Genomic DNA, 144,179 nt, shown 5'->3' on the forward strand with positions numbered 1-144,179 from the left:
ATGATTATGCAAACATTGGGAAGCCTGACTACTTAAGAGAAGAGAGAGGATTTCTCTGAAGTACAACCATAAGCTGAGAAGGTTTAGAACAGAATCATGTTAGACAGGGATTAGCCCTATTCAGACTTTATGCTGAACACTCTTATAAGTGCACACTATACACAGGACAGATCTGTACACAGGTGCGGTTATTCACACATTTAAGCTGAACATAAGTACAGCAGTACTCTTCCTATCTGTACCTTGCATTTGTGGGGCCTGTAACCAGGGCCTGTAAGCAGAGAATATGTTTATCTCTGCTTTATCTCATAAGAAGCCTTAAAAATGTATTTGATTTCAGTAATGTAAACTGAATATATTTGTATGTAGTTATCAGGAAATGAAACATTTTATGTTATTAACAAAATAGTTGGACCTGGTTATTTGTTTTAAACTGCCAGTAGACTGGAAAGCCTTATTACATTAGCAGCTTTCCTCTGATTGGCTACAAAGGAACAAGAGCTGGGCCCAGCCCTGCTGAAGATTTTGCAACTCTAGGACCATAGAGTGTGCTTTACAGAGTGGCACATTCACATAGAACAGCCCCTGTAGCTACAGCTCTACTGTTTCCAGGCCTGTTGCTGATAGAATACGTGCATCCACATGGCCCGAAAAGCAAGGTACAAGAGCTCTCTTCTCCTCCTGTCTTGGTTAAGAGCAGGGTACAAAAGCTGAGCTACCCTGCTTTGAGCAACATGGTTGGAGGGATTTTGTGAATTCACACGATTAGACAAAACAGGATACAATGCCTTCTACTTTGATTTTGATGATTGTGTGAACAGGCCTAGTTTCTACACATCTCTTCATGAAGCATTCTCTTGAACAGAAAGGAGAAGGTGACCTATTATCCCTTTTGTTATGGCTGAAGCTTCTCTTGAGTGAGAAGACTCAAGAGAACATAGCAACATCAGAAGCTGCCTTATACTGAGTCAGGCCATTGGTCCATCTAGCTCAGGGATTCTCAACATTGGGTCGCCAGATGTTATTGGACTACAGCTCCCATAATCGCCAGCCCCAGTGGCATTTGGTTGGGGATTATGGGAGTTGAAGTCCAGCAACATCTGGGGACCCAACACTGAGAATCCCTGATCTAGCTCATTGTCTACACTGACTGGCAGTGACTCTCCAAGATTCCAGGCAGGAGCTTTCCCCAGTCCTACCTGGAGATACCCGGGATTGAACCTAGGACTTCTGCAAACAAGGCAGTTCCCCTACCGCTGAGCTATGGCCCCATCCCCATTCCCATTGTGTGCTCTTAGACCATACTCTGGTTTTGATTGCTGACATCCTGACTAAATTACTGAATGGAAGTCCCATTGAAATATTAGGACAAGTTAGTCATGGCCAGCTTGTCATATTAATTTCAACAGGACTTCCGCTGAGTAGCAGCCACCTAATGATGCAACGGGGAAGTAACCTGCCTAGAGAGGAGGAGGCTGTTGGTTCTAATCCCTGCTGGTGTGTTTCCTAGAATATGGGAAACTCCTATATCGGGCAGCAGCAATATAGGAAGGTGCTGAAAGGCATCATCTCATACTGTGTGGGAGAAACCCCTCCTGTATTCTACCAAGAAAACCACATGGCTCTGTGGTCACCAGGAGTCGACACTGACTTGACAGCACAACCTTACCTAATCCACTGAGTAATTTGTGATAATTGAAAGGCTCTCCTCATGCTACAAAATTCCTACACACTTCCATGTAAGAATTAATATGAAATCTCTGTATTAGCAATAGCATGACAAATGATTCCCCTGCCCTAATATCTATTCTGGGAAGACTTGAGTGTATGTATATTACAATCTACACAATTAGCATTTCCTGTTAATTACTAGAAAGTTATGTATTCTGTGTGAGAAATTTTGTAACACGGGAAGTGTTTTTAAGATATCAAGACCAGAGACAAACTAGTCTGCAGGCATCACTCTTAAGCTAGCAGGATCTTGAAGAGGAGGTTAATGAGTTCTGTAAATGATACAGAATATTGGCTTACCAAGTGGGTATATGTGCATTGTGGCAAACTACAACTTGGTAAACTATCATCTGCATCCATTTCTCATGTCCCTCTATAGAGCTGGGATGGGAAATCTTCTAAAGATAGAACTTTAATTTTGGCAGATTAAACACCCTCCAGTTGCTAGGTAATACTACCCATTTGGCTTCTGCTGACTCTCTATCTATTTCATCAACTAAAATGAATCTCCAGCTTTGCTAATATAAAGACTACAACAGTTCTCTTTACTGCTGCTCTCTGCATTACAAGGGGCTTTTTATATTTTTGAAAAATGGGAGGCCATTATTTCTGTGTCCCAGTAGCCCTGGGTGGCTCCTGAAATTAAAGGCTAATTAAAATTAAATTAAAGGCTAAGTCCATGTAACTCCTCCTGCACTCCATCTTTTGATTATTATAAACTGCAGACTTCTGGACTATTACAACATGTCTAGTGGCACAGCGGGGAAATGGCTTGACTAGTAAGCCAGAGGTTGCCGGTTTGAATCCCTGGAAACACCCATATTGGGCAGCAGTGATATAGGAAGATGCTGAAAGGCATCACCTCATACTGTGTGGGAGATGGCAATGGTAAACCCCTCCCGTAGTCTACCAAAGACAACCACAGGGCTCTGTGGATGCCAGGAGTCGAAATTGACTTGACAGGACACTTTACTTTTAGTCCCTCCCACCTTTTGCTTTGTTCAACATCCAGCCTGATGAAGAACTCTGGAGAACTCAAAAGCTTGATGCTCATGTAGAGGGCTACTCTTTTTGCAGGTTGTCCTTGTGGAAGATCCTTAGCTAGCCAAGTCTCTATCAGTCCTTTTTGCCTTTCCTTTAAGTGAGTCTTCCCTTCACCAGACTCAATAGCTGGATAAGGCAAATGGCATAAAAGAAATCCAGTTAGGAGATAATGTGTGGAATGAGGTGTGTGTGTGTGTGTGTGTGTGTGTGTGTGTGTGTGTTTAAATTATTTAACTACCAAACTTAATGTATAGCTAATTGCAGATTTAGGTTTAAATCTTAGCAACCATCACAGTAACCCTTTGGTTTACTAGATGTTAAGGTTGTTCTCATGACCAGCCACAGCAGGGCAGGAGTGGGGAAACCTGCCTAGATAGGCTCTTGTGGAGCCTTGGGACTCACTCCTACCCTGCTGCTCTAGAGCTGAGCTACCCTGGCAGTTTGCCTTGGCTTTGACCAAGGTAAGAGGGTGAAAGCACCATCTTACCTCACAGCCCCAATTGTGTGAGCAATCGGAGCTGTCTGCAGCAGTTCACGACAGCCCGGGTTGCTTCCAGAAACATAGTGCCGCCTATAGAGTGACCCGGAAAATGGGAGCTGCTGCATTGACACAGGCAGACTCTCCACTGCCTGTGCAATGCATCATGGAATACTGGAGGACTTCTTTCTCCAGATCCCTGTAAAATTATCTCTGCTGATCCAATCATGTGGGTCCGTGGTAGAGCTCAGGCAAGTTCTTAGTCATGTGGAGGAAGGTAGGTATAATCCTACATTCTCTCCAACCCTCCCTTGCCCCAGGCATTTTGGTCATGTGAATGACTTTTTTGTCTTCTGTTCATTATTATAGAAATGTTAGCTGAGATCTAAAGAGCTATTTTAAACACACCCAGTAAGACTTTGGACAGTTGACCCACAATGTCATAAAATTTGTGCAATATCACAAATGGCTATGAAAAGTTTCTTCAGGGAAAGATGGAAAAGTTCCACCATCTTTGGCAAAAACTTGATGAGCTACTGCCTGATAAGTGTTTAGCTTTCCTTATAAAAGCTTTATACAAAGACCACAAATAAGATGTGATAGCGAGGGTTTTCTCACTAATGATATTTCTATGGACAGGGGAGTATGATGGGGTTGTATATTGGCCCCAACATTATTTAATATTTATCTTAATGATTTGGAGTCATCTTTGAATTGTGTTGAGGGCCATTTTCATTTTCTTGGTCATAGGAAAGTATTTTTGTTACTTTATGGCTGATGATGCAGTTTTACTGTCTTGTTCTAGATTGGGCCTTAAACGCCTTTTGTTGCATTTTCTAGGCAAAACTCTCTAGTAATAAACTGGGATAAATCAAAGATCCCGGTTTTCAAGGGAAGATTCAAATGCTACAAATGGCTAGTTTGTGGTCACCTGATTGAGCAAGTTAGATGTTTTAGATATCTTGGTTTGCTGTTTCACCATTCTTTATTCTGGTCAATGCATTGTCGCTCTGCTGTACAGAAGTCAGATGCCATTTTCTTTGTGCTTCTGTGTATTTTTCATTCTAACGGCAGATGCTACATTCCAGCCACAATTAAAACATTTGGTACTAAGTTGCCCTCACAGTTTTTATATGGAGTGTTTGTATGGATAAATGCAGCATTTTACGGACTTTGTAATATTCAGGCCCATTTTTAATGAGCTCTGTTAACATTGCCCAGTATCAAATGCTGCGGCCCTATTAGAGATGGGGCAATGTCCATTGGAAACCAAAGCATGATTAGCCGCAATTAAACTCTGGTTTAGCATTTATGTGTTTCAAAACAGTTTGGGGTTACTCTGCCATCTTTTTGAGGATTCTTTTATTAGCTCATGGTTTAAAGCTGTATCCTGGAAAATTAGTCAAATTGGTCTGTCTCCTGACCATTTGTTTTTGATGGGACACACTTCAGCCTTCTCTTTAATTAAACAAAGACTTTGGGATATTACCTCTCAATAATTGATTGGTAAACTTAGTCTGTCCTGCTCCTTATCCCATTTGGATATTAACTATCAGAATAATTGGTGTATGGCTTCATACTTAATTAATCTTAATAGTTTTCATCAGGTTGCTTTTGCAAAGGCCCGTTTAAATGCTTTCCCCTTGCAGGTGTTATTAGGGAGATTCCAGGGTATACCATTCACGCAAAGATTCTGTCCATGCAATAATTTAGAAATAGAGACTGTGGAACATGTACTTTTGGTCTGTGGATTTTATGTTGATTTGAGACAAAATCTTATTTGCCTGTTATTAATATCACAACCTGGTCGATCAATTCAGGTATATGTGAAATTTCTTTTATCTGACTCCAGGTCTGAGGTAAATCCGGCTGTAGCGAAATTCTTAGCAGCTGTGATTAAACATAGGAGGAAATTGGTATCTTAAATGGTTGTTTTGTATTTAATGGTGTATCAAACTGCTGTTATCCTTTTGTTGTTTCTTGTTCTCTTGCTGTATTTTGGGTCTTTTGACCATAATAAACACTACTACTACAACATAATATTTGTGCAATATCACAAACAGCTATGAAAAGTTTCCTTAGCTTCAAAAGTACCTTACCTTATGGTTTTGGGGGTGGAATTGGGTTGCTGTAAATAATAAACACATGCCCCATTGGGCATATGGAACTAGATATGCAGTTACCTGGATTCTGGCTATAATTTTTAATACATTGAGAGTTATAATTATACATGATGATTATGTGACTAGGCAAAACAATTGGCAAATCCTATTTGGCCCTTAGATTTGGTCCCTTAGGATCAGATATTGTCTTAGGAAAGATTTGGGTGTTCGTAGTATCCATTAAATTCATTCTTTTACTATTTTCCTTTTCTAGTTATGAGCCATTGTGGGGTTTCAATGTTCCTCAGTCAGAACTCAGCACATTTTTATTAACTGGCATCTTTCAGTAGAAAGGAGTTTTCTGTCACTCTCCATGAGGCAACTCATTTAGCAGAAGATAAGGGATATAATGAAAGTAATAAAATTAGCTAATTTGCAATGCTTCCTTTGCTAAAAGGGAAAGCTTAACTTCCTCTATCTGATTGGAACATGTTATATGCTTAGTGCATAATTTCATGCTCGAGCCTTCAAATTACTTCCGGTATATTTCTGAAAGTATCTTTTGACTAAATGCTGCAAGTGGCTATGTGTCCCTGAAACAGGGTTGCCATTCAAGCTCTTCAAATCCGGGTGCCCTAATGTGCATGTTATGCAAATTAGCTTGGAGATAATTTTGCATACTATGCAAATTAACTGATGCATTGTCAAATTGGCTCAGGATATCTACCAACAATAGTCAGGGAGTATCTCTTTACCTGAACTTTTACCTGAGCATTAAACACCAAGATTTATATCTCAACACTTTCTAATATTCAAGTCTAGTTTTTAACCTTGTCGAACTAGCTGTGTGTAGTGCTATCATCAACTGCATACTACCACCCCACTCCACTTTCCAGTACCTGAATACAGTAAAGAAATTTATTGGTGAATAAAATATGCTCTTCATTGGTTTAAATATTCTAATTTAAATATACTATTGATTGGTGAAGGTGAAGATACCATAAAATATTGGTGAAGATACCAAATCAAAACTCATGCTGAGGATCAGTGCTGAGTGCATTTTTATCACCACTAAATTCTACATTTGACCCTACAAAACTGGCACTAGGGATTAAGGCTTTCATGCTTGAGCCTTGTCATAGTCACCATTTACATCCTGAGATAAGTACATACAGTGTAACATCAAAAATACTCATTTTGATTTTGAATACTAGTATAGGCTGGAAAAGAGTAGTGGGCAGGGAGAATTCATGGTGGCTTAAAGCAAAATCAAAACACACAAAAATAATAATATCTATAGAAAAGCTATAATATCTATAGAAAATAATATCTATAGAAAATAATATCTATCGAAAAGCTGAGCGTATGTTCTATTGCTGCTATTAATATCACAAACTTATGGTAGTCTTCATAAGTTTGACTACCATTAGTTTGTGATATTAATAGCAGCAATAGAACATACGCTCATCTTTTCAGTTAAGGCCGCAATCCTATACACACTTACTTGGGAGAAAATCAGATTGAAACCAATGGTATTTCCTTCTAAGTAGGCATGAATATAATGGATTGCTCTATAAAGCCAAAACCCTTAAACATTACAATACACAAGTAGGCAGTGATTTACAACAAAATCAAGCTATCCTCTCAACTGACCTATAGAGATCCCCTGCTGACAAAAAAAAGGTAACATTCCTTGGGGTGGGGTGGTGAGTTACTTATTGTGAACCTTTCTCAGCCAACCTCCTGTGCTTCACCTGCCTTTCTCTAAGTCCAGTGGCTAAACAGAATAGTGACCACACATTCTGCTCCTTAAGTCCACTTATACAAGGGCTAGAACTTAGCTTTTTAATGAAAAAGTTGGGAATCCGGGCAAGCCAATGGGCTAACTGGGTGCTTAGCGGAACATGCTTAAAATCTAGATATCCAGGGGACATGGGCACGACAACCTTATCCTGAAAGTGCGATGTTGTATTCTATCTAGTAATATTTTATGTTGTGTTGTTGTGAAGTTTGTCCCAGTGGGGATCCTGTAGAGAATGTGGGTGGGGGGGTGGAGTCAGAAAGGAAAAAGGAGGGAAAGGGAAAGGAGGAAATTGAGTTGTTTCTGAATAAACTTGAAGTTAGATCTACATAAGATTTCTTTGTGTCTGTGAGGGAAGCAGCTATAAAACATGCCATTTATTGCAATGACACTTTGGAGGGCAAATAGCTGTGTGGGAGCAATTATTGGTGGGAAAACAGTGCAAGGGTAAAAGGCGTACTGCTGTCCTAATTCAAATACCTCTGGCTACTGTTGTAAAAGGAATACACACACACACACACCAGTGTGATGTCCCATCTCATCTAGTTGGCCCTGACACTTGAAAATATGATATTAAAAAATACTATATAGAAAAGTATGAATTTCCAGCATTCAGAGAAGCAAGACGCCAGGGCTGGCATCAGGCCTTTGGCATTGTTGGGTAGTTGTGAAGGGCCCAAAGCCCTCAGAAGGCCCCACTGCTGATCGCTGAGGTCATCTCTGTGCTCACAGTCTTTGTGTGATAGTGGTAGAGTGATTTTCTCGGGCAGAGGTGCAGATCCCCCGTAAGTTCTTTAGGAGTTCCCCCCTCATTTTACTGAGCTTCCCTAAAATTTGTTACTGTAAAACCTAATAGCCCATATCCCTCTGCAAAAAGTGCCCCCCCCATTTAAGTGAGATGGTGCTCCTCAAACTTTCCCTTTGCCTGCATTCAGGAACAATCCAGATACAAGGAGGCCCATGGGGAGCAGTTTCCCAAGGGCTCCCTGAAGCCTGGAGCTAAACCTTTCCCCTCCACTGTTTCTGCACAAGACACTGGCTGCATTCAGACATCGCACGAAACTGGAGTTACAGGTTACCGGCAAACCTGAAACTCCAGTTGCATGCGATGTCTGAATGCATGCAACCACGGACTCGCAACCAAACCACAGGGTTCAGTTTACTTACCAAACTGGAATTTGGAGCTGGAGTTACTCCTCAGTTTCACCGCTCCAAATCTCTGTTGGAAAGGGCTGTTGTGTTGTCTGCATGCATACGCCGCTATAATTGTGGTTACTGGTTATGCGACCAGTAAGAAGCCAGCTTGGAGCAGCACCAACAGTGGTTACTCTCGAGGGCTTACCCAGCACTCCATGGTGTGTTCCCTGACTGAATGCCATGCCTCTACTTCCTCTGCTTGCCAACAGGCACACCAGCCCACTTTCCAGACTAGCTGCTCATCAGCAGCAAAATGCCTCCGTCATTTGAAATGTAAACAGCAGGGGGAGCAGTCTCGCAGCAACTAACAGCCTGAAAAAACAGCAACTTTTTCACACTGGATATACGATGTCTTAGCTTCATATTGCAGCAATTAAATTCAAAACAAGGCATCAGAAATGTGAACGGTACCCTGCTGTCCGTGTAGGGACTGCGGTGTCACGACACAGGAAGTGTGGATGCACACTTCCGAGATATGTCCTGACCCCATTGTAGGGTCTAGTCTGGAAAGCGCCCAGGTCTGGCTGCTCTTATAATTAAAGGGCCGGCAGCTCAACCAAGGAGCACAGCTTGAAGTCTGCGATCCTTGCAGCAATGGCAGTGGTAGGTCTGTGCTGGACACTGTAGAAACCCGCCCCCTTCCCACCCCTCACAACCATATCAAAAAAGCAAGTAGATACAAGCCCTGTGAGCAAAGGGCTGTTGCCCCTGGCAGCACACAGCTCCCCATGTTTTTTCAATAAATCTATATCCTTTTGTGTGTTTATTTCTTGTGTGTGGCAGGGAGAAGGGTGCGCAAAGATGTAATCTACTTTGTGTCCACTGCTGTCTCAAATACTTTCCCACCAAAAGGTATTCACACTGGCCCTGACTAGCAGTTGGGGGACACAGTGTCCTGTCTAGTTGGATTGTGGGCTGTGAAGCCATGCCCACAGCCTGGCATCTCCACACCCACAGCATGGCAGTGCAAGTGGGTGGAACCAAGCTTGGAGCACCAGAAAGTGGGAGGGGAAACTCTAACCTGCCTCTGAAGTTTCCCAAACTCGGAATGGGAGCTTGTCTGTGATGTGATCCCCAGTTTAGAACGTTAACCGTAAACTGCAGTTCTAAGCCAGTTCCTGTGATGTCTGAATGTGACCACTGTTTCAAGCATATCTTCTGACTGGAAGGACTCAAAGACACAACAGGAAGCCTCATCTAAGGACGACTAACTGTTCTGTTGTAATGGGAGTGACTGAATAATCCAGTCATACCCAATGCTAGAGATGCAGCAGACAACCTCTTATGGGGGTAAGGGACTACACTTTCCTATAACAGCCAGCTTGGGAATTACCAGTGTAATTTCCAAACTGGGAATCACATTAGATTTTGTGTGGCTGCAAACCATATCTCTTTGGCACAAAGTCTATTGCTGCAGTTGAGGATTTTGCACAGCCATGCACTGGCTATTGGGTGGTGTCCATAATGCTGTATTACACAAAAATTTGTTACAGCACTGAGAGCACTACTATCTGTAGCAAATATTTTTTATGGCCAATGAATGTATGACCTGAGCTGTTGACTGCTTTGCAAGCCCAATATGTATCTTGTTACAATGAAATCCAATACTGCCAATGAGATCCCCAAGTGGTTACAGAAATATGTGCAAAACATTCTTTTTTTTTAGAACCACCAGTGTGTAGTCCATTCTATATGTCAAAAGATTAGAAGCAATGTAAGCAGTGTTCCCTCTAAGGCATGCAGGCATGTGCGTGCTCATACGTTTTTTTAAATTTCTGCTCAGTTAACATATATCCTGCTCAGGTTGAATTAGGAACGTCCCACTCTGAATGCAAGTGTGCACAAAATGCCTTGATACTGCTGCCCAGAACAAAACATAATCCACACACAGATGAAAAAAAGTAGAGAGAAAATGGAATGTAAGACCCAATAGATCAGAACACCTCCCCCATCCCTTAGCTGTAGGACGGCTTTACTAGAATGATTTCTGTGTCTTTCCCAAACTAAGTAGATTCTGCAAACTGGGACTGTGAGCCGAGTCCATCTATGTAATCCAGACATGCTGAGAAAAGATTCTTACTAATATAAATGGGCTTTGATAACTAGCATGTGGCTTTGGCAAAGTGCTAGCCAGAAGGCATGTCCCTGAAGCCTTAGTTGAGATCTAGCTCAAGAGACTTAAGCCTCACTGACAGGGCTGGCCCAAACTCCTTCATTGCTTGTGGCAGTGCAGTGATGGGCCTCCTTCCCTTCCCCAGAGCTGCATGCTACTCCTCCCTCTCCTTTCTGGCATCACGGCCACCACGGCTGCTCTTCCCACTCATTGTGGGACTTTAAAAAGGAAGTGTGAGGGTGAGGAGTGGTGTCCTAGAGTGGAGATGCTCAAGGCCACCACTCCTCTCCTCCATACTTCCTGTTAAAGATCCAGCAGGGAGTGAGGAGGGGGAGGAGGGAGTGGGGAAGAAGAGCAATGGCAGCTGCTGGAGGAGGAGGAATGAGCAATGGAGGAATGAAGCAATGGACGGAAAGAATTCACAATGGAGGAATGAGCAATGGCAGCTTCCGGCACACCACCAGATGAGGTAGGGCACCCACCAGAGGGCGGCACCCACTCCTGTCAATCTAGTAGTTCCTTCAAGCTGTTGCCTGAGAGTGGGCTGGCTTTCATGAAGGGGGAGTGTTGATCAAAGCCAGGAAGAAGAAGAAATCTGCAGTTTTTTTGTTACTTCCGGGTGGCTTGGAAGGTAAAGATTCAAATGCCCTCATGTTTGGGATGAAAACAGATGGAGATCTAACACAGCGTAGTGGCTAAGTGACAGATCTAGACATCATGACTTCCCCAGTTTGATTCTTGCCTTTACCATGAACTCACCAGGTGGCCTTATATTGCAGTGGAGGCTGTCTTGTCTGGGGAGAATAATATTTATTTACCTTGCAGGGTTGTTGTAAGGGTCACATCAAGTTGATGAACATACTATGCATGTTAAGGATGGCTGTTATTAAATTAGCTAGCCCCAAACAAAACACAGCTATTGGCCACAAACAAAAAGGATCTCTGGCTGAAACAGAACCATGCTATTTATGTTAAGATATTCAGCAAAGCCCATTCAATGTCTCCAGCTGTTGCAGTCAGCCAAAATTAATTATGCTGCTTGCTCCATCAGCAAATACTTTCGAGAGAGGGAGAGAGCCCACCCCTTGCCTACATGCATATTGTATGATTCCGCCCCCCCCCCCCCCGCCCCCCGTGCCGGCTTCAGCAGCTTGTGCCCATAATCAGCGGAGCTCAACATCACAATTTAATCCATTCCCTGCTGTCTACTTTTGGGCCTGCTTGTTATGCAGCCGGCATTCACTCAACATAATGGTTGCTACCTGCCAATGTGCTTTGAGGGATATTGTTAGCATTAAATTTGCCATTTACATTTTCATGTTTGACATAATTGAGGAATGAATGCTCTTATGAAAATTAAACTTGTGGTCCTCCTGGGCTGCTGTAACCCTGTTAAAATGTAATGCGATTCTTGATGCGTCTTCTTTAGGTTTTTATTAAATAGAATACCAGTATGACTAATTCCCCTGGTCTAAATGTAAGCTGGGAAGCAGCATTATTGATAGGCCTGAGCACAAATGGCCCTCCATACTCAGCCTCTAATGGCCTAATAATGCATTATACTTGAATCAGAAATACTTTGAGTTGTAGTGCTTATTGCCATTATTGAAAACACCTGGATGCTCCATTCATCAAGGTTACTTCGAAATGGGCCCATTTGTTTATTAGTCTGTCAGTAAACATCTTTATTTAGTTTCATGTTCCATCACTTTGGGTAACGTTTTTAGAGGAGGGACCAGACTGCACAGGGCCTCTCTTTTTGTGGTTTCTCCTGATTAGTTTTGCTTGAGAACGAAAAGATAATGAAAAGTTTCGATGGAGCTTCATAAAGAAAACATTTCCCCCTTTCCTTCTAGGGTGATTGTTCATCATTTCCATCGGCAACAGCGGCTGGTCTTTCGGGCAAGTGCAAAATGTGAAATAGTGCCATTCCAGTGCTATAAGAATGCTATGTATTATTTATACACGACTACCTTAAGTGGCACAGCGGGGAAATGCTTGACTAACAAGCAGAAGGTTGCTGGTTCGAATCCCCGCTGGTACTATATCGGGCAGCAGCGATATAGGAAGGTGCTGAAAGGCATCATCTCATACTGTGTGGGAGGAGGCAATGGTAAACCCCTCCTGTATTCTACCAAAAAACCCCACAGGGCTCTGTGGGCACTAGGAGTCGAAATCGACTCGACAGCACACTTTACCGTATATATGCAGTCCTGTGCTTCAAGGCTGGTTTTAGAACTAGTGCCCTGAGCTGAGAAGTTAGCTTGAGTTCTGCCAGGCTGCAGACGAAGACTTGACTCTATATGCAGTGGGAGGTTTAACCCTTTCCTTGCACCATTTTCTCAGTGAAGATATGCTCCAACTATTTGCAGCAATTTGCTCTGGGGGGGGGGATCCATATAAAGGCATAAATAGTCATTTCCCTCTTGGGGCTAATACTAGTGGGGGGGCATTTTTTGTCAAGAAGATGGTGAAGGGTTAACCTGCAGTCAAGATCCACTGTGGTCTGGATTGGGCCCCCTGGGCAAATACAATAATAATAAACCCCTGCTAACTTGGCAAAGAGGTGCTTTTTAATGTGGTGATTCTCTTTATTTAGCAGGGGGAGAGTAACTGGCCCTATCCACCCCCAGCACAGTACCTCCAGTGACTGTTGCTGGTGTCTATCTTACGTTTCTTTTTAGATTGTGAGCCCTTTGCAGACAGGGACCCATCTTATTCATTTATTATTTCTCTTTGTAAACCGCCCTGAGCCATTTTTGGAAGGGCGGTATAGAAATTGAATTATTATTTCTTGTTTACACAGTCAGACAGGTGTTATTGACTGGTTTGTTTTATCCAGACATCGAGTCCTTCCCAAGGACCTGGGATGGCTGAATTTTATCATCAATACTGTTGGTTATTATAGATATCGTCGCAAAATATAGGCTGTTCCCAGTAAAGCTGCTTTTTGCAATTGGCTGATGGTGATTTCTGTGGCCCCTATGGTGTTGAGGTGCTCTTCAAGGTCTTTTGGAACTGCACCCAGGGCGCCAATGACCACTGGGATTATTTGGGTCTTTTTCTGCCACAGCCTTTCAATTTCAATTTGTAGATCTTTGTATTTGGTGATTTTTTTCTATTTCTTTTTCTTCTATTCTGTTATCCCCTGGTATTGCTATGTCGATTATTTTAACTTCTTTTTCTTTCTTCTCGACTACAGTTATATCTGATGTATTGTGTGGCAGATGTTTGTCGTCGGAAATCCCATAATATTTTTACATCTTCATTTTCTTCAACTTTTTCAATTGTATGGTCCCACCAATTTTTGGCTACAGGTAGCTTGTATTTTTTGCAGATGTTCCAGTGTATCATCCCTGCTACCTTGTCATGCCTTTGTTTGTAGTCAGTCTGTGCGATCTTTTTACAACAGCTGATTAGGTGGTGAATAATAATAATAATAATAATAATAATAATAATAATTAATATGACAGAAATGTGATCATGCATTTTTAGTTTGATCTTCAGGGCCAAACTATACATTGTTGTCTAGTTGGGTTTTAAAAAAACTGAAAATAGCGTGGGGCCCAATCCATATTAGGATCATGGTATGTAGGTAGGGCATCTTGATCACTTTACTTCTGCACATTCTCTCTGCTGAAAATCCCCCCAAAGCTTCTATGAGCCTCTAAAGGTGCTATTTGTCACAATGGCACCTTTGAGGGGATTTTCAATGAGAAAATGGCACAGAGGTAAAGGGTAAAACCCACCCTACCTCTGCACCATGGTCCTAATTTGGATCAAGCTCCAATGTAGTTGCAATTTTAAATTAAAAATATGTTGCCTCACCATTTGTTGGAAGAGAGTATCCTTGTTTGTTGCATGTCTTGATGATCTCAACAGCAAATGGACCAAATGAACATCGTTCATCATGGACTGTATAAGAGAATAGCTCCTGTAAATATTTATACCTTTTTCTACCTTTCCAAGGCTTTTAAATGTTAGGATTTGGACACTTTATTTAAGTGCTGATTTGCTCATGAAGAGATTCAGGTGGGAAAAGTGATTAGGGAAAGGGCAAAGAAGTTTTGAATAGGACTTTGCAAACTGAATAAGAACACAGCAAGCGAGCAATATAAGACTGGATTTGGACTGATGGATGATGGAGTCTGCACAAGAACATTGATACTAAATGCCTCGTTCAACTAATAGTTTATTCACTATACTGACCTGGATTTCTCAAAATTGGCTTTCTTTCTCAATAGGATTAAAGTGTCCCTTGAAGTGCACTGTGTGTGTGTGTATGTGTATGTGTGTGTGTTTGAATTAAGAATTCAGGGTTTGAAAATCATATAACTATGGATATTGGGTAATACAATTCACTATTTCCCCTAAGACCACTAGGTGGTGCTAATACACAGTTACTTCCTCTCACACAGTATAGGAACCAGTATTAAGTAAAAGCCTGTGAAAACATATTCATCTTGCATACCTTGTTTCACCGAGTGAGCTATATAGGATTGCTTGGTGGATTCCATCCATGTGTTGGGATTTCATAATGGACTGATAAATATGGTGGAAGGAGCTGGGCAACCCAGTTTAAATGAGCAAGAAATACATTGCTTAACAGGATCAAGCCTACATAAGTGGAAGTCTTAAATTCACCGGAACTTATCTCAGTGCATAGACTAAAATGTACCTGATTTGCAAAGGCAAGTGCAATGGCAGAACACAGTTAAAATCGATTGAGTGCCAACATTTTTAATTGCCTAAGATTTTGATTGATGACTTAAGCAAATAAATTTAATTATCAATTAAGAAAAGAGTATTTGGAGGCATTTTAGAACTCATTCAGTCCTTAGGAATTGAAAATCTCTAAGTCTGACCAAGCTTTTTAAGGTTGTATCTGAAAAGCCCAGAAAATAGAATATATTTCAAGGTACGTGTACTCAGGAATGGATAGAGCATTCTGAACAAAACCCTCAAAGATATCATATCATATCATATCATATCTATCTATCTATCTATCTATCTATCTATCTATCTATCTATCTATCTATCTATTATATATATATAGTGTGTGTGTGTGTGTGTGTGTGTGTGTGTGTGTGTGTGTATGGGGGACTACACATGAAAATGTAAACACATAAGAACAGCCGTGCTGGATCAGGCCTAAGGCCCATCTAGTCCAGCATCCTGTTTCACACAGTGGCCCACCAGATGCTGCTGGAAGCCTACTGGCAGGAGTTGAGGGCATTTCCTCTCTCCTGCCGTTACTCCCCTGCAACTGGTATTCAGAGGCATCTTGCCCCTGAAGCTGGAGGTGGCCTATAGCCCTCTGACTAGTAGCCGTTGATAGACCTCTCCTCCATCAACTTATCCAAACCCCTCTTAAGGCCATCCAGGTTGTTGGCTTCCCCCAAGTGTCCACATCAGTTGTCAGGACTGTCAGGCTCCTGTAAAAATGGTTTTGCCGCTGAATCTGGACAAGATGGCCACAAGCTGAACATTTCCTTTCTACATCAATGAAATTAATGTTAAAGCTCAAAGCTATACTGCTTGCAGGATAACTCTATATCATTGACTACACATACAAGGTGGTATGTATAAAACTTCAGGGTGCATTTAATGCAACTCAGTTATTTTTAATTCAATTACAACCATTATCAAATCCAACCACTGCCTTACACTGAGTCAAACCACTGGTCAACATCACTCAGTGTTGTCCACACAGTAGCTTGGCAGTAGCTCTCCAAGGCTTTTTGGACAAGGTCTTTCTCAGCCCAACTTGGAGGTGCTAGGGTTTGGACTGAGGACCTTCAGCATGGAAAAGACATTCTGTCACTAAATTCCAGCCCCTCCCTAATGAGATGCACTGCAGTACTCCCCCCCCCAAGGAGTTCTTCCTTTTTTCTTGCCATTGGGGACAGGAAACATTGGGGAACAGGATGTGTTTTCTGCAGAGTAATGTTGATCTCACTAGGGGTGTGCACAAACCAAAACTGGCCCTTCAGTTTGGATTTGGATTGAATTCGAACGGAACCTCTTGTCACCGAGCCAGTTCGGTCGAACTGACCAGCCGATCTGGTCCATTTGACAGAACCGATTCAGCAGTTCGAGCAGCTATACTTTTAAAGGGGAATCTGGTGAGGATTCCCCTTTACAAGTAAAAGGGTGCTAGAATCCACTAAAGGGTGGCCGGGGTGGGGGGCAGTGAGATAAGTAGTTTAAAGTTCTTACTTGTCTGGCGTGGCTGCTGGCAGTGCCGTTCCCCCTCCTCAGCACCACCCAAGCATGCAGTGATTCCTCTTTAGTAAGCCACCTGTGTGGCGATGGCACAATTCCGGCCTCTGTGCATCCACGGTGGCAGGAACTGCACTGGAACCATGGGAGTGGCTTGCAAAAGAGGGATTGCTGCATGCTTGGGCTGTACGGGGGTGGGAGGAGTTAGCACTGGCAGCCAGGCCAGGCTGGTAAGAACTTTACAGTATTACTCTCACCACCATTCCTGCCCAGCTTTCGATGCCAAAGCAGTCCACTCAAATCAGGCTTGCTTTGCTTAAATTGTGTACTGGGGTGCCCCAAGTTCAGTTTGCAATCAAACTCTGAACCAGCCCGGTTCTATATACTTCAGTTATTCCACTGATGCCGGGTTGAATGATATGAGACATTTGTGGTGCTCTAGGACCAATACACCAATAGAACAGTTTTCTGGTCTGCAGTAGGCAGCATCCAGCAGTTTGAACTTAGCATCGTTACTGAAGTGTAAGTTCACTTTTTATCACCTAATAATGCTAGTGGTTGCAATCTGGAATCCAGTGTTGAGCCATGAACTTCATGGATATCAATGGGAATTGGTGTGGGGGGGGGGTACAAACTGCATGCTTTTTTTTAGAGGAAGGCTCAAAGATTGGTTGCAATGGAAGATTCTAATAGAATGTTTTAATTTGGGAGTCCAAGTTAAATGGAGGAGAAAGAGATCAGGGAATTTAATTAAATATATACTTCTTATTTCCGCTTTTTAGTTTTCAGCATGGTGGGCCCGTTTATTATTGCAGCAGCTGCTGCTGACTTCTGCATGACATAGTAGGAAATGCTTTACAAAACTTTCTTACCTGTAGATGGCTCTAGTTTACTATAAAATGCAGAACAAGATCCACAAAGGCACTAACAAGATTCTGCTACCCTTAGCTAATATATCATTTCATAATACAGTCTTCTAGACTGCTGACCATCAGAGCCCCACACTGAATACAACCTTTATTGGTTTCAATACATATTTGTATGAGTTTGTAAAAGATCTAGCACTGGAGCAAACACAATGGAGCAAAAGTTTGTATTTGTGAAAATTACAGATAATGACTGGCACAATGAGCAAAACTACCCAAAGTAAGGCCATTGAAACTTAAAGGACCACCTCCTCAGCACCACCCAAGCATGCAATGATTCCTCTTTAGCAAGCCACCTGTGTGGCGATGGCACAGTTCCGGCCTCTGTGCATCCACGGTGGCAGGAACTGCACTGGAACCATGCGAGTGGCTCGCAAAAGAGGGATTGCTGCATGCTGGGCTGTACGGGGGTGGGAGGAGTTAGCACTGGCAGGCAGGCCAGGCTGGTAAGAACTTTACACTATTATCACCACCATCCCTGCCCAGCTTTCAATGGCAAAGCAGTCCACTCAAATCAGGCTTGCTTTGCTTAAATTGCATACTGGGGTGCCCCCAGTTCAGTTGGCAATGCCAACTGGTCCTTTTGATTTTGATGGGACTACTTTGAGTAATTATCCCCAATGGGATTTTTTACACATGCATGTACTCATTAATCAATACAGAGGAGAGCTGGTCTTGTGGCAGCAAGCATGACTTGTTCCCATAGCGAAGCAGGGTCTACCCTGGTTGCATATGAATGGGAGACTTTATGTGTGAGCACGGCAAGATATTCCCCTCAGGGGATGGAGCGGCTCTGGGAAGAGCAGAAGGTTCCAAGTTCCCTCCTTGGCTTCTCCAAGATAGGGCTGAGAGAGATTCCTATCTGCAACATTGGAGAAATCGCTGCCAGTCTGTGAAGACAATACTGAGCTAGATAGACCAATGGTCTGACTCAGTATATGGCAGCTTCCTATGTTCTTATGTTCCTATGTACTTGAGTTCCTACCACTTGATTTTTCAGAATTTGATTATAGGCAGCGCTAACCATCATTGCTGTTTTTTTATTTGCATTTATTCATTTCTCAAGTATTTAATAACTACTAGGTACTGTACAATATTAAAATAGAAGACACCCCCTGCCCACAATCTAAATAAGTTGACACAGGAAATCCAGGGCACAGGGAGAGACTGCTGAAACTGACTCTGCTGAAGAATACTTCAGCGGAGTATTCCGCTGGATGGAATAAACAGGATGTGTTTAAGATGCTGAAAATTCTGTCTGTCATGTTAGATCTGTGACGATTCATTCACACATGCAGATCATCAAGATATAAACATCCATGTGTGAAGCAGGCCTTAGGGATATTTATTGCCAGCTGTGTTTCCAAGTATGTGAAAGCCCTTTACGTTTCTGTGCTGAGGTTATGCATTGAGCGACAAATCCCAGGCCTGCTGCATACACTCACATTCCAAACTGTCTGACTCTGTGATGATGCTTGCTGCACCAGGTGCAGTGAAGGAACTATTGCGCCCTGTCATAATAATGCATATAATTGTGTTGCTGTAATGTGAAGACTGGATGGGATGATATGCCAGCCCATTGCACGGAGAGGAGTGACTGTGCCCAGCCCCTTCCCAGCCACCTATGCCACCCCCAAGCCCACCCACGCATGCAGCAACAGGACAGCCAAACACCAGGCAGCCACCATGTGTGAGGGTTGCTGTGACATTTTCCAGCACAGAGTAGCAAGTTGGACTAGAAGCTCTCCAAAAATTCTGTTAACATTAAAATCTGATTCTAGGAAATGCCACCAATCCTGTGGCTTATTTGTCTGCCACATGGGATGGGACAGGGACACCCTGCTGGGTGAGCAGTGAGGAGCTGCACACACTCACTCTTCTCTATGCAATCACCCAGTGGGGCATCATCCAGTCTGATTCCATCTCCCTTAGGTCAATACTCTGAGGCACAACCGTTGAGTTTTTGAGTAGGGTGCCAAGATGTTTTCACATTTCCACAGCATAAACTGTTCACTGGCCCTGAGTTCACACATGCATGTTCATCACTCAGTGACACGTCAAGTGACGACTTGCAAAACATCTGTCACCAATCAAACACAGGCAGACCTTTCATAGCACCTGACATCACCTCCAGTGCAGACCTTTTCAATGCAAGCAGTTTGTAAAAGTTATCAAATGAGAAGTCACTGAGTGAGTGATAAGGTACTGAATGATGCCTATGTGTGAATCAATACTAAGTTTTTACCATAAGACCAGGAGTGTCATTTCAAAGTTCAACAGAAGGGGAAAGGTTTCAGTAAGGCAGACAAGAGTCACAGTAAAATTCAAAGGCCTGCTCTTGGATATAATTACATGAGAACAGCCCTGCTGGATCAGGCACATCTAGTCCAGCATCCTGTTTCACATAGTGGTCCACAAAATGCCTCCGGGGAACCCACAGGCAAGAGGTATGTACAACCCTCTCTCCTGCTGTTGCTCCCCTGCAACCGGTATTGAGAGGCATTGTGCCTCTGAGACTGGAGGTGGCCCATAGCCACCAGACTAGTAGCCATTGATAGACCCCTCCTCCATGAATTTGTCTAAGCCCCTTTTAAAGCCATCCAGGCTGCTGGCCATCACCACATCCCATGGCAAGGAATTCCATAGATTAATTATGTGCTGTGTGAAAAAGTACCTCCTCTTGGGTTCTAAATTTCCCAACCTTCAGTTTAATGGGATGACTCCTGGTTCTAGTGTTGTGAGAGAGGGATAAAGTTGATCTGGTTGACATAGTATACTTGAACATCCAAAAAGCTTTTGACAAAGTTCACCACCAAAAGCTCTTGAGTAAAGTTATCAGATGGGATAAAGGGACAGGTTCTTCTGTGGATCAGTAACTGGTTGAAGGAGAGGGAACAGAGTATAGGAATAAATTGACAGTTTTCACAATGGAGGAAAGCAGGAAGTGGAGTCCTCCAGGGATCGGTACTGGGACCAGTACTCTTTAACTTCTTCAGAAATGATCTAGAAGTTGGATGACCAGCAAAGTGGCCAAATTTGCCGATGACACTAAACTGTAGTGAAATCCACAAAAGTGTTGGAAGTTAAAGGGTGTTTGCGCTGTCTCTTGTCTCAGACAGTGGAGGACAGACTAGTAAGTCAGAGGGCTAGAGGGTCAAGACATTGGTCATCCCTTCTCCACTGCTCTGACACTATTCCTTTGAAATGTAGATTGCTACTCTTAGGGACTAACTTCCTTCCTCTCTCTCTCTTCCCTACCTGCCCTTCTACCTTGCAACATGGAAAGCCTCTCTCCCTGCACCATATGTGCAGAGAAGATGCAGAATCCATCTGCATCCAGCTAGATAGATAGATTAGAGATCCTAACTCCTCACTTTCCTATCTAGAATGGAGTTCCTTAATAAATGCCTTATATATTGATTGGAAACTATGAATTGGCTCCAAGTTACTTTACTCTCAGCATTCATGCATGCCTAACTAAATCCGCTGTGTTGTGCCTCTGTGCACTCTGCTATAATGAGAAAGGGATTCTCTCACCACAGAGAATTTCCAACAAAAAGATTGTGAGGAGTTCCATAAAGATCTCTCCAAACTGGGGGAGTGGGCAAAAAAATGGCAAATGCGGTTCAATGTAAGGAATTGTAAAGTGATGCATATTGGGGCAAAAAAACCCAACTTCACATATACGCTGATGGATTCTGAGCTGTCATTGACTGACCAGGAGAGAGATCTTGGGGTTGTGGTGGACAGCTCATTGAAAGTGTCGACAGTGCACGGCAGCTGTGAAAAAGGCAGTTCCATGCTGGGGATCATTAGGAAGGGGATTGAAAATAAAAATTCTAATATTATTATGCCCTTGTACAAATCTATGGTGCGGCCACATCTGGAGTACTGTGTACAGTTTTGGTCACTGTATCTTAAGAAGGATATTGTAGAACTGGAAAAGGTGCAGAAGAGGGCAACCAAGATGATCAGGGGCCTCGAGCACCTTCCTTATGAGGATAGGCTATAGCATCTGGGACTCTTTATCTTGGAAAAGAGGCAACTAAGGGGAGACATGATCAAGTTGTATAAAATTATGCATAGAGTGGAGAGAGTGGACAGAGAGAAATTTTTCTCTGTCAAAGAGTAGAAGTCAAAAAGCAGTGGTCAAACTCCAAAGCACCACATAACTACTGCCATGCATCCAATGGAGCGTTGGGGTTTGTATTTCTTGAATAGCACCACTCCATAGGCTTGTTCACTCATTCTTCAAACCACAGACTTTGGCTGACATCCAGATGAACACTTTCCTCTGAAACCCACTCTGCCTCTCAAATATATGTCCCTGAGGGTTGCCTGACCCTCAACGGCATATTTCAGGAGGCACCGTGGGCTTCAGAAAGAGGTTCAGAGTGATGAAAATTGCCCCTCTCCAATAGCACCAAGATAGCATTAGTCTGGATGTCAGCCACCATTCCCTAAGTACAGTGTCTATTGGAGAGTGCTAGAAAGCTCTGTTGCTGTGCCAACACACCCTTAAGTCACCATCCCACACTCCATGCGTTTAGCATTTTTCTGCAGAGACAGACTTTGTACTTTAGAAAAGCTCCTTCCTATGATTCAGAACACAGGCTCACATGATACACATGCTAATAGGGATGAGGCCATAGCTCAGTGGAAGAACTTCTGCACTTTGCTTGCAGAAGTTCCCATGTTCAATCCCTAGCATCTCCAGGTAGGGTTGGGAAAGACTTCTGCCTGAAACCTTGGAGAAGCCGCTGCCGGTCAGTGTAGACCAGGGATTCTCAGTTGGGTCCCCAGATATTATTGGACTTCAACTCCCACAATCCCCAACTAAAGGCCCCTGAGGCTGGGGATTATGGGAGCTGAAGTCCAATAACATCTGGGGACCCAACATTGAGAATCCCTGGTGTAGACAATACTGAGCTAGATGGATCAATGGAACCAAAAACCAAAAAGATCCCCCACAAAACTATCCAATGGGGAGGAAAAGAGTAACCACAATATGATAGAGAGTATCTATGTTAGAATATGTATTCTGTATGGATCAGTTGATGAATATAGATAGAATTGTTTTGCCAACAAAAAACAATGGAATCTATAGCAGAAATGAACACAAATAATAGAGTCCACAAACTATATATCAAAATAGAGCAATGCAGTCCATAAGGTGAAAATATGAGTGAAGAAGAAGTCCACACACTCTGGTGACCCGGTGACCTCTGTTCCAAGATACTTCTTTGTCAAGTGCCAGTGGACATAGGTCTTGTGAATTGACAATGGTCAGTGTACTCAAATGTCTTAATCTTAATTAACTGGTTATATTGTCAAAAGTGGTGGAAACATTCTTGTCTCAATCCCAAAGGTAAAGAGATATTTGAGCTGGGAAAACACTCAGTGTTATGCTACCTCTCCTGTTACTTCTAGAAAATTCTCTTATAAAAGTAGGTGCAAGGCTTTGAGATGCTCCACCGGTGCACGATTATAGCTGAGGGGAGTGCCACTGAACTTCCTGTGGTGGCAAGCAGCGGAGGAACAGATGTGGACTTGCTCTCCTCCCTGTTAAAGGTGCAGGGGATGTGATGTGATTTGCTACTTGAATCACATTTCATGCACATCCCTAGCCTGGGCTACCTTGTGTGGTATGTGAGCCAAAGGGCACCCCATGTTCTCCATCTAGTTTTCTGTAAGGACCTCTTAATGTCATAGAGGAAAGCATAGAAATGCAACAAACAAACAAACAGTGACAAGGAAGATCTCTTGCTGAGTCCAGAGTTGTCTCTGCAGGCAAATGCTTATCCCACCAAAGGGTGGTGGTGATTAAGGAAAGTATTGGCGTGGGGTGGCGGGGAGGCTTTGCTGTCACATTTCCATGGATGCTGCATGTGGATATAGTGTCCAAAGTTATAATGATGAGTGAACAGAACTCATGACACATCACAGTTGGCTCAAAAACCTCACATGGCATGCTCAAACCATCAGGCATGCCTAAAGAAGTTCTTTGGGGCCTGGTCTGTGTGATTTATTAGCGTGGTTACTTTCTACACCTCATAATAACCAAAGCTATATATACTTCTGAGGAATAATTATATTCTATCTAAAAGATGGGGGTGGGTCCTGCCTCCCATCCGCCTTAAATCGGAGCTCTATCCAGCTAAAAACAGGATACCGGTTGTCAAACACAATCCAATCCAAAATAGATAATGTTCAGATCAGTTCTTCAAGTGAACTCCACTTTTAAATCGCTAACAAAGAATCCATTGCACCATATTGGTTAAAGAGTAGCAAAGTGCAGCTTTCCATTATAAAGAAAGGCTGTTGTTTTTCTTCCTAGGCACTGAACTAGATGTAGTTGAGGACAAAATATGATTTAAAAAATCCCCAAACTCTACTACTAATTAACTTCTTCAAAAGAAATTGAAAGTGTTCCTTTATCAGAAAAACAGGGGGAAACAACCCCAATGATTTGTATCCCATGAGGATACCAAGCAATCGATTTTTCTGCACAAGATTATGCAGCCTTCCTATATAGGCTTAAGGCTTTAATTTGCTTACACCATAGATAGACTGGTTGAGCTCTATACATCAGACGATCAATGAAAAACAGTTTACTTCAAACTTGGTTCCATTTTAAAAGAATTCCATTAACCAGTAATAAAGGCCTTCGATTAATATGATTACTACAGGGTTTTGAGCAAAGAGGGAAAGATACAGTATTTTAGCCTCTGTGTGGATGTTGCAGAATTTCTTTTAAAAGATGAAATGGAAAACAAGGGGGGAAATAGCATGGGGGTGAGGGGTGGTGGTCATGATTGTTTTTTCTTCATCTGTTTTAAGAACATCTAACCACTTGCATTCTAGCTGAATGTTTCCAACCGGGTGGGGGGGGACCACTTGCACCATTATATAACTAGGACCAGGGGTATACACAGACTGATTTTGTAGTTTAGTTCAAATTTGGATCAAATTCAGACCTGTTTGGTAGAACTGACCAGCCAGTCCAGTCTATTCGATTGAACTGGCTCGAACCGGTTGAGCGGTTTGAGGGGCTGTGCTTGTAAAGAGGAATTTTGGATTGAAGATGCTTCTGAAGAGTGGCCAGCAGGGGGGCGGGGCGGTGTCAGAGTACCTTTAAAAGTAGATGTAAGGTGCTTGCTGGTCCTTGAAATCCCAGCGCTCCCCCCAGTAGCCCGCCTGGGCGGTGGTGGCACGGTTCCGGAACTAACCTGGCCTCCACAGATGCGTGGAGGTCATGGCCTCTGCACATCCATGGAGGCCAGGTCAATTCTGGAACTAGGCTGCCATGTGGGGAGGCTGCTGTGGGGAGTGCCGGGGTTTCGAGGACTGGTAAGCACTTTACATCTACTTTTTAAGGGTACCCTCTTCCTACCCCTACCCCCTGCTCGGCCGCTCTTTAGAAGCATTTCCAAGCATTTCCAAGCTAGGATTCCCTTTTAGAAGTATAGTCCATCGAACTCCGGCAAACTGGTCTACCTTGGACCGGACTCAGTTTGGTTCTTTCACAGATGGGTCCCATCTCTCCTGGAGGCCGGTCCAGTTTGTGATCAAAACGTTGAACCGACCTGGTTCGTGGCAGACCAGTTTGCTGTCGAACGGTTCGTGCACACCCTGAAGTAGGATGCTTATTAAAGTCTAACAGCTTTGTTTTGGTCAGGCATTGGGGCTATTCTTACGATCACAAAAATCGGGCTAGAAAATCCTAGCCCGATTTTTGTGATCATCAGAACCACCGGGCTCGCAGCCGAGCCCGGTGGTTCTGGAGCAGCTAACCTGCTCCTGTAGCCTATCCCTTAGCCCAGGTTTGCGGAGCAGCCTCCCGGCTTGGGGGTCTCCCAAGTATGCCCTGCGTGCTCGCGCAGGGCATACTGGGGCTTCCGGGGGCCACACGGCCCCCGAGCTCCCCAGCCCCTGCTGGCTCCGTCTCGGGGCCGCCCATCGTGTGGGCGGCCAATCTGGCTGCCCAGGGCTCCCTCCCCGCTCACTTCCCAAAACTGGGACTCACAGATCGTGAGACCCGGTCCATTGTGTACAAAGGGAGTGTGTTGCTCTTATTTTATTGTAGTGATATTACTAACTTACTACCCATATTTACCCGAACACAAGATGACTCAATTTAAGACAACTCCCTTTAAAAACAGAGGTTAAATACAGGTTATACCTATATTTACCAAAAGGAAGGAGACTCTGAATTTAAGATGACCCCCTAAATTCTAACATCAAGGAACTTGGAGGGAGAGAAAACTAGTCTTAGATTCAGGTAAATACAGTAGTGTTTGCTTCCTGAGTCAGTTCATGTGCTTCTTATGGGGGCCTGTGAAAGGTCTGGGAGCATCTGAAAAGGTGGCACCATTTCAGGTGTGAATCTCACTTCTGCCACAAACTCATTGGGCAAGTTCTACAATGCCAACCCTTGATGCTGGTCCTGAGCCACCTAATGAGTTTGTGGCAGAGATGAGATTCAAGCTGAGCATCTCCTGATTTGTAGCTCTGTCTCTTTGTCACTATCCAGCATCATAGTGTACCAAACTGTATTAAACAAAGTTACTAATCCAAGGTCACAAATGTTACATTTGGCGCCGAGACTAGATAGTCATCCTGGAAAAGATCTCCTGAGATTCATTCTAGCACCACAAACACTCTGCATCTAATTTTGCTAGTGCCCCAAGAATGTTTTTCCCCTAAGGGGAGGGGACATATTTGAACTGTGAAGGACGCTGTTTGCTTGCATGGGCTCCGAATGCAGCCAGCAATTCTATGATTCCCATATGAATGCTCCCACTTTGAAGTTTTTAACTATTCATTCCTTTTAATCTTTTCAAGTGCCATTCTCCACTGTGCCCACTCTGGGTTGCTAAAATATTGATTCTCTATTGCTGCAGCTATGGAGCCATAGGACGATATATGTCTCTTAGGGCTCAGACTTGCAACCAGAAACTGTAAAGTTGTTATTCCAGATACAGACATGGAAGAATGTTGCATAAATTGTCATTTAGGGTGATTTGAAACTTGTGGTTTGCTCAAACTTGCCATAAGGGGGTTGGGCCCCCATTCCAGCACCCCTACTTCTGAAATTAAGTGTGTGTAGGGTGTGTGTGTGGGTGTGTGTGGGGGTGTGTCCCTCCTGGAATCCAGCAACTCTGTTCTCTTAGCCCTTTCTTTTGAAATTTGGTATGACATGAAGGGATTGTCCTACTGTGTGAAAACAACTTCATTTAGGTTTAAATGCGGGTAGCCAAAGAACCAGTTTAATTGTCCTTTATGCCAGGGACCAATTGCTTTCTGGAATCACAAACCAGCCCCAACTGCTCCTGCACTGAATCTGTTCTGGGCTGATGTAAATAGTGTTTTTGACTAGAATAGGTCACACTGGCCCCACCTCTATGCAAATCCTGGCATATTGTATTTTATGATGTTATTTCATGTTCTACCACTTTCTCAAATGGAACATAGGAACATAGGAAGCTGCCATATACTGAGTCAGACCATTGGTCTATCTAGCTCAGTATTGTCTACACAGACTGGCAGCGGCTTCTCCAAGGTTGCAGGCAGGGGTCTCCCTCAGCCCCTGTCTTGGAGATGCTAGGGAGGGAACTTGGAACCTTCTGCATGCAGGCATGTAGAGGCTCTTCCCAGAGCAGCCTCATCCCCTAAAGGGAGTATCTTACAGTGCTCACATGTAGTATCCCATTCAAATGCAACCAGGGCAGACCCTGCTTAGCTAAGGGGACAAGTCATGCTTGCTACCACAAGTAATGGGGGAGCCTTTTACAGAGTGTGCCCAGTAACTAGTAACTATCAGCTATCCAAGGCCATTGGGTGACCACTTTCAAACTATATGGCTAGCTTGAGACCAGGTCATTTTGCATATCCCAAGAGGATGTTTAAGGCATCGTTATTTCACTAGCTGAAGGCCTGCCAAAAATGATGGGGCATATTTGTTGGTTTTATGTGTCACCTTTCCCCCTCTCTGTGTATGTTAGTTAATGCCCATGTCCTCCAGGCCGTCCTCCCCACTTCCTTTCTCTTTGTTTCTTTGTGCCTGAAGCAGTCCTCTCCTCCTCTAGCCCTCATTCATTCCCTCTTCCCTTCTTCAAGTACTTTCCTGGCTGCTCCTACACAAACTTTCATTGAGGCGCTTGACATGACATATGCGAAGCGCCTGACGGGATTCTGTGGGGAGAGTGGGCTTAGCCCGCTCTCCCCGCCGACATGTGGACACTCAACGCTGGGCAGCCAGATCGGCCACCCACACGACTGCCGGCTCTGTCATGGAGCCGACGGGGACTCTGGGGATCATCCTGGAAGTTCCAGGATGTCCTGCGTGAGCGCGTGGGGCATCCTGGAGAGACCCTGCTTGCAGCCTCCCGGCCGGGGGTCTACTCATGGGTCGCCGCGAGCCATGGCGACACACGAGTCATGAAATGAGGTTAATGGAGCGCTCGCTCCGTTAACCTCATTTAAGGGGAGGGTGTTTTAGGCGGGCTAGCTGGCTTGAGAGGACTGGGCTCACCCACGAGCCCGTTGGTTCCCACGCTCCATAGGAAGTGGGCTAAGCTCCCTAAGTCTGCTTTCCGTCGATCATGGGAATAGCCTCACTGTGTGAACATTCCAAGCCATTCCTTCAGCGAAACAATGGCACTTAATTTAAGGGTCATTCCCCACTGCTCCCCTCCTGGTACCCTTTCCTTTTCTCCACCCCCCTGTTTCTTCCAGTGTTTCCTTACGATTCCATCTTCCAGTCTTTTTTCTTTCTGTCTGCCCTTCCCTTTCCAGCACTTTGTCCTTCCCTGTATTCCTTTGGCTTAACTTCCACTCTCAGTACCCCACTTTTCCATCTCCCCTCCTCCCCTTCCCCCCACACTGCAGGTCAGCCCTCTTCCCCTCTTCAGGTGCTTTCTCTGCTGTCCAAACACAGAACATTCACCATGTGAACTTTTTAGGAGCTCTCACTTCTTTAAAAACAATGGTACTGACTAGAAAGGGGATGGAAGGGAATTAATTTCTGAGGTGGCGGTTTTCTGTGTGTGTACATCGGGTCTGAATTGACTAAACCCTTAAATGTCACAGGAGATGGGGGGAGGGGAAGTAGGGGTTTTGGAGTGTGAGCAACCACCCTATGGCAGGCACATCCTATTGTGCCTGTATGGCATGCTCCTGGGGATTCCAAGAATCCTGTGTTATATTGTGTCTAAGAACATAAAAGCCTTCCTCCCATAACAGCTAGCTTGTTATTTGAATGTGTGGTCAGCCTTAGTACTTTAAAAAAGAAATCTTGTGAGAGTTGTGTATGGCTTTGCCCATGTGTGCTATAGCCACCTAATGGCGCAGTGGAGAAATTACTTGACGAGCAAGCCAGAGGTTGCTGGTCCAAATCCCCGCTGGTATGTTTCCCAGACTATGGGAAACATCTATATCAGGCAGCAGCGATATAGGAAGATGCTGAAAGACATCATCTCATACTGCGTGGAAGATGGCAATGGTAAACCCCTCCTGTATTCTACCAATGACAATCACAGGGCTCTGTGGTCGCCAGGAGTCGACATCGACTCGACGGCACACTTTACCTTTATGCCTATGAGTGACTATGCCATTTGCTGTGCAAAATTGGCCCGGGGGGGGGGGGTTGGGAAGGTGGGAATAAAATGTTGAAAAGAGATTTCTGTTAGAAAATATATGAAAGGTTAGGGTTTAATGATAGTGGCCCAGGGAAAGTTGGATGATGAACACAGTAAAGCTTTAGGCACCAAAGCACAGGAGCCTACACTTGTTAAAATTAAATCCTACTCACAATTTTCTAATAGGAAAATTTCAGATCCAGGAACTCACTTGGCTGGATTGTAGGCTATTGGGTCTTCTCTAGAGCCGTGATGTAGCTGCACTGTGTTGGCTTAAGCCGACTTCAGACGTCACTTCAATGGTATGTCAGTGGAAGTCAAATCACATGGGGATCTATCTATACTCTTCCCTGACCCTACTGTGGGGCCCAGTGTGAGAAAGTGGTAGCCCTGCTCTTAAACTGCTTTAGGATCATCCCAATGTTCGACAAATCCCAGGCACCAGGGAGCCATGGTGCCTAGAATTATAACTGTAGCTCCTAAGCTAGGATATTCAGAGACAGAGTTACATAATGTGCTATAATGCGCTCTACATGGGGCTGCCTTTGTACATAGTCCGGAAACTTCAGTTGGTTCAGAATGCGGCAGCCATGTTGGTCTCTGGGTCATCTTGGAGAAACCACATTACTCCTTTGTTGATGGAGTTACACTGGCTGCCAATAGTTTTCTGGGCAAAATACAAAGTGCTAGTTATAACTTATAAAGCCCTAAACGGCTTAGGCCCTGGATATTTAAGAGCGTCTTCTTCGCTATGAGCCCCACCGCCCATTCAGGTCACTTGAGGAGGTCCGTCTCCAGTTGGCGCCAACTCGTTTGGTGGCTACACAGAGACGGGCCTTCTCGGCTGCTGCCCCAAAATTGTGAAATGTGCTCCCTGCTGAGATACGTTCCTCTCCATCTCTGGCAATTTTCAAAAAACACCTGAAAACACATCTCTTCAACCAGGCTTTCTCAGTTTTTAAAAACTTGTTTTTAAATTCTTCTGATTATTTAATTGTTGTTTTATGATGTTTTTAATTGTTAATTATTGTTTTTATGCTTTATAATTTTTCTTTTAATTATTAACTGATTTTATGGTGTTTTAACGTAAACCGCCCTGAGCCTTTTGGAAGGGCAGTATAAAAGTTTTAATAATAGAATAATAGATAGATATACAATCTTTATTTGTCCCAGGCAGCCACATTTCTGATCTGTTACTTGTAAGGGGAATAAAGTGAAGCCCATTTACTACCCTCTTCCTCAAAATGTCCATCACTAAGTCTAGAAATTCTGCCAAGTGTCCATTGTCTGGCTCCTAAATTTTTGGGCTGACTCCTAGATCCAGAGAGAATTGGTCAAGGCCTGGATTATGGTGTAGATACGTCAATTTATTAGCACACCACATTGCTCTTGCATTAGCTGAAGTGTGACAGAGCAGTATATAGAAGCTGTCAAAAAGCCAAACTCTTCATATATCTCCCCCTCTTATTTTTAAAAGCCCCTCCCCCCAAGTTGTTGCACCCCTGTTAGCCACCATTTTTCTCCCAACCAGCATCTCAGACAGCCAGATTGTGGGGGGGGGGGGCATTAGCAACTCTGTCTCCTTTCCTCTTTTGCCCTGGCGCTCTCCTCCCGCAGCTCCGCACCTCTCCGTCGGCTGGTTGCTTCTAAAAGGATTAATTAGGAAGATGTGAGCAGGGGTTGGAACGTCAAAAAACAATCGTCACTTTCCTATCTGACCCCTATCACCAGCTGCAGAATTAACAAATTGAATGTCGTCAGCAAACAGGAGTTGCAGATGATATGAAGTTCATTACTAGCAGTGCAGGGCTTGTTGTTCAAAGCCCATTTTAAACAACTCTTGCTGATTAAATTCCTTGCAGGGACCCCTGCCAGACACTGTTAGGAAATACGGACATCTAACAAGTCTCTTTCTCTCTCTCTTTTTAACATGTGCCAATTATTTGTCTCCTATCTGCAGGTGCTGGCAAGGATCAGCGCTTTGGCCCCACTGTCTACAGTCTTATCCATTTGGCGCCTGCTGTAGCACTCTCACATTACCAGCAGTGGGTTCTGGTTTTGACTGTGAAAAGCTGTGAGTATAATTCTCTTCCCCCCACACTTCTCTCCCCGCCTTTCCTTTCACCTTCTCGTTCCCACAGCTCTCTTAAAAGTGCCTCCAAGTGACAAGAAGAGACCCTTGGTAATCCTGTCAAAGATGTTACAAAGATGACACATGGGGGTGGGGAAGGGGTGGGTGGGAAAAGATTGTTTTCACTGTGCAGAGACTCAGGTATATTTCGTTGTCCGAACTTCAGTTTTGTCTGGCTCTAAATGTTTAGCTGGATGGAAATGGCTGCGTGAGTAATGATGCTCTAAGCCGGCATTCAGTTTGTTCTTTAAAAAAGGCATGGCAATCTTAAATTCTTATTTGTCAGTCTTGTATCCTCCTAATATCAAGTGGGCAGACTGGCTGTGGGCTCATCATGCGAAAATGATACCCTGGTTGCTGCTACACTATTAAGTCTGGAATGGCCATCCTTCTTATGAAGGATCTTTCATAAGGTCTTCCCAGAAGGCAAAATACTATAGGATGTTTAAAACCTTTTGTGCAAGTTCCAAGCATGATCTTCCTCCCTGTCCACATGTTGCAGCAAGCAACATGATTCCTAACATGATCTTACCTTCTGTGCATACACGAAGCAGGGACCTCACTTTCATAGTATCACCATCTAGTCCACAGGATGCTGGACTAGATGGGCCTTGGACCCGATCCAGCAGGGCTGTTCTTATGTTCTTATGTTCACCTGCCAGCCAGCTCTTGCATTTCTAGAAGAACCCACCTTTCCCCCTAGTCATCATAAACATGGAACTGAAAAAGAGTGGGTTTTCTTTGGAATGCAAGATTCTTCTTGGAATGCAAGACCCATCTTTTTAGCCCAACTTATGATGATATCTGGTTGTAATTTTAATTTTAATATGGTCTATCTGTCTATCAATCATATTTTTATACTGCCTGATATGTACATCTCTAGGTGGTGTACAAAATTTAAAACATAATGAGCTGCTGAGCGGTTTGAGGTGCTGAGCGGGGAGAGCGGGCTAAGCCCACTCTCCCTGCACACGAGCATGGCTGGAGCCCTGGGCGGCCGGATCCGCTGCCCACATGATTGCCAGCTCCGTGACGGAGCCAGCAGGGGCTGGGGGGAGCCGGTGGGGGCCGTTTGGCCCCCGCAAGCTCCAGCATACCCTGCGCAAGCGTGCAGGGCATGTTGGCGAGACCCCCGGAGCCGGGAGGCGGCTTTTCACCTCCCCTCCCCTCCAGGGGGTCTCCTCATGAGTAGGTGCGGCGCAAAACCGTGCTGCAGCTACTCATGATCTTCAAAACAAGGCTCCGCAAACCTGGTTTTAGGGCAGGGGTTCTTGAGCGGGTTACCCACTCTAGAACTACCGGGCTCGCAGCCGAGCCTGGCGGTTCTCACGGTCGCAGAAAATCAGGCTAGCGGAGGTTAGCCCGATTTTCTGCGATCGTGAGAATAGCCCCATTATAAAATAGTAAAAACAGTTAAAATTTCACAAACAACAATAAAAGCAGTCTGATAAAATAAAAATAAATCTTGCCTTGAGATTGTTTTAATGAAAAGCGGTATAGAAATCTAACAAAAAAATAAAAAAACCAAACAAATAAAATCAAATTAACCAGTTTCAAATTAATTTTAGTTAAAAGCCTGTTAAAAACAGGTGTTTTGAGAGTCCTCCTAAAAGCAAACATAGAAGGGGATGCTCTGGAACATATTCCAAAGCTCCACAGAGACGGCCCAGTCCTGAGCTGCCACCAAATAAGCCAGTGGCAACCATAACCGGACCTCTCCAGATGATCTTAGTAGGTGTCAGGGTTCATGACAAAGAAGGCGCTCTCTTAAATACCCTGGGCCCAAGCATTAAGGTCTTTATAGGTATTAACCAGCACTTTGTATTTCACCCAGAAACATATTGGCAGCCAGTGCAGTTCTTTTAAAATCAATGTTATATGGTCCCTTTGGGATGTCCCAGAGACCAGTCTGGCTGCCACATTTTGTACAAATTGTACTTTCCAGACTACATACAAAGGCAGCCCCACATAGAATGTATTACAGTAGTCAAGCCTGGAGTTTACACTACTGTTAAATGCATTACTGTTTTAAGGTCATTTGCCTCTAGAAATGGACATAGCTGACATATCAGTCAAAGCTGATAAAAAGCGCTCCTGGCCACTGCCTCAACCTGAGAAACCAGAGAGGGTTTTGGATCCAGGAGCACTCCCAAGTTACGTACCTGATCCTTCAGGGGGAGTGTAACCCCATCCAGAACAGGCATATCTAAACTATCTCTCAGGTCCTGATCACCCACAGTCAGTACTTCAGTCTTATTTGGATTCAACTTCAGTTTGTTGTTCCTCATACAGCCCATTACCGCCTCCAGGCAGGCATTTTGGGAAGTTATGCCATTTCCTGATGAGGTCGACATGGAGAAATAGATCTGGGTGTCATCAGCATATTAATAACACCTTGCACTAAACCTGATCACAACAAAAGAACATATTGCATGATGTGACCAGCATCATGCGTTTGTCCAAAACCCATTTGGGATAGGCCCATAGCCATCATGGCCGCTTATAACTCCTGAGCCACTCCTGACAACCCAGTTAATTCAAAATTAACATTGAATTCCCCCACCACCAACAACCTGGACCACTCCAATGCCAAATCTGTAACCAGGGCTATCAGCTCAGTTAAGGACTCCGTTGGGCAGCAGGGTGATAGGTACACCAACAGAAGTCCCAGTCTATCCTTGGTCCCTAGACTTAGGTACACTGCACACATTCAATATAGGCCAACACCCTGACAGGGATCCTGGTAAGGGAGATAGTATTCTTAAAGTCCATAGCCACCCTACCTCCCCGCCCACATCCTCTCACCTGCTCCACCATGGAGTTTAATTTTTTCTTTAAAAGTTTTATTACATGGGTTATTATTATTTTTTACTGTAAACCGCCCTGAGCCACTTTAGGAAGGGCTATTTATAAACTGAATGAATCCAGCAAGTGGAACTGTGAAAATCACATAAGGCCTCTGCTTGGGGTGTGTATATAAGATAAGATTGCACTAGGAAGTAATGTGGAAGCTTGCTGCAGTGTGCATACGAGAGTAAGATCATGCTTGGAACTAGGGTAGAACTTGCGTGGAAGCTTTTAACATCCCACAGTGTATTGACATATGGAATGCTTCATATGGCATCATTGCCAAGTCACTGCATTTCTGTTGTCCTCCCTTTTTCTATGTTATTCTCTCACTTTTTTCCAGACATGACTTGTGGAGGTTTTTTTCCAAGGCTCTACTACGCAGTTAAAAAATACTACTACTGTTACTACTGATGATGACGATGACAGGAAACCTCAAATTACACACACACACACACACACACACACACACACACACACACACACACACACAAAATTGCTAAGTTAGGGGATAATTAATTCAATTAATTAATTATTCATTCACTGTGCTGAACTAAACAGGAAGTATTGGAGACAGAGTCCCCAAGGAGTAAGTTTGTAATTAAAGTTGGAGGGGACCTTTGCTGAACAGGACTTTCTTCAGAGTAGACATTACAGAAGGAGCTGAAGTGGACATTCCAAATAATATAGCACTACATTAAGTGCCACTTGGCACTTAATAATTAAATTATGAAGTTTGGGGAGGGTTTGTTGCGGTCATCCCTTGTGAGACCTTTCCCCTTTCCAGGTGCCCGGTTTGGCAATCTCAGAATTTCAAGTGTTTGTCCTTGAGGGAGGGTGGGGATTCTGTTGGTGTACTGATCACCCTGCTGCACTTCAGTCTTCCTACCTGAGCTATCAAGGGTGGTCTCGGAGGTGGCTTCAGGTTCACGCAAGCTTATTGTCTTGGGGGACTTCAAAATCAACGCTGAGCTACCCCCATCTTAAACACACTTTGGAGGACTGGCTCAGGATTTCATGGTCTCTATGGGCCTATCTCAGTTGATATTGGCCCTACCCACGTGGCAGGACATACTCTGAATCTGGTTTTTGCTGACCAGGGAATACATGATCTGGAGGTGGGAGAGTTTGAGATACCTTCCTTGTCATGTTGACAGATCATCATCTGGTAGGGTTTAGTTTGATTGCTCTGCCTAGCCTCTGTAGGGGTGGTGGACAAATTAGAATGGTCTGCCCCCAGAGGCTTATGTATCCGCTTCAGGAGTTTCCAGTGTCCAGAGCTGCTGAGGCCCTGGTTAATTTCTGGAATGTGGAGACAGTTCAGGCTATTGACACAGTCATTCCTAAACACCCTCTCCAGCTTGGTGGAGGCAGTTCTGCTCCTTCATTTTCTGAGGAGCTTAAGGCAATGAAACAACCCTGACAATGGCTGGAACAGCATTGAAGGAAGTGTCAGACCGAACACGGGCTAGAGCCCATTTTAGGGACTACTCTGTGGTAGTCGGGGCAGCGAAGAAAGATTTTTTTCTCCGTCGCCATTGCATCTGCTCAGTGCAGACCAGCAGAACTGGTCTGTGTAGCAAAGGCATTGTTCCACACATTCCCCCAAGTTATGGGGGAGGAACTATCTACAGCCCATTGTGATCAGTTTGCATGTCACTTTGCAGATAATGTTGATTACATCCATGCTGATTTGGACTCAAAGGTTCTGGAACCTTCTGGAAAGGTTCTTGGCAGTTCCAGAAGACATGCTTTGGGTACCATCTGGTCCTACTGTGTTGGATTCTTTTCAGTTAGTGCAGCCTGAGGATGTGGACAAGATCCTGGGCAGTGTGTGGGCAACATAGTGTTCTCTTGACCCTTGTTTGGTGGCTGTAATCAATGCTTCATAAGGGAGGGCAAGATACCACCATGCTTCAAGGAGGCAATAGTAAACACATTATGAAAAAAAACCAAAACCCTCCCTTAATCCCTCCAACCTTGACAACTATAGACCTGTTTTCTAACCTTTTGGGGGCAAGGTAATAGAGTGTGTGGTGGCATTCCACCTTCAGAGGGTCTTGGATGAAATGGATTATCTAGACCCCTTTCAATCTTACTACTGTCCTGAATATGGGACTGAAACTACCTTGGTCACTCTAGTGGATGACCTACGCCAGGAGCTTGATAGGGGATGTGCTTTCCTGTTGGTTCTGTTGGACCTGTCAGTGGCATTCAATACCATTGACTATGGTATCCTTCTGGACCACCTCTCAAGTATAGGGATTGGAGTTACTGCTTTGGAATGGCTTCAGTCCTTTCTTGGGTGGGAGGGTCCAGAAGGTGGTGCTGGGGGGTACTTGACCATTGGCCTGTGGGGTCCTGCAGGGTTTAGTTTTATCCCCCATGCTATTTAACGTCTATATGAAATCGCTCCGAAAGGTAATATGAAGACTTGGACTGGGTTGTCAGCAATATGCGGATTACACTCAGCTCTATCTCTTCTTATCGCCTGGTCCTGGGGAAGCAGTGGATATCCTGAATCAGGGGCTGGAGGCAGTGATGGGTTGGATGTGTGCTAATAGACTAAGATTGAATTTGGGCAAGATAGAGGTGCTGTTGGAGAGCCAGTTGGGATGAGGGGATTCGACCAGTTCTGGATGGGTTTGCACTCCCCTTGAAAGACCAGGTGAGCAACATGGGGGTATTACTGGACCTGGCTCTGCTTTTGGAAGATCAGGTGGAAGCAGTGGCCTTTGTACAGCTTCAGCTAGTGTGCCAGCTGCATCCCTTTCTTGAGAAGGCAGATCTGGCCACAGTTACCCATGCCTTAGTCATATCACAGCTGGATTATTGTAACATGCCGTATTTGGGGCTGCCCTTGAAGAACATTCAGAAACTGCAGCTATTGCAAAATGCAACAGCTAGGATTTTATCTGGAGCTGCCCACTGGGATCATATTACACCCTTTTTAAAGAGCTACATTGGCTGCCAATTTGTTTCCGGGTCCAATTCAGTATACTGGTTTTGACCTTTAAAGCCCTTAAAGGTTTGGGCCCTGGATACCTGAGAGACTGCCTGCTCCCAAGGGCTTCTGCTAGCTTGACGAGGTCATTAGAGGGGCTTCTTCTCCAAGTGCTGACAATGAGAGAGGCTCGGCTGTCATGCATGCAGGACAGGGCCTTCTCAGTTATTGCCCCCAGAATTTGGAATGCTCTCCCGGTGGGCATCCACTCCTCAATCTCCATCACGGTTTGTAGAAAGCAAGTGAGATCTTGGCTTTTTACCCAGGCTTTTATGAGTGTTGTTTTTGGTGCTGGTGCTCTGTATTTTATGGTCCTATTGTGTATGCTTTTAAAACTTTTAATTAGATTTGCATTTTTATATTCCAATTTAATTTTATTGTGTAACTGGTTTATAGTCTTATACTGTTTTAAATGTTTTGTAAACCACCTTGAGGTTGTTTTAATAAAAGGCGGTATAAAAATTTAATGATGAATAAATAACCCAGCTGAATGAAGAAAAGAAAAGCCTCAGCAGTGGTAAAGGACCCTAGTGTGGAAGCAGCTTCTGAGACTGGATCTAGACATGAATGAAGATACCTGGCTGCTACTGAAAACAAAATCCTGGGTTTCCCCAACCTTTTTGTCCCCCTGCGCACTGTAATGTCTAGTATGCAACGTGCAGTTCTCCAGAACTACAACTCCCATCAGACCTACCTACAATTTATTACAGCTGGGGATTATGGGAGTTGTAGTTCAGCAACATCTGGAGAGCCACATGGTGCCTACCCCGATCTAGTATTATAAAGCATGTGATATGACATCATGGTGCTGCCTTACCCCCAGAAATGGCAGTCAGTGAAGTAGAGCAGAGATGGGGAAAACACACAGTGTAATGATGTCACATAATGTGTTTTGCAGTTCCAGATGTTACTGGGGCAAAGAGGAAGAGGAGACACAGAGCTGCTGTTTTCAGCGGCAGCCACAGGAATATCTTGTGTCTCCATTCAAATTCATGTTGACTCAGAAGAAAGTCCATTTGCTTTCAGTGCAACTTACTGTCAAGTAAGCATGCTTAGGAATGTAGATTTACTGTTGTATAGATTTCCCAAAAAGGGAAGACTGGATACAACCTAGAAAATAACGTACAGGAAGGTGCAGGACTGAAAAGTCTTTCTCTCATGGGTTTTTAGTTTCAAAAGCTCAAATTGACTTTTTGTTCTTTGACTTAATTTTCTTCTTTTGAGTAAACTGTATAATTTTAGAAACTGGAGATCTATTGAGAAAATTTAATCAATTAGTTGTGCTTTTCCGCTAGAGAAAATTGCTGCACAGTTCAGGTGCTTAATAAATTGCTGGCCTCAGTCATACATACCGTTGCTTCATTTGATATGGCGTAATTTGGTTGTTCAGTACTTGATATCACTCAGCTGAATTGTGAGTTGACCACAAGTCCTACCTGTGGTGATTTATCTGTGGTAGCCCATTGATCCTGGATGTAACGGTCAACGTGTGATGGATGTCCATGTGTGAATTGCTCTGTAGAAGCTCACCATATTGAACAGTGCTGGCCAAAAAGGACATGGGAGTGCTTTGGGAGCAGCATTCTGGAGCCATAGGTCTATGTGCTTCATCCTGAATGTGTGCTCTATTTAAGGACTGAACAATCCTATATAATAAAGGCCTAGCGTGTGCGCCCGTGTCTCTGGTGTCTGCGTCCGTGTCTCCCTTGGCCGTTCTGGGCATGCGTGGTGCGCGTGTGCAGAAGAGCCGAGGGAGACATGGCCGCCGGCGCCGGCTGCCGGCCGCCATGAAGCGGGGAGACTGGGCCCGCTGGCGGAGGTGGCCGCGGCGGGGCGACTGGGGTTGATGGCGGCGGCGGCGGCGAGAGGACTGGGCCCGGCCTGCTGGCGGCGGCGGGTCAGGCCCCACTGGCGGTGGTGGGTCGGGCCCCACTGGCGGCGGCGGCCACACTCTGCCCCGCCAGAGACGGAGGAGGCCGGTGACAAAGGGCCCGGCCCGGCCGCGGAGGCCGGTGGCGGGAGCCCGACCATTCGCCGCTGGACTCCTGAACGCTCCTGTTCAGTCCTGCCCGCCTATGGGTTGCATGATTAGCAGACCTGCTGGCGTCCGAGGAACACGCCTGCTTACCTGCCCGCAGAAGCGTCCCAGCTCCAGGCCGCGCATCTCTGCCGCTGGGGTAGGCAGAGGCGGCTGAGGAGGAAGGTGTTCCCGCAGACACTCTCCCCTCCGGAAACTGAAGACGAAGGGAGTGTTCCGTTGTGTACACGCGAGCGCCTCCTAGAGCCAGCCTAAGGACAGTACCGGCCAAATCAAGGGGGAGTTAGACGACTATCAAAGTGGTTGGTCATTACGCAGGCTCACGGGGCCATTTCACATGTGACATTTTAAAGAACTGCCGCAAGAGGGAGTGGGGCTGGGGGAGGGGAAAGGGCAAGAGGGGGAGGCGGAATGGCAAAAGGGAGTGGGGGAGGGGGAAGGGAAGGGCAAGAGGGAGTGGGGAGGGCAGGAGGGACTGGGGCAGGAGGCTGACAGGGAGGGGAGGGTGAGAGAGAGGGGGGAGAGAGACCACACTCTGTCTCGTTGCCCCCTTCCATATAAAGTAAACAATACTGGACATAATGTCAACACACCTGTGCATCTTCCCATCCACACTCCATGAGCCAATGATGTGAGGTGGAGAAGGGCACAGTGTGATGACATTGTGTCACACACTGTTTGTATTGTATTAGACATTATGAACACTAAATGATGGCAGCCAAATAGCTATTATTTTATTTATTTATTTATTTATTTGATTTGATTTGTATCAAATCAAAATGGCATACCATCCTTCCAAAATGGCATACCGTCCTTCCAAAATGGCAATATTACAAAATCTAATGTGGGCCTTAAAATGGCCCAGCAGTGTAGCCTGTATCCTTTGCAAGGTAATTAGCACTAGGAAACATCACAGATCTTTTGCAAGTGAATTGCCTTGCAAAATGGCTGACACACGGTACAAAGTGGTAGGAAGTACTTTGCTTTGATCCAACAAGTTCAGCCATCTGCCCAAATAAGACTGACAGAAACAGAGCTACTAGATTTTGCAAATTAATTATAAAAAAGCTACCTACTAGATAGCTCAGATCCCAGGTTACAATAATGGTCTATGCTTACTCTTTAAATTTGAAGCCTGATGCAATGAAGCATCTTAAGGTTTTTTTTAATGTTAGCATACATTTTGGAATATAATTAAAGCAATGCAAATCTGTAGTTTTCTTACCTTTTTTTCATATATTAGCTCCAATCATGGTCGGAATGGTGGGAACTCAATGGTTCAGATGGGAAGCCTTAATTTTTTTCTTTTGAATTTTCATAATTTACAGGTGTGACATTGAAGGGTAGAAACTTCTCATTTGGCATCTGTAAAAGTTAAGTTTCTAGCTCTCATGTTCATACCTGCAAATTATGAAATTTCAAAAGAAGATGGGGCTTCCATACCTGAATCCATAATTTTACAACAATGAAGTAAATGTGATTAAACCAAGATGTATTACTCCTGAGATTATACCATACTTTCCCTCATATTGTTACATAGATAAGGCTTTTGCAAAGGTAAGTCTTGCCTCACCAACCTTTTAGAGTTCTTTCAGTGTGAACTGGGAGGTGAAGAGGTGATCCAGTTGACATAGTTTACTTGGACTTTCAAACAGTTTTTGACAAAATCTCTCGTCACAGGCTCTTGAGTAAACACAGCAGAAATAGGATAAAGGGACAGGTCCATTTATGGATTGGTAAGTGGTTAAAGGACAGGAAACAGGAATACATGGATAATTTTCACAATGCAGAGAAGTGAAAAGTGGGGTCTCCCAGTGATCTGGATTGGGTCCAGTGCATTTTAATTTCTTCATGAATGACCTAGAAATTGGGGTAAGCAACAAGGTGGCCAAATTTGCAGATGACACCAAACTATTCAGGGTAGTGAAATCCAAAATGGATTGTGAGGAGTTCCAAAAGGATCTCTGCAAACTGGGTAGTGGGGAACAAATGTGGTTCAATGTAGCAAATGTGGTTCAGAGTAAATAAGTATAAAGTAGTTCACATTGGGGCAAAAAAATAATAATCAGCAGCATCTTTTCCAAATGGCAGTAAAAAGTACTCTGAAAAGAACTTGCGAGTTGCCACATGATGTGGTGATGGCCTCTAGCTTGGATGACTTTAAAAGCAGGTTAGACAAATTCATGGAGAACTTGTCTATCAGTGGCTACTAGTCTTGATGGCTATGTGCTTATTTCAGGTTCAGAGGCAGTATGCCTCTGAATATGAGTAGCAGAAGAGCAATGGTGGGAGAAAGGGTATGCCTCCAACTCCTGCTTGTGGGTTTCTCAGAGGCATCTGGTGGGTCATTGTAGGAAACAGGATGTTTTAGACTAGATAGGTCTTGGACCTGATCCAGCAAGGCTCTTCTTATTCCTTATGTTAAACTGTAAACAAATGGTTGAATCTGGAAATTCTACACTAAATAGACATATCTAGTCGTTCCTGTGGTGTTCTCACTATTAGCAATAACCATTCTGTTCTTTAGCTTAGACATGGCAGAGTGTTGGTATCAAAGTAGGGTGCTTGTTTCTTATGCTAATATTAGAAATGAAAAGCCACTCAAAATATATTTTTAAAAACACTAAAAATGCTAAAGATGGCCTTTGCTTCCCTCTGGTTTGGATAACACAAATGGACTCAGGAGTGGCTCTTTAAGTATTCTTTATGAGCTGTGACAGAAAGTGAAATAAAATGAATGTTGGACCTTGGGCCTTCAGCAGGATACGTCTTGATTGAAGAGGGCACAAAGTAAGTACTGTATTCCGTAGCTGAACAAAAACCCTAACAGAGTTAGCAAGCAGTAAAAGTGTAATTAATGTCATGTAATATAAAGATTTACCATTTCCCACAAGTACTTGCCCTCCTCTTCACTTAAGGAAGTTTCCTTACGCTATTCAGTGGTATGATGTGCTTGATTTACGCACTACGGTCTAGGATCCCAAAGTGGGGGTTGAGTCCCTGTGTGGTGTGTGGGGCAGCTCTGCTGTGGGGGGTGGGGTGGGGTGGGGGGCAAACGTCTAGTGCAGGAGGAGCAATGTTCTAGAGAGAGATTGGATCCTATGGCTTGTCAGTGACTGTACTAAGAAACATTGATTGATTGATTGGCAGGTTGAGTTTTGTCCACGCCCTTACAAAAATGTGTTATGTTGATTATATAATGTATTTGATGGCACACTTTACCTTTACTTTTATAATTTCTTAGAGATGTAGATTTGGGACAAAAGGTTTCCTGCCTCTCTCCATTATTCTGTGTGTAATTATATTTTTTTGTGTCTATATACATTCTTGCTTGTGACATCACTAAAAATGCCTGTTTTTGTTCTCTGATGGTCAGTTTTTATTCCCATTGGTATCCATGAAGGAACCATCTCTCTTTCTTCTATCCATAACTTCAATTTTTCATATAACATGCATGGATTTTGCAGGCATTTGACGACTGATCTGGTGGACTGAGTTTGCCAAATTTCATACAGATACCACTAATGCCCTATTTTACAGGGCATTGGAAATGCATATCTAAAGGCAACTGATTTATGTGGGAGAACCAGCTTCAATTCTCCTCTCCATAATTTTTGTGGTTTTCCGACTTTGCCTGCCTGAAAAAACAAAACAGTGCTCTTAAAATATATAAGATGAAACAAAAAATACTAGAGGTTTTTTGGGTGATGGTAGTGGTCGTGGTGAGTATTGTACTTGTTTTGCAACTCAAAACAGCAGCAAATACAGTAAAGTGCCCAAGATCCCCAATATGATGAGGAAGATGGAAAAATTGGGAGTGAGCAGGGTGATGGATGGGTGGAAAAAACAGATGTATAAACTGCTTCAGATAAAGCTAAGCTAAGTCTGCATCTCGCTCTACCCCCTGCCCCCTCTGCCCTTGCTCCATAAACCACCTTCTAACATGCTGGAGAAAATAGAGGAATTTGGGGAGCTAGATGAGTGAAGTGGGAAAGCAGACAAATCTGCTTAAATGCCAATAATATAAACTCAGGGGGGAAAATGAAAATAGTATGATGATCAAGATGATATGTAGGTTGAGATAGGCAGAATTAGAATGAAAACCAACCACAGATTCTGAGAAACAATTCTGGAATCAAAAATAATAAACCATTAAGGGATATCATAAGACATGTTTTTGGTACAAAATAAACTGCTATAAATGGCAAACAGACTAGCAGGTCTGCCTGTCTATTCTGAAGTAAGCCCCACTCTGTTCAGTGGAGCTTATGCCCAGGTCAGTGTGTCTGAAATGCAGTCATGGAATGAAAAGATTCAGAACAGAGAGACAATGTATATTTTGCAGAAAGCAAGCACTAAGCTCATTCAGCATACTTCTGACCTTTCCTTCCAGACTCTTCTCTTCTTCAGGATGTGACCTGTTCAGATGGAATGAAGAGAACATTGGCACTCTCTCTAAACTTCTCCGAATATCCTACCCCTTGCCATTCAGTCGTTTTGATTTCTGTGTCTCAGGACGTTCTATCAGTTCCTTGGGTGCTTTGGCAAGAAAGCTGTCTCAGTTTATGGCTATGCTATCAATTCTCCTTCTGCTCTCTTTCTCCACACCCCACCCCCACCCTTTGACTGCAGTGCATTGAAAGTAAGGAGATTAGGGAACGAATAGACCAGAGAAACCCTAAATGCCCCACTGATATATTGAAGCTATTCTCATGTGCAGTGGAAACCGGGCTAAGAGTGCCCAGCCCAGTTTCCACTGCATGTTTGAACCAGAGGGAGCTTCACGGCTCCCAGCGGCAAGCCCACTTAATCCCCGCCCCCCTTTAAATGAGGTTAGCAGAGCGAGCACTCTGCGAAACCCATTTTCCTGGTCGTGTGTCACTGTGGTGCAGCTCGCGTGGGGCATGCACTCAAGGGGGGCATGCTGGGACTTCCAGGGGCCAGGAGGTCACCGAACCCTGCCACCTCAACAGGCTTGCGATGATCTTTTTCTGAACTGTGCAGGCATGCCTTGCAGTTCACAGCAATTGCTGGGCAGAGAGGACTCACCCAGTGGTTGCTCCCCCCATTGCCACCTCCGGGGGCGGGGAGGAGGTCAACAACTCCCCCCCCCAGCCACCCTTCGGCTCAGTGGCAGCTTTGTTTTTTTAAAAAAACAGCATGTAGGTTAGCTGTGTCGTGCAGGCAGGCACAGTGAGGCTGTAGGAGCCCCCCCCCGGCCATTTTGAGCCCCCACAGACTTTGGAGGCCACGGACCGGGGTCCCAAGGTCCGGGGGTTAGAGTGCCTCTGTCGAGTATCAGATTAGGGCTAGCTAAATAGAGCCTCCCGCATGGCACAGAATCATTTTTGGAGGAGTCAACCAGGATTTCTGCTCGCAGATGGATGAGCAAAAGTTGAGAGAGTGCTGGGTGGGTTATCTTGTGTAAGCAGCAAGTTAGCCTGGGACATGGTCATGTGAACTGGCCCATAATCAGATGTTGATAAAGATATCTCCATCCTGCCCCCCCCCAATCTTCCTAGGGTATCTGACAGGCATCTGTTGGAAACAGAGTGCTGAATTAAAAAATGTCTAGTCTGATCCAGTAAAATTATTCTTCTGTTATGGAGATGTATGAAATTAAGCAAAGGTTAACTTTCAAGAAGACTAGGGTAAGCTCCACTTTCAAACGAGAACAAAAAGTTATTGTAATGACATGTTAGAAATAACAGGTACTGTTACAACTGTTTAGATGTGTGGACACATTATTTTCTTTACTGCATTGTTCTTACCTATCAGAACCAAAAAGAATGCATAAAATCCATCCACAAAGCAGCTGAATGCATTTAGACGTTGGCATCTTCCTGACACCAAAATAAATTCAACTGGTATATGGTCTGATTTGATAAGGCTGCAGTAACTATTTTAGAAGATGGTGATAGCCTATGAAAACCAGTGTGTTGTGATTGTCATTGCCTTTACAAAATGTGCAAATAAATTAGTGTGTATGGTTTATTAGCTGATCCTAATGCTAAGGTTTGGGGCCTCCTCCTTACCTCTATGCCTTTTAGATACAGGACTGAGTTGGTGTTTGGACTCAGTGACTCAACAGATGCTGCTGCTGTAGTACCATTGACAGCTGTGCTTAATTGAATGCATGTGCTCCTCTTGTTATCACGTACAACCAAACTTCATGGCAGCAGACCACGGTGCACATGGCATGGCTAAGAAATACTGCCCAGCAAAGCCCCTGTGCTATCGGTGACTATCAAATTAATACGCAGTTTTATTTTCCATTGCCTTGAAGTGACCTCCTCAGGGGGTGGCAGCTGCAAGTGGCTATTTGCATCAAACAGTCCTCAAGTCACTTTCTATTAGGATGGCTGCTTCCTCTTCCTGTTAATGAATTGCTTGCATCTGTGAAATTACCGCCACTCATTCTGCTTTGGTTTAAATCACGAGTCCACTGGGTGCAGTTAGTTGTTTTCATACACAGTACTGCTTAAATTGAGGTCCTGTGTCCAACTGCTTAGCCAATGGGTAGGCAATGTTGACTCTCCAGCTGTTGTTGAACTACTACTTCCACCCCCCACCAGGTACAGTTTATTGTGGCTGGGGTGATGGGAGATGTAATTGGGACAAACCCCCCCGCCCAACTTCACATATACTCTGATGGGAACTGAGCTGTCAGTGACTGACAAGGAAAGAGATCTTGGAGTTGTGGTCAACAGCTCATTGGAAGTGTTGACTTAGTGCATGGCAGCTGTGAAAAAGTCCAATTCCATGCTAGGGATCATTAGGAAGGGGATTGAAAATAAGAATGCTGGTATTATAATGCCCTTATAGAAATCTATGGTGCGGCCATAGTCTAAGGAGTATGGTCTAAGGAGGAGAGCTGGTCTTGTGGTAGCAAGCCTGAATTGTCCCCTTTGCTAAGCAGGGTCTTCCCTGGTATGAATGGGAGACTACATGTGAGCACTGTAAGATAATCCCCTTAGGGGATGGACCTGCTCTGGGAAGAGCATCTAGGTCCCTGGCCTGTAGACTCATTGCTTTAATTGTTGTGACGTGCATGCAGCACTGTACTGGGGAAGCAGGGAGAGATGCAAGTCTGAGGCTGGAGGAAAGAATGGGTATTGAGACTGATGGGAAGCCAGCAGAAGAAAGTGCTATGGAGATAGCACAGACACACCTGAGGATGGAGAGCAAGGTTAAGCAGAGGCCAAGGCCAAGGAAAGGAACAAAGACATGATATGTAGTCCAGAGAAGGGCCAAGGACAAGAGGAACTCTCTCCACTGCCTCAAATGGTGGGAGGGTCAAATTTAGGGGCAGGCAACCCAGTACTGCCTGGAATGCTGGACATTCCAGTTATGCTCAACATTTTAAAAGTGTTAGTAAGAAAAGAGGAAAGAAGTTGGATTTTATTTGCTTGAATATGGCATGAATAAATACAGACTCACACAGATCCATGCACGCAGAATGACTTCATATGACAAGAATAAATTGTGCATACAGATCATGCATCAGCACTGAGCAAGGGGCTACAAGTGGGATAAAATATCTGACCTGATGGGACCAACCACATGAGCAATTCCCAGCATGAATTTATATGAAGTGTGGTGAAATTAAAACAGGTCTCACCCAGTGTTGGCTCTGTTTTTTCCCCATCTGTGCGTGGCATGAGTAACTGAGCGGACATCAAAAAAACTTGTGCATGTGTGCACACCTTAGAGGGAACACTGGTCCCTCCACTTGGATTACTGCTGTGAAGTGCTGTCTGTCATGATGGACTGAGTATTTAACCACAGGAGTCCTCATCTAAACTCCTGGTTAGTTTCCTTTGCTATGCTTGTTGTCTTAACTAAAGGTAAAGGTAGAGTTGTGCCGCTGAGTCAGTGTCAACTCCTGGTTACTACAGGGCCATGTGGTTTTCTTTGGTAGGAGAGGTTTACTGTTGCCAACTCCTACACAGTATGAGATGATGCCTTTCAGCATCTTCCTATATCGCTGCTGCCCAATATAGTTTCTCATAGTCTGGGAAGCATACAAGCAGGGATTCAAACCAGCATCCTATGGCTTGCTAGTCAAGTCATTTCCCTGCTGCTAGGCCAAGGAAAATCAAGAAAATCATGTTTATGTAAATCATGTTTAGGAAGGTGCCTTAACTGCCATTGTAGCTCTAATCTGGTCTGACTGGGCTAGAGATTCATACATAGAGTTTTCCAAAACAATGTACAGTAGGTGTTTCCATGTAGGAAACTGACAATTTGGTCTATGGTATCATCCATCCAACTGCTCGTGTATCTCAGGCAAAGGAGACCAGTGTCAAAATTGATTTAGGCCCCCAAAATGTCCTCCTGCATTTTGAGCTGACATCCCCCATTGTAATCCTCTTGTCATCTTCATCTCTCAGACATGGATCTCTAATTTAAATGTACACTGATTTGCTTGGCATTGTGATTTACCAGTTGTTCATTCCATGCTAATGCACTTTCTCGAGGAGGAGTCTTTGTCTGGAAGCGCAAGCGCAAGCCTGTGGGAGGGAATGCAGTTTCCTTATGGTTTAATCTGTGATAGGATTGAAGTAGAGCTGTTCCTTTAAGGGGAAAAAAGTGTCCCCTTCCTCCTTTCCCTCCCCCACCCCTCCAATTACAACACTAATTTCAGTAATGGAGCATTAATAGAGTAATGGGCTGGTGAAGCCAGCCTGAAGGAACTGTAGTGCTCAGCACAAATTGAGTAAATAAACCATATATTAGATTTCTAAACAATACTTTTAGTCTCGTCCCTGGGGAAAGAGAGTTGTCAAGACTTACTTAAGCCAGCCCTGCAAAGTGTATGCAGAAAGACTCATCCATTCATAGGCTGAAAAACAACGCTGACTTAAAGCACCAGAGCTGCTCTTTCATAGATTCTGGAGACCCATCGAGGGAAATTAAGAGAGACGGGTTGCCCTATTACTCTTGCTCAGTTCACTTATTTATTGCCAATATGTATGTTTGTTTTCTTTACTTTGCGTCTCAATAGAAAAAGGTTGGCATGTTGCAGAGCCGTCTGCAGGGACCAAATTCTGTATGGACACAAGGCACAGGAGCATGGCTGGTGCTAGTGGTCGGCATGGCCAGGATCTTGCCAGGTTCAGTCCTTCAGGCCTCCTCTACCGTCATTGCAGCATAAGGCACTCTGGGGTGCACTCTCACTTCACACAGAGCCAGAGGCGTAACTAGGGAAAATAGTGCCTAGGGCAAGCACTGAAATTGCGCCCCTGTCCAAACAGGAATGATGGGACTTGTAGTCAACAGTATCTGGAAATCCTTGTTAAAAGGAACACTGTACCATCTAGACATGGTTGTTGATCAAAACGTGAAAACATGAGCCATCTCTGTAAAAGACTTAGAACAACAGTCAGGAGTTAGGCGAGGATTCCAAGTGTCATTTTCTCTGTCTCCTCTCATTCTTTAAAAAACATGACTTTGTCCTAGAGGATCACCTGCCCAAATAGCCACTAGCAAAATAGGGGAAGAAGAAGGTGGTGGCGTGTGTGTCTATAAACCAGTGAATGATTCCTGCCAGCCTTTGTCTTATGATGACTGTTGGCTCATGATGGGGTATATGTGCATTCACCACACCAGTGCTTACTTTGACACCAAGAGGGAGGAGGATACATTAGTTTGCCACACTAGACAGAGGCATTTGCAACAGGAGCAGACAGCCAAGTTATGCCAGGGCCAAAACCAGCCCCTGCCAGACTAAGAAATCATTGTAATTTGCCCCTTCCTGTCACAAGCAGTGTGCTGTTCTTTTATTATTGACTCTAACTCTCAGATATCCCAGTCATGGATGGAAAATTCAGGGTCAATTTACAAGAGACACATTTTCTACATGGAAGTTTCTTCTGTGCAGGTGTTGTGCAGAAACCCATGTGTAGTGACCGCCAGGGGCATAGCAAGGTTGGAATGGGCCAAGATGAGATTCTAAAATGGGCCCCCAGCCCCTCAAAGTCCAGGGCCTCCACACACCCCAGGCCCCCAAGGATTGAAGTCTGATATTTCAAAATAAGTATGCTGCCTGGAAATACATTTCACTGAATACACACATGCACACTTCACAGTATATAGTGATATACATTGAGTACTATGTATTTGTGCTACTTTTAATGCCTAGAACACACTAGCAACACTAATTATTAAAATGGCCCCCTTGCTGCAGATTAGCAAAGGAGACTTTCAACCATGCAGGGTGAGCCTATGTTTGTTTTCTCAGAATTCTGAACAAATTCAGTAAAGTTTGATTCCAGGAGGTTTTTCACCCGAGGCTTTTAAAGCCCTTTAACACACATCTCCTCTGGAATGGAGGTGCTGCATTCACATGTTGCCCAGATTTACCCTGAAGTCCCTGCAAGTTATTGAGGAGCTGCTCACACGCAAGAAAATAAAATAAATAAAATAAAATAAAAGCACAACACATGCTTCACAGTTCTCACTCAACCTTCTGGGTTGCAAAACAACTTGAACATAAGTGCATTTATGAATGAATGAATGAATGAAAATAAATAAAATATACTTGTTCCAGAGGTTTTTGTAATTTTCTGCCCTGAAAAAAGCCACTTATAGGCCTTTTTAGATAGTTTTTGTTTTTAAAGCCAGCACATTTTTCAGTCTGTTTTAAACTAAATATTCAGAGACTTCTCAGTCTCGCCCCACCCCCCCATATCAAAGCCCTATGGCAAGCAGATTCCTATAGGGGTGGGGGGACCACAAAAAGGAATTCACAGCCTACCTGGCAAAAGCTGTGCTGGATGGTCTGGGCAGAGGGTCTGCTGCTGCTGCTGCTGCTGCAGAGAACTCTGCCTGCTTCCTCCTTCCTGGCTTGCCCGGCCTGCCGAGTACAGGCTTCAGGGAGGCCTACTTGGAGGCCTTTCTGGAAGCCCCGGCCACCCACCAATCAGCTGAGAGGCGGGGAGAGAAGAGCTCTGCAGTTTGCAGGCCTTGCCGATCCTAGGCCTCACCGATCAGCCGGAGCTGGAGGCAAGTGGCTGAGGGGCCCTGGGGCTGGGCAGGTGGGCAATGGGGTGGGGGTGGCAGGAACTGGTGTGGTGCCCCCCACCTCAGTGGTGCCTAGGCCACGTGCCCTGCCCGACCCCCCCAGTTCCACCTATGCACAGAGCCTGGCCAGGGTGGAGGGTCTTGGGTAAAGTGAGCACAGGCCCCAGAATCCCCTGCAACAGCTCTGAGTGTGATGGCATTTCAGACAGAGGAACAGCTAGCCAAAAGCAGTGTATATTATACCTAACAACTCTATACGGGGTTCCCACATCGGTCTAAGCAACCCCCCACCGCCAAGACTCCCCCTCTCCACTTGTGTCCCGCATTTGGCCAACATAATGTTGGCAACCCTAGCTGTGCACTACTTGTGTCTTGGCAGGCCTCAGACAAAGACTAGCCTACATGTTTGTATTAAACATGTAGGTCTAATACAAGTTCTATGTGACATTCCTGAGCCTGTTTTATGCATAAGGGTTAGGATTACGGTTAGGTTTAGAGAGATTTCTACTTCTGATCATGGTTTAGAGCAGGCCGGTACCACTTTGGCCTGCCAACTGTTTTTGAACTACAACTCCCATCATCCCCAGCAACAGTGCTCAGTAGTCTGGGATGATGGGAGTTGTAGTCCAACATCTACAAGAGGGCCAAAGTTGTGCAGCCATAGTTTAGAGCGAGCCAGGATTTAGTGTGATGTTTTAACCTGAAAAAACTTGGCTTGTTCTTATCATAGCTAAGCTATAGTTCCTCCCCAGTACCCATTCCAATCCCCTCCCCCTATTTATCAAGAGTTGGCACTGTCTTGTAACATCAACAGGCCCCAGATTGTGACACCACCAGGTCCAACTGCAGAAAACCTGGTTTTGAACGTGTCCAAATCACAGAATGTACTGATGTGGCTAAAGGTGAGAATAAGGAAAGGGAAAGTGTGGTTCAGTTTGTATATGATCCATGTCACTCAAGTGTTTGTCAGCAAACATTATTAGGGCCTGAGTTTTAACTCAGCATTCACCACTGTTTCCTCTGGAAAAAGCTTTCAGCATTTTACTCTATTATTTTCATCATGATGTGGGTGGAGGGCAGATTTCAGTTTTACAGTCACTGAGGCAGACTAGGTTTGGGTGTACTTTAATTCACAATATTTCTCCCCTTATTAAATTAATGACCATAATGCTAATTAACAAATGTACGTACTTTAATGTTCTCGAAAGTAACTTCACAGAGTTGTTTAGGATGAAATTTACCTTGTGTCCATAGCAGCACTCTTGCTGTATTCACCTCCCTTCTACATTTCCCCCTTGGAATTCTGGAACTATTCCATATGATTTTTTTTTATACACACTTTCTCCTCTTCAAATTGCGCATCCAGGCATTTTAATTTAATTTTTTTAAAAAAATGATTTTGTTTAATTGTACCCATGTATCATTTCCACCCTAGAATTCCATGCAGTGCGCCAGAAGAGAACAGGGTCGGACATTATGACAGGATTGTGAAGTAGCTGCGGTCTGGGTGGCTCAGCTTTTAGCTTCTACTGGCAGACTTAGTGCCAAATTAAAGATTCTGCTACTTATATGCATAGTCCTGATGGGCTTAGGTTTTCTGTGTTAAACTGCACAGAGTCACGGAGGCCACCAATATGGATTGTGGCAACAGAGGGAGTGCTTAATCGTTTGTCCCTACCATGGTCCCAGTCTGGATCAGTCCTACTCCACGGCTGCTCTTTGACCCTTGAGGAACGATCCCATTGGTACCAAAGCGAACTTTCCTCTTGGGGCAAATAAGAGCTGCAGGGGGCTCAATCCAGATCAAAACTATGGCAGCGGTGTGTGTGTGTGTCTGAAGTTCCTTCTCCTATAGTCCTGATCCAAATAAAGGATATTAATTCTGAACATTTAACACTGAAAATGTTGGGGTTTGTAATTATTTAGCAAAGCGCCAAATGGAAGCTACCCACTCCAGTTACAGAGTAGTGTTGAGTTTAGCTGTTGCAGTTACTTAAAGAACACTCATGGAGATTGTTGTATAAGCTAAAACTAAATAGGTTTGTTGGTGAAGTACATCTTGGATGGCCACCTAACGGCGCAGTGGGGAAGCAACCTGCCCAGAGAGCAGGAGGCTGTTGGTTTGAATTCCCACTGGTGTGCTCCCCAAAATATGGGAAACTCCTATATCAGGCAGCAGCGATATATGAAGGTGCTGAAAGGCATCGTCTCATACTGTGTGGGAGAAGGCAAACCACTCCTGTATTCTACCAAGAAACTCAAATGGCTCTCTGGTTGCTAGGAGCTGACACTTGACTCCACAACACAATCTTTCCTTTTCCTTTACAACTTGGATAGGAAACACCTAGTCCTATCTATCAGCTACATAATGGATAGGTAGGGAGAGAGAGAGGGAGAGGTTTTCATCTATTCTCTAAGAAGAAAGGAAGAGGGCTGACTCAGCACAGGAAGTACCTGAGGAGTCAAGGCAGGGGTCATAGAGTAGAGGCAAGCAGGGACAAGTAAGGAGACCCTTACTCACGATCTTTACTCCCAATGCCCCTAGTAGTCATTAGGATAGTCAGTGCAAAAGGTTGATGCACTGGAACTCCATATCCAACAGAAACACATCTGGTTTGGTCTCGAATTATCAAGCAGTCTTGGAGACTGGGTATAGAATTGCCATTTGAAAACATCTTAAGAAATGAAGAAAAATGCTCTGATAATGAAGGACAAAGTATGAAACAATAACAAGGAAGAAGGAAAATGTTTGACTTTGGTTCAGAGTAATCCCACAAAAGTGTGTATTTCTGTAATGATGTGCAATATTTTGTGTGAGAAAACCAGGAAATAGAGTGCAAATATATATGAGATGTGATACAGTCTATTGCTCTTCGGAAGAAGATCATGGGGGGTGGGGGGGGTGTGGAACTTCTTGTCTGGATGTGCAGTTATTTTTTTCTCCCATTTCAAACTGGACTGGAATTAGGTTAATCCCGCAGCATTAAGCTGACAGTCTGCAGACCATCATGCTTCAGACTATGGCCTGCTTTTATGCTGGGGGAAGTTGTAAGAATAAGTTTTGGGTTCGTGCCACTCTGGGTTTATTCATGGTTAAGATTCAAAAGGCCACAAGCAATGGAGAAATGCTGCCATAGTACTATGCACCAATGTGCAAATGCTAGCACGAGAGGCTAAGAGCTTGTGAAAATGTTAGGAGCCAGCTAACCAGATATGGACCTGGACATTTGGTTTCCAGTGCAGAAATTCCAAATGCCCGCCCCACACACTTTGTGGCTTAACCCCCCCACTAAATTATTGACAATTTGCTGCCCTTTATTAGTACCCCAACACCTATCATCTGTGGTACAACATACCACCTTTCCAATAGAAAGGCCAGCCCTACAACCAACACCCATAAATATGAACATAGGAAGCTGCCTTATACCGAGGCAGACCATTGGTCCATCTAGCTCAGTACTGTCCACACTGACTGGCAGCAGCGCTCCAAAGTTTCCATCAGGAGTCTCTCCCAGCCCTACCTGGAGATGCAGCCAGGGATGCAGCTCTACCTAGAGATGCAGCCTGGAGATGAATCTGGACGATCTGTGTGCAAAGCAGATGCTTTTCTACTTAGCTATGGCCCCATCCCCAAATAATCGCGTGCATGAGTTATCTATTGCTTTCTGGGTAAATATTTGAGGACCTAACTCAGGGGCTGTTGTATACACCCTGTGAAGCTTATACTTCAACTTTGCAGCCAGACAACAAAGACATGAGATATGAATGTGGAGCTTTATTGCAATTGTAATAAACGAGGACAGAGAGAGGATTGGTGCTCCATCCCCACAGTGCGGTTCACAAGGCTCGCTGCTTCTGCGTGAGCCAACCAGCCTAACACCTAGGGCAAAACACTTCCAATCAAGGCAGCATCTGGCCCAAGGCCACCTGCTGCCCATCTTAGCCCACCTAATGTGCAGGAACTTGCCGCAGGACAAGCCAGAAAGCCTGAGAGGATTTTGAGTCCCTTAACAGGTTGGAGTAAGCCATCAACCAGCACTCCTTGAGCCAGAAAGCCTCTAGGGACTGGCAACGGCCTCCCCTTATGCCAAGAGCATGCCTGAAAGGTGATCACCAGAAATCCATTGCCCCAGAAACCGCACTGTGCCTACCATGAGAAGGGGTTAGCCTAGCTTGACCCCTTCACAACCCACCAGCCTGCAAAACCACCACCAATCCTCTCTGTAAATCTGAAATGAACAAATCAGAAACCTGTGGGGTCAGGAGTACACCATCTGTCAAAAACATTTCAGGACGAGATGCCTGGATTTCAGGGTGAGGGATTAAAACCCCGCCATCAGCTGCTACCAACCTACTCACAAAAGTGTTGATCTTTGATCGAGCCTGATCAATCTTGCCCGGACACTGTGCACCCCGCCAGACCCTACGCTGCAACAAATCAGACCAGACCAAAATAACCCCAGGCACCCAACTCCGAATGGTTTTGAGATCCCTCCTAACGTGATGGGAAATGGCGAGCCCTGAGCTCAGAATGAAATCATTCCCTCCCAAATGCAAATGCACAACATCAGGAGGCGAGTTAGCCTCCACGGTGTTCCAAACTGTTGGCAAGAGTTGCGGCAGCACCATGCCCCTCCTGCCAATCCAAACGATCGAGGCACACTGGCTCAGCCCAAGCTGGGTCCCAAATTTTATTTATTTATTATTTATTTATTCGATTTCTATACCGCCCATCCAAAAAAGGCTCAGGGCAGTTTACACAGAGAAATAACAAATAAATAAGATGGGTCCCTGTCTGCAAAGGGCTCACAATCTAAAAAGAAACGTAAGATAGACACCAGCAACAGTCACTGGAAATACTGTGCTGGGGGTGGTTAAGGCCAGTTTACTTTCCCCCTGCTAAATAAAGAGAATCACCACGTAAAAGAGGTGCCTCTTTGCCAAGTTATCAGAGGTTTCTGGGGAGAAATTCTGTCTCATGCACCCTCTTGTGAGCCCAGAGAACTTTGGAGTGGCCCATGATGATGACCCTGGCCTTGCAACAGGGCATCTGGGGACCTGCTGTGAAAGAACAACAACATTAATCTCTCATAAACACACATACCGTTCGTAAACATGAGAAGGCCAAGCCCAGTGTACATGACATCTTCCTCCAGAAAGGCCTACCTTGCAGCCACAGAAGCTTCCCCAATCCTGAAGGAATGGAGAGAGAGAGAAAGCCCTGAGGGGCCAACCTCCCTGCTCCAGAGCCTGCCTGACAACAGCCCAGAACTGACACTGCATCAGAGGGGAACCATGGATGTGTCTAAAAAGGCAGCCCTGCAGGTCCCCCAATAGCGCCAAGGAGCATTCCAGTGCCTGCACGGGGCACAATTTCACTAGACCAGACTTGTGGAGCTGAACCAACTGGTCCCTGCCCAGCTGGTCTATGTTAGAATATTGTAGTTTAATAAGCAACCTGTCAGGGTTTAGCAGCACTGACGACTTCTGTACCACTCTGCCCACAGGGCCTGCCTGTCCTCTGGGCAAAGGTTCAGAGGCCCTAAATGCTCCAAAGAACATAAGCGCAAAACAATGCCAGCTCATAGGGGGATAGGCATAAGACCGGGAGGAAACCCAAAATAGACTCCAGAATCTCAGGCTTGATGGGCTGCCTGTGATCCCATTGCGGAGGGTGCTTGTGTGACCAACCTTCAACCATCCTCCGATCGTGGAAATCCTGGGTGGAGTCCTCCATGCCCAGGGCCTTAGAATAGAAAGTGAGTGCCGCTAAATGCCTGGCCAGTGTATTAGAGCAGAGGCCATTGGACCGTAGATCTACCAAGTACTGCATGATATGCTCAACCCGGGCAGGCCATGTGCAACTCAGCCCCCCACCCGCTCCCTAAAAGAATGGAAGGTCCTGATTTTCCTGCTGTACATCCTGGTGCTTGGAGCGAGTGATGCCACACAGCTCTTTGGGCTTCTATTCGCCAAGGTTCCATAGCCAAAGCGGCATCATGTCTGAGTCCTGCCTTGCCCCTGGGGCCAGCATGTGAAAACACTCTTCCTGTGAATGGGAGAGTGCATCTGCTATACTGTTCTGCAACCCTAGGACATGTCTGGCAATGAAAAGTATATTGTGCCACAGACACTGCAAGACAAATGTCTGAACTAAAACTATAATCCTAGGAGACTTGGATGTTTGGGAGTTGATGACCTGAACTTTGGCCTGGTTATCACACCAAAACCAGACAGTGGAATCGACAAAGGCAGAGACCCATAAGTGGACCACCACTATAATGGGAGGAAACTCTAGAAATGTAAGGTCCTAAGTGAGACCCCGATCCACCCATGCTGGAGGCCAGTGCTCAGTGCACCAGTGCCCCCCCAAATAAACCCCCAAACTGGAGCCCCCTGCCACATCTGAATGAACCTGCAGTTTAGCCTCCAGGAGAAATTCAGAATGCCAGAAGGAGACCCCAATAAAGGTGTCCAAAAACCCCCTCCCAAACCCGAAGGTCCTCCTTCTTCTGGGCTGAAACTCTAAGCCTATTGTGCGGGGCCCTGAGTCCAATGGTGGTATCATAAAGGTGCTGCAAAAACACCCTGCCAGGCACGATTACCCTACAGGTGAAGTTAAGGTGCCCCAACAATCCCTGGAGCTATCTAAGGGAAATCTTCGACACAGAAAAACAGTCCTTTATTAGTGTCCTCCTCAGCACCCATAACTTATCAGCTAGCATCCTGGCACAGCCTGTCACAGAATCTAACTCAGTACGAGAAAAGTAAGCCGTGCTGTTGGACCCTCAGTTTTGTCCTTTGCCAAAGGCACCCCTAGTTCACTGCACAGCTCCATGAAGGAGTTGAGCAGGAAGGAACATTGCCCCGAGGCAGTAGGCCTGACCATCAAAAAATCATCTAAATAATGCCCATTCTAGCCAGGTGGTAAATGTTTCAAAGGCTACGCAAGAAACCAAACAACTCATGGGCAGAGCACGGTCTACATAATAAATGCCCTGGAAACAAAACCCCAGCAGCTCAAAATCCTCAGGATAAGACCATAACAACAGCCCTGCCGGATCAGGCCCAAGGCCCATCTAGTCCAACATCCAGTGGCCCACCAGATGCTGCTGGAAGCCACAGGCAGGAGTTGAGGGCATGCCCTCTCTCCTGTTGTTACTCCCCTGCAACTGGTACTCAGAGGCATCCTGCCTTTGAGGCTGGAGGTGGCCTTTAGCCCTCCAGCTAGAAGCCGATGACAGACCTCTCCTCCATGAAGTTATCCAAACCCCTCTTAAAGCTATCCAGGTTGTTGGCTGTCACCACATCTTGTGGCAGAGAATTCCACAAGTTGATTATGTGTTGTGTGAAAAAGTACTTCCGTTTGTTGGTCCTAGATTTCCTGGCAATCAATTTCATGGAATGACCCCTGGTTCTAGTGTTGTGTGAGTGGGAGAAAATTTTCTCTCTATCCACTTTCTCCACACCATGCTTGATTTTATAGACCTCTATCATGTCTCCCCGCAGTTGTCTTTTTTCTAAACTAAAAAGCCCCAGGTGTTGTAGCCTTGCCTCATAAGAAAGGTGCTCTAGGCCCCTGATCATCTTGGTTGCCCTCTTCAGCACCTTTTCCAGTTCTACAATGTCCTTTTTTAGATGTGGTGACCAGAATTGCATGCAGTACTCCAAGTGTGGCTGCACCATAGTTTTGTATAAGAGCATTATAATATTAGCTGTTTTATTTTCAATCCCCTTCCTAATGATCCCTAGCATGGAATTGGCCTTTTTCACAGCTGCCGCACATTGAGTCGACACTTTAAACGAGCTGTCGACCATGACCCCAAGATCCCTCTCCTCGTCAGTCACCGACAGCTCAGATCCCATCAGCATATACTTGAATCTGGGGTTTTGTGTCCCAATGTGCATCACTTTACACTTGCCAACACTGAATCACATTTGCCATTTTGTCACCCACTGACCCAGTTTGGAGAGATCCTTTTGGAGCTCCTCACAATCCGTTTTGGATTTCAGTACCCGGAAGAGTTTGGTATCATCTGCAAATCCGGCCACCTCGCTGCTTACCCCTACTTCTAGATCATTTATGAATAAATTAAAAAGCACTGGTCCCAGAACAGATCCCTGGGGGACCCCACTTCTTACTTCTCTCCATTGTGAAAACTCTCCATTTATACGTACCCTTTGTTACCTGTCTTTTAACTAGTTAGCAATCCACACATGTACTTGTCCCCTTATCCCATGACTGCTAAGTTCTTCCAGAGTCTCTGATGAGGAACTTTGTTGAAAGCATTTTTGGAAGTCCAGGTATACTATGTCAACCGAATCACCTTTATCCACATACCTGTTGACCCTCTCAAAGAACTCCAAAAGGGTTGTGAGGCAAGATTTATCTTTGCGGAAGCCATGCTGGTTCACTCCCAGGAGGGCCTTTTCTTCTATGTGCTTTACAATTTTATCCTTGAGGATGCTTTCCATCAATTTGCCTGGAACGGACGTTAAGCTAACCGGCCTGTAATTTCCTGGATCGCCCCTGGATCTCTTTTTGAAAATCGGTGTTACATTTGCTACTTTCCAGTCCTCTCGTACAGAGCCCAATTGCAGGGATAGGTTTTATATTTTAGCAAGGAGTTTGGCAATTTGACATTTGAGTTCTTTGAGGACTCTTGGATGGATGCCATCCGGCCCTGGTGATTTGTTAGTTTTCAGTTTTTCCAGACAGTTTAGAACATCATCTCTCTTCACTTCTATCTGACTCAGTTCTTTAGCCTCCATCCCCAAAAAGCCTGGTTTAGGAAGAGGTATATGCTCAGTATCCTCTGCTGTGAAGACGGACACAAAGAACTCATTTAGCTTCTCTGCAACCTCCATATCCTCCTTAATAATCCCTTTCACTCCCTCATTGTCTAATGGTCCAACCACCTCCCTGGCAGGTTCCCTGCTTCTGATGTATTTAAATAAGTTTTTGTTATTCCCCTTGATACTTTTAGCTAAATGTTCCTCAAACTCTCTTTTTGCCTCCCTTATTGTCACCTTGCATTTCTTTTGCCAGAGTTTGTGTTCCTTTTTGTTCTCTTCATTTGTGTGGGCCTTCCAATTTTGGAAAGAAGTCTTCTTCCCTTTTATGGCTTCCTTGACGGTACCTGTTAGCCATACTGGCATCCTCCTGGACTTAGTGGCACCTTTCTTCCTTTTGGGTGTACAATCTAACTGGGCTTCTAGTATTGTGGTTATGAGTAAACTCCATGCACTCTGGAGCGAAGTGACTCTCATGATTTTCCCTTTCAGCTTTCTTTTCACCATACTCCTCATTTTGGAGAAGTTTCCTCTTCTGAAATTCAAAATGTCTGTGTTAGTCTAACACAGGTGATACTCTTGGTGATTCTCTCCCCGCATGTATGCTGAATTTGATTGCACTATGGTCACTGATGTACAGGCAGGAGGTGAAAGGCTGACTCAATGTCACATTTTGCCAAGAGTGTGCCGGTCCCACAGCCCCGCACAATGCGCACAGCCTCGTCAAAAGACATGTTGTGCACAGAGCAAAGCCCAGGCAGGACGCCGTCATTGACTGATGAGCCCTTGGGAAAGGACAGGTGGTGAATTAACCTAAACTCCCCTGGGGCCTTTTTGGGAACCACCCCCAGCAGCATAATCTGCATGTTAGGCAGGGGTGGCATAGGGAAGGGGCCCAGTACCCTTCCTAGTCTGACTTCCTTGTTGATTTTTCTAAGAACAACATCCTCCACGCCTTGCACTGACTTCAAATTCTTAGCAGACGATGCCATCCTAGAAAAGGTGCATGGGATATGAACACCTAAAGCAAAACCATTCACTAAATACTCAGCTTGCTCGTGTAGCGGGTACCCCACCAGCAGTTGCCCCCAAACCTCCACATTAACAGGACTAGGTCTCCTTTCCAGTAACCCCTGGCATGCCCCTGGCTCCCCCCTTTCTACCTTCGTCCGGGTCCCTGCCCCCTTTGAGGTTCCTAATCCTGTTGCAGCTAGTGCTGGGGTGCCTACACCCACAGAAACCACAGTCATGGTGGAATCTGCACAAGGAGCACATACACCCGCCCCCCGTGTTGAAATCACAGCACACCAACTGCCTGCTCCCCAGGCAACTGAGTTTGCAGATGGTTGGGAGTTGAACAGCTGCCAGTGCCCCACCCCCGAACTCCTGATGGCTGGCCGAAGCATGCCGCATGCCCTTGTAGGGCCGGGGAACATAGGAACATAGGAAGCTGCCATATACTGAGTCAGACCATTGGTCTATGTAGCTCAGTATTGTCTTGACAGATTGGCAGCGGCTTCTCCAAGGTTGCAGGCAAGAATTTCTCTCAGCCATGTCTTGGAGATGCCAGGGAGGGAACTTGGAACCTTCTTCCCAGGGCGGTGGCTCCATCCCCTGAGGGGAATATCTTACAGTGCTCACACTTCTAGTCTCCCATTCCTATGCAACCAGGGCAGACCCTGCTTAGCTAAGAGGACAAGTCATGCTTGCTACCACATGACCAGCTCTCCTCTCGACACACTGGGGGGGAATGGACCATTCTGTGTATTGCTTTCCAGCAATCCAGTTTGAGGCTACATTATCCAGCTAGGAGTACTAGAAGTTGCTGTCTAGATGAAAGTTTTTTAAGAAGTGGCAGGGAGGGTGGTGGAGAATTTAAGGTTTCCCAGTAGTATACTGTAATGGCCACTAACCATTTCTTTGTTTTGGAGATTTAGCAGATGTCCCAGAACAGGAACTAGTGGCTTTTTTTTTTTTTTTTTAGATAGAGAAACCATCAGAACATGGAAGATGTTGCATCCTATCACCACCCCTCCAGCTGATGGGAAGAACTGGTTTGTGAGTGAAAATAAACTGCAATTTGGGTAAGACAGACTAGAACGTTAAATGTAGTTAGCTTTTGTATAGTGCTTTTTGAGTACACAAAGTACTTCAAGTGTATTATTATGAAGTGATTCTTACAACAATCCTGTAAGAATATGGGAATTTCCCACATGTTAAAGCTGGAGAGCTGCAGCTGAAAGGGAGTGACTTGCCTAAGGTCACCTAGTCAGTTTGTGGCAAAAGGCAATATTTGAGCTGGTGAAGGTCTAATCCATAGCTCAGTCTCATAACAGCCATTACTATATTAAACCAGCTCAGTCTGGAAGGAGACTGAAAGAGCAGAGTGCTAGGGAGTGCTGGGACTCTCTCTGGGAACCGAAGATGAGGTAGCAACAACCTTGCCATGCATGCTCTGTGCTTCTACCTGATGCTCAACTTGTATATTTGTCAACAGCGCAAGTATTCATAAGCTTCCTGTGATCTCTCTCCCATAGGAAGCCAAAACCTGGGTAGAGCTGTCCCTGGAACTGTTGGAGATGAACTTCCAGTGCATCGACCTTTTGCACCAACTGTCCTAATGACCAGTAGGGGCATTGGGAGTAGAGACAGTGAGTAAAGGTCTCCCTTTACTCTATGACCCCTGAACTGACTCTGCAGCACTTCCTGTGCTGAGTCACAATCCTTCCTTTCCTCCTAGAGAGCAGATGGAAACATCTCTCTCTCTCCTTACCTATCCATTATGTAGTCCTTTAGATTAGAGATAGGTCTTTCCTATCTAAGTGTATTTAACCAATAAATATTTAGTGTTTAGTCATACAAGGATCTCTATGTGTTTTTCTCTAAACAGCTGCAATATCCAAACCATCCTCTGTAACTGGAGTGTGTACTCATTCCTTAGTGCTCTGCTGTTTTACCTATTGTGGGTAAAAATCAACAACCTCTAACAGGAACGTCTCACTGTATAGGGAAATGGGGAATGCATCACAATACAAAGATAATTTCTAACCCAAACAAAGTCATATTTTGGGGTCCACAAACCTGGGATGCATATGCCATATTCTCTTCTCTGAGAATACCTACTTATGCACCAAAACAGGTTCACCCTATATTAGGTATCTGTAGTGCTGGGAGTTTCTAATCTCCATGAAACACATTACCATTCCACTTGAGACCATGGCTGTTGTTTTCCTGTCTTGTGATGGGGAACAACCTTTATGGGTTGATACATTTATGTGATACATTTCACACGATTCCAGTTCAAAGAATGGGATGGGTATTGCCAGGTTCACTCCATTCTCCATTTTGGTGCACACCGGTGCACCCCCAGACCAGAAGCTTGGCCATTCTAGCCTATTTAGAAGTGAAGTTCCAAATAGCTAGAATGGCTAAGTGAAGTCCCAAACAGGTAATCTCAATCCTGAGATTACAGCTTGTTTTGATTAAGCATTTCCTGGTGCCCTTAGGCCATTAGCATGACAGCAGTGGGATTGGGATATGCCACACTGATTGCATCTGAGCATATACAGAGAGTCAGAGCAGAGCAGACCAGCACACAAGAGACAAAAGACAACAGAATGCAGCCTTCCTTCCCCCTTAACAAGCCTCAGCAGATAAGGCAAGTGTCCAAGGACACTTTCCCTCCCTTGTCAGTAGTTTTCAATGAATCATACTGGAGATAGAAGTGTCCCCTCCCATCTTTCTACTAGACTACTACTTGTAGTAAAACACCTGTTGAGAAACTCCTTTGTCTAAGGGGGACAGCTGAGCGATAGCTCCCAGGATGCAATATCGATGCAGAATTAAAATAGCCAAGTACTGAGTCCAACCTCAGTCATTAAATCATGCCCTCAGGCTACAGTTTGGATCATAAGATCCATCCTGATGAGGATCTTACTATTTTACATTCTCTTGTACTTGCAGCTTCTGCCCTCTCGATTCACCTTGCTCGTGCACATCAACAGACAGAGGGAAAGATCTGACCAGAAGACTGGTAGCTATGAAAGTGTCCTAACTCTTCCTCTAACTTACTCCAAACCTCTGTTCCCCTTCCTTAGCGCTATGATATGGTAAATGTGTACGGGGCAACCTAAGCCATTTCCAGAGAGTCTGTAAACCCCTTATGGGAAGACTGTTGTTAGCTACCCGCTTGGCAGGGGTGTAGCTATAATTGAGCAAATGGGTTCAAAGAACCCAGGGCCCCTCAGCTCTGCCCCTCCCTATTTCCTTTATTATCTCTCTCACTCTGAAGGGTCGCCAGAGAGAGGGGTGAACACGGCCCCCCTCTCTTCCCTGCCACTGGGCACTAATCTCTGCTTAATCAACCCCTTTCTTATTCTGTACCCCTTTTACCCCTCAATAAAGCAACACATTGAGGCACTTCATACGATTGGTGTGAAGCGCCGGAGGGGGTTCTGTGGGGTGAGCGGGCTTAGCCTGCTCTCTCCGCAGACGAGCAGCCGCTCGTAGCTGGGCAGCCTGATCGGCCGCCCACACGACTGCCGGCTCCGTCATGGGGATTGGGGGCCATGTGGCCCCCGGAAAAGACCTCCGAACCTGGGAGGCTGCTTGCAGCCTCCCGGCGGGGGTCTCCTTATGTGTCACCATGGCATGGAGCTGCACCATGGTGGCACACGATCAGAAAACCCGGGTTAGCGGAGCACTCACTCTGCTAACCTGGGCTAAATGGAGGGCTACTTTCGTGGGCTAGCCACCAGAGAACCACCAGGCTCGCCCGCGAGCCCACTGCTTCTCATGATGGGGGCAAACTGGGCTGGGCTTCTTTAGCCTGGTTTCCCCCCATTGTGAGAATAGCCTCTTTGTTTTCAAGGCATGTGTGTGTTCTTTCACTGTAACCAACTCTAAGTTCTAGTGTATCCATATTGCGATCAGCTTTCCCAGTACCTTGAACGTAAACATAGCTGTATGCTGGTTTGTGCCCATCTGAGCTAATTTCCCCCAATTAGAGCAGAGCATCATCAAGAAGAGTGATTACTACCACACTTCAGAGCAAACCTGGTAACATGGGTACACTCTGGAGTCTCATGTTGCTATAACACTGTGCTTCAGTTCTATAAGTTGAAAAGCAGTATATAAATATTAGTCATAGTAAAACACAGTTATTATTACTAATATTTATATACTTTTCAACAAAAGTTTCCAATGTAGTTTACATAGAAAAATAAATTAAAAAATATATAAGATGATTCCCTGTCCCAAAAGGCTCACAATCTAAAAAGAAACATAAGGTAGACACCAGCAACAGCCACTGGAGGGATGCTGTGCTGGGGTTGGAGAGGGCCAGTCGCTCTCCCCCTGCTAATTATAAGAGAATCACCACTTTGAAAGCTGCCTCTTTGCTCAGCTAGCAGGGGTTAATTCTGCACCGCCTTCATCACCATTTCTGGTGCATTGGAATGAATGGGATTGTGCGCAAAGCAGCAGTGGCTAGTGGATTTCACTTTAGCTACAGACTGCGAGAAATGTGAGTTGACATGCAGCATGACTAATACTAGCACATGATGTATCAGTTACACCCTGTCATATGACGGGACCTCTGTTGCTAGTATAATGAGATTGATCAAACTGACACCACTGAATTAATTGCTCTGTGTTTCTCAGCAGAGCTGAAGCCCTGAAATGCAACAGGTTTAGCTCCACGTTGAGATGTTGTACAAAATGACCTTGTGTGAATGAACACCGTGTACTTTTGTCCACCTTGCAAGTTTTTTTTTTAAAATGACTTTGATGAACTTGCATGCACTTCAGCTTCTGGTAAATGGCAGAATTTAGCCCAGCTAAGCCAGTTTGAATCAAGAATGTAAGAGATTTTATTTACCCCCCCACCCCCGAAAAATATATATCAATATCAAGACGTACAATTGCTAACATGGTATTAAAATAATTAGTTGATCTCCATGCCAAATGACTACCCCCTTGATAACTGGGATTATGTGTCCTGGGTTTCCAGGCTGTGGGTCTTGGGTCTGCTCTTTAGGTCCCTGCGGCAGAGATAATCTAATTAGGCAACAAAGACCAGGTCAGTTTGGAGAGGGAGGGAAAGGTAGAGGCTTGGTAAGTGTGTGTGTGTGTGTGTGTGTGTGTGTGTGTGTGTGTGTGTGTGTGTGTGCATGCATGCATGAAGAGGAGTGGGCAATGGCGTTACAGCTACAGACATGCTCTGAAAAGTTCCAGCAAAAGGAAGTGGACCTAAAGCACAGTTTAATCTTTGATTTGGCTCCACAAACACTGGAAAACAGACAGACTGACTACACTCCTAACAGTCTAGCAACACATCAGCGGGTGCCTCCAGCACACTTTTCACTCCAGCCAACTGAGGTCGAAATGGCAGGCAAAGCAGTGTTTGCTTTGTACAGCCAGTGGAAGGATGGGGGGAAGCATTTGCAGCAAATTATCAGCAGGCAAGAGGGTGTTTACCCCTGGTGCAGTTACGCCACCACTGGACTGACACCCATTTCCCCCAGCTGAGCTAAAAGACTGAAATTAGCCTGCCTAGGGGGGAAATGGCCTGAGTGGAACAGCTGTGGGGGAGAGTTAGAAGGTAAGTACAGTGAAACACCCGTGTGCACCCTTACAAATGCCCCACCTCTCATATGCATGTTAGCTCTGGGTTTGGGATCCTGTGTCTACCAAAGTCATGCATAAGCCCTAAGGTAGTCGCTGAAGCAGGCCTGCACAACATACGGCCCGCGGGCCGCATGCGTCCCGCGAGGCCTTTTTTCCTGGCCCCCTAGGCTATTTCCCCTTCCTCCCCCTGCTGCTTAACCCCCCCCCCCCGCAAATTCCAGCCACTGTGCGGCCGAGGAGATGGCTGCAGGGGTGCGAGTGTTCTTCCTTACCCTCCCCCACAGCAGCAGCAGCGCACAGCGGCAGAAATCAGAGCGACACTCGGGCCTTCCATTTGGCCCGGTGTTGCTTCCCAACTGCGAGGCGCGCCTGCGCAGTTAAGTCTTCAACTGCGCAGGCGTGCCTCGCAGTTGGAAAGCGATGCTGGGCCAAATAGCAGGCCCGAGCTTCGCTCAGAATTCTGTCGCCGTGCTCCTCCACCGCCGCCGTGGGGGGAGGGTAAGGAAGGACACCCGCACCCCTGCAGCCATCTCCTCAGCCTCACAGTGGCTGGAATTTGGGGGGGGGGTTAAGCAGCAGGGGGAGGAAGGGGATATAGCCCCAGGGGCATCTCCTCAGCTGCACAGTGACTGGAATGGGGGGGCGGCGGCGATGAGGTAGGAGGCAGCGGTGGACAGTGGCCCCACGAGAGAGTCCAGTGGCAGGGGTGGGCAAAAATGGCAGGGACGGAGGGAGCCCGGTGGGGAGAGAAAGTGGTGCCGAGGGATGGGGAGGGAAAGCTGTTAGTGCCGGGAGGAGAACGAGGACCTCCGGAACAACGGGGAACGGACTATCTCTCACCAAGATTGCTCCATTCTCTCTCTCTCTCTCTCTCTCTCTCTCTCTCTCTCTCTCTCTCTCTCTCTCTCTCTCCCACCAAGACTGCTCCATTCTCTCTCTCTCACCCACTGCTCCATTCTCTCTCTCTCTCTCCAAGACTGCTCCATTCTCTCTGTCTCTCTCTCTCCCTCCAAGAGTGCTCCATTCTCTCTCTCTCTCACCCACTAAGACTGCTCCATTCTCTCTCTCTCTCACCCACTAAGACTGCTCCATTCTCTCTCTCTCACCCACTGCTCCATTCTCTCTCTCTCTCTCCAAGACTGCTCCATTCTCTCTGTCTCTCTCTCTCCCTCCAAGAGTGCTCCATTCTCTCTCTCTCTCACCCACTAAGACTGCTCCATTCTCTCTCTCTCACCCACTGCTCCATTCTCTCTCTCTCTCTCTCTCTCTCTCCAAGACTGCTCCATTCTCTCTGTCTCTCTCTCTCCCTCCAAGAGCGCTCCGTTCTCTCTCTCTCTCACCCACTAAGACTGCTCCATTCTCTCTCTCTCACCCACCAAGACTGCTCCATTCTCTCTCTCCCCCCACCAAGACTGCTCCATTCTCTCTCTCCCCCCACCAAGACTGCTCCATTCTCTCCTCTCTCTCACCCACCAAGACTACTCCATTCTCTCTCTCTCTCTCTCTCTCTCTCTCTCTCTCTCTCTCTCTCTCCCCAAGACTGCTCCATTCTCTCTCTCTCACCAAGACTGCTCCATTCATTCTCTCTCTCTCTCTCTCTCTCTCCAAGACTGCTCCATTCTCTCTCTCTCACCAAGACTGCTCCATTCATTCTCTCTCTCTCTCTCTCTCTCTCTCTCTCTCTCTCTCTCTCTCTCTCTCTCTCTCTCCCCAAGACTGCTCCATTCTCTCTCTCCCCCCACCAAGACTGCTCCATTCTCTCCTCTCTCTCACCCACCAAGACTACTCCATTCTCTCTCTCTCTCTCTCTCTCTCTCTCTCTCTCTCTCTCCCCAAGACTGCTCCATTCTCTCTCTCTCACCAAGACTGCTCCATTCATTCTCTCTCTCTCTCTCTCTCTCTCTCTCTCTCTCTCCAAGACTGCTCCATTCTCTCCTCTCTCTCACCCACCAAGACTACTCCATTCTCTCTCTCTCTCTCTCTCTCTCTCTCTCTCTCTCTCTCCCCAAGACTGCTCCATTCTCTCTCTCTCACCAAGACTGCTCCATTCATTCTCTCTCTCTCTCTCTCTCTCTCTCTCCAAGACTGCTCCATTCTCTCTCTCACCAAGACTGCTCCATTCATTCTCTCTCTCTCTCTCTCTCTCTCTCCCCAAGACTGCTCCATTCTCTCTCTCTCACCAAGACTGCTCCATTCATTCTCTCTCTCTCTCTCTCTCTTTCTCCAAGACTGCTCCATTCTCTCTGTCTCTCTCTCTCCATGACTGCTCCATTCTCTCTCTCTCTCTCTCTCTCTCTCTCTCACACACACACACACACACGACTGCTCCATTCTCTCCATTCTCTCTCTCTCTCTCTCTCTCTCTCTCTCTCTCTCTCTCACACACACACACACACACACACACACACACACACACACACACGACTGCTCCATTCTCTCCATTCTCTCTCTCTCTCTCTCTCTCTCTCTCTCTCTCTCTCTCCAAGCCTCCTGCTGCATCCTTTCCATCTTTCTTTCCCCTTCTCCCTTCTTTTCCAAAATTATGAGAAGAGCTTCTAATCCCCCCCCCCAAAAAAAGTGTTCCATGTTATGTGTGATGATTTGGCAGAGGTGGAAAGGAAGAACAGTGCATTTTATTATGTATTTTGTACAGATTGTATAATATTTATATTATTAGAATGAATTTTAATTCAACTTATTTCATATTAATTTAATCAATCTTGGCCTGCCAGAACATCAAAAGTTAAATATTGATTAAATTCATTTTTAATTCATTTTTAATTCATTTCACTTTAATTTGGTTGATTGATTGATTGATTGATTGATATTAAGTGTTACTCTAATAATCAGCACCCTAAGAATTGACCTTGGCCCCCATGAACCAGGTCACGGTTGGTTTTGGCCCGCCAGGTCATTTGAGTTGTGCAGGCCTGCTCTGAAGTGTGCTTACTTGGAAGTCTTTTCCATTTAACTTAATTAGGTTATTCTCATGTCCATTGCAGCCTGGTGGAGAAGAAGGCAAGTCCAATCTCCACCCCTCGCCCCGCATGACCAGGAGTCTTGTGTGTGACACCCACACAATCCATGCTGCTCTGGACAGCACAGATTTCTGGAGGCCCAGAAAATGTAGTCCGGCCTCCAAACATCCCTAAATGCACCACATGAGGAGCGTGGTGCATTGAGGGATTTCCCCTCAAGCCGGGCACTCTAGGCGCCCAGCTCTGTGTCTGCTCGGGCTGGAGACCTGGGTAAAACTCCCAGGCTACCCGACATGGTAGCACCAGGATTGGTCACGATCTTGGTGCTTCACACAAGCATCCCTACCCAGGTAGGGCTGCCCAAGTCAACAGCCTCAGTGAGTTTTAAGAGCCATTCTGCAAGTTATGCCCTCTTCCTTTTGCATAGCCACATTCCATCTCCTCAGTGGTCTGACATGTTGCTACCCATGCCAGTTTTGTGCCATATGTCTTTAGTAAATAAATGGAAGAAGTGTGATAGAGCAAGAGATGTACTCTGGCAACCAGTCACCTACCCACCACACATCTGCCATCTTCACAACATCTCTGACATCCATTTGATTTCTGTTTCCTTCCAGCAACCTTATGGAGGGCTCTGCCAGACAGTGATGTACTCCAAATTCAGTGCAAATTACGATGGTTAATAAAACAAGAAACCCACACAACATGTTGTGTACTATTTTTAGCTCCATCTGCTGACAATCTGCAGCAATCCATGAATAGGCAGTGCCTTTTCAAATTCCTTTTATTCTAACTTGGGAAAAACACCATTTCATTCACATATTTCTTGAGATTGCTAGTAGATGGTGCTAACAATATTATGCAACAGCATTGTATGTCGTGTTGACTTCTCTTTTTATTTTTCGGCATCATTTGTCCTGAAGTCTGCATATATCACTGCCTGCAAGAGCCCAGAATCTGTAAACTAAGTGAAACATTAATATAAAGAGAAATGATTGTTTGAAGGTGAAACAGAGCAGTATTCAAGTGAAGTATTCACTATATTGTTAACTGCTATAGCCTGAGGGCTGGTTCACACATGCATGCACATCAAGTGATTTCTTATAATTCATTTGCTCTGCATTTCATGACTGGAGGCTAAATGTGTAGAATGACTGTGTTGAAAAGTCTTGCCTTTGAGTTAATGCTGGATGATTGGAAAGCCCTCTCTGTGGTACTGGAAATTTGTGATGGCGCATTGATGCATGGAAATCGTCAATTAATATTGCAGTCATCAACATGCGTTTGTGAACTAACCCCAACTGAAGCCAGACTGTTCCAAAATCAAAGACCATTAGAGTATTTTTTAGGGTGAGAAACAGAACCCATCTAATTTTTTTAATGTCTTCTCCTCTGGTCCATGTCATCCAGTTGACCTTCGCAATTTTGACAAACTTGTCCCACACAGCAGAACATTTTTAACAATGGGTTCCCTTCTTTTAATAATTCCTCATTGGTTCCCATCTCTTCCCTTATAGTCTGTCCTGCAGTCAAGAGACAAAAATTTGGAAAGGCAGCTGAAATGAGCTCACTGCTGGGTGCAAAGTGACCAGAAAGCTGGCAGCATCACTCAGGGCTTTGCAACCCTTTCCCTGAGAAACAGATGTGAAGTTATTTCCCTATCCGCAGCAGCACTGAGACATCAGCACTTTGGAGACTTTGCTTACCAGCTGCTGTGGTAAAATTTCAAGAGTGCAGATAAGACCCCGAGACATGGAGCCATCAAAATGTGAATGTCTCGCACTGGCTTCACATTCCTGGCTTTCTTTAACTATTTACTTTAATCAAGTTACAAGTTTATAAACAGGAATTCAGGCGGCAAACCCCTCCATACTTGGGAACAGTGAGAAAGGGCAGACTGGTTCTAGTTGGTTGCTGCATGTGACCAAACTACAGAAGTAGTTCTTAATTTTGTTTAGGAGCTGATACTATCTCATAATCCAGGATATTATGGTTTCTTCCATTTACACTGCCTGGTTCTTATGGGCCATTTAAGTACTCTGAGAATGTTGGGAGAACTCTGTTGCGTACATAACTTAACTCCTTTATTAGCTTCACAACAATATCATCATCATTGTTTTTCACTTCAATGTCTCACTTCTACTTCCCTGAGAAGTTTGGGAAATTCAGGGGAACGTCTATAGGATCAGTGATCCATTGGATCACTACTGCAGGATGGTGATCCACTGAAAATTTTGGACATCCCATACTGCAGATTTTAACTGGTGTAACAAATATTCCCTCCTCCCAAGACACCTTAAGAGCTTTAGTTCTGTGAGGCAGAACTAGGGATCAACAGAGAATCCACAGAACCTCACCAAAATAAAATTCCAAGGATTCATGGGGGAAGCCATAATGATAATTATTTAAATGTGTAACTAGAAAGGATTTATTCCCCCCTCCCTCCCAACACTCTGTTTGCAAATGTATCAAAGGCAGTCCAAGGTATTATGGCACCTGAGGCAAGACATCAAATGCTGCCTTGCCCCACAGCCCTGGTGGGGGTCAGCCCTTTTCAGACCTGACCCTTGCAAACTTTGACTTATTGAGGCTCTTCACACAATCAGTATGAAGAGCCTCTAGAGGGTTTTGGGGGAGAGCAGGCTTAGTCCGCTCTCCCTGCAGACAATCTCTATTGCAGCCCTGGGCGGCCGGATAGGCCACCCACACAACTGCCGGCTCCATCACGGAGCCGGCAGAGTCTGCGGGGATCGGGGGCTGCATGGCCCCCAGAAGTTCCAGAATGCCCCGCACATGCTGGAGATACCACCGAGCTGGGGAGGCTGCTTGCAGCCTTCCGGCCAGGGGTCTCTTCATGTGTTGCTGTGGTGCAGAGCCACACCGCAGCAATACACAGTCCAAAAAAACGGGGTTAGCTTAGTGCTTGCTCCGCTAACCCCGTTTAAGGGGAGGGGTAGTTAAGCGGGTTACCTGCGAGCCCAGTGGTTCCCACAATCCGTGCAAAGTGGGCTAAACTCCCTTAGCCCGCTTTCCACTGATCATGAGAATACCCTCAGAGTGAGTTTTGTAAGGAGTGCAAGGAGAGGTGCTCTTTGCAAAACGTCCAAAGGTCAGATCAGTCCCAATCAGTACATTTTACTGCCCTGCTGGTGCCACCTGAAGCAATTGCTTCACCTTTGCTCGTGAAAGGACCACCCACATCCTGGACTTACTTTGTGCCAGGGATCTCCAGAACTTGTTCTGTTTTAAATGCCAGAGTTGGACCCTAGAATATATGAAGTAAGAATAAATGAAAGTACACAGGTATTTTCATCACTACTGATCAGATCAGAGGCTGCTATTTCCATCCAAATGACTGATTCTACCAAATCAATGAAAATTAACAAAGCCAATGAATCATAGCCATTGATATGAGAATGAGGCTATGATTTCACTCTCACAGACTACACAGATAATTTCCTAAAGGCCGAGTGGTGTTCCTTTTTTTTTTTTAAGTTTGACAACTTTACTTAAGGAAAATGCAATGGGAATCAGCAAACTAATTAGAGATAAGGGAGATAAGATGTCGAAACAGAAGACCACCAAAGAACTGGAGCTCCCAAAGCAAGCTGGACAGGAGCCAACAGGTAACAAAAGTGGGGTTGATTATCACAACCTAATTCCCTTAGCTTGCACAAATCCTGTTGATGCTTGTGGGAGTTTTGCTACAGTGAAGACAATGTTTGGCCCACTGATTTAGATGCTGCTGGTACACAAAGAAAATATCATACTCTTGCAATGGGGAAAATGTTGGTTGCAATAGGAAATTCCTTGTTAAGTGCTGTGCATTCATTAATACTTTGGATTCAAAAAAAGGCCCTTTGTCACTGCATATTTACCAAAATCAGCTTCAGTTGTCATTTTTAGGGATATTGAGGAAAATACTTACATAAGACTGAATAATAATAATAATAATAATAATAATAATAATAATGTGTTATTACAGGGGACAGTGCCAGCTGGATCTAGCAGGCAGCACCTCTGCTGATGGCGGTTTTGGAAGGTTGAACTATGCTTGAAAACATCACCTCCATTTCCATTCACTGCATGACACCTTCCCACAACCTAACTCCTTAGGGTTACTGTGAGGATTATAACAAGATAATGTATGGGAAGTGATCTTGTATACAGCCATGAATATTGCATGGGTAACGTCCCAAGAAAGTTCTGCGAATGTTAAAACCTCAGTATCCAAGTACTGAGCCTAATTCGAAAAATGGGGATAGGCTCCTGAGAAGCAGCACCTGGGCTGCTCCGGGTGGTTTAAAGTTTAAATATCTAATCTCATGTCACTTCTCACCTGGTTTGGGGTTGGATATTTAAACTTTAAACCCTGATGTGTACCACATCTCAACTGCTGCACTGGCTGCTCCAGGTATACTGATTTTGTTAGGGGGTAAATAAAGGAGTTTCCTAAGTGGAATGCTCCACAAATAGCTGAAACAACCCCCATGATAACTAAAATGTCATACAGGGAAGTTGTCCACAAATGGTCAAAACTGCAGGAGATGAACCCACAAAAGTGAAGGGTCTCCTGTACATACATGCTAAGAATTAGTGGCTGGCATGCAGTGCAGTATAACATAGCCAGTGCCAATCCACCTATGCTGTCCACAGTGAATTGCTGCTGGTGGTTTTGTGCTTTTCAACAACAGTGCAAATTCTTCTGTTTAGTATGTCTGCACTCTGGAAGCACTAGTTAGATTGGAAGCACATCACTGACTGTCAAGCAATATGCTTCTGATATAGCTAGCACTTCCAGAGTGTAGGCACACTAATCAAAGCATTTGTGCTCTTGCACAAAAGTGCAAGACTCTTGGTGCTTTAGTGCGAGCTTGCAGCAGTGCAGGTGGATCAGCAGTGCTCATATTATGCTGCACTGGATGTTGGCCATTATCTTCGTGTGTCTGCTGTCCATATACAACATTTTTAAAACAATAAGACTTTAAAATATAAAAGAAAAGCCTTTCTTTTGAAACCATTCAGAAGGTAAAAATGAACCAACAAACCTGAATAGCCCTCCCCCAACCCCACCCTGGTTGTGTACATGCCCCCCATGTTCACCTCCATTAGCCAGGACTTGGTGGCTTAGTAATCATTTATGGGTGATGATTTCCAGCACAGTTCAGTGGATAGAGTGTTGAGATTGGTCCTGGGTTCAGCTTCCTGTTGAGCTGCATACAAACTGGCTAGCTTTCCCCTAACCAACAGGGATTACCTTTTTAAAATCTTAGCTTGGTGGTGTCCCATCCCAGTTAATTTAATAGGTATCAACAGCAACTATTCTGCACTTTCTTGGAGGAGATGTGATTCCTGGGACCTGTTTGGCATGAATGTCCAAAGCTCCATCTCTTTTAGAGTTAAGTAACCCAGAACACTTATAAAATCATGGGGACAAAGATCGCATTTGATCAGGATATTATGTTGCTGGGAGCATTCAACAAGAAGCAGATATTACCTCTTAGCAGTGAATAAACTGCTGTAGTAGCTGCCAAATTTGTAATGGTCAGGGGATGGGAACAGGTGAGATATCCCTCTATATCAGCTTGGTTTGATAAAATTTTGGAAATCCTTGTATTGAATCAGATTTCTTCACAAATTAATGGTCCCTAAGCTCAATGTATGTGGGTTACTTTCAAGATAAGTGGTTGCCACATTGAGGAGCCAGTGTGGTGTAGTGGCTAGAGTGCTGGACTAGGACCGGGGAGACCCGAGTGCAAATCCCCATTCAGCCATGAAACTAGCTGGGTGACTCTGGGCCAGTCACTTCTCTCTCAGCCTAACCTACTTCACAGGGTTGTTGTGAAAGAGAAACTCAAGTATATCATACACCGCTCTGGGCTCCTTGGAGGAAGAGCGGGATATAAATGTAAAAATAAATAAATAAATAAATAAATAAATAAATAAATAATTTGACTAAGTCAAATCAATCTTCAGAGATTGAAGTCTTTGTTTTATGACATTAAAAAAAATCCTGAATGATTTCACTGGGGAGTATGAAAATAGGTGATATCTGGGAATCATTGCTCTCTTTCACCTTCTGTGAAAGCTTCTGTGGTGTATTGGATTTTAGAGTAATGAGCCTGTTTATTACAGTTCATAGTTTGTTTGTTGTGTTTACTTGCAAAATAAGAAAATGAAAGTACTAAGAGCACACCACCCAAAGGCTAGCTTTTTATTGTTCACTCTTTCTCAGTTTCTATTTCCTGTCTGTAAAATGGGGGGAAAGTGAGCCTTATAGGGTTTTTGTGAGGACAAGATACACAGTCAAGACTGTTATGCCTGGAAAGTTCTGAATAAATGGCTAACCCTAATGATACACTGACAATGATACAGGCTGAATGTGAAAGGAAGTGTATATTTGGAAATATTTTTCATCTGTTCCCATCCAAGGCAGAAGTTCATCCTACTATGATGAATGGCATATATAAAAATGTAACAGTATTAACTTGAAGTATTTGGGGTGCAGGTTCTTTCTAACAGAAGATCCCATCAATTGAAGTGATGATGCCCAGATCTTTATGGAAGAGCCACTTATATGATAAGGAGTCCAGAAGATGGCTTGTTTTCCTTTTACAGTTATCGGTTCATTTTGATAGACGTGCTGTGAAGGACTGACATGGATAAACAGAAGGAATGTGATAGGAAGTATGTGGTTTGGTGGCCCATCACCTCTTTGGCTGGCCTTGTCCATTGTGCAGATTAGGGCTCTGCATAATTTATCAGTGCTGCCTCTCACATGCATGGCAACATCATTACAATTACATGACCCTAGATAGAGGTTTGTCTTCCACTTCCTGGGGTAGAAGTCAGAATGACTTGTAAATTGTATTATACTGGGCTGGTTCTCACAATCCAAAGTAAGGTAGAGGAGTTGGCAGCCGGGATTCGGGAGCCGTGCGTGCTCCCAAAAATGGATTGTGTGGGCAGTGGTAATGTTGGGTGGAGGACAGGGAAGTGATTGTGTGCCAGAAGCAATCCCAGTCAGCTGGCATGAGCAGCTGGTACAGATAATCTGATATTTGCACCAACTGACCAGAATTGCTTCTGGTGCTGAAGAAATTTTCATTGATAAGTGGTATATAAATATTTGTAGTAGTAGTAGTAATTAATAATATTGCTGTCATAGGATAGATTATTTCTACAGATAATCTAGTGATTATTGCTTACCGATAAACAAACTTGTTTCTTCTATGGATCCTGTTCCCCTGCTCTTTCTTTCCATCTTTCAAGTTGGATTTTGTTATCTAATTTGACTTTCCTATGAGAGAAAGTCTGATTCAGCGGGGGGGGGGGAGGGTGGGTTGTAAAAGGGAATCTAATCCTATTGTGCTGCTCCCCAAATTCCTTGCTAATTTATCCAACTTCACTTGCTTCTTTTGCTTCTTTCACCAACTAGAAGGAGCAAAGTAATCCACAAGTACTTACATTGGATCCACCTGTATCAGCTGGCTTGTCACTTCTAAAGAGGCTTGAAAGGTAAAAAGAAAGAACAAAAGCTTCAAAATCAGGCCACACAGCGTTAACAAGCTCCTACAAGAAAAGGTAAATGAATACATGCCAACTCTCTCCTTGTGAATGCGAGTCACAGTGTGGTATGTCTGTGTATTTCACTGATTCTCTTTTCAGCTATTCCTCTCAGCACAATCAGTATTAAATCCAGCTAGGGACAACTCTAGTAACACTTTGTATACATTTCTTCAGTAAACTTTACAATAAGCCTGTAAAGTAGGTTGGTATTATTAACCTCATATTGAGGACAGGGAGCTGAGGTTGAGAGGCTGTGAGGCTGTTCACACAAGCAGCCAAACCCAGGCTTGGGTAGCCCTGCCTGGGTTTCGCTGTCTATGTGAAGCGCCGGGATCAGGGCTGATCCCAGTGCTGCCCATCCCCCCAAAGCCCGGGTTTTTAATCTGGGCTTTAACCTGGGTTAAAGGGTGCGAGGATGCCTTTTACCCCAGTAACGGGGTCATGTGTGTGCTCAGGCTGCACGCAGCCCGAGTACCCACAGAGTTGGGCTCCTAGAGTGCTCAACTCACGTGCTGCTTGCATGGTGCATTTTGGGATTCCTGGAGGATGGAACTTGGTTCCCTGGCCTCCAGTGATCTGTGCTGCTTGGAGCGGCATGGATTGTGTGTTTGAAGAGGAGATCTTCGATTGTCTCGGGGGGAGGTAGGTTCATCTCTGCCTTCTCCCACCCCACGCCCTTCTCATGGGCGTGTGTACAGCCTTTGTGACTTATCTGTTGGAGATGAACTTCCAGTGCATCGACCTTTTGCACCAACTGTCCTAATGACCACTAGGGGCATTGGGAGTAAAGACAGTGAGTCAGGGTCTCCCTGTCTGTCCCTACTCTATGACCCCTGAACTGACTCTGCAGCACTTCCTGTGCTGAGTCACAATCCTTCCTTTCCTCCTAGAGAGCAGATGGAAACATATCTCTCTCTCCTTACCTATCCACTATGTAGTCCTTTAGATTAGAGATAGGTCTTTCCTATCTAAGTGTATTTAACCAATAAATATTTAGTGTTTAGTCATACAAGGATCTCCATGTATTTTCTCTAAATAGCTGCAATATCCAAACCATCCTCTGCTACCTACTCTGTAAATGGAGTGTGTGCTCATTCCTTAGTGCTCTGCTGTTTTACCTATTGTGGGTAAAAATCAACAACCTCTAACATTATCTGTCTGAGTTTGTGAGTGAAGCAGCATTTGCAGTAAAGAGATCAAATTTTACAGTACACTAGCATTTGTCTGTAGGTTGAACAAGGCTCTTTCTTTGTCTTTTTTAATGTTAATTTGTGAGACACACAAAAGTGTTCAGGCATATTCATTTCCCACTTGCCTTGATGTAGTTCCATTGACTTCAGACTTGTACAGTAGCTATGAACCATAATCTGGCAGAGAGTTTAATCGCATTAACTTCAGTGCCTTTTAATTGTGCCTAACCATGAACTGGATTGTAGATATGAGGCATAAAATTAGGGTTCATGCAATGTATCTTTCCACAGCTTCTTAGAAGGTTAAACTATGATTTAAAAATCATATATTTTTGCAGTGTTTGTGACACAACTTTCTTTTTAATTTTGCCACTGGAAAATTGCTTTTAAAGTAATAAAAACTGTAAAAAGTTGTGGATGGTGGCATGGGAGAAGAGTCAAAAGTTCAGCTTTCTCTTACCTCACTTCTATATGAATTGGACTGCTTTGAGGAGTGCATTTGGGGTACTTGGAAGTGTGGCACAGGGGGATTCACTCTTCTAATTAACATGGCACCATCCCCAGAGCATGGTGTTTGCTTTTCAGTGTTAAAAAGAGAGGAGGCACTTAAAATGAAAGAAAAGGAGAGCTGGAAATATGGGAATGCTCTTTGGTTAATACGGAAAGATCAGCCTGTTGTAACTGCTTATAGTTGTTGCCATTCACCTTCTTTGTATGCTCTAGATTCATGTCTCCAACATTTCAATGATAAACATAAGGATAGATATCTGTGCAGCATCTCTCGTATACCAAGGATCACTTCATGAGCCATTCCCCCTTCATTATTGCACATTAGGCTGGTTCTCACAATCTTAAACAGGGCTGGAGGAGCACCCCAGCCAGGGTAGGAGGGCTGGGAACTCTTCTAGTCGGTGATGGTGTGAACTCAAAGATCAAGGTAGGAGGAGGGGAAAGGGGTCATCGTGAAAGAGGCAGGAGCTGGGCACGATTTGCTCCACCAACCCATATTAGGTCTCCAGCATTTTACTGAAGGTGGACAAAAACCTGTCCAACCCAGTTCTCAACTTCCATTCGATCACTCTCCCCTCTTCCTTTTATCGTTGAGTTCACACAACCGCAGATCGGGAGTGTGCCCAGCCCTCCTACCCTGGCTGAGGACTCCTCCAACCCTGTTTAGGATCATGAGAACCTGCCTATTGGGTAGCATCCCAACTACTAGTGCTGTGAGCGGAAGATGTTCTGCTGCTTGTGTAATGAGAGAGGAGTGATTCTTGCCAATCTTCCCTTCCTTCTGCTGCCCGTTGGACCCCCAAAACATCTACTCTTGATGTTCCCCCAACTTTCAGACATATATTTTCAGGTGGCTGCAGAGGGAAGGGAGAATTGGTGAAAATTGCCCCTTGTGTGAGAGAAACATCTTCCATTCATGGCAATACTAGTCAGGAAGCTATCTATTGTTGAAGATTCTTTCCTACCCATTGTATGGTGCATTCACATGTTCTGTAACAGGCTGTCTTCAGCTGATTTCTTCACCAAGAAAGAGGGCTATTATTCTTTTGGGAGAGAGATACTAGAAAAGTTTAATTAGCCTTAAGATCAGAGCCATCCCTTTTCCAAAAACTGCTCTGATGAACACAGGGCCTTAGGAAGAATCCGTGCTATCTGACAACCTCTGCCCTTCGTTCCCTCTGTTTTCTAGTTTAGATGTAATATGCTGTGTGCCTGAGGCAATGCTAATCTGTTCAGCTGTGCACAGGGGAAAAGCAAGACTGGAGTGGGCCCTAGGACAAGTGAGGATGTGAACTCCACCTTCATACTAAGCGTATTCATTGGGGATGGGGCCTTAGCTCAGTGGCAGAACATCTACTTTGTATGCAGAAGGTCCCAGGTTCAATCCCTGGCATCTCCAGGTAGGGTTGGGAAAGACTCCTGCCTGCAACCTTGGAGAAGCCGCTGCCAGTCAGTGTAGACAATACTGAGCTAGAACTTGGGTCTCCCTGGTCCTAGTCCAGCACTCTAACCACTACACCATGGTGGCTCTATATTCCTGTGCTCATAGGAAGCAGAGCGAACTGCATCCTCCATTTCAGTGATCTCACCAAACAACTGCAAAATGTGATTCCTAGTGTAATATACACCATTGAGAATCTGAATTTTTCCAGCAATTTTCTATTCCTCATGACTGTAGAGATAACATGAGCAGTGTCAGGTGAAATCTCAGAAGAAGCCAGAGAAGGGCTAAACAGACTTTCAGTGAGGTGGATAGAATGTCAGTATTTTGCATAGCTCTTGCCTTTCTGCTACACTAGAAGAATTTTCCCCACCCATAACCATATATTCACAGATGTTTCTTGTTTATGCAATTTCAAGGGTGGTGGTGTGAATTTGTGTTAGCTTGGTGCAGACTTGTTTTGTTTGTTTTTTAATTGACATTTATTTTCATTTAATTTCTTACAGAATATGCAGAATGTAGAATTCACGAAATAGTCTATGATTTGTTAATATTTGATTTCATGTATTCTTGTGTCACAACAATGCAGAAACTGGCAAAAACGTCATGCAGCAAGACCTAGTTCATCCTTCCCTCAACCCCACCCTGCCCCACCAGCATAAATATAGTAGGCAGAGAGATAGCTATAAGAGGGAATGTTGTATTTTCAAAGTCATTGGAGACATCGAAGTTATGCTCACTCTCTTTAATACTAACAAACCAAATGCTTATAACTCTTATCAGGCAGTCTCTGCAATGTCTGTATCCCTTCACTAATTTCAACAAACTGTCCTCTGGAGTGGGAAGATTAGCCCATGTGTATGTTTATTCTCTGTGGAATTATAGCCATGTTCCTGTCAAGTGAGCAAGATACGAAAATAAAATCTTGTTTGTATGCTTTCCTATGTCCCTGCAATCACTGAAAGTAACTCCAAGTAATTTAAAGTGTAAGCAAAGTCCAATTTTCATTTTACTGGCCTTTGCCATATTTTGAGATGGCAGTTTATTTCATTCTGCGGCTCTGGCTTTGGTCATCCATACACCAGAGGCTGTTCAAATAAAAATAGACTCCATATTCCATGTCTATTGAAGTGTTCTTGTTTGTAAGAATTTTGTTATGCAAAACTGTATATTTCAGCTATTTCTCTGGCGTCTGAGATTTTAGAAGACATTGCCCACACACTTTCAAACATATCTTTATAGTCATAAGGACTAGTAACTTGACTTTTTAATTAATACTGCTGAGATTCTTAGGGAACTGAACTCCGTGCCTATTACCCTAGCCTCCAACATTTCACCAATGGCAACAGGGATATGCCTGTGAGTATGCAGAGGGGATGGCCAAACAACCTGGGAAACATGGTGTACCTGGGAAACATGCGGCCAAGCAACATGGGAGGTGTGGTGTACAATTTGGACTATAAGAATGCAGCAAATGAAAAGCAGGTGATAATAAAATGTATGCAGAGCACATTATTCCAGATTAGCAGTGTCGGTGAGCCAAGTCCATTCTCTCCAACATTTCACAGGTGAAAATTGGCATAAAACATGGAACAACCAATTCTCATACCAAAGGTTACTGCCCAACCCTCCAGCCCTTTACTCATTGCTGAAGTCTGGATTCCACCTACTATATGCTTGAAGTGCACAATGCACTCATTTACAAACAGGGGCACTAAAACCATGATGTATCCACTCACCCGCTGGGAAATTTAGTTTTTAGATACTCTGTGGAGGGAGTTGATACTTGAAAAATGGCAACTCCAGCAACTTTTGTGTGTGTGTGTGTGTGTGTGTGTGTGGTGGGAATCAAGAAGCAAGGGGGACAAAATAGGGGCAGTGATTTACCAGGGACAGATTTCAGAAAATAGGGAATATCCCTGGTAAATGGAAAACGCAGGAGCCTATGCATTAACAAGGGATGTTCAGAACCAGTTTGAATCAAATAGGGTTTTATTTGAACCGATATGGTTCATCCGGTTTGAACGCGAACCGGACCACTCCCCAAAGGGGGTCAGTCTGAGTTTGAGCTGAACTGGACTCAGTTCGGATCAAACCAGTTTGGCCCAGTTCTGCATGCTTTCAGAGGGGAATCCCGAATTGGGCACCTGCCTGCGCACACTGGTGGGGAGGAGTGCCGGTTGGGCCTAGGGGAGCCACCACCGTGGTGCATAAGGTGAGCTCCCGCCTGCCTCCTGCCCGCCCTTCTTCAAGCCCATAGGGTTCCCCCTTTGCTTGTAAAGGGGAATCTTTACCGGATTCCCCTTTGCAAGCATGCAGAACCAGTTCATGGACTGAACGGTTCGGTTCACATTCACTTTGAATTTGAACCGAAAGGCTCTGAGCAGTTCCGTACACACCCCTAGCATTAACCAGATTCTGTGCTTCCGCAGAGCTGTACTTTGTGTACATGGCCCTTGTTATATGCTTTAACCTCCAATTCTCATCTGTGGGTGCACATGCTGCAACACGGAAGAGGACCCATCGTTATCTGAACACTCTTGTATGGCCAGAATCAGTCCTGCATCTGTCTTTGCAGCTGCTAAAGAAGCATGCACCTTCTGCAGCTTGCAACTCTACTTTCAGAGCTTGCTGCATGCATTTTTTCTGTTCTGATGGGGCAAGTGCATGTATTTTAGAGGCAGGAATAATTAATGGAAGGCACTGTGAGAAGCAGCTTTCTCTGAAATAGCAGGCAGGAATCATTTCCTTTGTTTTTAGATTTACACAAAAAGGAAGAAAGAGAGTGTGGAAATTTAGCATGATGGCTCAATGCAATAACAGCTCCCTCATAAGTTTAGTGACATTGAAACTCTGGTGCCGCAAGTCTGAGCTCCGAAGACACCAAACAGCAGCAGTTGTGGAAGAGCTGCAGCTGCTCTTGATAGCGCATTGGAAAGTTTTATGGCTGGAAGGGATGCTTTAGAAAGCTCAGGGAGGGGGCAGGGGAGAAAGTTCTGTATTTATTAATGAAAACTTTCTCTCTCACTTTGGCTTATCGCAGATGGAAAGGAAGCTTGTAGCCAACATGGTGCATGGGAGGGATCTGTCAAAATGATGTCATAGTGAAAGGGAACAGAACCTGATTGTGCACTGTGCTTACTGGAAATCTCACTGGAAAGGTCCATAGCGGCTCTCTTATCAATTAGGTAATGTCTGACCCAGATGGGTGGAAGTTCACAATATTGCATTTGATGGTGTTGATATGTTACCAAACAATCTTAAAGAGGCTACAGAACCTTTTATGTTTCAGGGCTACCAATGGCTGGAACTGAATGGTAGCAAAGAGCATAATCTAGTCCAGTATCCTGTTTCCATCGGAAGGCTCCTGGGAAGCCCAAAAGTAGGGCATGAAGGCAACAGAGATTCCCTCTTGTTTGTCCCCAGCAGCTGATATTCAGAGGTATACTGCGTCTGAGACTGGAGGTTTCATTTTGCTATCATGGCTAATAGCTGTTGATAAATCTACCTTGTGGTCAAGAAGTTAATGTATGTTACGTGAAAAAGTACTTCCTTGTGTTCTGAATCAGCTGCCAATTAATTTCATTGGGTGACTCCTGAAACTTATTATTAGGAAAGAGGGAGATAAATGTCTTTCTGTTCCACAGCACCGTCACGCTGGTCATGTCCAATATCCTCTTCATATCTGGGCAAGGAAGAACTAAAGATGGCTGAGAGATCTGGAATTTCTACCTTGATACAAACCTTTTGCATTCAGTGCTGGTGTTTAAAAAAAGCCACCAAGCACCTTATTGTTTCTGAGTTAAGGACCTCCCAAGCATTCCAGGTTTGTTTCCCTGAGAGTTATTTGCACATGGCTTCATGCTGCGGGGTAAATGTTGAGTGAAGCCACTTCAAATTACACTTGCGGCATTGAGGGAAGCAGCCCCTCCCCTCTGCTCTCCAGTTTTGTTTTGATGCAAGTTCACATGGCATGCCTCCATGTTTTCCTTCTAGCCAATAGGGGGGGAGGGAGCTTTCTAAAGAGCTATATCTGCATTTCTAAACAGAGTGTCACTCTTATCATGCTAATGATTCTACTTCAGTGTCTCTCCCTATTTGCTCCAGCGTTTTCAGAAGAAGTGGCTTAAAAACAGCATTTTAAAAACACGAAAATACACCGAGATAAGCTAGAATTCTCAAGACAAAGCCCGATTTGTGTGTAGAGTGGGTCCAAGGATCTCAAAGGGACTTCAGGCTAAGTTTGGCTGGTGTGTGAGCGCACACACTTGCTTCTGAAGGTGATTCGGGGTCACAGCCCTGTCTGTAAAGCCTCCTGGCGGTATTTAAACGGGACTTTTTGTGGAAAGTAAAGGATCTGTACTGCTTACTCCTAAGGGAATTTGGTTTTAAGAGGAGGGACCTCAAACATGAGAATATGCAATGTGCCTATCTTCCAGAGGGAATTAATATTTGTTTTTAATGACTGGACCGAAGGACAGAGTGCCTCTGAGGATCTGTGGCCTGAGGATAATGTTTTAGGCCTCTGTTGCATAGACACTGAGCCTGCTGTATTTGGCAGCAGCTTAAAAAGTGCTGGAGAAGGACTCTGGTAGAGGCAATCCATTGCTAGCAGGTTTTGCCTGGGGTGGAAGGAGACCCTTGGGAGTGACTAACAACAACAACAGCAACAACAACAACATTTATATACCGCTTTTCAACAAAAGTTTCCAAAGCAGTTTACACAGAGAAATAATAAAATAAGAAACTTAGAAAGACATTGGAATTGAAGATTCCAAACTGACCCTTATGGCTGACCCTTATGGGTGCTGCTGAGCTGACTGAGAGCTGTCCTGGAGCTTGGACTGGAGTGATGCTCTGACCATGAGGCTCTGAGAAGAGTAAGAGTGGCTCTGACTGACACTGAGCCATGAAAGAGGATCATAGGCACTGTTGCTTTTGAATATCTGGGCCTGAGACTTTAGCACATCACATACCTCTTGTGGAAATCAAACTCAGCCCTTTCTCTGGTGCCTCTGTGTGTGTGTGATATGAAAGTACACACATGCACAGTAACAATGCACAACATTGGCTAGAATGTGTAACAGCTTCTCACCCTTGTGTCATCCGCCCTGGAGAATGGCATTCTGGTAGAGCTGTTAACATTTCAGCCAGGTAGCAACTCTGCTTCAGTCTATAATGATGTTTCTCCCATTGCATTAAATGTGAGGCCATGCTGGCATTCAGACAGAACAAACAAAATACAGGGAGCAAGCAGAAAAGCGACCAGGCACTCACAGCAGGGGGAAACAGTTGATAGAAGTTGTGTTCTAGGCCTTGATCCTGCTGGCACAACATTACTGTAAATCAGGACCAGTCCAGTTGCAAGCAATACATTGATACAAATGCAAAAGCACAAATAGAGATCTGGCCCAAAGAGACTTCAATAGACAGAACACAAGTGATGTGTTCATTTCTGCTGAAGGCCCATTTTTCATCCTTGGAAAACAGAGCAGTTCTGCAAAGCCCTTTTAAATCCCTGGTATGCTAAACTGATATTGAAGCTCAGCTGTTGCAGCACCAAAAAGACAAATGCAGCTGAGGAAAACAGCGTGTTTTTGTTATCCAGCGTTTAAATCCTTGCCCTCTGCAGCCCATTTTTTCCTGTTCTGCTCTCAATCTAAGTCAAAAATGGTCAAACCCCAGCAGGGTTATAAGGAGCTGTCAGAATGCTGTGCCAGGTTCACTTTTGGTCCAGGTCTAGTTGAAGGCGGTAGGCCCCTATAACCCACTGAGCTGAGAGGGAGGGAGGGAGAATGCAAGATGGAACTGCTGAGTGGAGAAAATGCGGCTCAGACCAAAATTGATTTAGGAGCTTTTCTTAAGTAAAAAATTTCATCACTAAAGAGCTTTTTTCCAAGAGCCTTTTGAGAAACTCTGTGTTTATATATTGATGTTTGCCTGACTCAGACTGCCAATACTTAGAGTAATGGTCTGCTACTTCTTTTTGGGGGGAGGTATCCTTTGCCTGACAAGTAAATAGAAGTAGAGATGAGCAAAAAGCTAGAGGAGCACCATTGGTGATAAGCTCTGGAAAGTCTTCATGATATAGAAAAGAGGGACAATACGGGGCGTATCTAGGGTAGGGCAGGCAGGGCACCTGCCCCGGGTGCCACTTGAAGGGGGGCACCATTTTTAAAAATTAAAAAAAAAATTAAAAATGGCCACCGAAAACAAAATGGGCACTGTGCATGCTCAAATGGCCTCTGTGAGGCCCTAGGCCATGCCAGGCCTCACAGAGGCCATTTGAGCATGCACAGCTCATGCATGTATCTGGGAAAAGTCAGATTATCCATTTATTTTTAAAACTTATGTAATAATGATGCTACAATGCATAGTAGAGAATTAGACAGGCACTTCTGTTTAGTTTTCCAAGTACACCTCCACATAGTCTTTGGGTATTTCATGAGCCCCAGCATACTGAGATTTGTAGTTGCCCAGCATTTTTTGGTCTGGCTACATCCACTGCTAGATAGTTTTTGAAATATTAAAAGATTAACAAGCTTGACTTGTATTTTTCAGCTGATATTATGGTAAAGTTATCTGAAAGATGGGTGTCAGATGTTTGGACAGGGGGTGCAATTTCAGTGCTTGCCCTAGGCGCTATTTTCCCTAGATACGCCTCAGGGACAATATTCTTGCACCTCTAGGGCTACCATCTTGCCACAGATTGAAATGGCACAGTTCAGAGAAATACGAAGTTCGATAGCCTTTTCTGTGGAGTGCTGTGGGCTGGATTATTCTGAAATAAGGAATAATATAATATAGGTTGTTCTAGTAAAAACTAATCTGCCTACTTTCCTTTCACTATCCCTACAACTGGACTAAATTTGGTTCAGAGCAGTTAAGCAGTTCACAAGTTAGCTCACAAGTTAGCCTCAGACATTCATGCATCCGCCATCTTGAATTGGGATGGATGATATCATCATAAACTATGTGTTCGAAGTGTCCCTACAACTGTACCAAATTTTGTCCAAATGATTTCCCACATCATTACAAACTACACCCTTGAGCTGTCCCTGTGTGTCCCTACACCTGTAGCAAATTTTGATTCAAATCGGTTAGGTGGCTCACAGGTTAGCCCAATTCCACATCAAATGTTCACGCATCTGCTATCTTGAATCAGGGTGGATGACATCATCACAAACCGTCACCACAAATCGGTTAGGCGGCTCACAGGCTAGCCCAATTCTTTGTCAAACATTCACGTGTCCGCCATCTTGAATTGGTGTGGATGACATCATCACAAACCATGCCATTGAGGTGTCCCTGTGTGTCACTCACTACAACTGTACCAAATTTGGTTCAGATAGGTCAAACAGTCCACAAGTTTGCACCTCAAATGTTCACGCGTCCTCCATCTTGGATGAGGCTGGATGACATCATTGCAAACTAAACCATTGAGGTGTCCCTATGTGTCACTCACTGCAACTGCACCAAATGTGGTTCAGATTGTTTTAGACAGTTCACAAGTTAGCTCACATGCGCATGGGTGGGGGCCAAAAACATGGCTGCCTTGTGTGTGCAGAGGGCCAAAACGGACTGAACCAGGCCTGGGAGACTCAGCGGGAGGGCAGCAGGGATAGAGGGAGCCTCTGCAGATCCCCACCCCTCTCGAACTAAGCCCCAACTGGCTCGAATTTGAGCTGAGCCAGGCCCCAGTCTGGAGGGGGGCAAAACCAAACTGGTCCAGTCCGGTTCGAATCTGGTTTGGATTTGAACCGGAAAAGCCAGTTTTGTGCACATCCCTAGCCTGCATTGCCAACATTGTTATATACGTAGAGTGTCCGGATACAAAGGGAAAAAGAGGGATTGCTGGGTTCTGAAGAGCGAGTTTCAACATGTACAGATTTTCTTAAAACTACATGGCAGTCAGTCTGTGCCTCCCAAAATTCCCCCCTCTATGCAGCCTTTAAAGGCCTAGAAGCTCTGCCCTTCTTTGCCTGTGGTTACCCTTCTTGTAAGGAATGACAATACAAAACCTACAGAATACGACCACAATATAATGATCAGGTATCTTGTAAGCAGCCAAGTCAAATTCAAGTCAAATAAAAATGCGATTCAAACGAATGCCCAGTTTTTAAAAATCAGCTGGTTATTGTAGATGTGGCATTGCAATGACCCCTTGCTGGTGTGTTGCACAGTCCTGAACAAATTGCCTATGGAGGTGGGAGCAGGATCACAGCATGCACCTGTGTTTGCTCTACACAGTCTGAATGTCTGCAGTGGGCTGCTATCTCATGGAAACCTCCTTCCATGCTGGCCGTTCTGGAATAAGAAAGACTTGATGGTATGTTTTATGATGGTTGCCACTTTGGCATGGGCATATCTGGAGTTCCATAATCTGTATATGTTGATTCCCTTAATTGTATGCAGTTTTAAACTGTGCGTTATTTCTGAGTGAGCATCTGTTGGGACTGCCTTAGGCAAAGAGGGCTGTGACATAGGGCACAGGGCAGTACTTAATGATCCACTGGATCCCCCGAGACTCAATATTCATTACCTGTTTTGAGAGGTTTGCTTTAAACAAACATCTGGGAGGTAAACTGAAAGGCACTTAGCCAAGATGGCCGCCCCAGTTCTGTAGAGTTGTGTAAGTATTTCTGCCTTTTTTCTGACACAAACTCTACACCTTCAATTACAGTCTCTTTTGCAGCTCCCATCTATTTCTATGAGACTGGTCAGGAGGAATTCCTGGGCAGGAGGAATTTAGAATTGTGCTTCTAAATCACCTGACCAAGCCAACTGGTTGAACTCTGTTGTGTTTTTCTAATAAGAAATGTCTGTTTGAATCCTTTCTCCAGCAACATAGGCTTGTTGTAAACAAGGGCACTTCTGCCGTTTGCACTCCAATCATACAGTTGTTCAATCCATGACCATAAAATGTGAGAGAACCATGAAAATGTTGGCTTCACAGTGTTGCCTTATTGACCTTGAAACACTGAGATTTGCAGTGTTTCTCCAAGCTTCCATGTCTCTAAGATACTACTGCCTAAGTTGCTTGTGAGTATGCCCTCTGTTTAAAAAGAAATTTTTTTGAGCACGTATTTATATCTTGGTGGTTGTGTTGCCAAGGGGTCCTGAAAGAAAGCAGAGCTGAGATAACTTCTAATCCACCTTTCTGTGATAATGTGGCGCAAGTGAAAAAAGCCAGGGTTCCTCTCTCTACATTGTGGTAAGATCAGGGGCCTTTAATAGACACTGCAGACAACAAGGTTTCCAAGGACCGCACTGGAAGGGAAGCAAAGCATATGTTTCTAGAGAGAGCCAGGCGCTGTAATTGTTTTTACAGACTTAAGTGGGCAAGTCAGTCATTTGCCAAGGTGCAAAGTCAGCTGTGGATGATTTTCATAGAAGGAACTAAAATGTCCATGCTACTGACATAATCGAACATGGACAGAAATAGTAGCACCTCTGTAACTTAAAGTTGTGCTATGCAGCCTTAGCTGATTCCTCAACTTCCCTGGTTTCATTTAGAAAAGAGAACAAGCTGAGAACCAGCGTGGTGTAGAAGATAAGAGTGCTGGGCTATAACTAGGGAGAGCTAGATCCACAACTTGCTCAGCCAAAAAGCTGATTGAATGATCTTGGACCAGCCTCTCTCTCTCCCTCTCTCCCCCTCTCTCTCTCAGCTTAGCCTAGCTCACATGATTGTTGTGAGGATCAAATGGAGTGGGGTTCATCCTATCCTATCTATCTATCTATCATATTTTTATACCACCTGATATGTACATCTCTAGGCGGTGTAAAAATTTAAGACACTATTTAAAAGTCAACACAGATTAATATACACAAGACACAATAAAAAACAATAGCATAAAAGTTATTAAAACAAATTATTAAAATTAATTCTAATTAAAAGCCTGTGAGGTGAGTTTTGAGGGTCTTCCTGAAAACAAACAGAGAAGGAGATGCTCTAATTTCAGCAGGGAAGATATTCCAAAGTCCTGGAGCAGCCGCAGAGGAAGCCTGGTGCTGGGTAGCCACCAAATATGCTGGTAGCAACCGTAACCGGACCTCTCCAGAAGATCGTAACAGGCTGCAGGGTTTGTGACAAAGGAGACGCTCTCTTAAATAACCTGGACCCAAGCTGTTAAGGGCTTTATAGGTAATAACCAGCACTTTGTATTTCACCTGGAAACATATCAGCAGCCAGTGCAGTTCTTTTAAAACCGGTGTTATGTGGTCCCTCCGTTTTGTCCCAGAGACCAGTCTGGCTGCCGCATTCTGTACCAATTGTATTTTCCAGACTACGTACAAAGGCAGCTCTACATAAAACACATTACAGTAGTCAAGCCTGGAGGTTACCAGCATATGTACAATCTGGAGACTGTCGCTTGGAGAATGTTGCTCTTCAATACTGGAGCTTTTCTATTGGGTCCCTCGGGGCTCCATATTGTCTCCAATGCTTTTTTACATCTACGTGGAACTGCTGGGAGAGATCATCCGGGGATTTGGTGCTGGGTGCTATCAGTATGCTGATGATACCCAAATCTATTTCTCCATGTCAACTTCATCAGGAGAAGGCATATCCTCCCTGAATGCCTGCTTGGAGGCAGTAATGGGCTGGATGAGGGATAACAAACTGAGACTGAATCCAGACAAGACAGAAGTACTTATTGTGTGGGGCCATTTCTCGGGAAACAATATTGACCTGCCTGTTCTAGATGGGGTCACACTTCCTCAGAAGGAACAGGTATGCAGTTTCAGAGTGCTTCTGGATTCATGCCTCTCCCTGGTTTCTCAGGTTGAGGCAGTGGCCAGAAGTGCTTTTAATCAGCTTCGGTTGATACGCCAGCTGCGTCCGTTTCTTGAGATTCATGACCTCAGAGTAGTAGTTCATCTGCTGGTAACCTCCAGACTTGATTACTGCAATGTGCTCTATGTGGGGCTGACTTTGTACGTAGTCCAGAAACTACCATTACTACAGAACACAGCAGCCAGGCAGGTCTCTGGGTCATCTCGAAGAGACCATATTACCCCTATATTACAGGAGTTACACTGGCTGCCAATAGGTTTCCAAGCGAAATACAAAGTGCTGGTTATAACCTATAAAGCCCTAAACAGCTTAGGCCCACGGTATTTAAGAGAGCGTCTTCTTCTGCATGATCTCCATCGTCCACTGCTTTCGTCAGGGGAGGCCCATCTGTGGCTACCATCAAGTAGTTTGGTGGCCACTCAGGGACCGGTCTTCTTAGTTGTGGCTCCGAGACTTTGGAATGCGCTTCCCGCTGACATAAGACTCTCCCCATCTCTAGTGGTTTTTAAAAGATCTTGGAAGACTCATCTTTTTAACCAGGCCTTTTAGCTTTTGCAATTTTAAATATTGTAAATTTTTCATTTCAAGCAGCTTTTCCAAAAAGATTTTCCAAGCAGCTTTTCCAAAAGTTTTAATTGATTTTAATGCTTTATTTATTTGTATTGTTGTTTTATTATTGTGAACCACCCCGAGACTTTGATTTGGGATGGTATATAAACATATTAAATAAATAAATAAATAAATACCACTTTTTAAAGGTCATTTACCTCCAGAAATGAACATAGCTGAAATATCAGCCAAAGCTGATAAAAAGCACTCCTGGCCACTGCCTCAACCTGAGAAACCAGGCAGAGTTTTGCATCCAGAAGCACTCCCAAGCTACATACCTGATCTTTCAGGGTGAGTGTAACCCCATCAGATCCAAACCATCTCTTGGGTCCCCACCACCACCACTGCCTCAGTCAGTACCTCCATCTTATTTGGATTCATCTTAATTTCAGGCACAGATCGATCTGTGCCCGAAAATAGCAATTTCGGGTGATTCGGGTCCGAACCGAATCACCCCCGATGTCCCCCGATATTTTTCGGGGCCGAGCCGAATCACCCCTGATTCGTGCCCGAAAACTTCGGGTGATTCGGGATGATGTCTCTTTGAATTTCCCGCCTTTTTGCCTCCATTGATTTGAATGCAAAAAGGTCTGATGTTTTCATTTTGCAGAACAGTCTCCAAGTGACACCATCTGGAATCTATCAGAGAGGTAGGAACGGAACCACTGTAAAACATTAAAATTACATACAATTTAAATTTGATGGCAGGATCTGCTAATGGCACAGAGGTTATCGATTATGTACTTATTTGAGGTGGTCCAGTCCTACACCCACATGCTCTGCTCAATATTTTAAATATCAGGTTGGATCCAGACTAGTGCTGTACTTGCATAATGTGAGGGGAAATGTGCCTCTAAAATGGTTTGTGGTACTCTGCAGTGCTGCACAACTGTTAGTGGAAACACATTTCCATGAGACTGCAGAACATGTTGTGCAACAATCTGCTAATGTCCCATGTTGCATTAGAAGTAGTGCAGCATTTTCCGCTCATGCAAGAAGTAGTCCGGAACAGAAGTAACTTTCTTCGCACATCATCGATAAGCAACATCTTTACATTAAAGAAACAGTGCTTATGCAAGCACAACAGTAGTCTGGGTCCTGATCATCATCTCTAAGTACCACAAATATAAAAGGAAAGTGACTGAGTCACCTACAGCATCAGTCTGTGACTTGAAGGAATGACAATATTCCATTCTGTGCTTTGAAATAAGAATAATTATTTCAAAATTCCCTGTGTTTTCAAAAAAAGGAAACTAGATCTTAATAAGCATAAAATTGGTCAATGCAGACACTAGGAAAGACTCCCCTGCCCCTCGCTAAAGTTGGCATGCATGCGAGGTAATATCCTATACACAGTTTGAAATCAGATTCCCTTGATTTCAGTAGGATTAAGTCAGCCTAAATGGGCACAGGATTGTAATCTTGAACAGTATAAGCCTGGTTCAGATGTTGACAGACTAAGGATCCTTTTCACTATGATTGCCAGCTCTGACTGAAGCTATTGATATAGATTTTTTTCTCCCCTTTGGGCAGGGGCGTAATATCAAGCCATTAAAACTCCAGGAGATTGATACTAATTCCTGCAAGCTCCAGGCTCATCCTGGTGGATTGGAAACCCTGTTATTCACATGGAGGAGCTGGTGCTCCTCCTAGGCCTCTTCCTGTCTGTTTATTCCCTTCTTCCCCTCTCCATGGGCATTTCCCTGTCCCCTGCCTCCGTGTTCACCCAGCACTCCCAGTCCCAGGTCTCCATGTCCTTCCCTTGGTTCAGCCCCATTTTCCTTTTATGTCCCCAGATCACTCCCACTTGGGTCATAGATGCCATGGGATCTGGGCATTCTGCTAGGCTTGCTGGATATAGGGAATGTCAGCGCAGCTTCTGGCTCTTGTGCATGACTTTTGGGTTCTGTGGGGGCAGTTGCAACTGTGCCAAATGGTGAGTGCCTCCAGGCAGGATGAGAGGCTGTTGGCCATAGTTGGGGGTTGGGGACCCTCACACTGAGTCAGCATAGCGTAGAGGTTAGAGTGTTGGACTAGGACCAGGAAAACCCGAGTTCGAATCCCCATTCAGCCATGAAACTCACTGGGTAACTCTAGGCCTAACCTACCTCACAGGGTATATCTCAGTCTAACCTACCTCACAGGGTTGTTGTGAGGACAAACATAACCACGTACTCCTCTCTGAGCTCCTTGGAGGAAAAGCGGGATATAAATGTTGTTTTTTTTTAAAAAAAAAAACCAGAACGGGAAGAGTGGGAAAAGTCCAGAGACAGTGGAGGGGAGGCAGGGGTTGGAGCAGCAGGTAGGTTGGTGACACCCATGACTGGGGACAGGACTGGGTACATCACCCCCACCTCACTACCACAGCCCATTGGCTCACTTGCCCTCATGGGAGAGCCATGATGCATGCAGAGAGTCCCTGCATTTGACCATTCCAGAGTTCATTTTGACTATGTCATAGTGTTCTGATACATTAACATGTTGCAGCAAAATAATGAAACTGTTCTGTAACAGTACATAACACAAAAGAAAGGAATTTCCCACCACCACCACCATACGAAAACACAGAGTATTTACTATCGGTGTTCATTTTATTAAATAAGAATTGAAACCCACACATTTAAAATTTAAGAATGAAAAACCACTGGGGAATTTCTGTGCTTGACATTTCCCAGCCTACAAATCTGAGGTAATTTTTACATCAGGCAGAGAGTGCAAACAGAGTGTTGTCACCAGAACAATTTTCTCAGCTGCTCACATTTGTTGCTGTGGAACTGACGGAGGTTCTTCTCCCACTGTCCCCCCCCCCATCTTTTTTTTTTTAAAGAACCCTCCTATTATTAGCATTATTATTATTTTGTTTCTAAGTCTTTGTTGACATTGACAGCTCATCCTTTGGCCATCATTCATCCTGGCTACTGCCAACTTCGGAGAAAATAAAAACCGTGCTCCCCTAATCCTATTAGAGGGCCGGCAAATCGAATCTGGCCCCTCTCAGTGTCCCCTCAGCTGGCTGTCATTAGGAGCATAGGCTGGCCTCTGGCGGAGCTCCAAACACCACCTAACTGAATTTGAGATGCTGGAGTCTTGACAGGCCAAGGAAGGTAATTGAAGAGCTGTGGGGATCTTGTAAAATTTCAGGCAGCAGGGATTACACAGGGGATCCAGGGGACCCATCTGTACCAGAGACAGGGGCACTAAAAAGCCACCGTCTGGGCCTCCCTTTCTTTTTCTTTATTATTATTGATAAAGAGATTGGAAAGAGAGATGTCAAATTAGGGGGAATAAAAAACATAGCATCGGGTTATCAGCCAGAACCTAATGTCTGTTAGAACTGAAACCTTTGTTTCTATTCACATCTGAAGCACACGTGGATGTTGCCCAAGAATTGATGAGGCTCATTTCCAGGTCAGTGGCTGACATGAGGAAAATTACTCAAAGTAGTCCCATTGAAATTAAAAGGACAAGTTAGGCCATGCATAACTTTTCCTTTTAATTTCAATGGGACTCCATTAAGTAATTTTCCTCAAGTCAGCCAAAATGTTTAGAAATTCAGTCCTTGTGGAAACTTTTTTTCCTCTCCTATCCTGGTACTAAATAACAAATCGCCAAATTGTTTGCTGTTATTTTGTTGTTGCATAACTGCATAATTGCGGAAATAAAGATGTATAACTGTTGGTTGTGACATTTTAAAAAAAATATTTCACCACCATCACCAAAATTCATTGTTGTTTTCCTTAAATTAAAACAACCTAATTTCCTGAGACTAGACTTGTGTTCTCACCATAGCTACTACAGGTGGTATGTGATACAAACTCATTGGAACTAAACTAAACTAAACTAAACTAAACTAAACTAAACTCATTGATGCACCTGCCACAATACTGGGCTGGTTTGGACAATACTATCTGCTGGCCCTGCAGAATCATGCAATGAGGAGAGTGGGCAAATATGACAAACTACTATCTTGCCACTGCATGGTTGCATGCGGTCGGGGAGGCCCAAGGTACTGTGGTGCCTGAGGCGAAGGTGCCAAATGCTGCCTTTCCCCATGACCTTGGTGGGGCCCAGCTCCCTTTTGCAAGCTTTGAAAGTGGCACAGAGGAAGGAAGGTTGTCAGCAGTCTCCTCTTCTATCCCCTTGTTTCCTGCAAGCTTTGCAAGGAGTGTGAGAGTTGGTGCTTCTTGCAAAGCTTGTATGGGTCAGATTGAGAGCTGCTCTGATGGCGGTGCCCTGTTGGTGCCCTCTACTGCCTGAGGTGGGTGCCTCACCTTGCCTCATGAAAGGGCTGCCCCTGTGTGGGGGAAACTAAGCCTCCAAACCCCTCCTCATAACATGGTTTAATTACTAGTAGTATTGAAACCATGTAGTGAGGTGATGTTTCCCCTGCCACATGATTAAGCAAAGCAAAATGGTGGTGGGATGTGCTCAGTTATGACCCTCTTCCATGGTGAGTGCTGTTAGTGTTTAGAAGTCCAGTTCATGTTTTTGTTGTAGTTGTAACTGGATAGTGTATCAGGATAATCCAGGCCAGGTTTTGTAGGGAATCCAGAGAAGACTACCTAGGCTTGCTTGCTTGCTTGCTTGCTTGCTTGCTTATTTATTTATTTATTTATTTATTTATTTATTTATTTATTTATTTATTTATTTATTTATTTTTGAAACTTTTATACTGCCCTTCCAAAAGGCTCAGGGCGGTTTACATTAAAACGCCATTAAAATCAGTTAATAATTAAAACAAAAATTATAAAGCATAAAACAACGATTAACAATTAAAAACATCGTAAAACAGCAATTAAGTAATCAGAACAATTTAAAAACAAGTTTTAAAAAGCTGAGAAAGGCTGACTGAAGAGATGTGTTTTTAGGTGTTTTTTTAATAATTGCCAGAGATGGGGACAGAGGCTCGTATCCCAGCAGGGAGCACATTCCACAATCTCGGGGCAACAGCCGAGAAGGCCCGTCTCTGTGTAGCCACCAAACGAGTTGGCGGCAACTGGAGACAGACCTCCTCAAGTGACCTCAGTGGGTCACTTGGCTTAACCTGGCTTTTGTGAGAGTCCAAATAAAAACTGCTTCTACAAACTGTTTGTTGTCTCCAAATGCCAGGAAAAAGCTTGGTATCTCATAGGTGGGATCAGCTGATAACTAGAGTTCCATGGGGGATTGGAACCCACATTTGTTAGTATTTAATGGATTTCAAGAACCTTGAAAGGTGTCTAGAGTTTGGGGGCTAAAATGTGTGATGGTCAAGATGCTCAAATTTATGGTATTTAAAAGATCTGTGGTATTGTGTCTTCATGCATAGTGATTCTCTCACACAAATATTACTCTATATACATGAAAAAGCATATTCACTGTGTGTAGTGTCATGTGTAATGAATGCACATATGTCTATTTCACTGTCTGTTCTGAGCTCCATGAGTACAGGTGATTCTCTTACTGCCTGCTGTTAGATTGGGGGGAAATGCTAGAGCAGAATCACTATCTGTTCTCAGGGCAAACACGAAGAAAGCCCTCTTGCACCAAGCAAGAGTTTCTTCAGCAGATAAAAACTATCCACTTCCTCCCCCTAAATCAGGGATGACCAACTGGAGACTCCCCAACTGTTTTTGGACTACAACTCCCATCATTCTCAGCTACAGTTTATGTTGGCTCAGGATGATGGGAGTTGTAGTTCAGCAACAGGCGGAGAACTGCCAGTTGACCACTTGTGCACTAAAAGGACTGAGGATTAATCCAGATGTGACACTTCTTTTATCATTTGGATTTGCAGTTTTTGTCTTAAACAAAATTGCAGTTGCAAAGAACCATAACTGGAACTATGAATACTACTACAAACATTTATGCAGGGAGAAGCATTTATCCCTTTATCATTGGATTATCCCTTTCTCATTGACAAAAATGTCCCCCTCAATTGCTATAAGCCCAGGGAGGAAACTTCCATTGGTGCCAATGCATAAGAAAGTTGAAGGAAAGAATAAAATCCTCAGTCATTTCTCAAGGGCAATTACCTTTCATTTTCAGAGCTGTGGGGGTTGTTTGGAAGTGCCCTCATCTCATCTGAAACCTGGCTTTTCTCTTTTGGAGCAAGCTTTGAACTAGTCATTCTGCAATTCAGCCGTACAGTTCAGACTGAAATGGGGGTGGGAAAGGCAGCAGCGAAGGATAGCAACCGGCTAGTGTCCTCTCTGTGCCCTCCGAGCTCAATCCCTGGAGCAGTTCTGAAATATTTTGAAAAATCATTTATTTATTTATTTATTTATTTATTTATTTATTTATTTATTTATTTAACATATTTGTATGTCTGCATTTTCTTTACACAAGGTGTCAGATGAGCATAGAAATGTATATATGTAATGATATAATCCAGGAGTCCACAGCTTTTGAACCTTCATATTAGCCAGTCACGTGAAATAGCTGAGGCCAAGACATCTCTGTCCACAGCAGAGGTCCCTGGTAAGGGGATTTTGGAAACTTAAAGTAATCTATTATTTAACCATACAGCTTCTCATTGGTGTATAGTAAAGAAAACATTTCTTTACTAGAACATTTCTTTACTAGAACAGCCAACAACCTGGATGGCATTAAGAGGGGTTCGGATAACTTCATGGAGGAGAAGTTCATCAATGGCTACTTCCCAGCGGCATCTGTTGGGCCACTGTATGAAGCAGGATGCTGGACTAGATGGGCCTTGGGCCTGATCAGCAGGGCTGTTCTTATGCTCATTTTGGTATTGACCAATGTTCTTGCTCATAATTTAAATTTAATTTCATATTTCAGCATGAGACCAGGGGAAAACAATCTAAACAACCTTTGAGAATACTATGTTTTGCTACAGTTTTTCTTTTCAGCCACTTGTAAAAATCAGATATTTTTATTTTTTATATGTGGTGCATTTATCTTTTATAAATATTGAATTGGCCAGTTTCAGAACTTGCTCACTGTGCAGTTCACTGGGTTGCTTTGAGTCCCACAGCCTATCCTACTTCACAGGTTGGTTGTGGTCTGATTTTTTTTTTTAAAGTTAGCATACAAATACAATGAGCAATATCATTCTACCTTGCTTTCAAGCAGGGACATGGAAGGGGTTATCCTATTTTATCTTGACCATAAGAGTTAGGGTGAGGAACAGTGATTCTCTCAAAGCAACCCAGAGACCTTCATGGTTGAGGGGCAGTTTGACCCTGTCCTTTATCCACCCTTTATCAGTTACATTAGTGATGCTTAGTGGGAACACATTGAGTGCCAAAGCCAGAATCTGAGCATCTTCCAAAAGCCATGCTGACTTTTTAAAAAAATGTTTTACTTTTAATACTGGAATCAGGATGGCATGAGAGTGAGGTTTTAATATTTGTAAGAATATTTGCCCTGAGCCTTTGTGGTGGCTCTGATTACACTCTTTCTTCTTCACATTTCCACCTTACAAAGAGCTAAGTCCTTTTGCTCCTAATGTTAGACACCTACAAATATACCTCTGGAGATATAGCTAGCTGTCTGTCATGTGGTAAGTGAGCCGCCTGCATCATTTAAAGTGTGGAAAGTTTCCAAACGTTCCTGGTCAAGGACAGGTAAACTCTCAGGTTGTTAAATTGTCACTGAGGCTCTGAATCACAAACTACTAATCCATCTTTGTGGTAGGCTTTTCCCGTCACCAGAGGTAAAGTGCTTCAGGGACACAGACAGTCCTAATATTTCTATTCCTCCAGGGTCTCAGCAGGGACTCAAAGCCCTTTGTTTTCTAAATGGAAGTAATATGCTGCTCTTGCTATTTGAACAATGTGTTGCATAACTGACTATCAGACTACAACTGCTTGTATCATTCTTCCTGTCTTCTGTTACAAGGAGTATCCTCCACTGCTTGTGGTTGACGATCCGGACTACTCTTCTGGGTGAATAACCACATGAGGTTCAAGCTCTGTAGGGTTAGGAAACTATCCCTGACCTTTTGTAACAGACCACCCAAAATTATTGCATCTGTCTAAGTGAGACCATTGTAAGCGTGTTGTCATGGAGAGTGCCTGCACTTCTAAATTTGTGACAACACTACTGCCTGTTGTGCTGCTGCGACCTTGCATTTTTTGGTTGCTTTAACTACAAAACCTATGGGTAGGATGTCAAGGGGAGCAGGTTGTTGTTACAAATTACATTTCTAGCCTGCCTTTCCTTCAAGGAGCTCGAGGTATTGTACAAAGTTCTTGTCCCTCAGCTGATACTCATAGCAACCAGAGTAAGAGAGCTCAGGCTGAGAGATGGTGACTGGACCAGGGTCACCCTGTGAGCTCCATACCTGGTTGGGAATTTGAGCCTGGGTCTACCCAGTCTTAGTCCAGCACCCGAACCCCTGCACCTGAATCCCTGCACCACCAGGAATGGGAACCAGGAGTGGTTCCCATTGCTGGCCTTTTCTTGTGCATATTCTCTGCATCAGCAAGAAGAAGACAACAGTGCATTCAGCATGGTGAGATGTCCCTTAGGAGGTGACAGGATAGCCTTTGGGAGTAGCATAGCTCTCCTCAGCTCAGCTCCTTTTAACTTAACATCTTGTTTTCTGATGAACTCAAGAAACCGGGACTAGTCATCAACTTGTCCTGCCTGCCTTCCTGCTCTTCCTTCCTCTCACCAATGCATTTTGCACCCTCTGAAAATGATCTCGCATAATCTCTCAAGCTGCAGTTCTTCATCAAGGAGCTCCCTCTGGACTGGCCTGTGAGCTGCCCAGCCAAGAAGCGCCAAGGCCTCACTTTGTATAATGGTTTAATTATAATGTCAACGTGGATTCATTAGCATGACAGCTGTCACTGTAAATGGTCGAGTGGGGAGGCTTTCAAAGCCCCCAGGGTCAGGGTAATTGATGTAGTGAACAGAATACTGTATTTGTTAAACAATGGGATGGGCTCTATCTTGACCTACAAAGGGCAATCAGTATAATCAGGGAATCGATAGCAGCTGTATTTTCATCAACGATCAGAGTGATTATGTCCTGGTTGCTTCAGCCTGTGTGGTAATCCAGAAGATGCTTTGTAAATTGGTAGACTTTCTCACATAGAACAGAAAACTCAAAATGCCTTTTGTGATTCCCAGACATCTACATGTTACAGGACAAAAATGGTTTTCTAATTTCTAAATCCAGGAATAATAGGAATATTTCGGGCTTAGCCAAGAAAATCAGCCTATTGATGAATCTATCCATTATCACAACGACCTCCATCCTAACAGTTGCCGTTACACACTGCTTTCTAGCCACACATGGGTAACTGCACACAGGCTGTTGGCACCAGCAGAACTCTGCACACATTGGCCCCAAATCCTGAGAAACTTAGTTGTACTTAAGTCCCATTGAAAAAGTTAGTGGTGATTAATGTGTGTCAGGAACTGTCTGGGCTGGAGTAGAGAGCCTTAGGTGCTGTGGCCAGCTACCAGAACTGCATTCTGGGATTATCACAGGAGTAAAAGGCTCTGAGATTCTGCTGGCTCCAACCTCACCCCCAGACTGGCTATTGGACAATAAAGGACTTCCTGTATAGGCAAGCACTCCGTGGCTCTGGTAAATTCTTGTCTGAAACGTCTGGCTTTGCTCCTTGGTTCTGACTTCCACCTTCTGTCCTGACTTTACTCCTCGGTTTACACTCACCTCTTGATCCTGACTCATCAGTAGCTGCTGCTCACACATCACACCCCAGCACTGACAATGGGTCTCGCTGATTTCAGTTGAACTTAAGCACGACTAACATTTTGAACAACTGACTTTGGCATGTTGTTACAAGCATTTGTGAAGCCCCCTTCTCATCAACAGTCATATGAACAAATGGCTGGAAATAATCGCGATATTGAGCTCCCTGTCGAGCTTACATTAGAGCCCCTGGTGGTGCAGTGGTAAAACTGCCGCCCTGTAACCAGAAGGTTACAAGTTCGATCCTGACCAGGGGCTCAAGGTTGACTCAGCCTTCCATCCTTCCGAGGTCGGTAAAATGAGTACCCAGAATGTTGGGGGCAATATGCTAAATCATTGTAAACCGCTTAGAGAGCTCTGGCTATAGAGCGGTATATAAATGTAAGTGCTATTGCTATTGCTATTGCTATTATCCATTCGCGTGTGCTTGCTTATATTCCACAGGTTTTAGTAGGTCTAATGCAAATGCAGGACTGCAGTCTTAAGGTACCAACCACAGCATAACTGTGCCTGGGCCCTGGGATCTGACTTCATAAATATGAGTTTCAATCCTATTTATCTCCACATATACAGTGAGAGGACTTTGCTGGGGTCTACTGAGGCAGGGTGCATGAGGGAGACTTGCCAGAATCTGCCCCTCATTCAAATTGAGTACATCTTGAAACCAACCCTGCTGAAAATGGGAATCTGAAGTAAAATTTGGTGGCAGCTGTTGTTAGGGGAGAATCTGGTGCTAGGGGAGAAACACGGTGAATTAGGGTAATCCAAGAAAAGCTTTTTAAATAAATGGGTCTTGTGAATTTAATAAATGAATAAGAACTAGAGACTAAAGCGGGAGTGGATTCTTAGGATGCCAAATTTTGTCCTTAACATTAGATTTCCCACTTGTGCAACCTGTAAATTCAGATTATAGACAGCACTGAGTACACACAGGGAAGTTGGTATACATTTTCATAATCTAATGACAGGAGGGCTTCATTCAGCTGTGTCTTGTCTTATGAACTAGATGTGCTTAAAATCATCACAAGGGCAACTGGTCTTTTGTAGAATAAACTAAAGTGCTTGTGTAGAAATATTCTATGTAGATCATCACATTGTGAGCCTCTCCCTATGGCTGGTTTGACATTTACAATACAATTATTAATATTGCTAATAGGTAGAGGATGAAGCAGGTGGAAGGAACAGGGCTGAATCTGATTTGACTCCAGAAGAGACTTGTGCCTGCATGCACGCACACACCATTTGTTGTGTCGCCTCCATTGGTTGCATAAGTGCTTTTAAAATAATGAAATTACTTCCATCAGAAAGAGGAGAGATGCCTGCATGATAGGGTGTTTTTTGTGGGTTTTTTTAGGAAGGGGGCAGGGGAAGTAAAGGATAGCATACATTGTTTAAAATGATCTCTTGTGATATTTTCTTTGGCCCCAAAAGATGAATTGTAAACCTTTTCAAAACTTAAAAGAGAAAAGAAATAGAATGAGATGCTACCCCCTCTGAGTCTGAAAGGTTTATGTGTGTCCCTTTGCTATGGCAAAGGTTTATGTGTATCCCTTTGCTATGGCAAAGGGACAGGCAGCTGGGCAGTCTCTAAAGTAACGTTGTCTGGCCCTAGATGCCCCTACCAATTTTTATTCAAAGTATGGTAAAACATTTGCTCTGAGTTTCTCTTGTAAGGAAAAGAACCAGTAGTCCAATTCAGATGGTTTCAGGTCAAATTAATGTGCATCAAGGAAGGATCATCATCATCATCATCATGTCTATTGTCCCTATTCTTGACCTCCAAAGATCTATATAGCACCTGCATGCAACTCCTATTCACACATTATGTTAAACACACATACAGTCTGTATACACTGTACACTTGCAGTTATTCACACAAGTTCAACACACATACAGTAATATGCTTCCTAGCAGTACCCTGCATTTGAGGGGATCCCTCTGTACCCAGTTCACTTTAAAAGTGAACCCATGTACAGTCATTCGCACAGCATCTGCATGTGTACAGATGTCTGTGCGCTCATGCAACATAATGTCTGAATAGGACTGTAGATTCTATATGAATGTGTTGAGAGAGCCTTCATTACCCCTGCTAACTTGGTAAAGAGGCACCTTTTAATGTGGTGATTCTCTTTATTTAGCAGGGGGAGAGTAACTGGCCCTATCCACCCCCAGCACAGTACCTCCAGTGACTGTTGCTGGTGTCTATCTGATGTTTCCTTTTAGATTGTGAGCCCTTTGGGGACAGGGATCCATCTTATTTATTTATTATTTCTCTGTGTAAACTGCCCTGAGCCATTTTTGGAAGGGCGGTATAGAAATTGAATCGAATCGAATCGAATCGAATCGAATAGAATAGAATAGAATATGTGTAGCTTAGATAGGTGTAGGCTCTGGACAGCCCTTCAGTTCAAGGAGGTTGTGAGTGGGGCAGAGCCAGCAGGCATGATCCCACTCCCCAGTGACATAGCCACTGCTGAACAAGGGGGGACAAATGTCCCTGGGCTATGGGGGTGAAGGGGCCACCAGGGTGCCCCTTGCCCCAGGCACCCCCCATGGGGGAGGTGGGCTATGGGGGTGCTATGGGTGCTGCTGCAGCTGCTGCTGTCCCATCAGTGGGCACCCTGCCCACCTACCCCCATGGCTGCCATTGCCAGGCCCTTTTTTTTGTCACCTCATGCATGGCCCATCCAGCTCACTCATGAAGGAGAGGAAAGAATGTGCTGGCCAGCTGGATAGGCTGCGCATTAGTTCCTGACGCCGACCATGCCCCCTGCAATGGCATGCTGAAACTGCTGGAAGGGGCATAACTGGTGTGGGGTTTGCACACACCCAGTGAGGAAGTGGTCAGGTGCAGGGATGGAGGCACTGGCAGCCGTGAGTTGGCACAGCATTCACCCTCCCATCGTGTCTTGGGGCCACCACCAGGCTTCATATACCCCTGCCACTCTCTATATGTTCCTTTACTGGAACTGTGATCTAAATAGATCTAATAATGATGCTGTGGACACAAGCCAACAAAAAGTCATGATGAAGTCCCACTGAAATCAAAGGGAATTAAGCTAGCAATGGCAGTGACACTAAGTGATGTCAACTGTGTTGACTGTGGCCATCCAAGAGTCAGTTTGCTGGATTGCAGATTCAAGCTAGTTGGCCATCTCTGTCATAGAAAAATAGCTGGATAATGGGGCAAGAGAAGTGAACTAGTGTTGTCTATATATTACTATTGAACAAAAATTTCACAAAGCAATTTACATGCATACAGGCATCTATATTATTAATTTTCCAAGACGGGCCATGCGTGGGGACGTGGTAGAAAGGAGGCGATTGGCTGACAGAGTTTGCAAGCAGAAGCACCCAAATGGGCAGTGGGGATTCCATATGCACATAGGGAGAAGGAGCCTGTGGCACTGTGGTGATTGGGCAGTGGGGATTCCCTATGCAGATAAGGAGGAGGAGCCTGTGATGGTTAAGGTCAGTTGGAACACGACTGTTACTGGTCGGAAGATGTTCTTGATTGTAGAGGAGAGAAATCTATATATATAAAAGGATAGCAGGGAAGGGTCTGCAAAAAGATGGGTTGTGAGGGAGGAAAGAGCCCCTTCAGGAGGAGGAGGATGCCATTGTGTGAATTAGATGAGGAAACAAGATGAACAAAATCTGTTAACTCAGGGAGGGAGGGAGAGAGAGAAAAAACAGGAAGGGAGGGGGAAGAAAGAGTGGGGAAGAGCGAGTGGAGGAGAGAGAAAGAGAAAAAGAAGGGAGGGGGAAGAAAGACAGAAGGAAGGGAAAGGGACGGGCCTGAGCCTGTCAGCAGCCTGAGAAGAATGAGCAGCCATGGCAGCACTAGCAGCAAGGAAGGGCCCAGTCAACCACTGCTGCTGTTTGGGACTACCGAGGTCATTGTCACAGGCAGGCAGGCAGGCAGGCAAGGGACGGATCTGGGCCTGTCAGTGGCCTGAGGGGAACGAGTGGCCGTGGTGGTGGCAGCAGAGAGGAACAGCCTGGTCAACCACTGCTGCTGCTCCTGGGTGGAGGATCAGGGCTTGGGTGAGGGTGGGGAGGTCTCTGGGGATAGGGGGCTGCAGCTTGGCCAATAGGCGGCAGCAACGCTGCAGCTGAGACCAAGAAGGGTGAGGGATATGGAAGCAACGGGAGAGAGGAGGAACAGGAATGCAGCTCAGTGGGGTGGGAAGATCTCTGAGGTGAGGGGAGCAATCAGGTACTAATGCGCAGATGCTCTAGAGCGTGCAAGAGTTCCAGCATTGAAGTGGAGAGAAATAATGGTGGCGGTCAGGATGCAGAGGTGGAGGGCCGGCAGGCGAAGCCCCTCCAGCCAGAAGAGGTGGGTGGACGGCGGGCTAAGCCTCGCCGGCCAGGAAGAGGAGGTGGTGGCGGGGAGAAATAATGGCAGCGGCGAGGAGGTGGGCAGATGGCGGGCAAAGCCCTACCAGCCGGGAGGAGGAAGTGGGAGGTGGCGGTGGGATGGCCTGGGCGTGGCTTGCCCAATGGGGAGAGCTGCGGAGGGGAGAGAGCTGCAGGGGGGGAGAACGAGGGAGCTGCAGGGGAGAGAGTGAGAGAGTGAGCTGCCGGCGGGAGCGAGCACCTGAGCTGCGGGCGGGAGAGCGAGTGAGAGAGCTGCGGGGGGGAAGTGAGAGAGAGAATTGCGGGGGGATGCCACAGGCTCAGTACACAACTGCACAGATGCTCTGTGCAAGGTCAGCTAGTAAATTGTTATTTTATGTAGCAAAAAGAATAAGAGGAGAGTTCCCTGCCCCAAAGGGCCTCACAACTGAAAAAAGAAACACAAGGGTGATGCCACCAACATCCAGTAGGAGGGAGGCTAGGCTAGATTGAACAGGGACAATAGCTTCCTCCTGCTAAGTATGAAAGCCACTAACTTAAAAGGTGCCTCAGGTAACTGGATCAGTGCAGGCTGCCACAAATGGAGGATGTTTGTAAGAACCAGTCCTATCACTTGGCCATATGTTGTGCTCTGCAGCTCCACCCAGTCTTCATTCTCAACATGTCAATTTGGTCATCTGAATTGAGCTGTGCACTCCACCACAATAGTTGCTGATTAAGATTCCTGCTCTGATCCTAGACAACATCTTTGGCATGTGTGACATCTGGATAAAAAGAAAGTTTAGATTCCAGGACCACAACCACCAACCAAATCAGTGCTCTAATTTATGGTAAAAAAATGGCTTAGGTATCTTTTGAACCAAATTTCAGTCTTTGAAAAAGGCCCTAAAAAGCTAGCATGAAAGTGTGGTGTAGTGGTTAGAGTGCTGAACTAGAACTAGGAAGACCTGAGTTCACATCCCTGTTTAGCCATGAAACTCACTGGGTGGCTCTGGGCCAGTTATTATGCATTGTCTCTCGCAGCCTAACCTACCTCACAGGGTTGTTGATAACCATGTACACTGCTCTATGTTCCTTGGAGGAAGAGCAGAATAGAAATGTAGTAAATACATTTTTCACTGTTTGACCTTTACTCAAGTAGGGCTACATTTACTCCAGAGGGATAATAGTACTACTACTCACCTAGAAGAGCAAGCCTTCACAGGCTTGAAGATCAAGACTGTATGTGTGATATACATTTAATAAATCCACATATTTTTGGGGTGGGTTCTGCAAAGATGTTGACTTTTGGCACTTTGGGAAACACACTCCCTTCTACCTTAGCTTACTTTTGGAAAAAAAATCATAAACTCTTTGGAGTTCTTGAAGCTGATTTGATCCCCATTTTCTTCTTTTTAAGCTTCAGCACTTCTTCTGCAATGGCCATTAGGTTTTAATGGTTGCAAATACAGTGGTATACTCTGTTAGCTGACTGGTCTATGTGTCTTTTCCAACATTCTTATCTTCTAGGCTCTCTCACATGTCATGTTATGTTGTACAGCAAAATAAAAGCCCTGGGCAGGGAGGCCTAGAATCATCCCAATGGTACACTTAATCCTTTGTTGATGCATTTTGCTGTATAGAGGAAGAGCAAGATTAAGTGACTATTATATGAAACCTTGGATTGGTTCTATAATACCAGTTTTGTGACCTCCACTCACTTTCTCCTTAATTTCATTCTCAGTATCGTGTCAAACAATGGATTGCTTTGCTTGGACTGCATCACTTTGGTTAAGCTGGCAACCTTCTTACTGCTAAGTTCAGCTTGGTGGGTCACAAGTTGTTCAGACCTGATCCTTGTGCACGATGCATTGAAACAACCTGTTATAATAGTTTTTGAATTGGCACTTCCTATAGTGGAATATAATTCCCCTGCCAGACTAGCACGCAGGACCGTACAGCATCCACATCAGCACAACCCAGTCTGTGCAGCCTCGCAGTTATGCATATCTTTTGGACTGGGATGCAAATCATTTCTCCAAAAGGAATGGTTCTGGATCAAAACCTTAAAAGAGATATACCACTTTGGGGCAGGCCCAAGAGAGGAAACTTTGTGCACCCTCTTTGCCAGTTTCCTTGTACGAATGTTCAGTAAAAGCCATAAATCTGTGCTCTTGTTTAGCATGGCATGTACTCTGCCTCTAATCCAATTTCTCCCCAGTTTGGTCTCTGTACAGCCTCATTCGGCCTGACAGCTATTTAATAAACCTATTTGCTTTTCTTTGACATGAGGCAGAAGTGGTGGGTGTTGAAGAGCTATAAGGCCCTGGTGGACCATGAAACCTTGTCCCACTCAACACTCTTCCAACTCCGCACAAATAGATTGTGTAGAACTTGTGTAGAAATTATCCTGTCTGCTTGGAGTTTTCAGAAAATAGTGTGATATGTGTGAACCAGTATGTACAGTTAATGAATTATTCTTCTCTTAAAGGAAGCGTTTTCTTATTTCTTGACTCTAATTAGATTTACACTTTCAGTGACCAGATCTAGCAAGTCCCTATGGTCTATTGTAGCTGCTTCACACACTATGGAGGAACGCATTAAACAGAAAGAATGCTGTAGACGCAACTTCAGTCCATCCCCCATTGAAACTGATGGCAAAAGCTTTATTGATATTTAGTGGAGCTGGATTGCATCCTGGTTGTTTTAAAAGAGAAATATCTAAGGATGCACCCAGACATACATGAGTCCACTGTGGAAGCACATCATATTATGTTCAAGTGTACAATCTTCCCTAAAGGACTGAGTTCAGGGGGAAACCTATACTCCATGTTGGCAGCAGAAGCCAGCTGTGCATGAAGCCATTTTCCTCTCCTTCTCTAATGCACTTTTTCAGATTTTTTAAAAATGGATTATATGTTTGTGTGTTTAAGTAACATGAGAAACAAATAATCAACTGAAAGAACACAATGCACTTTCAGAAATATGGAGGCAGACAGTCTACCTGAAGCTTGGAGAGAGCACCAAGAGCATTGAATGAATTAGCTGAATTGATTGATTTCATTAGTTTTATATGCTTACATTTTTCTTTGATGGGGGGTGGGGGTGATAAAAGCTGGGCACCTCACCCTGTTTTTTTGTTTCATCTGTATGCACCCCTGCTCCATCCCTGCTGGCTTTGGGAACACAACTAAAGACATATCTCTTTAGCCAAGCTAATGGTGCAGCGGGGAAATGACTTGACTAGCAAGCCAGAGGTTTCTGGTTTGGATCCCCGCTGGTATGTTTCCCAGACTATGGGAAACACCTATATCAGGCAGCAGTGATATAGGAAGACGCTGAAAGGCATCATCTCATACTGCATGGGAGAAGGCAATGGTCAACCCCCCCTGTATTCTACCAAAGACAACCACAGGGCTCTGTGGTCGCCAGGAGTGGATACTGACTCGATGGCACACTTTACCTTACCTTTATGGGTATTCTAATTTGATATTTCTATATGTTTTAATTGTTTAAAAAAGGTTTGTTTTATTGCTGTAAACCGCCTAGAGACTTTGGTAGTGGGTGGTATACAAATATGTTAAATAAATAAACAAACAAATTTAAAAAATGTTATTTAGCATTCAGTCCTAGCCATAGTGATGTCATGGCCCTGACCTCAAGTGACAGCCAGGACTCAGATCCCAAGGGGGAAGAGCCAGGCAAATCCTCAGCACCAACACCAGCTGCTGAGGTACAGGTGCCAGGCCCTAGCGGTGAAGACAAACCAGGCATTGGGCAGTCCTGAGAGCCTGAATCCAGACCCCCCCCCCCAAATGCCCTCCCATGCTGGATTCACCAGAGGGGTCAGGCACAGATGTATTAAGAACCTCTTGTTCTTCAGAGGCTGCTCGCCAACATATCGGGTGAGAGGTAGCTGAGAGAAAATAGAGTGCTCAGCTTAAGACTGCCTGGGAGCTACCCCTTTAAGGATCCACACTATGCATCGGAGAGCCAGCGGTGGGGTGGGGTGGGGGCTGAGGTTGACGTTGGGGCCAAAAGACATTAAAGGGCTTAGCTGGAGATGAGTCGGTTGGATTAACTTGCTCCCTGGAGTAGGGATGTGCACCAACCTGTTCAGAGGCCCTTTTAAGTTTGAACAACAGGCAGTTGTTTGGCCGGTTCGAAGGCAGGGGAGTGCTCTTACCCCTTCCGCCTTTGAGGGCAGGGAGAGTGCTCTTACCCCTCCTGCCACGTTTCCCCCGCCGGCACTGCACTTTAAAAGGGTGAGGCGGGGCAGCCATGTACCTCCCTTCCACACCTTTTTGAAGTGCCGCGCCAGTGGGGGAAATGCAGCAGGAGGGGAAAGAGCACCCTCCCCTGCCCCGCCTTCGAGCCGCCACCCCATCGGTTCCGTGCACATCCTTACCCTGGAGCTCTCGGAGGCCTTGCCGTGCCTGCTTCCCATGAGAGACCAGGACAGAATCAGTTCTGCTAAGCAGAGAGCCTGTACACTCGTTTACTGGAATGAACCTCCCGTATATGTAGCAGAGGAGTGTGACTACTTTGTCTCCCCCATGCAACATATGACACAAGCTGAATGCACATACAATTGCACAGTTCTCTCCCTGCTGTATGAGAGGAAAGGATTGTGCAGGCATAATGATAATGCATGCATGAGGTCCATGCATACGTGTCACATTGTAGGTGGAGTGGAGCTGCACGATTGTTCGTGGTCTCCTATCAAACATATGGAGGGCCCATTCCAGGGTGGGGTTTAAGAGAGAACTTTGTGACACTTTGTTCACGTTAGAAAATCATTTTTAAACAAGATTATTGCCAGCTTGTATTGTTTTTGATTAATTTAGTGCTTGAGGGGATCTGCTAAACTCTGCTCAGTTGTGGCAACTAGCAATGTTTGTTTAGAAAGCACTGATTATCACAGTGAGAAAAGCTTGTTAAAAACACAACCTCTAAACAAAAGCTGCATTAGCTGAGTATCACGTGGGTAAACTATGCACTAATCTAAAGACCTCTGATATAAACGGAGTGGTGTTAATTAAAAGAATATGGTAATATATGAAGTTAGATAAAGAAAAGAAAAAACACTTCCAGATTCTGTGGTGCATAATACAGTGGTCCCTCGACTTACAAACTACTCAACATAAGTATTTTTCGAGTTACAAACGGCAGTTTTAGATCCGGTTTTAGATGCGGTTTTTTCGACTTACAAATTTTTAGATGGGGTTTCCTCGACTTACAAATTTTACATGCGGTTTCCTTGACTTGCCTGCCTGTTTACTGCCTGTTTATTCTTGAAAAGAAATGTTCCTGTGCAGTTTGCAAGCCTTACTGGGGGTCTGGGTCTTTTTTCTAGGCTCCGGAACACATTAATCCGTTCCCAATGCATTCCTATGGGAAACCGCTTTTCGACTTATGAATTTTTCGACTTACAAATGTGCATTCGGAACGGATTAATTTCGTAAGTAGAGGGACCACTGTAAAGATAAATGTGTGTTGCTTCATAGCTATGTACACACCCAATATGCACATTTCCTTCTATACAGAAATGTTCTCCAGGTGAGAAAATAATAATCTGTGTAGTGGATCCTTTGACTTAAAGGCCTTTAGCATGATGCACTTTGACCTTCTCCCCTTGTTTGAATCCTTCTAGCAGCTTCTCATCATTAGAGTTTCTTCCAGTCTTTCAGCTCTAAACCAGAAGTCTTCAGATGTTCTGCCTGCAGGGAATCCTTTCCATACTGACTTGTTTACCAAGAAACTTCTGTACATCTGCTGCAACAGAACCCTTGCATATTACAAAGATTCTGAGGAATGCCCTAGGGTGGGATGCTGGCCAGGCCTGCTGGACTCACGTTCACCCCATTGAGGGCATTGAGGGTTTGACTAAAATACTCTAGAAGTGATTAATAGTAGAACATACAATCCAGGAGAAGCTTAGTCATGGATGAAAAACATTTTTTAGGCAAGTTTGTTCATTATTCTTGTGTTTTCATTGAGGAATCCTTCAAACAGTTCCAGGGATACTCTGGAAAACAAGGCTGCTTCTATATGAATTATGTGTGGGAAACTATGTGGGTCAGTTCTCAATCAAGTCCTCTTGAAGCACCATTCCACTGGCATCTAAAACAGAAGCAGGATCCAGGAGCTGTCAGAGGCAAGAAGACCACAGGCTTGGTACTACTGCTCATGCAAGATATAATGTCATTTATGTTGGAACTCTCACGTTTTTCCAAGAATGAACAAGAAGCAAGATTAAGAATTTTGACTTACAGGTCTGAAACTTGAGGATCATGACACTTTTAATTTATATATATATTGCATGTTTGCAGAATAAATCTGTCTAATGACATCTAGGGATGATATCAGTTGTGGAAGTAACTGTAGTGTCCACAGCAGGAGGCAACAGGATATGCTGAACAATGTCAGAGGAAGGACTTGTTGGCAGATTGATGAAGAACTCTGAGGTAGTTCTGTATGCGTCAGTAAACACAGAGTTAAGATCAGCAAGGGGATTCATCTACTTGAGGAGTCACTCCGCCTCCATTAATGGTTATGCCAGTCTCTCTCTCTCTCTCTCTCTCTTCAAGTAACTTGTAGAATATACTTATTGGCAAACTTAATATATATTGGATCTATTTCTTTGGCCCACTAAGCCAGTAACCTTCAGTCTTTTGAGGCCCAGAACCCCGCTTTAACTTGAACTGTAAAGTAGGATGCACTTTTCCTCAAAAATGTATTTTATGTAACTACTAACTTAAATTAATATGCACCCCCACACACAAATCCCTCCAATGAATAGAATTATTAATCATATACATACTCATAACATATTCTTATAGTCTTAACTAAACAAATAGAATGAATAAAAATAGAAACACTTTATAAAGGAACGTTCAATGTGCTTTTAACTTTTTTCCTCATTTCTCTTTCTACACTTTCCTTCTCTCTGGCTCTCCATTGTTTCTCTTTCTCTTAAAAATGTTTTTAAATGGTGGCATTTTGGTGGTGCTATGACCTACCTTAGCCACTCAGTGGTGCAGTGGGGAAATGACTTGATTAGCAAGCCAGAGGTTTCTGGTTTGAATCCCCGCTGGTATGTTTCCCAGACTATGGGAAACACCTATATCGGGCAGCTGCAATATAGGAAGATGCTGAAAGGCATCATCTCATACTGCATGGGAGAAGGCAATGGTGAACCCTTCCTGTATGTCACACTTTAATGACCTACCATAGGTTGGAGTGTGATCCATTGGGGGGGGGGGTCACAGTCCACCAGCTGAAGACTAGTGCAATAAATAGACCACTAGTCAGCTGCCTGTGTTACAGCTAGGAAACTGAGAATTCCATTGCCAGCTGAACTACAACAGCCTTGCCACAGCACGGAGGTCTGTTGCAGGGGCGTAACTATCATAGGGCAAGGGGAGACAGTTGTCTGGGGGCCCACTGCCTTGGGGGGGCCCCCAGAGGCAAGTCACATGACTGACTCCCCCAGCTGCGCACCCGCCCGGGCTTGCTTCAGTTGTATTCATCCTCCAAAACTGGTGTGAGGACCTGGAGCTACCAGAACAGCATGTTTGGGTGTGTGTGTGTGCATTTTAAAATCTTGTCTCTGGGCCCACTCCAACCTTGCTACACCCCTGGTCTGATGCTACCCAGCCAGGCTGTTCACTGGACCCTTCCTGGAGAGAGGGTATAAATGCTTTCTGTCTGGGTTCAGACTTTGCCTCACTTTCAAGGTCTCCTTGGTCCTGAGTTTGTTTTCCAGTGCTTCTTGGCTTGGCCCCTGACTTTAGCTCTGACTTTGGGCTTGTCTTCTGGTTCCTGTTTGTCTGATTGACTTCACCCCTGGCTTTGACTCTGGTTTTAACTCTGATTTTTGAGTAATCTTCCTGGTTTCTGTTGTCCACTTGGCTTTGATCCTTAGCTTCAGTATTGACTCCCAGATTGCTTTCTAGCCTCAGTTCCTGGTTGGCTGTCTCACTCTTAACTAAGTTGGATTCAGACATCATGCAAAACCGGAATTACAGGTTACCGGCAAACCTGTAACTCCAGTTCCGTGAGATGTCTGAATACATGCAACCACAGTTTCGAAACCCAACTACATGGTTCAGTTTACTACTCAAACTGGAATTTGGAGCTGGGATTACTCCTCAGTTTCAGTGCTCTAAACCTCTGTTAGAAGTTAAGGTTGTGTTGTCTGGATGTATCTGCCTCTATAACTGTGGTTACAGGTTAGGTAACCAGTGAGAGGCCAGCTCGGAGCAGCACCAACAGGGGTTACACTCTAGGGCTAACCGGCCTCTGGAGTTTCCCAAACTGGGAATGGGGGATTGTCTGTCATGTGATCCCTCTTCCGGTGGCTTCCAAGATGCTGTGCTGACACCACTCAGTAGAGAAGAATGACCTCTTAAGCATTCATGTGCAATGATCAATTTCTTAGCCTCACATTGTATGATTACGAGTTCAGCCTCATCCATATGGGTTGACTTAGGGCATCCAAAAAGCCTGGAAGAGCACACTGCTTATCATTCACACAATCAAAAACTGTGTTCTACCCGGGTTTGGGAGCTGTGTGTGCTCCCAATTTTCAGTTGTGTGGAAGCAAGTTAAAAGGAAAACCTAGACACAACTGCTTGAGGCTCTACACATGATCCATGTGTAGAGCCTGGGAGTGTTAGGCGGGGAGAGTGGGCTTAGCCTGCTCTCCCCGCAGATGAGCAGACACTCGTTGCTGGGTGGCTGGATCAGCTGCCCACACGACTACCAGCTCCGTCATGGAGCTGGTAGTGGCTACAGGGATCAGGGGCCACTCGGCCCCTGGAAGTCCCAGCATGCCCCACACGAGTGCACGGGGCATCCTGGGGAGACCCCTGACACCAGGAGGCTCGTTTTAGCCTCCCAGTGGGGGTCTCCTCATGAGTCATTGCGGCACAGAGCCGTGCCATGGCGACTCACGATTGGGAAAAAGAGGAGGACTTCTTTGGCGGGCTAGGCGCCAGAGAACCACCAGGCGCACCCGTGCGCCCAGTGGTTCTCACAATGGGAGAGAACCGGTTGGGCCCAGTTTTCTCCCACTGTGAGAATAGCCTCATTGTGTGGAAGCAAGGTAGGAGAAAAAGCCACTCAGGTTTTCCTCCTACCTTGCTTCCACACAATCACTTCTACCCAGATGTTCATCTTACCTTGCTTCCACACAACTGAAAATTGGGAGCACACGCAGCTCCCAAGCCTGGGTAAAACACAGTTGTTGATTGTGCGAATGACCTCATAGTGTTAATGCTGGCATGCTTATACAGTTTGGGATAAAATGAGGGGCAGTGAATCTCAACCAAGTCAACAAGTTTGATTTGCAACTTTGAGCAGCACTATTGGCTTCTGCTCTCTAAGTTATTGCTTTTAAAAAGGGAATATGAATTTAATTTTGTAATGAGTCTGATAATTTAATTTACATGCTTTTAAAATTATCTACCCATATTAGTTGCCCATGCTCACTGTCAGCTTCTTAAAATATGACAAGGGCTTTTCTTGTTTTAGTTCTTTGTATTTTCTTGAGCACTGAGCAAAGGCAACCTAGAGTACAAAGGAGTTGTTCTGAGAGACAGAACTCCCTGCCTCTAATCAATTAAAAGGACCATGAAAGCCTACAAGTGAGCGAACAGGCAGGTTGGATCCCTCACTTTCTTCTTTCCCTTTGTTTTAACACAGATCCATGTACTGTATGCACTGATTGTATGCAAGACTACTTCACAGAGGTGCACCTAGGTAATTTTGGAGCCTGAACCTAAATGCCTGTGGACCCCTCCCCCTGCAAGTTACACATTATTTTTAAATAGTGATGTGTACGGACTGGTCCGGAGGCTATTCTAAAGGCCTCCGGACCGGTCCGGACATGAGGTGGTTCGATGGTTCAACGCCAGGGTGGGGGTTCCTTTATGGGCAGGGGGAGGGTGTACTTATCCCTCCTGCCACTGTGTGTATTTTAGTAAGCATTTGGGGTGGCAGGGTACTTCCCTGCCGCCTCTTCCCCCAGTCATCAGCAAAAGGCTTCAGAAAGCATTTTGCGCGTACGCATGTTGTGCGCGCGTGTCACATCTCTGTGACATGCGTGCACATAATGCGGAGATGTGATCGAAGCCTTCTGCTGATGACTGGGGGAAGGGGTGGCAGGAAGGTACCCTGCTGCCCCAAATGCTTACTAAAATACATGCACTGGTGGGGGAAAAGTGGCGGGAGGGGTAAGTACACCCTCCCCCGCCCTTAAAGGAGCCCCCACCCCAGTACCGGACCGCAGCTCCATGGTTCCATTCACATCCCTATTTTTAAACATGTAGGTTCTTGAGGGAGCAAACCATGTAACCCAGGACAGACTAGAAAGGATTTGGAGGGACCCAAAGGCCGTGGAGGCCCTGGACTTTGGGCCCAAAATTCAGAGGTAAGAGTGCCTTTGCTCTTTCATACTCCCTGAAAGACCGGCTGACATCCAGACTAACTCTGCACTAGTGCAATGAACAAAGGTGCACACAAACAAGAAGCCTGTACAGATTTCTTGCCCTCTCGGTCCATTTGTGCAAGTGTACTTGTACAACAAGGATAGTGGATAGCTTTACATCATTTCCTGAACAATTTATGGACTGAGGAATAGGTTTCACAGAAGTAGGTGCACCCAAAGAAGATGCACCAGTGCGATACTGGTCTGGAACGCAAGCTTAGCCCTCGACTTAGCAGAAGTAGCTAGCACAACATCCTTGTACCAGTGCAACGTGTTTGCACAAGTGTAGTGGTAGTCTGGATCTCAGCAAGGGACAGAAAGTCTATGCCATGCCTTTCTGTGATCTAGTCTTAATCTGAATTTTAGATTCCCAGAAGAACATACTTTCTCTGAAGGCTCATGAATATGGATTAAAAATCACTTTCTGGTTTATGTATGCAGATACACCACAGCTCTTTTCAGGTGTTACAGTGTGGCAAAATGAATGTATGGAAGTAGAGGGTGTCATAATGCTCTGACGTGCATGCTTTTGTTTCAGTGTCTGAAACTATCACTCATCCACACAAACTGTGCATGGTTTCTGGCTGCAATGAGAGATGTGCAAGTACCTTATATGTGCACAGGCTTGTTTTAGATATTGAAACAAGCATCTGTAAGTTGGGGTGGAGCCTTCTGTGGCTATGCTTCCTCCTCCACTGCTTATGTGCATTCATTTCACCACTTTATAATGTCTGAAAAGGATGCACTTGATTTCTTAACACTTCATTACTGTACATTTGAAGACTGGCATCTAATGGTGTGAACAGGCTCCACTGAAAAGTTTCAATATTGAAATGATGGGAGGATATGTGGATATTCTATCTGTGGTGGCTGGGCTTTGGAACCATAGTGGAGTGTAAGCGCGGAAACTGAGGCTTGTTAAGTTTATTGAACAAATTTACTGAAGTAAATTTAGTATTCCTCCCTGGATGCATAGCCTACTGTTCTGTGGGTTTTTAAGGGCCATTGGATGACAAATTGAGAGCTTATTCAATGTTCAATCACTCAGTCCAGTATCACTCCAAAGCAGTTGAAAAAAGTAAGTAAAACTGAATGGTGAAATTCATGTGTGCATTAGAAGAATCTCTCTCTATATTTCTCTAAGGTGTACCCGTTGCTAATCCCATGTGTGGCAGCTCTCGTGAGAGTTCGCGAGCAAGCTGCCGGTAGGGGGAGAGGAAAGTGGCGGTGGTGGACAGGCAGGTGAGGCAGGAAACAAAATGGTGTGTGTGTGGGGGGGGGGAGAAAATGGCAGCAGTGGGGTGCAGATGGGGGAAGAAAACGGCAGCAGGCGGGGAAGAAAATGGCGGTGAGTGGGGAAAGAAATTGTCAGTGGCAGGCAGGGGAAACCAGAGGCACAGATGTTCTGTGCCCCACCCAGCTAGTATTTTAGAATTTGTCCTTATGCCTTCCTTTTTGCCTCTTCCAGCCCAATAGCAGATGAGATGGCTGCATGAATATGATCTGGTATCCCCAGTGTATAAAATTCCCTGGATGAGACAGAGGATGAGAGGGTCACAGGCCTGGAGAGGGAAAGAAACATGTCCTGTAAGGGGCTGTTGGAGAAAGAGAGAGATAGAAATAATGTTGTGGTATGAAAGGCATTGCTGTGAACCTCATACAGATGTTGAGTCATAGTTTTAATCTGTGGCACAGAATCCAAGGCTTGGATTGATGTCCCAGTCAGTGTACAATCAAATCACAATGCAGTGCAGATTGCATTATTTTGTTGTGTATCACTGCATTGCTACACAATTAAACATTGATACATGTTAAACATTGTAGCCTGCGTAGATATTCTCTGGAATTTTGGTCAGTTGCGATCTAAAACCATTGGCTAGTTAAAATGGAGGAACACAGTTTGACTATGGTTCAGTTATGCTAGCATAGCAATGTTGAATCCCAGCTATGCTTGTTTAGTTGATGTGGATCGCTACCCATCATCAGGAACTTCTCCTGCATAAGCCCTACTGAGAAAAACTCCCTGAGAGTTTCACAAGAGCACAGTAATTTCAGAGAGATTTATGCAGGAGAACTTGATGGATTGTACTTTTGAAGAACATATAAATGCTAAAAACATCATTATAATATATGAATCATACATCCAATATTGGGTTTATATGTACACTACTGTTTTTGTGGTGATAGATTTACAATATAACAAGCTCATAGGAAGGACAAAATCAATGGAAAGGCAATTTGAAACAACGTACAAGGACAATCATGCCAAGCCATGATGCAATAATAGGGCAGATTATTAACATATGTCAGTGTGTGGAAATGCTGTGGCCGTTGTTGTGGTTGTGACCAGGACTCTGTAGGTCTTCTCTGTGGTATGATCTCTGTCGCTGCTGATATGATGAGGGAATGGTGCCTCTCTTGCCTTTCCTGGATAGAAACTAGTCAAATGTGTGTATTGAGAATTTTAAGGAATTGCCAGCTGACCTTTATTGCATGGGATTATTAGACTTGCAAATGTAGTTAAAATATTCAAAATGACATCACCTGTAACATACAGTACTGAGTTACAGCTTCAAGAGGACTAACCCTGAATTCAGCCACTAAAAGCCTGATTTTGTTTCACTTACAGATTCATACTTTTCTTTTAGAAATGCAGGGTTTGGAAGTCCATTCCACTAAAATCAATGGGACTTTCTTCTGAGTACACATGGTCAGGATCAAAACTTTGGGATGCAGCAGTTTAGAGCTGCAACTCAGTACTGTATACCCCCTTGTCACATTCCTGCTGTGAGTCTTTAAACAGAAATTATGCCATTCAGGGTGTGCCTTTCATGATACCTCCATGAAAACACTACTTCAGTGACCATGTAGATATCAATTCCAAGGAAGTGTTTTTTAAATCTGATGTATATGTGAAACTCTCCTTTGCAACATGAGCAGAGTCTGCCCCATTCACTTTAACATCAGGGGAAATGCCATGTTTACAAGGGAATATGTGCTTCCCTGCTCACTGGTGAAGTAAATGGATGGACAGTTACTTTGTAGAGCTCTGTGTGTGCACATTAGAGCTTTTCTGGATACGAGTGAAGCTTTAATGTGGTGGTGGTGATGATGATACTGCAGTTACTGATGATATGGCCAAGACTGCAGCTCAGGGGCAGAGCACATGCTTTATGCATAAAAGGTCCCAAGTTCATTTTCCAGTATCTCCATGTAGGGCTGATGACACACACAGTGGGGAATAGGTGGCGCATGCAAGGGGCCACCACGGAGAAGGGTGAACACAAGCCAACTCTCCCCAAGCTATGTGCCTGACTCTAGAGATCTCTGCATCTTCACAGTAGCTTCGGGGCAGATCTCATTTCCCAACAGGAGTGCTTATAAGGCATGGCAGAGACACATGACTTGCCCAGCCCTATCTTCATCTTGCACACATCCTTCCTTTTCAGCTCCTTGAGCCTGAGCCTGAGAGGGGGCATGGAGTTCTCCTGACCAAGCTTCTGGGAAGAGGAGGACAATCATGTCATGGCAGAGGGGATCCAACTGTCAGCACCTTGGACAGGGGGGATGCAGCACCCACCCACCCCCTGGCTCAAGAAACTAGCAGTCCCTGGTTGAGCAATGTTTCTGATAGCACTGGGAATGCCCTCATCTTTGCAGCAAATCTTCATTTGTTTCACCAAACCCTAAATTTCAGCACTAAAAGTGAGTTCTTTCCCCCCCTCCCCCCAAATTTCAAAGATAAGGATTTGAGACTATTATTCCAGCCTTTTCTGATTTAGTTTTTCTGCAGAGGCAATTGTGCAGTGTTCCTTCTGTGGATGAGGTGGATTTTCAGTGAACTCCATGGCTTTATTCTACTTGCCGTGCCATATTTAACATCTCCATATGCAGCCACTAAAGTGGAATCCAGCAGTACAGATTTTGCACGGCAGAGACGGATACTGCTTATAGTCAGTCTGTAAATAGTCTGTGGGGGGAGGAATGAGAGGACATGGGACACAATAAATTCAATTTTGTCTGCCTGAAAGAGCCGTTCTCCACCAATGAGATTAAAATATCACTGGCACTAGAAATCAGTCCCAAGTATATTTCTTTTCTGTCAGCAAAACATTCCCCTCTTGCCCTCTCTTATCTAATGGCTTCTCTCCATCCTTGCTCCCTGCCTCATTACTGCTGGAAGTCTTGTTGCTTCAGACTCGCAGGCCGGGAGCCCCTCCCAACAGCAAGCCAGCAAACCTATCAGCAGCAAGCCAGTCATCTTCTTCAGCCTCTCTCTGCTCACCACAGTGTTCCAAGAGGTCTCGGTGCTAATTAGAGGCATTATCACAGTGCAAAGCAACATAAATGCTCAAAAACTTCTGTTAAATGTCTCGAGCAACACCAGATCTGACTGTTTGAATCCTGGGCCTGTTTTGTGACACTTCCTGTCTTTTTTTGCAGTGCTGCCAGATTATCAATTTGGAATACTTGTGTCAGAGTTTTCAAATTCTTGGGTTTTATTCACAGCGTTTATATACAAAGTGTGTTGTATGCAGGTACAGTGAACTAACTGTGCACCATTCCCTTATTGATAACCCAGACTGCAGGCTCCCGCCACCCTCTCGTCTCAGGTTTTCTCCCAGGAGAAATCCTGCTGCAGGCCTGTATTTAGAGCCCTGCCCAGGAGCTCTGCAGAACTCTGCTAATAAACCAGTAAAATTACCAACAACTGTATGGAGCAGGGCAGGGATGTAGCGAGGTTAGAGCAGGCCCAAGTGGAATGGAATGGAATCTTTCTTACAGTCATCGACCAGACAGAAATATAACACAATAAGTAATAACCTTCAGCAATCATGATTTTGCCAATACTTGCTTCCAAACACAGTTTAGAATATAATTGTAGCAGATTTAAGCCCAGCCTTTGTCTCAAAGCAAGACCATGTGGGGGAAAGAAAAATGCTGAATCATTCCCGCCATGTTTGCTCAACAAAGGCTGTTCCTTTTAAAAACTTAAACTGCTTCCTCAGTAGCTGATTTGATGCCACCACACCCTAATTATTACAGAGTCCCCCCCCCCCCGGATTTGGGTGAATGTCTAGGGAGACTTTTTTTTTTAAAGGAAAAGTCCAAAAACCCTTCCACATGCAGCCTACACATGATGAGCACACTTGGTAGAATGAGTTGCTGCACAATCAAACTTGAGATGTGCTTGCACCAGAGTAAAAACCCCTTTTTCCTGAGTTAAAAATCTACTCAGAGGCAGGTAAAATACAAAGAATTAAAAAGGAAAATTTTATTCAAAATACTACAGACTGCTTTAGTCTGAGGCTTCCTCAGTTTTAGTTACAGGAAAAAGGAACACTCAGTAACAACAAGAATACTTCAAAAAGCCTCAGATGATATTGGGGCGGCACACTTTTAAAATCCGGGTTCCCCATTTGCAAAGAACCCAAATGTAAGAAAATACAAAAAGCTCCTTTGAGAGTCTACAGAGACTTTTGCAACGCCTTAGTTGGAAAGGGGCACTGGTTCATTTTCCTTGGCTTAGTTACGATACAGATAAAACACAATAGACCAGTTGTAAGGATTTGCAAAACACATGAAAAGTAAAGCAATCTAACGCGCTCTAACTACAAACTGTTCTCTTAAGACTGTTAGAAGCTGCATATTTTTCACAGCTTATTTCACCATGTGCAGTCACCCCATGCCTGAAGAGCTTGAAAATTTGCTTAAGATATTGGGGACATTCACATGACCTATTAGGCGGGCGTGTGTGTGTGTGGGGAAGGCTTCCCAAACCTTGCTTTCCCCCAGACGATCAATGCTTACAGGGTAGATGCACAGAGTGCACTCCTACACGTTCCCTGCTGCTCCATGCATCGCATAGCAGCACAGATCGCTCTGAGGCTGGGACTCATCGTCCCGACCTCCAAGAATCCCATAGTGCATTGCGTGCTGAGCACAGTGCCCTGGGGGGGTTCTCCCAGGGCACGGGCATGCTAGGCACCCATGTCTGTGTCAGTGCAACTGCAAGCAGTTTGTGCTGACACACGATCCTGGGAGTTGGCTTAAGGGAGTCGCCTTAAGAGTGCTTAAGGGTGAGAACAGCCTCATTGTATTCTTGATTGGTCTGAATCAAGGTATTACTTGATTGTGGCTTTGAGATAATGTGCATAATCTGAACATTCATAAAGTGCTATATACGTGCTAAATATTGCTATTCATTCTGCTTTATCTTTTCCTTTGACCTGAAAAACACTCACTCACTATTCGGTTAAAGGTCAATTTTTTTTCATCCCTGTTTCGTCTGCAATATTTTGCCACTCAGCACAGACAGGGTTTTCCTTATCAAATGGCAGAATTCTTGCAGCCTTTTTCCTGCCTGGCAGTTGCAGACATAAGTGAATTACAGATAGCTAGTCTGAAACTTCTCTTTCAGAGAGACACTCTGTGGCTACCTTGCCTGGCTGCACTTATAAGCCATGGGACAAACAGATGGACAGGGACACACACACACACACACACACACACACTTAAAAAGAAAAATCTGACACCAGGTCTCCAGATTCCTGTGGGACTCTGAAAGGAAGCTAACTAGAAATCATTTGTTCTCTTTTCCCATTTCTTTGTTGACCTTATCCCAAAGCAGGCAACATATCTGTAAGCGGCAACTGTGGAAAATGTGCCCTGGCCACTTGGTGTGAAAGATAGGCGAGACTCCGAAAAAATCTTCTCCACAGCTTATCACCTTTTTGCTGGCTCCACAACAGGCCAGTGTCCCAGTGCAGGAGGAAACTGCCTGTCTGTAAGCCTGAACAGGGCCTCATCAACAACTGATAAGATCCCCCATGAACATGCAGGTCTCTCCTGAGCTTTTATGCCTTCAAATGCCATAGAAACTATTGCAGAACAGATTAGATTGTGTATGACCATATACATAAGGGGTGTGTGCACATTAATATGGTGTTCAAATGTTATTGCTATAGTTTGGTGCAATTGTACTAATTTTATGCTTTCTTAGTAATAGTTTCCTTGTATCTGCATCATGCACCACTCTCGTAAAATATGAACGGAGGAAACTACGTGGGAAATTCACAGCCAGCCACCAGGTAATTGCTGAAAGAAGAATATGTACAGGATTTTCCAAAGGTTATACATTGTATGCACATACAGATGGCTGTGCATGCATACATGTTTTTGTGTACATGACTGGACAAGTGTTCATTGTAAAAGTGAATCTAGAGACTGGACCCATCAGATGCAGAGTACAGATTAGCTGTACGTGCATTGAACATCATTTATGATTACCTCTATAAGGGTGCAGAGCAACAATCTATGCACATTGTATACAGACTGCACATGTGTACATGACGTGTGAATAGCGCTTGTCCCTGAACAGAATGAAAATATAGAGACAAATGCTTTAAAAAATGTTCTAGCGTTTGGTGCAATATGGCTTAAGTGCCACCACTGAACTTCTAACCTCCCGCCGTGCCCCCATTCAGGGTTAATGGCACTGATGTGGGAACTACGTATCATCTATGTCTTCCCATGTGAGGACCCCAACAGCATCATAGCAGTCAGCCTGCGTAGAGGGCCATTGGGCAAAGTCCTCCATTCCCCCCCCTGCACCCATCATTGCTTCCCTCCAGAGGCACTCTTACTCCTGGACTTTGAGGCTGAAGTCCAGGCCTCCACACCCCCTGGGGCCCCCCAAATCCTCTTTAGTCTGTCCTGGGTGGTGTGGTTTGTACCCTCAAGAACCTACAAGTTAAAAATGATGCTTAACTTGTAGCGGGCGGGAGGGGTGGGCCTCCAAAGTTACCTCCAGGCTCCAAAATTACCTGGGTGCACCTCTGCTCCCCATCCCCAAAGCACCTGGTTTCACTCTCCCCGCAAGGCCTGGCTTATCTATCCCTCCCTGGTGCCCAGATTGCTGCTTCACACTAGTGGGGCCTTGCTTGATTGACAGAGCATTGGCCTGGACCACTTCATGCTAGTTTGTTTAATTAATTAATTAATTAAATTTCTACACCGCCCTTCCAAAAATGGCTTAGGGCGGTTTACACAGAGAAATAATAAATAAATAAGATAAATGAGATGGATCCCTGTCATCAAAGGGCTCACAATCTAAAAAGAAACTTAAGATAGACACCAGCAGCAGTCACTGGAGGCACTGTACTGTCATTTTCTGTAACAACCGTGCAAGGTTTTGTCTATTGCTGTGGCCACCACATAGTACTCCAGAACACTGTTGCTGCCCCACCACCCAGGTAAGGCCCCAGAAGCATTTGGAAGAGGCTTACCAGGTGGCAGGGAGGTGGAAGCAGCCTGGAGTGCTTGGTGGCAGTTGTTTTTGTGGGTGCCACCTTTCTTTAAGAGCCGTGCAAAGGGCCTGTGGACTGTGTGTGCATTGCATTGTTCTGAAAAAGATGGGGCCCACAAGCACGGTCATTGTGAAGAGCTCTGAGCTGCTGCTTCTGCCAAGCCTCAACTAAAGTGGGGAGGGGCGGGCTTCCAGAGGGGCCTTTCCCCTCCATGAATGGGTTTTCATGAATGGGTCCCTGCACCATGGGAGGAGAGCTGGTCTTGTGGTAGCAAGCATGACTTGTCCCCTTAGCTAAGCAGGGTCTGCTCTGGTTGCATATGAATGGGAGACTAGAAGTGTGAGCACTGTAAGATATTCCCCTCAGGGGATGGAGCTGCTTTGGGAAGAGCAGAAGTTTTCAAGTTCCCTCCCTGGCTTCTCCAAGATAGGGCTGAGAGAGACTCCTGCCTGCAACCTTGGAAAAGCTGCTGCTAATCTGTGAAGACAATACTGAGCTAGATATACCAATTGTCTGACTCAGGATATGGCAGCTTCCTATGTTCCTATGTTCCACCATGACTGGAATGAGATAACAAAAGAGCAGTTTTGTTGGCCAAGCAAGTTGCTCCATCACTGCTCTCTCCTGCCTTCCCTATCCATCCCCATTTCTCATCACAAAGTCCTTCTTATTCATGTTCCTTCTCCCCTGCTAACTTGGCAAAGAGGCACCTTTTAATGTGGTGATTCTCTTTTATTTAGCAGGAGGAGAGTAACTGGCCCTATCCACCACTAGCACAGTGCCTCCAGTGACTGTTGCTGGTGTCTATCCTATGTTTCTTTTTAGATTATGAGCCCTTTAGGGACAGGGATCCATCTTATTTATTTATTATTTCTCTGTGTAAATTGCCCTAAGCCATTTTTGGAAGGGCAGCATAGAAATTGAATGAATGAATGAATAAATAAATAAATAAGAAAAAAGCAATAACTAATTAATATGATTAATGTTAGTGAATGGAAACCAACACATAAGTTGGTCATATGGTGTATTTTAAGTGTTGGAATGATCCCTCTCCAAGAATTATCACTTAAGTAGACTATCTGGGCAGTAGAATATCTGGGCAATCAGGGATATTCAAGTAGAATATCTGGGCAGCCGCCCAGAGACGTAAGTTTTGGCGGGGTATAAGTTTAATAAATAAATAAATAAATAAATAAATAAATATCAGGTTGTGGTAGGGGACAGGATTCCACACACTCAAAATCTTCACTGCAACAGTACCCCCAAAATATCAAGCATTTTCAGAGCATAGTTGAAAGTCATTTTTCATATGCAACACAAAAATGATAGCAGTTAGTTTACAAGGTTGTCCCCCCTCCCCACCCCCACACATTTTAGTAAATATATTCGTGCTTTGGGTTAATGCATGAGAATCAGTAGCCCTATCAACCTTATATTTAACACTTATATGAGTGTACAGTGTACACAAGTATAGATTTGTAGTTATTCACACAGGTTGAATACAGCTACAGCAATGCACTCCCTAGCTGTGCCATGCATTTGAGGGGCCTGTACCCAGTTTCTCTTTTTAAATGAATGCAGGTTCAGTCATTGACACAAAACCATGTATAAGTGTACAGACATCTGTACACTCATAAAACGTAATGTCTGAACAGAGCTAGTGTCTTATCACAGATAGCATGTTGAACTTAGACAAGAGAGTACTTGGTTTAAATCCCCTACTCAGCCATGAAGCTCACAGGGTGACTTTTATTTGTGCCATTCACCCCCCTAACTCCCCTAGCCTAACCTATATCATAGGGTTATCATGAGAATAAAATAAAAGTGGGACCATGAACTTCTCAGAGAAGGGGCAAAATAAAAAATTAATATATAAATTAAAAAGTAGGATTATGTAATTGTTTATAAACTGACTTGACAGCACTCACTCAATCAATCAATCGTTACACTGCTGTTTAGAACCAGTGAATTTGTCTGAGAAATAGGTGCTCCTAGGGATTATCACACATGGACTGTAACATTGGAGAGATGACTGCCCCCAATCACAGCATAGCACCTCTGTACCAAAAGGAACCCTGATAAATGTGTCTCTGTTTTATGGAGAACCAGCCAACAACCTGATTGCTGTGAAATTCTGTATGGGATCAGCATCACTGACAGTTCCTATCTACTGAATGCTAACACTCTGAATGGAATTGCTGGAGCCTACATAGGCGAGTAGGATGCATCTTAGGTTGATAAAGAGAGAGTCTAATATCCTCCTCTGTTGCCTGAAACACGATTAGCATGCCATTAAAGGCCTGAATGCAATGACAACTCACTTATTCAAGACCAAATGCACCAGATGCTAGAGAGGCCACAAAAACAAAAAGCAAGAAAGTAGAACTCCATTTGTCTACCTAGATTATCTTGGAATTATTTTACCAATCTGTCAGTGCTGTTGCCATTGTTGTCATCAATCTTGTCCATTACAAAAGTGCTTTCAGAATGGGATTCCTGTCCAAAGAGAAATGTGTAGTGGTTTTTTTGGAGCTGATTTTCATGAGCAGTGACATAAACATAAACTTAAAAGTGCTGAAATTGTATGGAAAAGGCAAAACTGGTGAACAAATCTTTTATAGAGGAAGGAAGTTTTTAGTTTACAAAGCTGCCTTCGACTGAGTAAGACCATTTGTCTATCTAGCTCAGTATTGTCTACACAGACTAGCAGCAGCTTCTCCAAGGTTGCAGGCAGGAATCTCTCAGTCCTACTTTGGAGATGCCAGGAGGAAACTTGGAACCTTCGCAGATGCTTTCCAGAGCGGCTCCATCACCTGAGGGGAATATCTTACAGTGCTCATGCATGTAGTCTCCCATTCAAATGCAAACCTGGGCAACACTCCTTAGGAAAGGGGACAATTCATGCTTGCTACCACAAGACCAGTTCTCCTTCCCCAGTTTCTTGATGCATGGTTTAGAAGACTTCTGCACAACATAGTAAATTTATATCTTCCAGGTTCAGGGCCTAATCAGCTGCCAAAGCTGGCAAAAGTTAAAGGTCATTCTGGAAACATCTTTCAAGTCTGGACATGCACTCGGCTTTCAGAGTGGTCAACTTTACATGGAATACACCTTAGAATTCTCTCAGGCATCAAAGAAGGTCCAGGAATTCACTCTCATTTTCAGAGGTGTAGCAAGGTTGGGGGACAGGAAGTGAAGATAGGTTCTTTCCCCGACCTTCTTCTTCATGAGGAGGAGAGCAAAGAACAAGCTGCCATCCAGCCAGGGAGCCCCCTCCCTCAGGAACCTGGGCACATTTGTGCCCTCTTGTTCAATTGTAGCTATGCCCCACTTCTTTGTCAAGTCATCCTTGCCAAAGCTATGGGAGAGCCAAGACTCATCATAACACCTGCCTAGAGTGTCAAAGTCCAGCCCTAATTTTACTCTTCCCTATAATCCTGCTTGTTTATATATCTCCAACCACTTATCTTGACATTCTTTTTCAGGCGGACAAAATCAACGTTCTGGAATCCACAGAAAAAAGATCACCACATGAGATCACTATGACCCTGCTTTTTTAATATATACCTCTGATCAATTATCCTGGCATCCTTGTCCAGGTGGACAAAGGCAAAACGCTGGAATCCCCAGAAAAAAGATGACCACTTGAAATCAGTGTAAAATTGATCAAAGCAGCATGTTTCTGTCTCTAATACCACAGTCCTGAAACTACCTACAGATTTATAGGCAGTTTCAAAAATATGACCTCAGACTGAAGGTCTTGAAAAGAATGTCCAAGATCTATAATTGAAATTACCTGCTTATTAATTGATCACAGGCAAAAATGAGAGAGAAAAGACAAGGAGACATAAAGTAGCATACATCTTAATTTAGTTCATGTCACAAAATGTACATGAAATGAATCTGTAATATTTTTGATCACTGTAAAATACATCCAATTATATAGCATATAGATCTGAGCTTAATTTTACAGGTGAGCTGCCGCTATACTATTAGAAGGCCTCTAGATTGTAATCTCTTTTAAAAAGAGCAGTAAAGAGAAATCCAGGTAATCAGATACTAGAGGCTATGTGACCTTCATTTACTAATACTCGGCTCCTGCATATGGCTGAGAAAGAAAAATCAGACTTTGATTCATTGCCATTCGTCTCGCCTCTCTGCCCTTGACTGTCAGGATGCAACTATTTTATGATCAGGTTTAACAGACGTCTGCTGGAAAGACTGGTGAAATGGAATATGGGAAGATGCAGACTGATGAATAGATTAAAGGCCATCGTGAGGCAGAGATGTTGCAAGAAGGTGCAAACTAGGAAAAGCACAAGCTCCTCCTTCTCACATCACTTTGGAATGATGTTCTCACACCTCACATAGGAAGCTCTCTTACACTGAGTCAGTCCATTGGTCTATTTAGCTCTATTGCCTACACCAACTGGCAGCGGCTCTCCGAGGTTTCATGCAGGAATCTTTCCCAGCCCTACCTAGAGATGCAAGGGATTGAACCTAGGACCTTCTGCATGCAAAGCAGATGCTCTACCATTGAGCTATGACTAATTTGGTATGGGTCATGAGGTTTCATATGGACTTACCCACAGATCCAGTCCATGTGACACTGGCACATCAAGCCTCTTCATTTCTGTTGACTGTCAGTGTTGAATACCAAACTAGCAATATGTGGTAACTTAGAGGTTCAGTGGGTGACTCTCCTTAAAAGGAAACCCTGCATGAGGAAATTGCTGTCACCACTCATACAAGTTATACAGCCTTCCCTTGTTGGAAAAGAATGTTCTGCATTGCTAGACAATCTCATAAAGTGACTGTACATTCAGCTCAAAAGCACCCTTCAGACTTTGAAAGGGAAATGGGGTTCCTGCTAGCCTCCCAGAAGCCCTCCTGGAGATCAAAAGCCCCAACTCCCAGTGATTCATAGTCAGATACACATACCAAACTCTATTGAACAACCTTAATTAGAATATGTGTGTCAGATATGAGGAAATGCACTGGAGCCAGGATTTTAAATGGCTTTGGTTCAAATCAATCCCTGTTAAAGCAGTTGCCTGCCCTGATGGCAGCTCCTTAAAAAATAAATCGTAATTACAAGTCTAGTGAATGCAAACTGTTTTCTAATGTGGCCAGGAACCTGTCCAACTTACTTACTTACTACATTTATATCCCACTCTTCCTCCAAGCAGTGTACATGGTTATATTTATACTCACAATAACTGTGTGAAGTAGGTTAGTCTGAGAGATAAGTGATGGCCCAGAGTCACCCAGAGAATTCCATGGCTGAATGGGGATTTGAACTTGATTCTCCCTGATTCTAGTCCAACACTCTAAGCATTATGCCACACTGACTCTCTGGGTTGGCAGACTGTCATGGCACTGAATGAATCTCAATGTAATAAACAGAGGTTAGAAATTACTTTTCTGAAACAATAAACTCTGTACATGGAAGTGTTCTGATCCCTGTTAGGAAGAATACATATTCTGAATGCATGGTCTATCCTATTCCCTTTATGATCCAAAGAGTAGAGTTCATTGACGTCCAATGTGACAGATAAGAACCCACTGTGTCCATAGGACATAGGTAAGTCGATACATTTTAGCCTAAGGGTGAGCCTGTGCGTCACCCTATGGCTGTAGCAAGCAATTTCTATCTTCTGCCTCTCTTGCCACATTGTAACATCAAGAATGGCTGCCATGTGGTGATTGATCACATGGCAGGTTCCTGGAGGATCCACACAGGAAGCCACACTGAATGCAAAAATGGTGGGTTGAGAATGGCAACCACATGGCAACAACTTGCCAGAGGGATCAGGTAATATGTAGACTGCTCCTCTTTCTGTGCTGGGAGTAATTAGGACCCACATTACAGAATAAAAGTGAGGATGAAGCAGATATGAATTGTAAAACACTCTGTAAAGAGATAATCCCTTGTATGTTCTGAGAATGGACCAACTTCATTGGTTTTGTATGGTAACTGAATATAGCAAATTATGACCATTAGATTTCATACTGATTGTCACAGTGGTCAATGCTGTGTCGAGCAACCACACAAGAATGACTTCCAGGCACAGGAGCAAAGGATATTGTTTGGCAGTTGTTTGTTTGAAGCATCTGGAATTTCAGTCATAACCACCTGTAGGAAAGGGAGGTGAAACTAGTATGTGCCTGTTATGCAACATGTCAGCCAATAATTCTTAGGAACACCCTCAGAGCTGCCTCTTAAATTTAACACAACAACCAACCAATCTCCTATCTACGAATCATCCACCATCTTCCATCTCTTTTCAATTTCAATCCTAACCAGAAACGTTCTTACGGATTTCAGTCACCATTGCCTGGGGTGTGCACAGAACCGGCTGGTCTGGTCCAGTATGAGTACCAGGCCATGCAGAGGCCCATTGTGCAGGCACAGTGGCCTCCAAAAAGGTCACAGTGCTGGCGGGGGGGAGGTCAGAAACTGGCGGAAGAAATTTTTTACTAAGGGAGGCCAGCAGGGGGGAGGGGAGACCTCCGCGGACACACACACCACTGCCACCTTGGACAACACCCCAGGGCAGGGGGTAGTTTGAATTTCCTTTTTTAAAAAACCCACGGACCCCTTGAACTGGTGGGGGGGCGCTGTTGGTCCAGGGTCGGATCGAACAGGAGGTGGTTCGGTTTGACCCCGAACAGTCAAACCAAACCAGTTCAACGTCGAACACGTTCAACATCAAACCATTCCTACCATTGCCCTGTATTCATATGGGCCTGGTCTACTGGTAAGTAGCTAAGAAAATTTCCTTTCACTGCAGTCAGCCCTATGGGAGTGTTCAAAGTTCATCTGGACATGGGGTGTAGAGACCTCAATTAAATTCTAACTCTGTGCCCTTGTGGCGCAGGTGAGGTTGAATCTGTCCACCATTTGCTGCTGTTTTGTCCTTTTTCATAATGATAGCCAGTGCAGTCTTATTTCTCCCATGTGATCACACTTTCCCAGCTGGACTGCTGAATTTTACACCATACTCCTCCTTGCAGATAAGAAACCTTCTAGGACCTACAAGGTTGCCAAATTTTGTGCTGCTGCTGTTAAGAGCCATCAACAGCTAACCTCCAGCCCTTCTTTTTAGATGTTGTTACATGAGGCTTCTATGTTGGTATATTCTGTATGATTTACTTCTTATCTGAATGTAGTATCATCTGTTTGTATATATAACTGATCAGTGATCGTAATAAAGCTATTCATTCATTCATCCATTCATTTCTAACTCTATGTAAGCTATCCCCGATTATGTTGTAGAGTCGTGGTGAAAGTGATAAGAAGTGGGGTGGCTTGGCAAAATATGAAGGCATGTTTCAAAATTATTATTATTTACTTTTTTTTTTTAATCCTACCCTTCAAGGAGCCTAGGGCAGCATAACTGTTTCCCCCCCTCCCTTCTTTCTTCTCAACTACCCATTTGTGTGAGGGGAAAAGGGAAAGGGAACCAATTGGGTAGGTTAGGCTGAGAGACAGTAAGTCTATTCAAATGACTGGTAGAGGGGAAGGCTGTGCCTAACTTAACTTCTGCCTAGATGATCCGGCCACATTGGTGGGACGTGCGGATTGTACTGCTACACAATCCATGCTGCTTGGAATAGCGAGATCTCCTGAGGCTAGGGAAATGAGTCCCACAACATATCTGTAGGTTTGATATCCCACAATAACACCAAACAATGAGCGCAGAGTATTGGGGGAATTCCCCAGTAGTCGGGCACTCTAAGCTCGACTCCTACATGATGACCCCAGTGCTGGGTTTAGAAGTTGGGCCACTTGCAAGGCAGTGCCAGGATCAGGTTCAATCCCAGAGGTGCCCACGGGCAGCCTAACCCAGGCTGGGCTGCCCTAGCCTCGGTGAGGCTGCTCACATGCATAGCCCTAGTAACTGACTTGAGATCATGCAGTGAACCATGTATGAGTGGGAGTTTGAACCCAGGCCACTGAAGTCCCTTGTGCATATTATCCACTCTTTTCTTCAACCTAATACTCAGTTTTGCACTTTTCATTACCAGCAGATCCAGTAAAGAGACTGGAAGGTTATAGAGAATCTGTGTTTTTGTCAGTTGTGCTTGCAATATTGTTTCTATCGTTTTTGATGATGTGTCTTTTAGGAAAAGAACCCTGGAGTCAGACTTTAACAACTAAAAGCAATTGAAGGTCACTTCCACTAAGCTGAAGTATTAATTCAAGGTGCACAGTATCTCTCTGTCACCTCTAGGCTCCATACAATCTCTTTTTGGAGAGAGAGCAAGAAGATATAGCACGGTATTACTTTGCCTCATTGTTAAAGTGGCATCTTTTTGTTGGGCAAAATGAAATATTTGTAAGGAAGTTGTCACATTCAGGCATCTGAATGACAATAAAGCTGCTGTGAATCCTTTACAGGGGAACAAAAGCTGCTGATTGTGGAAAATAGTGTGTCCCCATTTGCACATCAACACCTAATTCACAGTGAGCGCTGATGGATGAGAAGATGGTGGGAGACATGGCTATAGAATTAGAATCTGTCATGTAACCACTGCAAAGGCAATCTGTTTCTTCTAGCAATGTGTGACATTATTTACAAGAGATGAATAGAGTATTTGCAACAAGCTTCATATTGAAGAAGTTTCTTGATCCAAATGCAAATTCCCTTTAAAATCAAAACATTTCTGGAAACGAAATGTGCATAGCAATTGACCTTGTGTCTATGGTAGTCTTAGAGGAATACATGCAGCATAAAATGAAACAAAAATTGTAGATGCCAAGTGCAGCTCTGAGTAGATGTGCATGAATCGGATTTTGCTATTTGGTTCCAGCTCAGATCAAATTACAAAATACTCAAATCAATTTATTGAAACAGAGACCATTGCCAGGTGTTTTGAAAAATCAGCTCAAATCGATTTGAGTGATTCAGCCATAGGGAACAATGGGCAGCTCAAATCATCCCATTATTCCCCATGGGTAGGTCCTAGGAACACCAAAGTGGGCTAGGTGGTAGAGCATAAGGGGTGCTGCGTACCACCCTACCCACACAAGAAATGGGCAAGCAGGCGATTTTTATTTTTTACAAAACTTTCCGTCCAAACCCTCCATAGGGGACAATGGGGTGATTCAAGTTGCCCATTGTTCTCTATGGCCAAATCACTCAAATTGGCCTTCTCATGAGACTGGCCCTCTCATGAGAGTTGCTGCATTGGCAAACCAGGAAAAGGGAGGGGCTGCCCCTGCCCTGAAATCAGAGGTTGACAGACTGTAGTTGGGCGAACATAAGCAATGCAATTCACGATTAGAAAAATTAACCATGGGTTCTGCAACATCTGTTATCATGCTATGTGCAAATGCGGTCAATATCTTGTATGTGAATGCACAAGGATGGGGCAGGGGGCAAGATTAGTAAAGAAAAATGGACTTTCTAACAATCATACTTGCCTATGCAAAAGTGAAAGCAATGAAAATAATGATGAGTGATGGAAAATTGTGTGCTGCAAAAGAAATCATTTGCAGGGTTGAAGCGAGTCAAACCGCCTAGAGATGGCTATATCAGGTGGTATAGAAATATGATACTATGAATGAATGAATGAAAAAGAACAAAATATATTTGGACAGTGGAGCTACTTTACATTTCTTCAATAATTTGCAAGATTTCTCTGAAATAAGCAGAGAACATTAAAAAAAATACTATATACCTTGCTAATTGCAATTTTTTGCAGAAGGAAAAGGGACAGTTTATCTGAAATGCAATGTTGGTGCATATAGAGTGAATGAAGTGTGTATTCCAGGGGCATACTGTGTTCCAAGTTTGCAAAACAGTTTAATGAGTGTAAAAACAGCTACAAGGCATGGATATAGAGTTCTTTTCAGAAGGGACTATTGCTTTATTTGCAAAGGAGAAAAATTCTGATAAAAGGCATGTTGAAAGATGATCAACTGATCAACTATTGTCTGGCTACACGTCCTTGTCTCCTTTACCCAGCCTGGCTAGACTTACTGGGACTGGCCTCAGAGCAGGGATAGGTAGGGGACTGAGCATCACCCTGTGCCTCCTCTGTCCCAGGCTTCTTGTTCTTTGTGTCTGCCCCTCTCCAGGGGCCCCTGAAACTCTCCACCAGCCCCTTTCTCATCCCTGGCCGGCTCCTTATATGCCTCCTCACAGGCTATGCATCGCCCACCCCCAATTATGGGGCCAATGCCCTTCTTTATTCCCTGTAATTGATTACCCCTTACAGCTGTTGCCAATGTCTCTTCCCCTTCTCCTTCCACCTGCTCAGACCCCCTCCCTTCGGGAGGCATGCTGCTGATGTTATCCTCGTATGCCTCCCCTTCAGTCTTATCAGGGCTCAGCTCCTCCTCCACTGGAGCTGAGTCCCTGCCCGTTGGCAGTTCTTCCTCCGTCTCTCCCAGCTGCCACCTGTCCCTGTTGCCTTGGGCCCTCTCACCACTCTGTCCTTGGAGGTAAGGACAGCTGGACAACTATATGAAATAGTTGCGCATACTATATTCGGAAGTGCAAAAGAGAGCAAACTAGTGTGCACGCAAAGATTGCATGAATTTATGGCATTACCAATTTGGGCATCCAAGCAAGGAATGCATTTCAAAATTAGTAAAAGAACAATTGGCAAGAAACCTACAAGTTAAACCATGCAAATCTGAAATCAGATGCACTGAATGTGTTAAAGCCAAAGCAACAAGGGGCACATATTCATCAACCACAGAAAGGCAATCCAGTTAAGTATTGGATTTGATTCACAGTGATATCTGTGGGTCCTTTCCAGTGAAGACGCCAAGAAAGAATCTCTATTTCCGACATTCACAGATAATTTTTCTCACTATACTTACATTTACCTACTCAAAAGAAAAGAAAAATGAAGTGTTGCTAAATAATATGTGGCTAGAGTAAGCAACAAGTTTGGAAGAAACCTAAGGCTTTGCACACTGATAATGGTGAGAAATATACTGGAAAGGATTATTGAGCAATACTTAAAAGAACGAGGGATTAAACATGAGAGAACAATACCTTATATTCCAGAGCAAAGTGGAGTGGCAGGGAGAAAGAATAGAACTTTGACTGAAATGTCTAGAAACATGCTTCTTGACTCAGGTCTGGAAAACAAATATTGGGAAAAGGCTGTAATGACTGCAACTTATTTGCAGAATAGACTTCCAGCTAAAACTAAAGGAGTAACACCCCTTGAACTGTGGAATGAGACAAAACCTAACTTAAAGCATATTAGGGTATTTGGATACAAAGTACATGCATATATTCCTAAAAAACTAAGAAGAAAATTAGATTGCAAAAGTGAAGAAGGAATATCAATAGGTTAAGCACTGAATAGCAAAAGCTGTTAAACTGTACATGTTGCATATTTTGATGAATGGCAAAGATCAAATGCCGATGTGATGTCTGACTGTGACCTGGAATTTCAAATAAGTGAAAAGGCTGAACAGCAACCACAGCAACAAAATGAACAAGTAATCATAGACTATGATATAATAAGACTCAATCGAGAAGGGGAGATTGAGACAGAACCAGAGAGATCCAATCAAAGGGATAAAACCAGAGAGTTCCACTCAAGAAGGGGAGATTGAGATGGAACAAGAAGTGAGACACTCAAGCAGAGTTAATAAAGGGATTCCACCTAAAAGAGTGTCACTGGCAGCCAGAGAGGAGAAAATGCCAGAACCTACAGATTGGCACAAAATTGAAGGCATGCCAGATTCAGAGACAGATATATTGAAAAGATATAATATGGAAAGAAAAAGATTGCATCACATCATAAAACAAAATGTGGGACTCAGAATTAAAGAACGAGACAATGAGAAGGGGAATGTTGGGATTTTTCCATAGACATTGTCTCAATTATGTGCATGGGGCATGCATCTTTAATTTGAATTTATCTATGTACTGGCTTGGGGGTGGAGTCACAGTGTTAGTTTGTCCAGGGGTGTAACTATAATAGGGCAAGGGGAGACAGTTTTCTGGGGGCCCACTGCCTTGGAGGGGCCCCCAGAGGCAAGTTACATGACATGACTGACTCCCCCAGCCACGCACCTGTCCGGGCTTCCTTCAGTTGGATTCATCCTCTGAAACTGATGTGACCATAGGAGATTACACACACACACACACACACACACACACACACACACACACACACACAATTTTTGTTACCACTATTCAGCCTCATTTAAGATTTCTTTACTTCATGAGCTGAGCTTCAGTGCAGGGGGGCATTTTAAAATCTTGTCTCTGGGCCCGCTCCAACCTTGCTATGCCCCTGAGTTTGTCTGCTTCTTACTTGCTGTCTTGAATTCAAATGGAGAGGTTCTCCATTTCTGCAAAAGAGACAGTTAGTCTGTTTATTGTTTTCTTAGCTTATATTTTAAAGGTAAAGTGTGCCCTCGATATTTTAGTTAGTAATAAATATCAACAACATGAAGTTGTTTGCACAAATGAGCCAGTGAAGAGACTGTACTGTATAAATTAACCTAAGCATGCTGCTGAACACTTATGAGAATGCAGAAATGCAGGCCTTTTGACACCAAAAGAAATATATTACCTTTTCAGTTTTACATTTACTTTTCCTTTCTCCAGTTGTCAGCCACCACAAGACATACCACTTCACAGTATCTCCTGAGATACATATAGTTCTACTGATAAAAGAAAAAGCCAGATCTCTCTTCTGGCAACACACCCACCCACAAATATGAGTCTGAGTGATGATTTCTGACCCTGAGATCACTTTTAAGAAGTCTATACTGCTAACCTTTTTTCTTTTTTGCTTCAGGCTTTCATTCTGCGAATTAAGAGGCTTTCTAGAACTGGAGATAACTGGTGCTGTTTTGCTTGTAACATTTCTTGTAATTTACAACTGGTCTAAAGTGGGGCTTAGTTTGAGGGAATTGTGATGGGCATTTGGGACTCCTGTACCCCCAGGTTGACATCTTGTTTGAAATTGCAGCCATTAAAATAACCTGGCATGAAGAGATGTAAGATGGCAACAAAGATCTCCTTGTGTTCCAAATCTTTTAAAGGTGCAACTGAACTAGCTATGCAAAACTGCCGATGTGAATTCAAAGGTTTGGTTGTAGTCCTTGCAAACAATATTCTGGCTTCAGACTTGAGAGATTATGAGCTGCTTCATTTGAGATACACTTCCAAAAATCAACATCTTTTTTGTAAAGGAAATTGCACAGCCCCTGTGTCCTTTATACATCTACAACCATTGTGTATACATACAGAGAGATTTCCTGGAGATGAAATGTCTCTATGTGTGTATATACACATTGGTTGTAGACCTAGAGTTGAGCTGAAGCCTTAGCAGGGATAACCTGGACTGCTTCAGCTTTTACAGTATGCATATGCTATTGAGATCATTTGCAGTGGAAGGTAGTAGGGATGTGCGAAACAGTTTGGGTACAAAATGATTTGTACCTGAATTTGGCTGATTTGGGTGATTTGTAGACAAAACAAATCATCACTGTCCTCAATTGCCCAGTTTCGAGTACAAAACAAATCACCCCCAATTTGGATCTGAAAAATTTGGAGATTTGGACATCCATTTTGTGGCCAAAGTGGGTTGGGTGGTAGTGCCCAATGAGTGGAAGCTACCACCCAGATTTCAAAGAAATTGTGCAAAGGGGTGATTTTTAAATGATTTGTGAAGTTTATGCATCTTTAAGCTTTTCCCCATAGGGAATAATGGGGATTTCATCAGCCTTAGTTATAACTCCTCGGCGAGGTGGTACCAGGGTGGCCCAGAGTGATTTGTGTTGGGTGGTAGTGCCCCAATGGCTACAAGGAAGCTACCACCCATATTTCAAAGAAATTGGGCAAAGGCATGATTTTTAAATGATTTTTGAAATTGGCATGTCTTTGGGGCAGATTTGGGGCAGAAAGGGGTTTTAGGGGGCAGAAGAGTGGTCAGGTGGTAGTGCCCCAATGGGTGCCTGCTACCGTCCAGATTTCAAATAAATTGGTGAAAGGGGTGATGAGTGGATTCATTTTCAATGACAAACAATGAATCCACTCTCATTTGCTACCAGAGAATCTACACTCAGAACACCTCAGGAACAACAAAACCCAGTACTCCATGGGCTTGTGGGTATGGGGGTGGTTGGCACCCTATGTGCACTATACCACCACTCACTCTGGGTCACCCTGGTGGCCCCCAAGTAGAGTTATGGGGCTGCTGAAATCCCCATTATTCCCTATGGAGAAAAAGCTTAAAGATGCACAAACTTCAGAAATTCTTTAAAAATCACCCCTTTCACTAATTTATTTGAAATCTGGGTGGTAGCTTCCACCCATTGGGCACTACCACCCACCCCACTCTTTGGGACCGAGGTCCCTGTTTTTGATATGAATTGATTTGGATTCAGAAATTTTGGGTACAAATAGAATCTGGGGTGATTTGGGGGCGGGGGTCAGATTTGGACCCAAAACACATTGGGGGTGTTTCAATTCAGGTACAAATCAAAATTTAAAAAAATCAATTCATGCACACCCCTAGAAGGTAGAGTCTAAATCTAATAGGTGGGTAGGAAGGTGGAAAATATTCTTAACATTTAAAGTTCTCCAGTACAGGGTACATATGGTGAAACAGATGCATGTGTGTGTTCACAGATGACAATCTATCAATGGGATGTCTGTGTTCTCCTATGCAGAAATCCCCTCTCATATGGAAAAATGGTCTTGTGTTGGGCAGCCATGTCACCCCAACCCAAAAACATGACATTGCAATTATAATGCATAGAGTACAGAAGGGTGCATTTATTTAAAAAATGGGGTGGGGGTGGGAGAGAAACAACCACTGCACTCATTTCTCTTCTTGCTCTGGTCGTGGTAACAAGCATGAATTGTCCCCTTTGTTAAGCAGGGTCTGCCTTGGTTTGCATTTGGATGTGTGACTACATGTGAGCACGGTAAGTTACTCCCCTTAAGGGATGGATCCATAGCTCAGTGGTAGAGCATCTGCATGCTCCCTGGCATCTCCAGGTAAGGCTGGGAGAGACTCCTGCTTGTAACCTTGGAGAGCCATTGCCAGTCAGTGTAGGCAATAGTAAGTTAGATGAGTTGATAAGCACTCAGTATGAGTGTTCCCATACAGGTGCTGGGAAGTGGCTGTGGGGACTAGCTCCCAATGTGTGTATTGGGATGTGGGGGAAAATACATGGGTACTGCAGCTGTCCCATATTACAAAAGACACCTAAACCCTTCCACCTGAGTGCATCAAAAAGCATTGTTGGAAGCAGCAAATCCTGTGTGCATTTTAGTCTTTCAAAACCTATGATTTGTAAGCCCTTTGGGCTGGCTCGTTATTTCTGAACTCTGGAAGTTGGTAGCAGTAGACAACTGGACATTCAAAGAGTCTTTGTAACCTGTAAATCACACAGGCGCTATGATAGCAAGCTCAATATAGAAATCTTGATTGCTCAGATATCTAATCTCTTTAGAATGCTCTCCTTTATCTTAAGGCTCTTCAAAGTGGCTTTCAGACTTCATTGCCAGAGCAGCTTTCCCAGAGACTCCAGCTACTCTATACCGACCCATAGGATGTAGTATTAGAAACTAGTGGTGTAGTGCTGCAGAGATGCAGTCCCAGTACTTTCCCCCCGCCAGGGTCTCAGCAGGGAAAGTCCCTGGTTTTCTACATGGAGATAATGTTCTGCTCTTGCTATTCCAACTGTTTATTACCAGTCTTCCTGTCTTAGGCACATAGAAAGGTGCCTTAAACTGAATCAGACCCTTGGTCCATCTAGCTCAGTATTGTCTACACCTGACCTGCACAACATATGGCCCAGATCTGGCCCAAAGGGACTTTTTTCCTGGTCTGCAGGAAGGAAAGTCCTGCAGCAACAGCAGAAGCCATTGAAAGCTCTTGACCTGTTCTGTGACAAGCAGCAGCAGCTCAAGGCATTTGTTGACTTAAGACCAGATGTCCTTCATCCACCTCACTAGTCCTGCCTGTGGGCCAAAGCCCACTAACACCATCCCTCATCATTATTACATTTTAGTGTAATAATTAACGTGCTGAAAATTGTACTCAGTCCCTGCATGCCAAAGCATGGTTGGTTATGGCCCACCAGGACATTTGAGTTGTGCATGCCAGGTCTGCACTGACCAGCAGCCACTCTCCATGGCTTCAGGCAGGAGTCTTTCTCAGCCCTTCCTGGAGATGCTGCCAGGGACTGAACCTGGAACCGTCAGCATACAAGTCTTATGGCGGACTAGTGTCAGGACATCCTAAAACAAATGCTAGGAAATGCCCACTGAAATGCACTGGTTCCTTCCAAATGGCCATGGAATGCACTGGTTCCTTTCAAATGGCCAATGGCCATTTGGAAATTCCATGCATTCTTATAGCCATTTAGAAAGGACCCATGCATTTCAGTGGGCATTCCCTGTCATTCATTCTAGTACATTCCCTAGAGGCTACATGATCCTTGACTTCTTTAACAGAACCCCCCAAATTATTGCATTTTTCTAAGTGAGGGGTGTGGCCAGTGGGTTGGGCATGGCCATGGAGTGTATCCGTCAGGGTGGGTGTGGCTATGGGGGCTGTCATGGAGAACGCCTGCACCTCTGAATTTGTGACTACACCACTGTTAGACATCCTTCTGTAGATCTCCACTATGTGTGACAAAAACTAATAAGAAGAGACCCTATAGACAACTGGAAGCTTCGATGGGTATTCTATAAAGTGCACTGTAGCCCAGCACAGTCAGTGATCATGAGGGGTGAGAGAAAACACTAGAGCCTTCTGTGCAATGCGTTGCAAGCAAAATTGTTCTGTGAGCCTCCATACACTGTAGCTGATTGAATTTTCCAGGACAATCTGAAGACATTTTGATTAGAACATATTGCCTATATTCATACTGTTGCAATCAATTGGTGCTCATGGAATAATACACTGAGGAAACAGTATATAACTATCTCCCTCCATTCTCTCCCGCCATATACCACCTGCCCCCAAAGCCTAGAGGTGGGCTACAGCCCAGGTAGTCTTGACCTGGTTACTGTAGTTTTTATTGACTGACTGGCATCTAGATTAATGCTGCACTGGTGATACAGAGGAGGGACAATTTTCATCTATCTCCCCTGCCCTCTAAAGCTGACTGTGACTCTAAAAACTATATCCCTGAGGTCTCTCAGTGACTCTCAAAAATATAACCCTCAGGGACATATTTTTGGACAGTGGATTTCAGAAGGAAAGGGAGATTGATTAAAATCACCCCTTCCCTGTAGTGCCAGTGCAGTGCTAGTCTAAATATCAGCCACTGAATGTAAAAGTATCCTTAATATACAAGTCAACTTAAAGGTCTAAGGTGGGGGGGTGTTCAAAATTGTGGTCTTCCAGTTGTTGTTGAACTACAACTCCCATTATCCCCAGCCAGTAGCCAGGGATGATGGGAGTTGTAGGCCAACATCTGCAGGCAGGCCGCAATTATAGTGTACTTAGGCAAAAGGGACAACCAATCAGCTTCCAAAGGATATTGCCATTTTCCATGATTGATGGATTGATTGATTAAGTGCTGTCAAGTTAGCAACCATATAGATAGATTCTCTCCAGGATGATCTGTCTTCAGCTTGGCCTTCAAGGTCTCTCACAGGTGCCTTCATTGCTGTTGTAATTGAGTCCATCCACCTTGCTGCTGGTCGACCTCTTCTCTTTTTTTCAACTTTCCCCAGCATTATGGACTTCTCAAGGGAGCTGGGTCTTCACATAATGTATCCGAAGTATGATAGTTTGAGCCTGGTCATTTGTGCCTCGAGTGAAAATTCTGGATTGATTTGTTCCATGATCCATTTGTTTGTTTTCCTGGCTGTCCATGATATTCTCAAAAGTCTTCTCCAGCACCAAAGTTCAGAAGCATAAATATTTTTTCTATCCTGCTTCTTCAAAGTCCAGCTTTCGCATCCATAGAGTGTCACGGGAAAAACCATTGTCCGAACGATTCTAATCTTTGCAGGTATAGACACGTCACGGCATCTAAATATCCTTTCTAAGGCCTTCATTGCAACCCTACCAAGTGCTAGTCTGTGGTGTATTTCTTGACTGCTGGATCCTTTACTGTTGACGGTCAATCCTAAAAGGCAGAAGCAATCCACCACTTCAATGTCTTCATTATCAATTCTGAGGCTGGTTGTCATTAGTTTAGTCTTCTTTACATTTAGTCGTAGTCCTATTTTATCACTGTACTCCTTGACTTTCATTACTAGAGCTTGATAGCTGGCCAGAAAGGTAAAAGGACAGCAAAAACTAGTGGTAGTAACTAGTTTTAGAAAATCAGAAAAAGCCAGAGTATTGCCAAGGTCTGTCACAAATCCTCAGAGCAGACGTGGTACAAATGAAAACAGAGACACTCTTGTGTACCTTTACCCCCCGAATACCATCTGTATGCAGGGTCAACTTGATCATGAAGCAGAGTGAAGCAGGCCATTTCAGGTGGCAGATTGTGGGCCAGTTCTCAGGGAGTGTATGTTGGCCCACCCAGCACGTGTGTGCATGCACGCACACGGACCCTGTGGATGGCCTGTAGGTCTGAAGGAAGGCAAAATGGCACCAGGGTGCTGTTCCTTTATACTTCTTTAAACCCCACACAGTTATATTATTTACCTCTTAAAAAAATCAACCTCACCAGCATCTGTTGCATGTGAAATAGCAGAAATAGCTATGTGGTGCTTTAGTGCTCATGCACATGCATTGTCAACATAAGGGTGTGTTCTAGAGACAAACTAGTGCACTCCCTATCAGAGAGCTAAGTAATTTCTAGAGATCTAAGTAATTTCTAGAGGGGTAGGGACCAAAAGAATGACGACTCAGCAACTCCTACGAGTACAACTTTTAAAAAGGCATGCCCCAAATCAAAATACCCAACAGGGATAGTGATTTACCAGAGACACGTTCCTGAAAATGTCCCTGGTAAATGGGGACCATTGGAATGTCTGCATTGCTTTCATCTGCTATCCAAAGCTCCTGATGGATCACAGAGCAATCATGACGATTCCTGGAAGCTCTTCCCCTGCCCCTCCCCATGGCACATATACTGTTCTGCAACCAGCTTCCGAGCAGCATAAAAGAACAACCGTTTGGTGGTGTGTGTTCCTGGGAAGCCCCATTGCTTTGGAGCAGCATTTTTACTCAGAGAGCTGGCTCTTTCCACCTCCACTCCTGCTTTTCCACAGAGGGGTGAAGAAGAGGTGATGTCCCACAAGAGTCCCTGCTGACGTTTCTACTACCAGTCAAAAGGCTGGAGGGATTTCTCTGCCTTTGACTAAGCTCCTTCCCTATCTGGATATCATGGGCTCATACTTGTCAGAGGGGATTTATCCCAGGGCCTCATAAAAATACTTGGGAAGAGCAAAAGAATTGCCCTTTGAATGCATCAAATTCCACCAAGAGAAAGGTATTCACACACACACACACACACACACACACACACACACAACACAACACACACACACACACACACTTCAGAAGCTTATCTACATTAAGTCTATGTGCACCTACCAAAGGTTTGCATATTGTTCAAATTAGTTACTTCTAAACTGTGCACGAATCCATGCATATATTTTTGCATATGGGATCAACAGACATATGAAGTAGGATCTCATCTATACCAGCTCAGACCATTGTTCCTTTTAGCCAGGGCTGGTATCATCACACAGCTCCCTTTGGCAGCTACAGGGGCCCCAGAACTCTGGGAAGGGGTCACTGAGGATGCCTCCCTCGTCCCCAGGAGAGGACAGAACCCAGCTGGCAATATCGGACCTCTGAAAAGTATAAGCATGCATATGTATTCAGTACTTGGTTTGGGCCCCTTTTGCAGCAATTACTGCCTCAATGCGGCGTGGCATGGATGCTATCAGCCTGTGGCACTGATGAGGTATTATGGAAGACCAGGATGCTTCATTAGCGGCCTTCAGCAATTCTGCATTGTTTGGTCTCATGTCTCTCATCCTTCTCTTGGCAATGCCGCATAGATTCTCTATGGGGTCAGGTCAGGCGGGTTTGCTGGCCAATCAAGCACACTACACTGTATACTTTTCAGAGGTCCGATATTGTTCTATTCTTCAATCCTTGTCTTCTTGGTTCCATGTAATATTCTAATTTTCTGAGATTGTGGATTTGGGGTTTTCATGAGCTGTACGCCATGATCATCACAATTATAACAAATTAAGGCTTGACTTATCTCACTTTGCATGTAATGCGTCTGTCTCATATATCAGTTTCACCTTTTAATTTGCATTACTGAAATTAATGGACTTTTGCACGATATTCTAATTTTCCGAGTTTCACCTGTATATGGAAAGACTGTCTGCTGTCAGATATTTGCTTTAGGGGATGGGTCTATAGCTCAGTGGCAGAGCGTCTGCTTGTGTGCAGAGGGTCCCAGGTTCAATCCTTGGCATCCCTAGGTAGGGCTGGAAAAGACCCCTGCCTGAAGCTTGGAGAAACGGCTGCCAGTCTGTGTAGGCGATACTGAGCTAGATGGACCAATGGTCTATCTCAGTATAAGGCAGCTTTCTATGTTCCTATGTTGTTATATCTG

The 144,179-nt window shown here is 44.5% G+C and overlaps 1 long non-coding RNA gene across 2 annotated transcripts; it reads left to right on the forward strand.

Moving 5' to 3' along the window:
• The first annotated feature begins 556 nt into the window (after nucleotides 1-556).
• LOC128332143 (uncharacterized) lies at nucleotides 557-111,692 on the forward strand. 2 transcript variants are annotated; one of them, XR_008310572.1, is made up of 7 exons: nucleotides 557-659; nucleotides 31,214-31,327; nucleotides 61,076-61,175; nucleotides 61,629-61,742; nucleotides 63,055-63,124; nucleotides 76,135-76,280; nucleotides 110,481-111,692. It is a non-coding gene; the product is annotated as an uncharacterized LOC128332143 (long non-coding RNA). The 2 variants fall into 2 exon arrangements; XR_008310573.1 differs by lacking the exon at nucleotides 110,481-111,692 and adding an exon at nucleotides 79,913-80,525.
• The last annotated feature ends 32,487 nt before the right edge of the window (nucleotides 111,693-144,179 follow it).

The sequence above is a fragment of the Hemicordylus capensis genome, chromosome 6 (genome assembly GCF_027244095.1).
Source record: "Hemicordylus capensis ecotype Gifberg chromosome 6, rHemCap1.1.pri, whole genome shotgun sequence".
Classification (NCBI taxonomy): Eukaryota; Metazoa; Chordata; class Lepidosauria; order Squamata; family Cordylidae; genus Hemicordylus; species Hemicordylus capensis.